The sequence below is a fragment of the Phyllobates terribilis genome, unplaced genomic scaffold (genome assembly GCF_046119375.1).
Source record: "Phyllobates terribilis strain yellow unplaced genomic scaffold, ASM4611937v1 Scaffold_3__8_contigs__length_932513732, whole genome shotgun sequence".
In the NCBI taxonomy this organism is placed as follows: Eukaryota; Metazoa; Chordata; class Amphibia; order Anura; family Dendrobatidae; genus Phyllobates; species Phyllobates terribilis.
This window is the reverse complement of record NW_027362763.1, coordinates 338,433,660-338,577,838: the sequence shown is the minus strand read 5'-3', so window position 1 is coordinate 338,577,838 and position 144,179 is coordinate 338,433,660.

Sequence of the window (144,179 nt, the reverse complement as noted above, 5' to 3'; positions counted from 1 at the left end):
AGAATGAGCGGAAGGGGGTATTTATTCTTCACCGTGATCTGGTTAAGGCCTCTATAGTCTATACAGGGACGGAGTGAGCCGTCCTTCTTTTTGACGAAGAAGAAGCCTGCTCCCGCCGGGGAAGTAGATTTCCGGATGAACCCCCGGGCCAGATTCTCCTCAATATATTCTGACATGGATCGGGTCTCAGCAGCGGACAAAGGGTAAATGCGCCCACGGGGAGGAGTAGCGCCGGGCATCAGGTCGATAGGGCAGTCGTATGGTCTATGAGGGGGTAATGTCTCTGCCTCCTTTTTATTAAAGACGTCCGCATACGACCAATAAGGAGCCGGAAGACCAGGTAGATTGGCTGGAGTAGGAGAAGGACGGACAGGATGGACGGGAACTAAACAAGTCTTATGGCAGTCCTGTCCCCAGCGAAGGACTTCTCCGGTCTGCCAATCAAGCACGGGTGCATGTCTCTGAAGCCAAGGTAGGCCTAGTAAGAGGGCGTGAGAGAGTCCAGGCAGAACATGAAAGAAGATGCTCTCAGAGTGCAGCATTCCCACCTGCAGGGTTATGGATTCGGTGATGAGTTGGATGGGATGTGGTAAGAGGCCCCCATCCACGGCAGCGACAGATAAGGGTACAGCTAGAGGTTTGGTGGGAATGCGGTATTTCTCTACCAGAGACTGAGAAATGAGATTTCAGGCAGCTCCAGAGTCAAGTTGGGCTAGTTCAAAATAACGGTTCTCCCCGCGGATGATAGAGACCGACAGCAACAGAGATGGAGAGGGTTTACTCTTGTCTAGGACGACCTCTCTGAGCGATCCTAGACACAGGCATTTCCCGACCGCTCCAGGCAGGAACGGATCCGGTGCTCCTTACTGCCACAGTAGAAGCAGCTCCCCTCAGCACGGCGTAACTCTTGACGGGTTTTGACCATCTTGGTCTGGTCGACCTGCATAGGCTCGGTGAGTGCGCCTGGGGAGTAGCGGGAGAAGTGACAGGTTTCTGAAAGGTAGGGGCTAGACGTGGAAACCTCCTCTCATGGGTGACCTCTTTGGCGCGTTCCTGGAACCGGATGTCAATCCGGGTGGCAAGAGTTATTAAGTCGTCGAGAGTGGTAGGTATGTCCCGACCGGCAAGTTCATCTTTACTACGGCCGGACAGACCCTCCCAAAAGACAGACACCAGGGCATCGTTATCCCAGGCGAGCTCCGAAGCAAGGGTACGGAACCGTATGGCATATTGGCCCACGGTGAGATTTCCTTGATGGAGGCGTAGCAGAGATGATGCGGATGAGGTCTTCCGTCTGAGTTCGTCGAAGACTTTCCGGAAAGCCGTGAGAAAGGCTGGCAGGTTGGACACCAGGGGGTCTCCTCTCTCCCATAGAGGATTTAGCCAAGCCAGTGCCTCCCCCGTGAGATGGGACATGATGAAGGCTACTTTGGCCCGGTCGGAGATAAACTGGTGGGACAGGAGTTCAAAGTGCAGGGTGCACTGGTTTATGAAGCCCCGAGCTTGAGCGGGGTCGCCTCCGAAGCGAGGAGGTGCAGAAAGCCGGGGTCTGGGGCAGGATGCCATGGTATTGGTGGGTAGCGGCGCTGCCGGGCTGTGAGTCATGACACTAGCGGTGGTTGCTGGTGGAGCAGTCAGAGTGTCCAGGCGAGAGTTGACATTCCGCAGATGACTCAGGATGGACTCCTGTTGGGACCTCTGACGGGACAGTTCATGACATAGGTCCGAGAGCGAGGGAGCTTGGGTGCCACCGGGTTCCATGGCCCGAGCAAACTGTAACGGGTCTGGGAGGCGGAACCTCTGAGCAACTATACAAGGGGGCGGTCCTTGTAAGGAAGAGGGTGGCTCACGGGGAAGACGGGCAGGTAGTCACGGCAAGTGACAGGGACAGTCTCTGGGTAGAAGGGCAGGTAGTCACGGCAAGTGACAGGGACAGTCTCTGGGTAGAAGGGCAGGTAGTCACAGCAAGTGACAGGGACAGTCTCTGAGTAGAAGGACGGGTACTCACGGCAAGTGACAGGGATAGTCTCTGGGTAGAAGGACAGCAGGCAGGTGGCTGGTGAGCGCTCCCAGGTGAGTGGGCGAGAGTCTTTGTACAGGCAGGTGGTCACGGCAAGTGACGGCAGAGCCTCCAGGTAGGCTAGCAGGCAGGTAGCAGGTGAGCGCTCCCAGGTGAGCGGGAAAGAGTCTCTGGATGGGCAGGTGGTCACGGCAAGTGACGGCAGAGCCTCCAGGTAGGCTAGCAGGCAGGTAGCAGGTGAGCGGGCCAGAGTCTCTGGACCGTCAGGTGGTCACGGCAAGTGACGGCAGAGCCTCCAGGTAGGCTAGCAGACAGGTAGCAGGTGAGCGCTCCCAGGTGAGCAGGCAAGAGTCTCTGGACAGGCAGGTGGTCACGGCAAGTGACAGCGGAGCCTCCAGGTAGGCTAGCAGGCAGGTAGCAGATGAGCGCTCCCAGGTGAGCGGGCAGGCTGGTCCATAGACAGACTGACAGGTGTCGGAAGGCAGACCGTCGGACCGCAGGCTTGCAAGCAGGTGAACGGATATCAGGCAGGTATCAAGCAGGAATCTGGCAGGTGACTGGCAGGTAACTGGTAACGGGACCTGAGGGCTGAAGCAGAGTGAAGGCTTTGCAACAACATTGCTCGGGCACCTCCATTTTGGAGGAGGTGCCTTATATATGGTGAGGTCCTCCGGCCATTGGCTGGGGACTCCTTAGGACGGCGCGCGCGGCCCCTTTAAGAGAGGGGGAGCGCGCTCGCGCCCTAAGCACAGTGGCCGGGAAGCAGCGCGCGCTGCCAGCAGAGCAGGAGGAGGACGCCGGGCACGGAGTGGAGAGGTGAGGGGAACAGCGTCCCTGCCTAGCAGGAGGCAGGGACGCCGACGCTACACCATACACAACACAATCCACTATACCAACACCAATAGTACCACATACAAGGGAGAAATACTGCCACACCATGACCAGACCACATATTACCACCACATAGTGACCGAATAATACTACATACAAGGGAGAAATACAGTGACACTCGTGATCAGACCACATATTACAACCACATAGTGAACGAATAATACCACATACAAGGGAGAAATACCACCACACTATGACCAGACCACATATTACCACCACATAGTGATTGAATATTACCACATACAAGGGAAAAATACCACAACCACGTGACCAGACCAGATATTAACAGCATATAGCATCCAAATAATTCCCCATCATTGCTCTCCCCGATCCCCATCATTGCTCTCCCCCCACCTCCTCCATCATTGCTTTCCCCATCCCCATCATTGCTCTCTCCCATCCTCATCATTGCTCTCCCCACCTTCTCCATCATTGTCACATCTCCCACCACCTCCTCCATCATTGCCATATCTCCCCCCACCTCCTCCATCATCATTGCCATATCTCCCCCCACCTCCTCCATTATCATTGCCATATCTCCCCCCACCTCCTCCATCATCATTGCCATATCTCCCCCCACCTACTCCATCATCATTGCCATATCTCCCCCCACCTCCTTCATTATCATTGCTATATCTCCCCCTACCTCTTCCATCATCATTGCCATATCTCCCCCACCTCCTCCATCGCCATGCTATATCTCCCCCACCTCCTCCATCATCATTGCCATGCCATATCTCCCACCACCTCCTCCATCATTGCCATATCTCCCCCCACCTCCTCCATCATCATTGCCATATCTCCCCCCACCTCCTCCATCATTATTCCATATCTCCCCCACCTCCTCCATCATTGCCATATCTCCCCCACCTCCTCCATCATCATTGCCATGCCATATCTCCCGCCACCTCCTCCATCATCATTGCCATATCTCCCCCACCTCCTCCATCATCATTGCCATATCTCCCCCACCACCTCCATCATCATTGCCATGCCATATCTCCCGCCACCTCCTCCATCATCATTGCCATGCCATATCTCCCCCCAACTCCTCCATCATCATTGCCATGCCATATCTCCCGCCACCTCCTCCATCATCATTGCCATATCTCCCCCACCTCCTCCATCATCATTGCCATGCCATATCTCCCGCCACCTCCTCCATCATCATTGCCATGCCATATCTCCCCCCAACTCCTCCATCATCATTGCCATGCCATATCTCCCTCCACCTCCTCCATCATCATTGCTATGCCATATCTCCCCCCAACTCCTCCATCATCATTGCCATGCCATATCTCCCTCCACCTCCTCCATCATCAATGCCATGCCATATCTCCCCCACCTCCTCCATTATCATTGCCATGCCATATCTCCCCCACCTCCTTCATCATCATTGCCATATCTCCCCACCTCCTCCATCATTATTGCTATGCCATATCTGTAGAATGTAAGCCTGCAAGGGCAGAATCCTCTTCCCTCTGTACCAGTCTATCATTGTTAGTTTTGTTTACTGTAAGTGATACTTGTATTTGTTATGTAACCCCTTCTTATGTACAGCACCATGTAATCAATGGCGCTATATAAATAGATAATAATAATAATAATATCTCCCCCAACCTCCTTCCTCATTGCCATGCCAAATATCCCCCACTTCCTCCATCATCATTGCCATGCCATATCTCCCCACACCTCCTCCATCATCATTGCCATGTGTGAGGCAGTGGCCGGGATCGTATACGAGGGACGTTATATATCCCCCAGAATGTGTACAGAGACCTATTAAATCCATTGGAGTGCATTGCAGTCACAAACTCACCTGCGGCTGCAATGCAGGAATTAAGGTGAGCATTGACCTAGTCAGGCTATCTGGCTAAGGCAGATCAAGTAAAACCCGGCAGGGCCTTCATTTCTTGGGGGAGGCTACAGGAAGGCAGTGGGGCGGCCTCCTCCCTCAAACCCGGGTTTTCCAGTGGCTCTTGCCACAGGTCCTATAAAAACCCTGCACTAAGGATTAGTGTGGCTCTATGTTGAAACCTGCTAGGAGCACAGCAGGAAAGCTCAGCAGGATTGAATGTGGCTGAACCCACGCCTGGGAAGGCTCTGCACCCGTCAGGCTCTGTGCGGCCCGGCGCTGCCATTGGCCCCGGCAACTGTTGTTTAAGGACTCATGTTAACTCGGCTGCGAACCGGAGGACTTTTCTGTTTACCCGTGAGTTGGTGAATAAAGCTGTTTATGTTGGACTTGCTTGGGTCACTGCCTCAGTTACTGCAGGGTGTGAACACCGCCACCTTACAATGCCATATCTCCCCCCACCTCTTGCATCATCATTGCCATGCCATATCTCCCCCAACCTCCTCCATCATCATTGCCATGCTATATCTCCCCTCACCTCCTCCATCATCATTGCCATATCTCCCCCACCTCCTCCATCATCATTGCCATGCCATATCTCCCCCCCACCTCCTCCATCATCATTGCCATGCCATATCTCCCCCCACCTCCTCCATCATCATTGCCATGCCATATTTCCCCCCACCTCCTCCATCATCATTGCCATGCCATATCTCTCCCCACCTCCTCCATCATAATTGCCATGCCATATCTCCCCACACCTCCACCATCATCATTGCCATGCTATATCTCCCCCCACCTCCTCCATCATCATTGCCATGTCATATCTCCCCCCACCTCCTCCATCATCATTGCTCTCCCTTCTCCCCAATGTATTAGATAAAAAAAAAACTTACTTTACTAAGCACTTACCTCTCTGCTCGTTCCCCCGCAGCACCCTCGTTGCTGGGAACTTTCTCCCTGACACAGGCACGCGCTGCATGATGACGTCATCAAGTCACACAAGCCTCAGGGAGAAAGCGCCGGGCAGGAAGCAGAGGACGGATCCCTCAGCTCCGCTGCCATTTTCCTCCTGCCAGCAGCGGAGCTTCAAGGATCGCTCCCTGCCCGCCGCACACGATGAGGGAAATCTGGCCATGGGCCCCCCGGAGCCTGGAGATCCGAGAAGCAGGCCAGATTGCACTCATTATCAGCCACACTGCAAGGGCCCCCGTGCACCGGCGGCCATGTTTACCAGCGGGCCCCCATGCGTCCTGCTCGGGGGTCCGCCTAGGACCCGGGCCCACCGGAGAATTCTCAGGTGTCACGGTGCCCCAGTGTGAACCTGTGTCTTTTTATATAGTGTATGTAAATTTCTGGTTTCAACTATATATATACAGGTGCATCTCACTAAATTAGAATATCATCAAAAAGTTTATTTATTTCAGTTATTCAATACAAAAAATGAAACTCATATATTATATAGAGTCATTACAAACAGAGTGATCTATTTCACGTGTTTATATCTGTTAATGTTGAGGATTATGGTTAACAGCCAATGAAAACACAAAAATCATTATCTCAGTAAATTAGAATACTTTATAACAACAGCTTGTAAAATGTTTTTAAAATCTGAAATGTTGGCCTGCTGAAATGTATGTTCAGTAAATGCACTCAATACTTGGTCGGGGCTCCTTTTGCATCAGTTGCTGCATCAATGCGGCATGGCATGGAGGCGATCAGCCTGTACTGCTGAGGTGTTATAGAAGCCCAGGTTGCTTTGATGGCAGCCTTCAGCTCGTCTGCATTGTTGGGCCTGGTGTCTCTCATCTTCCTTTTGACAATACCCCATAGATTCTTTACGGGGTTTAGGTCAGGCGAGTTTGCTGGCCAATCAAGCACAGTTATACTGTTGTTTTTAAACCAGGTATTGGTACTTTTGGCAGTGTGGACAGGTGCCAAGTCCTGCTGGAGAATGAAGTTTCCATCTCCAAAAAGCTTGTCGGCAGAGGGAAGCATGAAGTGCTCTAAAATTTCCTGGTAGACGGCTGCGCTGACTTTGGTCTTGATAAAGCACAGTGGACCTACACCAGCAGATGACAGATTAACAGAAATAAACACTTGAAATAGATCACTCTGTTTTGTAATAACATGGTATTTGGACATTGATTTGTGATTTGGACTCTGCATGCCACTATTTTGGATTTAAAATGAAACAACTGTGATGCAATTGAAGTTAAGACTTTCGGGTTTAATTTTAGATGGTGAACAAAAATATACTGTGAAACATTTAGGAATTGCAATTTTTTTTCTACAAAGCCTCCTCATTTCAGAGGCTCAAAAGTAATTGGATTAACTTACTTTTCCATAAATAAAATGTTCATTTTTAATATTCTGTAGAGAATCCTTTGCAGGTAATGACTGTGAATGTTGTGAACCATGAAGAGGATTATGCAATCATATCTTCTGTGGACATCCAGGCCTTTTTGAGTTCCCAAGCTCTTCTTTGCAGATTGTACCAAACTGTTGATTTGGCCTCTCCTCACATTTCTGGTATCCCTCTGATGGATGTATTCTTTTTTTCAGCCTAATGATGGTCTCTATATATATTTATGTACAGTACAGACCAAAAGTTTGGACACACCTTCTCATTTAAAGATTTTTCTGTATTTTCATGACTATGAAAATTGTACATTCACACTGAAGGCATCAAAACTATGAATTAACACATGTGGAATTATATAGTTAACAAAAAAGTGTGAAACAACTGAAAATATGTCTTATATTCTAGGTTCTTCAAAGTAGCCACCTTTTGCTTTGATGACTGCTTTGCACACTCCTGGCATTCTCTTGATGAGCTTCAAGAGGTGGTCACCGGAAATGGTTTTCACTTCACAGGTGTGCCCTGTCAGGTTTAATAAGTGGGATTTCTTGCCTTATAAATGGGGTTGGGACCTACTGAATAGACTGTTAGAATTTGTATTATGGCAAGAAAAAAGTCAGTGCGAAAAATTGGGCAAACTTTGAAAGTGTCCCCAAGTGCAGTTGCAAAAACCATCAAGCGCTACAAAGAAACTGGCTCACATGAGGACCGCCCCAGGAAAGGAAGACTAAGAGTCACCTCTGCTTCTGAGGATAAGTTTATCTGAGTCACCAGCCTCAGAAATCGCAGGTTAACAGCAGCTCAGATTAGAGACCAGGTCAATGCCACACAGAGTTCTAGCAGCAGACACATCTCTGCAACAACTGTTAAGAGGAGACTTTGTGTAACAGGCCTTCATGGTAAAATAGCTGCTAGGAAACCACTGCTAAGGACAGGCAACAAGCAGAAGAGACTTGTTTGGGCTAAAAATTGAGATCTTTGGTTCCAACCACCGTGTCTTTGTGCGACGCAGAAAAGGTGAACGGATGGACTCTACATGCCTGGTTCCCACCGTGAAGCATGGAGGAGGAGGTGTGATGGTGTGGGGGTGCTTTGCTGGTGACACTGTTGGGGATTTATTCAAAATTGAAGGTATACTGAACCAGCATGGCTACCACAGCATCTTGCAGCGGCATGCTATTCCATCCGGTTTGCGTTTAGTTGGACCATCACTTATTTTTCAACAGGACAATGACCCCAAACACACCTCCAGGCTGTGTTAGGGCTATTTGACCAAGAAGGAGAGTGATGGGGTGCTACGCCAGATGACCTGGCCTCCACAGTCACCAGACCTGAACCCAATCGAGATGGTTTGGGGTGAGCTGGACCGCAGAGTGAAGGCAAAAGGGCCAACAAGTGCTAAGCATCTCTGGGAACTCCTTCAAGATTGTTGGAAGACCATTTCCGGTGACCACCTCTTGAAGCTCATCAAGAAAATACCAACAGTGTGCAAAGCAGTCATCAAAGCAAAAGGTGGCTACTTTGAAGAACCTAGAATATAAGACATATTTTCAGTTGTTTCACACTTTTTTGTTAAGTATATAATTCCACATGTGTTAATTCATAGTTTTGATGCCTTCAGTGTGAATGTACAATTTTCATAGTCATGAAAATACAGAAAAATCTTTAAATGAGAAGGTGTGTCCAAACTTTTGGTCTGTACTGTATATATTTAGGGTTTCTACTCACTTGGGTTCTTCGAGAGGTAAACAGGAAGCATTTTCATTTAAATGTCCATGTCGGTTTATTGCTTCATAAACAGTCAAAAGCAAAAGGAAAACAAACATCCTATAGTGCAGGCAAAAAGAAAGTAAACAGTCCATCAAGCACAGTCTCTGGCTAGCCAGTCCTGTGGGCACACAAGCTGGATAGCATCCATTACACGGACTCAGTTTGGAGACAGCAACACACAGGAGGCCTTCTCCCACCAAACACAGACCATGTGCCAAACAAAGGCCTCCATTATAACTTGTTAACTACACCCAGAGATGAGGTATTTGGGTAGCCATTTGTTTTTCTGTTGTGGAGTTTGGAGAGGCAATGACTCCAGACTGGAAGGCTACAGCTCAAAGAGGAGCTGAAGGTTGGGACTACAACCTGTGTGGGCGAACCCCACATTGCTATGGACTGTGCTATCGTTTATCTTTTGTTTTGTTGCTTTGCCAGTAAGGCTGTGTTTATTGTTGCTGAAGCTGCAAGGCTTTATGCCACATAATAAAGCCTGCAGAGAAAACACGGTTCCTGAGTCTACTTCCGGAAGTCGCAGAGTGAGGCGTCTTACCACAGTTGGTGCGAGAGTGCGTGCAAGATTCCAGAAACAAATGTACCTGCTATAGAGACCGGTGGATGTCTTGGGTAAAGGTTGTCAGCCAGTAGGAAACATCCAGCAGCAAGGAAGAGCTAATTAAGCACCTGGTGCAGAGCCTGCAGAGCATGCAGCAGCAGCACCCTGAACAGCTACAGCAGCAACAAGAGATCACTAAGCTGCTGATGCAACAAATCCAGCTCCAGAAACAGCAGCAACAGGATCAGCATTGCCCACAGCAGCAGCAGATCGAGTTACTTGCAGATGCGATCCGTGGCAAGCCGACGGCTCCGACAGGTCCAGGTGATGACGCATACATCAGGAAGACGGTAAAGAGAGCGTTACAGAAGATGACCCTGGGGAATGATGTTGAGGCGTTCCTGACAGTTTTTTGAGAGGGTGGCGGAACCGTAGAGATTGCAGCTGGAGCAGTGGACTGAGGTTCTGGCGCCATATTTGACCGGGGAGCCGGAGAAGGCCTACTTCGATCTGACTTTACAGGACGCAAAGGAATATGCCAAATTAAAAAACGAAATATTGACATGCTCAGGAGTGACTATGTCTGTCAGAGCACAAAGGGTTCACCACTGGGCGTAGGCTGGCGACAGACCTCCACACTCACAGATGTTTGACTTGTTACATCTTGTCCAGAAATGGCTGCAGCCAGGATCTTCCTCTCCTGCCCAGATGGTTGAGCGTGTGGTGATAGACAGGTTCATCCATTCCCTACCCAGGCCGGTGAAGACCAGGGTTGCCCAGGGCGACCCTCGGAATGTAGACAGCCTCGTGGGTCTGGTAGAGAGGTACCAAGTGGTTGAAAAATCCCTGGGGAAACCCGACATAGCTACCTCCCCTTACTGGAGTGCCCAAAAGGGGCTGGGTTCACCACAGAACAGGTTCAGAGCCACAACTGGGGGGCGTCCCACTTCCACTGAAGGGGCTGTAAGGACTGTTGTGAAGGATGTGATCTGTTGGCGATGTCGCAATCCGGAACATGTAGCCGCCCAGTGTCATACGTCTGCTGAGCCAATGCACTGCAGCCTAGGCAGACGATGTTCATACTATGCTTACCCAGCCTGCAGTATGGACTGTCAACCCGACTTGACCTTGAAAGGGGCATGGGACAATGTTACGGTTTGTAATGGTGTTGCTCAAGTTCTGGGGGTGGACACCAGGTACCCACACTTTGCAGTTCAAGGGGAGCTATTATACTGGGTAACCAAACTGAAAGGTGAAGAGGTAGTGGAACAGCTGTTAGTTCCAGGGCCATACCGTCGGAGGGTATTAGACATGGCCCACTCACATATTCTGGAGGGACACCTAGGGGTTGAAAAAACTCAGGAGAGCATAGTCAGGAGATTTTATTGGCAAGGATGTTACCGGGTGATCTTAAACTATTGTAGGTCCTGCCCCACCTGCCAGATAACCGCGCCCACCTCCCACTTCTGTAGTCCCTTAGTTCCACTACCTGTGATAGAAGTTCCCTTTGAGAGGATTACCATGGACCCCGTGGGTCCCTTAGTTAAATCAGCCTGCGGTCACCGATACATCATGGTCGTCTTGGACTATGTGAACCGGTAGCCCGAAGTGGTACCCTTAAGGAACTCGTCCAGTAGGAGCATAGCCCGAGAACTTGTCCACATCTTTGACAGGACCAGCCTGCCGAAGCAAAACCTGAAGGACCAAGGAACCCCATTCATGAGGAACGTGATGAAGGAGCTGTGTAAAGTGCTTCAGATTACCCAGCTGCGAACCTCCATTTACCATCCACAGACCGATGGCCTGGTGGAGTGCTTTAATAAGACCCTGAAAGCGATGTTCAAAAAGGTCTTCGAGAAGGATGGTCGAGACTGGTACTACCTGCTTCCATTTCTACTTTTCTCCATCAGAGAAGTTCCTCAAGCCTCTACTGGCTTCTCTCCGTTTGAGCTTCTGTATGGCCGGCATCCATGGGGTCTTCTAAACATCACCAAGGAAACCTGGGAGGCCGAGGTCACACCCCACCGGAGCATCATCGAACATGTCGCCCAGTTACAGGAGAGAATTGCGAAAGTGATGCCCATTGTGAAGGAACATCTCCGGACGCAGGATGCCCAGGCAAGGGTGTATAACCGGTCAGCAAGGCTGAGACAGTTCCAGCCTGGGGATCGCATTCTGGTTCTCATTCCCACTGTCGAAAGTAAGTTCCTGGCCAAGTGGCAAGGCCCGTATGAGGTGGTGGAGAAACTCAGTGAAGTGAACTACCGAGTCCACCAGCCTCGCTGAAGAAAGCCACACCAAGTATACCATGTGAACTTGCTCAAGCCGTGGCGGGACCGGGAACCTGTGGAAACTCCTTGCCTGGGAGCCGATCCTGAAGGCAAGGTGGAAGAGGTCACTATAGCGGAGACTCTATCGCCGACCCAGAAGCAACAGTGTCGAGAACTACTACATTGGAATCGGGAGCTGTTCTCAGAGTTGCCAGGGCATACTCAGGTGGTAGAGCATGACTTGCTAACAGAACCACATGTAATAGTGAATCTGAAGCTGTATCGGATTCCGAAAGCACGCCGGGAGGTGATCTCAGCTGAGGTGAAGAGGATGTTAGACCTCGGTGTGATAGAGGAGTCAAAGAGTGGGTGGTTGAGCCCAATCGTCCTCTTACCAAAACACAATGGAGAGTCGAGGTTTTATAATGACTACCGTCGGCTGAATGAGATGTCCAAGTGTGACGCGTATCCGATGCCCTGCTTCGACGAACTAATCGAGAGGCTTGGACCGGCAATATGCATCACCACTCTTGACCTGACGAAGGGCTATTGGCAGATCCCCATGTCCCAGACGGCCAAGGAGAAGACGGCTTTCTCGACACCTGATGGGTGCTTTCAATACACTCGGATGCCGTTTGGGCTACAGGGGGCCCCAGCCACCTTCCAGAGGGCTATGGATTGGATCCTAGCCCCACATAAGAAGTATGCTGCAGCCTACCTTGATGACATTGTAGTCTTTAGCCGAGACTGGGCTAGTCATCTACCTAAACTACAGGCCGTTCTGGATTCTCTAAGGAAGGCGGGATTTACAATAAATCCGAAAAAATGCGCCGTTGGAAAAGAGGACGCTAAGTACTTGGGCTATGTCATTGGGAGAGGCGAAATAAAGCCGCAAGTTAATAAAGTGGAGGCAATCCAGACCTGGCCGCAACCGCTCTCCAAGAAGCAAGTGAGAGCGTTCCTGGAAATGGTGGGATATTACCGGCGGTTTATCCCAAATCTTGCCATGATGGCCGCGCCACTGACGGATATCCTAAAAGGCACCAGATCAACCATGGTGAAGTGGAAGGAGGAAACAGAGACCGTGTTTCAACAGTTGAAGTTAGCACTGTGTAAGCAGCCGGTCCTGGTCGCACCAGACTTTAAGAAAGAGTTTGTAATCCAGACAGATGCTTCAGAGGTTGGTCTAGGAGCCGTAATCTCTCAAGAGATAAATGGGGAAGAATATCCCATTCTCTATCTGAGCCAGAAGCTTTCGTCCTGCGAGAAAAACTACATAATAGTAGAAAAAGAGTGTTTAGCCATAAAGTGGGCCGTAGATACACTAAGACTAGGCCGGAAGTTTAACTTGGTGTCAGACCATGCCCCGTTGAGATGGTTGAGGGAAAAGAGGGGTAAAAATGGCAGGGTAACTAGATGGTTCCTAGCTCTTCAGGACTTTAACTGTCACGTAGAGTATAGGCTCGGGAAGTTACACGGTAACGCTGATGCCCTTTCTAGAATTCCCTGTCTGGTATCGGAAGGTGCCCAAACTCCCGGCTTTGGGCAGAGGGGGAGAATATGTGACAGAGTCACTGGTGTGATATACAAGGGGAGGTATGTGTCACTGAGGTTGCTAGCCTGTGTGAACTAAAACCTGCAAAATTTCTGCCAGCACGTTATATGCTGGGGGTTAACTCACTAAAGGGTGTGTGGCTTTATGTGAATGGCAAAGAGGGTGGGAAGCCATTCACACTACCTCCCCTCAGGGTGTGGCTGAGCAAGGTTTAAATGCTCAGTTACCATTTGTTTTTCTGTTGTGGAGTTTTGGAGGCAAGGACTCCAGACTGGAAGGCCACAGCTCAAAGAGGAGCTGAAGGCTGGGACTACAACCTATGTGGGTGAACCCCACACTACTATGGACTGTGCTATCGTTGATCTTTTGTTTTGTTGTTTTGCCAGTAAGGCTGTGTTTAGTTTTGCTGAAGCTGCAGGGCTTTATGTCACATAATAAAGCCTGCAGAGAAAACATGGTCCCTTAATCTACTTCCGGAAGAGGCCGAGTGAGGCATCTTCCCACAATATGTATATACAATACTGTAAATAAAATGCCTACATGATATATAAAAAAAAGTATTTGTTTATCACTGCCAGTTTTAATCTCCATCTAGATCAGTGTTTCTCAACTCCAGTCCTCAGGACCCCCCAACAGATCAGGTTTTCAGGATCTCCTTAGTATTGAACAGGTGAGAGAACCTGTGGCATATTTTGGTGCCTTGATAATCATTCCATCCCCTGTGCAATACTAAGGAGATCCTGAAAACCTGATCTGTTGGGGGGTCCTGAGGACTGGAGCTTATTTTTATATAATCAATTTAAATTTTTTTATAGGCTCTATTTTGGAGTGCTAATAATTGCTTTTTTACATTTTTACCTGTCCATTGTAAAAAAAATATCAATTCAAGAATTGTTTTTTTTATTTTTTTTTTTAACATTGCACATCTTTTGGAATGAATAAATTGTTACGTCTATTTTGCAGATTAGCACAAATACACTGATGCCGAATAAATAGTCATTATTAGTGATGAGCGAGCACTAAAATGCTCAGGTGCTCGAAGCTCGGGTGGAGCACATTGGAATACTCGGGTGCTCGACCCGAGCAACGAGCCCAATGTAAGTCTATGGGAAACTCAAGCATTTTTCTGGCGGTCCCCCCCCGGCAGTCTGCAGAAGGTCAAAAATTGCCCAAATCGATGGGAACAGTGCACAATTAAACATCAGGCAGGCAGAATATATAGGCAGACAGGCAGGCAGGATATATAGGAGGGTGCATGAAAAACATAGCAGGGCACTTGGAACACACTAGTGCCCTCCGATTTTAATGCACCCTTCTCTTTAAAAAAGCCGGCCGGCAATTCAGAAGCGGCATACACCGGTACCCGACAATTTAGAACAGAGAGAATAGAGCATCACACATAGATTAGATAGATAAAAACATGTCAGTCACATATATAATAAGTACAGTGACAGTGTTGGTTACTGTACTTGTCATTTAGTGTTAAAATAAAGGATTTCTTTAAAAAAAATTATAGTGTTTTCATGCACCCATCTCTTTAAAAAAAACGGCCAGCAATTCATCATCAGTACCCGACAATTTAAAACAGAAAGAATAGAGCATCACACATAGATTAGATAGATAGAAACATGTCAGTCACATATATAATAAGTACAGTGACAGTGTTGGTTACTGTACTTGTCATTTAGTGTTAAAATAAAGGATTTATTAAAAAAAAATTGGCGTGGGGTTCCCCGTAATTTTAGTCTCTAGCGGAGGTTAAGCAGACGGCTGGGGCAGATGTTTGAAGCCTGGGAAGGGGGTAATACCGACGGAGCTTCTCAGGCTACTAATATCAGCCCCCAGCTGAATACCTAGCCTTTACTAGCTATTAAAATGGGGGACCCCCCAAAAAATGACGTGGGGTCGCCCCTATTTTAATAGCTAGCAAAGGCTAGGCAGACAGCTGGGGGCTGATATTAATAGCCCAGGAAGGGTGCCATGAATATTGGCCCCCACCCAGGCTAGAAGCACCAGCCGTCAGCTGCCCCAGAAATGGCGCATCCATAGGATGTGCCAATTCTGGCACTTAGCCTCGCTCTTCCCACTGCCCTGTAGCAGTGGCAGTCGGGTAATAGGGTTGGGGTTGATGTCAGCTTATAATGCCAGCTGACATCAAGCCCAGGTTAGTAATGGAGAGGCGTCTATAAAACACCCCCATTACTAACCCCATAGTTAAAGTTAAAAAAAACACAAACACCCAGAATAAAGTCCTTTAATTGAAATAAAGACACATTCCTTTAATGTTCTAAATTAAACCCTACTTATCATATCACCCATTCCAGCTGAAGCCAACGATCTCCTGCAATAAAAATAAAATAATAAACCAACCTCATCCTTATCTTTCCATGGTTCCCAGGACAGCTTCAGCTCTGCTACATTGACATGACAGGCTGGAGTGCAGCAGAATGCTGCCATCCAGCTTGCCATGCTGCAGACCCTGAGAAGCTCCTCAGTGTCTGGCTGTGACGGCATCCAGATGAGCCGAGTTCATGTCCAATGAACTCAGCTCACCTCATGCACGTCACTGACAGTGTGGGAGAATTCTCCTGCGCTCACCGCTTGAGCAGGAGAATTCTCCCACGCTGGGATGGCATTGAGATGACAGGCTGGATCGCAGCAGAGTGCTACCATCCGGCTTGTCATCCTTCAGAGACACTTGCGCTCTGCAGTGTCTCTGAAGCGCTACCTGCAGTGTCTCTGAAGCGCTGGATCACAGCAGAGCGCTACCATCCAGCTTGTCATCCTTCAGAGACAGCATTCCACTGTCACTGTACTTCATATATATGTGACTGACATGTTTCTATCTATCTAATCTATGTGTGATGCTCTATTCTTTCTGTTCTAAATTGTCGGTACTGATGAATTGCCGGCCGGCTTTTTTATAGAGACGGGTGCATGAAAACACAATTATTTTTTTTTAAGAAATCCTTTATTTTAACACTAAATGACAAGCACAGTAACCAACACTGTCACTATACTTATTATATATGTGACTGGCATGTTTCTATCTATCTAATCTATGTGTGATGCTCTATTCTTTCAGTTCTAAATGGTCGGGTACCGGTGTATGCCGCTGATGAATTGCCGGCTTTTCATGTTTCACTGTGAGCACTGTTCCCATCGATTTGGGCAACCACTGTAATGCCACAACCACCATGGCTGTGACATTACAGTGAGTGGCAGACAATCCCTGCATGATTGGTGCTCTAAATAGCGCCAGACATGCAGGACGGGGACCTGAGCTCCCACCCGAGCATCTCGAAAGAACTCGGCGAGCTCCGAGCATCTCGAGTACTGAGATGCTCGGGCGAGTATCGAGCAGTGGCGAGCATGCTCGCTCATCACTAGTCATTATTCAACTCAGATGTTAGTAGCAGAATAATAGCACATTTTGAAAAATAAATATAACGTATTTCCGTGTCGTTGCTTACTAATAGCTATTACTGTTTTCTTACTTTTCCATTCACATTCCATTCACATTCACCTTACAGGGCTCTTTTTTGTGGTAGAAATTGTAATTTTTATTGTTATCATTTGGAATATATATTATTTAATAATTTTTGTAATTTTGGTGAGGAATGGACAAAAAAGAAAATCCTCCCTTCAATTTTGTATCTATGCACACTGCATTAAAATGCTTCTCTGTGCGTAACTTGCTATAATTATACGTAATTCGACTATATAAGCAATCCACAATGTACACTAAATTTAATTTAAAGGGTTTTACAGAAATATATGGATTAATATTAAAGAAGCACCCCATAAATATGTTATTTCATTAAAGAGGTTGTCCAGTACTTTTTCATTGATGACCTATCCTTAGGATAGGTCAACAATGTCTGATCGGCCGGGGTCTGACACCGGCACCCCCGCCGATCAGCTGTTATCAGTGTCAGCAGCGGCTCCTGTCCGGAAGTACTCACTTGCCGAGCTGCTCTGTCTTCTGATAGTGGCAGCTGCAGTGTACTGCATATCTGCCTCCTATTGATTTAAATAGGAGGTGGATGTGCAGTACCAAGCCTCTCCCACTACCAGAAGACGGAGCAGCTCGGTAAGTGAGTACTTTAGGCTGATGGTTGTCGCCGACACCGATAACAGCTGATCGGCGGGGGTTGCCAGGTGTCAGACCCCGGCCAATCAGACATTGATGACCTATCCTATGGATAGGTCATCAATGTAAAAGTACTGGACAATCTCTTTAATTCAGTGTATATATGTATGTAGTATAATGTGAGTGTGTTAATATACTCACCTACTGCCCCATTCTCTGGGATCCAGCGCTATTCTGCTCCGTTTCGGAGTGCCATCTGAGTAACTCTGCAGACTCTCCAGGTCGCACTGCATTTTCCATAATCCGGAAGTGGCTTTTACTATGTAAGTCTATATAGCATCAGAACAAGGCTCCCTAGGCTTACATTGTAAAAGAGACTTACGGCTCACGCATAGACAGTAGAGTGAGCCGGATAGTCTGAAGTGCGGTGATGTCACTGAGAAGAGACGAAAGCGGAGGTAGGTGAGTATATTAAAGGGAATCTGTCACCAGGTTTTTGCTACCTCATCTAAGAGCAGCAAGATGTAGAAAAAGAGACCCTGATTCCAATGACATATCACTTAGATTACTGGGTGCAGCAGTTGTGACACAATAAGAGTTCTTAGATGCAGCAGAGCTCAGAAAGCTAACCCCACTCACACCACAGCTCTCTGAGAACATTGTCTATTGGCAATGAGCAGCTTATTTGAGGAGGGGATGTGGTCTGACCAGGAGGCACACAAACCTAGTCCAGGCAGTGATAATCTCCTGCTGATAAACATTAAGCACACAGCCTAATAAGTGACACATCCCTGAAATCTGTGTTTCTGTCCCTACCTCATGCTGGCCTCTGATTACATACCAAAAGCTTGCTGACAGATTTCTTTTAATACACTCACACTACACTACAGTACATATACACAATGTTAATGAAAAAAAATATTCATTGGAGTGTTTCTTTAATTTAAGCAACTTTAGGCAAACAGGTAATCTTGTGGAAAATAAATATGAATGTTAACTTTTTCATTCATTAGCTGCCTTTCATTACTATCTGTTCTCATGTTGTGAGCTGGCATTTGAATTAGAGTCGTTTTTAGGGTTTTTTATCAGCTAGGATCCCGTCATGACAGATACATGCTGCAAACCCTCAAAGTCACGTACACTCATATGGTAAGCAATGCTTTGCATAACTTTCCGGCAAGAATAAGGAAAAAACAGCAGGATTATTTATGGCTCAATATGAAAGTGAATACATTATACGTGGAAGACACATACAACAAGCAGAGTAAAATCATTTCCTTGTTATATATGGTTTCCATTACTGTAAAGTGATATAATTTACAGAATAATTATCACCCCGTGAGGATAAATCATACAAATGAGATGTAAAATATGTGCAAATGTGGTATCCTGTTAACAACATTTACTTTTAATAATAGTAATTATTTCTTATTGTTGCTGATCCCTGCATCATTTCTACATAGGACGTTTCTTTATGAAAAAAAAAAATGATAAAGAATAAGGGAATTTTCCACTGTGAATTACTGACAGCAGTATTTAAGCTTCATAGGAGACCTTCATTTGTACTATTTAGTGCACTACTTCAGCAGTATGTTGTACAAGTGATGAAATGATCATAGTCAAGGTCACGGTGGGGATTAAAAACAAAAAAGTGTAAAGTTAAAAAAAAAAAAAGTTTAAAAATGTTTCATTAAAAAAAAAATAACATTTCAAATTACTAAAAATATATAGCACAGAAAATATTGTAAAGAAAAAACTCCAAAATTGCAATTTTTATATTGTCGCACCTCCCACAAAAAAATGTAATAAAAAGTCATCAAAACATTGCATGTATCATTAAAAATTACAGCTCAGCAGGCAAAAGCAACAAAGTAGTCCTCACGCGGTTTTATCTAATAAATAATATGCAAATTGCCACTTCAGAGATAAAGAGGACTTGAACTCTATAGCGCCACCTATTGGAAGCAGCAATCCTACAAGTCACAATCAACCCTTTAACGAGTCGTGCAATATGACTTAGGATGAAGTCATTGCATAAGTCATGACTTAGGATGTAATAAATAATAAAGTTATGAGTCTTGGAAAATGGAGACAAAAAAATTAATTTCTTTTTACCAAGTTCAGAATTTTTTGAAGCCACTAAAATAGTAAAAAAAAAGACTATACCTGTTTGGTATTGCCATAATTATACTGAGCTGGAGAATCAGGATGTTTTTATTGCACAATGAACGCTGTAATAAGTTAAACCAAAAAAATGATGGAAACATTTGTGTTTTTTTTCACCATTTCTCCTTTTTTTTTCCTTTTTTCCGTATATTATATGATCAAGTAAATGGTGGTATTCATAACTACAAGTCGTCTCGCAAAAAAACAAAGCTCTCATACAGTTGTATAATTGAAAAAAAATAAAGTAGTTACGGTATGTCTCTTGGAAAAGGAGGAAAAATCTAAAGCACAAGAAAGAAAAGTGGCTGCTTCCCTAAGGAGTTAAAGGGAGCCCGACATGACACCAAATGTTATTAACTTGCAGACATGGGGTTAATCAACAGGTTAATAGAATTACAACGCATGGAAGAAAATAAAAAAAATTTTTCCTGAGAGCCACTGGCTTTCAGTTATACGGGAAGAAATTTCAGTCACTGTTCAGTACACAGAGAGTGACGACTGTAAGCACGTCCCTGGAACTTGGTTTGACTGCCTACTCGGCAGCACATCTGTGCAGAGCGAGCTGTCAATCAAAGTTCCAGGGCGTGCTTACAGCTGCCACTCACTATACCAAAGAAACAAGCAATGAAGAAATCTATACAAGATCAAATTTTGATAATATTGACTTCTATCATAAAGGAAATGTATATTTTTAAACATTGTGTTGTATGGGGGCCTGTACTCCTTATGGATTATATTCTGGAAATGATAGTCATCTGCAAAATAATGCACCGGTATGGGGATTTAATCGGGCAAAGGTATGGATGGGAGTGTTTGTAGTAATATCATACCCAAAGATTGGGTTATTTAAGTATATGTCTATTTATAACTTGGGGGTCCTCTTAACTAAAGGATTATTAGAGTATCCTTTTGCGGGTGCATACTTGTAGAACTTGTGTTTTTTAGCTGTTCCAAGACTGTTTACCTTCAGGTCGCTAGACATAATGTTTTTTCTTTCCTTTTCTCTCCCCCCTTTTTTTCTTTTTATTGTTGGTTTTCTGTTTTTCTTTATTAGATTTATTTTGTGTATACTTTGTACACATTTTGAACTGGTGTACCAAGGACTCTTATAGTGTATATCTCGTTATGTTTATTGGCATCCTTCTGTGCGTTTGATGGCGATGCATTTTTCCGGCGTCACTAGGATTCTATGGTGTGTGCGCAGTGTGTGGTTGGTTTACTGCACTAGTGCGCAAAACTATGGCGCCAATGACGGTATTTCCCGGTGGGCGGATCTGTGATGTCGCGGGACTCCCGCTCATGCGACCTAGTGGGTGGGATTCCGCCCATGTGATCTAGTGGGCGGTATTGCGCTCTGACTGGACGTACTCAGATGTGAGTGCTGGAGTTTAGGTGTACGTGTTACGCACCTTTCACTGGGAGTGTTGGAGAATATTTGTGGGATGGCTTTGTATGGGGCTTTGCTATTGGGCAGCATACAATACTTATGGAACACCGATCCTAACGATACCACACCCCCGGAAGAAGGCACAGGGCCAAAACGCGCTTAGGGGTGCTTAGGGACTGACTAACACATGTGAGTAGTGGCAGCATACTTGTATATGTATTTAGGTGTGGGATGGTTTTTATGAAATTGTATATTGCACTGTGCACTTTAACACCTATCTATGGTCCAGACATAGGAAGTATATATTAATTTATGAGTGGATACTTTGCTATATCCCTCTTGATTGTCTGTACCTTTATTTGTAAGCTCCCTCCTCATGTGGATATGACGCGCCCCTGGGCCTTCTGTGTCGTGCGGCATCGCGCGCACGGGGGCTTACCCGGAGCTGGATCAGATGGGGGTAGTAGTCTCGTGGCAGTGACCCGGTCCGTGCCCAGGGAGTCAAACTAAGTGGCAGTCTATGGCAGTAGATGTTAACTTGGATGTCGACTACGCCACCCGTTGAGTGCGGCTTTGCAGCCGCCGCTGCAGAACAGTCCGCTGAGGCCGGTGGTATGGGTGCAGCGATGATGGTATAACCCCCAACGGGAGGGGTATGGCCTCAGGGCAGCAGGTGAAGATGATGGGGGTTGTGACGGTGCAGTAAGAAGAGTCAGAGTCAGGAGATGCAGTTTCAGGGTTTTTACTCACGGGTGTTCTCTCAGTCACTCTGGCCTTGAGTGACCACCCGAGCCGTGCTGCGTCCACCAGGTCCTGGACTCGGCTAACCCCCAGGCAGTTCCGGAGCGTGGTCCTGAGCTCTCTTCTCTCTCTCTGTCTCTGGCCGTTCCCACCAGGGATCCACCTTTGGCCGGCTCCCTCGGGTCTCTTGGTGGTCAAACCTCCTCTGGGTTCCCTGACCCTATACTTGGTGTGCCTTTCTGGTGGATTTGGTGAGGGTCGTGGCAAATCTTGACCACGACCTCCGGTTCCTGGCTGAGGATAAGTGGCCTCCACCAGTTCGGGTTCCGGTACCCGTGTCCGCCAACCCTTCACCCTTTTTGGTCTGATTCTGGGTTCTTAGGGTTCCCTCTGGTCTTCCACTCTGGGCCTTTCTTTCTCCTCTCTCCTCTGCAGGCTTGGCTCTGGAGCTGGGCCCAGCCGGAGCCACAGCTCCCTGTCAGCCCTCCTGGCTGAGCTCCTCTGCTCTGCTCCTCCTCAGACTGACTGACCCTCTTCTAAGATGGTGCCCACCTTATATACTCCCTCTATGTGTGAGCCCAGGTGACCAGCACCCAATGAGCTCCTAGCTTTACCCAGAGTACTCCCCCTATCTGCCCCTACACTACTGGGATGTTCCACCCCCCTCCCACTCCAGCCAGGGACAGACGCTGTCGTACCTGCACATATACTTGGTGGGAGTACCGTAGTTCTGTCCCCCGGAAATGGGATGTATGTAGTGCATGCAGCCTACTGAGCTCAGTCCCACACTCCATCCTTACCCGGGAGTGGAATACCACACCTCTGGGTCGAGGTGCAATACCCCTGTAGCAGCCGAGTCCTCAGGGTGCTACAGATATCTATCTGTGGTGCCTTACTTAGCCCACCACTGATATATTTGTTGCCATTGGAATTTTGTATGTTTTTAATGATTTGCATCAATAAAATGTATGGTATTTTCAGATATTGCTCGTTATACGTTTTTTCTCCTTTATGATTTGTCTTTTGAGTGACGTTGAACAGTGTAATTTTGTCCTGATTTATTTCATTTTACATGTACACGATCCTGGTGGTCAATCCCTTTGTCTGAGCTGCCACTCACTGTGTACTGAACGGTGAATGAAGTCGCTGCAGCACTCCTCTATGACTGAAAGCCGGCAGCTTTCGCGAAGAATAATATTAATTAATTTCCTCCTGGTAGCCACACTTTTAGTAAGGTGGCCAGACACTATTGGAACACTATTAACTTCAGATTACTCCTATATCTGCAAGTTAATAGCTTTTGTGGACATGGCAGATTCCCTTAAAGTCTTTTAAAGGAGAGATCGGCCTATTTATGCTGCAACATAATGCCTGACAATATACAATTGCATATCTAAGAAGCTATTAAAAATAAAAAGATAACAGCATTGTATACATCAAGGTTATAAAAATCCTATCAGGAGACTAGCTTGTAAATCTACAATAATCAAAATAACAACAATTGAGGCATCACTGTAACAGATCCATGAAGACAAGTGAAGTTGTATTCATCCGTGCAGCCATTCAAGAGTCTGAGAACGCTTACTGAAAACTTCTGTCTGTCGAAAACAGGGAAGAATGAAAAATTTACATAAAACTCAGGAAAACCTGAACAGAATTTGACAGAAAGAAGATGCTGCAATCAGTCAGTGGAACTACGGCGTCCATGTCAGCTAATGAGTTAAAGCAACAGGAAATTTTCAGGCGATAAATGTTTGAACTAGAACATTGTGCAACAATATCTGTAGTCATAGAAGTGACCTACTATTGTTAATAGAGCACTCATAAGCAGAATGAGACTGGCCTCGCTCCAAAATATCTCTATTTCCTTTTGTGTCTGGAAGAAAGAATAATTAACCTTCGCTGTTCATCTAAAGCAAGAGCCAGAAGCCGAACAATTATTGTTATCATGATCATTTATTTACAAGATAGTATTTCCATCACTAAAAATAAAGACCAATTGGTGCTGTCCTGTGCCAGTATATTCTTAGTGGGCCGCCAAGTGTTCACATTCTCTTATTGTCACCCCCTGATCAAATAGGAAAAATCAGGGGATTTATACAAAAACAGTAGAATAGTGCAAAAACAAAATATAGCAAAAACCTATCCCTGAATAATTATAAATCCATAGGCATGTGTGACAGAGTCACTGGTATGGTATATGAGGGGAGGTATGTGTCGCACAGGTTGCTAGCCTCTGTGAACTGAAACCAATAAACTGTCTGTCAGCATGTTTTATGCTGGAGGGTTAACTCACTTAAAGGGCGTGGTTTTAGGGGAATGACATAGTGATGGGAGGGACGTCATTCTCCATACCTCCACCCCAGGGTAGTGCCAGCAATTGTAAGCCCTCTGTTACAGCACACTAAAATGCTGTCTATATGTCCCCTGTGCGCTCTCCATAAAACAAAAAATAGATTTTATTATACTCACCTACAGGGCGGTGTGTTCTGATGGGGGTCACTGTTCTTGATGCAGCACCCCATCTATTCTTGCTTTGTGTGGATGACGCTTTCTGAATCATCCATACAGTGTCACCCGCATCGCGCTCTTTGCCCTGCCGAGGGTAGAGCAAATTAATGTAATGCACATGCACGAGGAAAGGCCATAGAGTGCCGGGGCATGCACACTACAGTACTTTGCTCTGCACTCAGCAGGGCAGACAGAAGTACGCCTGCGCAGGAGCGCAATGCCGAGGACACTATATTGATGACGTAGAATGCGTCATCCACAAAAAGCAAGAAGAGAAGAGGGTGCCTGATCGAGATCAGCAATGCCCATCGGAGCGGACCGCCACATAGGTGAGTATAAAAAAAGCTATTTTTTGTTTATGGAGAGCGCATTGGAGACATATACACAGCATTCTAGAATACCGTATATAAGAGCTTACAGATGTCGGCCCATGCTTTGTATGGCAAAAACTTGGTGACAGGTTCTCTGTAATATCTATGATCTATCAACCTATTAAAGCTTACAGCCTAAAAACAGCTACTCATAATGTAAGTACATAGGTCTGATTCATTAAGACTGGCGTTGTACAAGTCACTCTTAATGAAGGGGAATGGTCACCTAAGAGGCGTGTGATTCATCAAAAGGCCCACACTACTTAGTGATTAAAGAGCATCTTATAAGTGGGATGCACCTCGTCAGTGATATTACTCCATTCAGGGACAGGAGTAAGATTTCTGGTGTAAGCTATGACACATCTGGTCATGAATTAGAAAGGTGGGCGTTGCCACGCTCAGCCCACATTCTGCCCTCTTTGGCGAACCATGCTAGGACTGGTATAAAAACATCATGTTACAAAGTGTTTGTTGATGTATAGGACCAATAGTATCAATTTCACCGCAATTTCACCGAAAAAACATCTGCGTGTTACGCATAGGACAAGGTATTTTGGTGCCCTAGGCAGAAGAGGCTAAAGGGACCCTCCCTCCCCATACAGTAAAGGAATGAGTCAGAGAGTAAGGTGACAGGACCCCTAACACATCATCCCACTACACTAGAACTGTTACATTTTTCACCAGAAAATACCAGTAAAAGTAAAAAAAAGTGGTGTACTTTTGGGGTGTGTCTTAACAGGGGGCCCAATTACACTAATGTATAGGAATTACTCATTGTTTGTGAGCAACTTTCATCATACCAGGGACAAATAACAAAAATATTTTGCAACTTATGGCGTTCTCACACCAGTTTCGCCCAGCTCCAGCAAAGTGGTAAATTCACGACGACCAGAAGCAGCGTTTCCTACACCACAAATCTTAGTCCAGTCATTTTTTATTGAGCAGCTCTTAATGAATCATGAGCGTCAGAGGGCATGAATTGATGAGGGCATGCCTCCTCATTAAGAGCTGTGTGAACAACGCTGATCTTGATGAATTTGGGCCTCTGACCCTATGTTTTTTAAAGAAGCATCTAATAAACTTGTTCAAAGGTCATTGTAAAGGCAAGATGAAGTAATCGGAAAGGTGGTGGCTGCCCAGTAAAAGTTTGATGCAATATTCAACAAATAATATTATCTTTAGTGATGTCCACAAATCCACAGATCACAAACCAGTTTTCGGCTCCAGATAAGAGCCTTCCTCAGGTAATAACTTAAATGCCGCTGTGACTCTCTGACAGCAGTATGTAAATGATATAATTGCCAGTGTACATGTCCATTGGCTCTCATTAGCTCCCAGCAACGTGAATGAGCAGACTGTGATTGGCTGTAAAGTAAATCATCATATAAATATCCAATGATACTCTAGTAAACTGACCGCTGCAGCTAATCACAGCTGTAGCATCAGACAACTGTATTAACCCCTGCGAGATCAGCCAGTTTTCCATTATTGGGCTTTCCTTTATCCCTCCCCTTTTTACAATAGACATAACATTGTTTTATTTTTCCATTGATATACTGTATTTTTCTTATTATAAGACGCACTTTTTCCCTCCAAATTTGGGAGGAAAATGGGGGTGCGTCTCATAATCAGAAGTGAGCTTACTGGGGGGGTCACAGGAGGCAGAGTTGCTGCTTCAGGACCCGGTGGCCGGAGTGGAGCGATGCTGTGGGCCTTGGGCTCTCATAAGATGTCGGCGCCGGTGAGCGGAGTCCCCTTTCCCAATGATTTCCCTGCCAGAGGCAGCGCATCAGCAGTTTGGGATCTCAGGAGACGAGATCACAGGAGGCAGCGACCCTGCCTCCTGTGACCCCACTCCATCACTGCCGCCCCTCCATAAGCTACAGGTAAAACGGCCTATAAGACGCACCACCATTTTATTTAAAAACATTTTTTTCCTACTTTCCACCTGTGTGTCTTATGGTCCAAAAATACGGCAGGTGTATGTGGACCTATATCAATTTTCCATTGATGGTGCCAAGTCCTGGCTTGTTTTTTTGGATAACGAGCTGTATGTTTCATTGATACCATGAAGTTTGTATGTTCTCCCCGTGTTTGCGTGGCTTTCCTCTCACACTCCGAAGGCATACTGATAGGGAATTTAGATTGTGAACCTCAATAGAAATAGTGATGATGATGATGTCTGTAAAGTGTGGTGGAATTTAATGGTTCTGTACAAGCGAGTAAAATAAATAATTAAAATACAATTTTGGGGCACAAATGTCAAACAGTATTTATAACATTTTAATGCATTTTTTTCAAGAACTACGGTCACTGAAAAACTGCAAATCCGGCACTTTGATTTTTTCAACATATGTTATAAATAATTTTGTATTTTGATAGACCAGACTTTTATGGACCTGGCAATACCAAATATTTTTTTTTATTATTATTTATTATTATTGTTTTATTTTTTCATTTTTACACTGGGAAAAAGTAGGATGGGGTGATTCAAACTTTTATATTTTTTTAAAACATTTTTTTATTACTTTACTTTTTAGTCTCCTGAAAGGCTTTTAACCTGAAATTCTTTGATCACTTATAAGATTTATTACAATACCATAGTATTTCAGTATATAGTGTCAATTGCAGCTTTCACTGAAGCTCAGTCTATGGGCGCGGTCAGACAGTGGCCAGTCTGAGCATCATGATGCGATCATCGTCCATGTTATGCGGCCATCTAACACCCTATAGCTGAGCTTCAAGTACAAAGGTGGCAGCATCAAGGGCCTTCAGTAGGCCCCTGGCTGCAATGTTGATCAATCCCCCACGATTGCGTTGGCGATTGCTGCTGTTAGAGATAGACAATGGCATTTAAATAGCTAAACAACAGTCATTGTTGCTAGCACCAATTGCTGCTTTTATGGGTGGATGCCGGCTATGTATTACATCTGGCATCTGCTGTATATGGAGCGGGCACAGCTCATGAACCCGCTCCATACATCATGTACCCTTACCATGACACACATGTACAGCAGGGTGAGCGAAGGGGTTAAACAACTTATTTTGAGTTACCATAATAACTAGTTTGGAAGTTGATGTAATTAAACTTTGTACCAGGTATACCCCAATGTGTCTTGAACTATTTATGGGATATACAATGAACGTAGCAGGTGTTTGCTTAGTCTCCTTAGGAATTTGAAGAAGGGCATCCACTTCCATATTCATTGCCTTGGTTTCTGCTTCTATTGCCGGGCAGAGCAGTGCCTCTACTGTGGCTCCACTCAGTGACAATGTAAGGGCTCGCTCACACGAGCATATAACAGGGCCAAGTGCTATCTGATATTTTATTAGGGGGCAGTGTAGATCTGCGTTTATAAAAGTCGCAGTATACCGTAAGTGCATCTGATAATCGCACCATCGGATACAAGTCTATGGGTGTCTGTAAAACATCAGACTGCACTTGAATGTCATCTGAGTGCAGTCTGATGTATGCGCACAGAGACACTGGAGAACATGGACAAATTATATTCTTTGTCTTCTCCACATCTGTGTTCCAATTCTCTCATGCAAGAGAATCAGATCACAGTAAGATGACACTGAGTTTGAGCCAAGTGCCATTAGCATAGTTAGCCCAATTCTCTAGCATGAGAGAATCTACAGCCGTGTGAGTGAGCCCTAACAGCTTAACAAGAGTAGAGAGCTTGGGGGCTAGCTCCTGAGCCTGTTAGCTAGTTGCTCCCTTCTGTTAGCTTGCCTGGAGGTCACAGTATTTAGTTGGCAGACTTTCACCATTAGTTGACAGTCATAAGGCTGTTTTATAGCCTCTATTCTGCTTTTGATTCCTGATCCTTGACTTTGGCCTATATTTTGACAACCCTTCTGTCTGACATTTCTGTCCCTGTTTGTGCCCATCTCATACTGACATGGTCTCCGGCCATCCTATCCCAGCTTGCTCCAGTTATTGTCTAAGACTATTGTCTACCATTACTAAAGATAGTTCAAAGTTCGAAATACATCAGTTCTTGCCTTGATGCAAAATTTTTAATGTACCTGGAATTTTTTAAGCTGTACTAATTAATTGGTGAAATTTTATGTCCAAAAGGTGGAATACCATTGTTTGCTTATTTTCATGCCAAGGTTCTTCACAGCCAATCTACGGCAGCTGGTGAACTTTGTACTTTGTGCTGCTCCATCTATTAGTCTGTCTATAGGAGCTTTTTTTTATTTCTTCCAGGCTACCATGAACAAAGACACTGTGAGGCTGCGAGCCCACTATGTGTTTTTTCAATTCCGCTGCGGAAACACTTAAACGCTTGGTAGAAGGCCAGCAATGTTCCCCAATGATAATCCGCATGTGCTCTGCACATGCTGCGGAAATTTCCGCTGCGGGTTATCATTGCTGAAAAATCCGAAGCACGTCCATTAATTTTGCGGAAACGCAGCGTAATTGCCGCCATTGACTTGCATTGAATCGCTTAATATCCGCATGACTACATGTGCACATGCAGATATTATGCGATTCAATGTGCGGATGGTACCCGGGTCTGGAGAAGAGGAGACTCTCATCCAGACCTGGGTACCATAGTAAAAATAATTAAAATAGAAAAAAACATTATACGCACCTTATGATGGCCCCCGGTCTCCTGTATGGTGCGTCCGGTGTTTTCGGCGGCTCGCGGTGGTGCAACCGCTGACCTGTCACATGACTAAATGACATCATGGAAGGTCCTTTTACACCATTGTGAGCCGTCGAAGACACTGGAGAGGGAGGCCGGGGGCCATCAGAAGGTGAGTATAATGTTTTTGGGTTTTTTTCACCATTTTATTATTTTTTTTACTATTGATGCTGCATTTGCATTTGCAGCATCGTAACTTGGTCACACCATATAAATCCATGCTGGTTGCATGGATTTATATAGTGTGACCAAGTTGTCAAGCACTTTCCTAAGTGATGCTAAAATCGCTTGGAAAAGCACTTTACAACCCGCATGCGGAAATGCATGCAAAAATGCTTCACAAACTCTTCTACCTGGCAGGAAAAAAGCATGTAAAATCTGCATGCGTTTTTCCTGCCAGGGAGATGCAGATAAAAACTCGAGCATTTCTGCATTGTGGGCACTTAGCCTGACACCAGACATATCAATTCACTTTTTCAATGTACAGGTGGTTCTCACAAAATTAGAATATCATCAAAAAGTTTATTTCAGTTCTTCAATTCAAAAACTGAAACTCACATATTATATAGAGTCATTACAAACAGAGTGATCTATTTCAAGTGTTTATTTCTGTTAATATTGAGGATTATGGCTTACAGCCAATGAAAACACAAAAGTCATTATCTCAGTAAATTAGAATACTTTTTAACAGCAGCTTGAAAAATGTTTTTAAATTCCGAAATGTTGGCCTATTGAAATGTATGTTCAGTAAATGCACTCAATACTTGGTCGGGGCTCCTTTTGCATCAATTACTGCATCAATGTGGCGTGGCATGGAGGCGATCAGCCTGTGGCACTGCTGAGGTGTTATGGAAGCCCAGGTTGCTTTGATAGCAGCCTTCAGCTCGTCTGCATTGTTGTGTCTGGTGTCTCTCATCTTCCTCTTGACAATACCCCATGGATTATCTATGGGGTTAAGGTCAGGCGAGTTTGCTGGCCAATCAAGCACAGTGATACTGTTGTTTTTAAACCAGGTATTAGTACTATTAGCAGTGTGGACAGATGCCAAGTCCTGGAGAATGAAATTTCCATCTCCAAAAAAGCTTGTCGGCAGAGGGAAGCATGAAGTGCTCTAAAATTTTCTTGTAGATGGCTGCGCTGACTTTGGTCTTGATAAAACACAGTGGACCTACACCAGCAGATGACATGGCTCCCCAAACCATCACTGATTGTGGAAACTTCACACTAGACCTCAAGCAGCTTGGATTGTGTGCCTCTCCACTCTTCCTCCAGACTCTGGGACCTTGATTTCCAAATGAAATGCAAAATTTAATTTCATCTGAAAACAACACCTTAGACCACTGAGCAACAGTCCAGGTCTTTCTCCTTGGCCCAGGTAAGACGTTTCTGGCGTTGTCTATTGGTCATGAGTGGCTTGACACAAGGAATGCAACTCTTGTAGCCCATGTCCTGGATACGTCTGTGTGTGGTGGCTCTTGAAGCAATGACTCCAGCAGCAGTCCACTCCTTGTGAATCTCCCCCAAATTTTTGAATGGCCTTTTCTTAACAATCCTTTCAAAGCTGCGGTTATCCTGGTTTCTTGTGCACCTTTTTCTATCACACTTTTTCCTTCCACTCAACTCTCCATTAATATGCTTGGATACAGCACTCTGTGAACAGCCAGCTTCTTTATCAATGACCTTATGTGGCTTACCCTCCTTGTGGAGTGTGTCAATGACTGCCTTCTGGACATCTGTCAAGTCAGCAATCTTCCCCATGATTGTGGAGCCTACTGAAACAGACTAAGGGACCTTTTTAAAGGTTTCAGAAGCCTTTGCAGGTGTTTTTTGCTAATTCTTCTAATTTACTGAGATAATGACTTTTGTGTTTCCATTGGCTGTAAGCCATAATCATCAACATTAACAGAAATAAACACTTGAAATAGATCACTTTGTTTGTAATGACTCTATATAATATATGAGTTTCACTTTTTGAACCGAAGAACTAAAATAAATAAACTTTTTGATGATATCCTAATTTAGTGAGAAGCACTTGTACATACAAATTAGTTCTGTTCTGAAATGGAAGAGAACAATCTCACTACTGCCACCTAGTTCAACCGACATAACATTTATTATTGGCTGTGTTTCCTGGTGGGGAAAATATGTCTTCTTGTACTCTTTAAATCCAAATTAACATTTTGCCAGAAATGTCAGTTGAGAACAGAAAGCTTTTGTGTGGTAATTTTCTCATCCCATTTCATTGCTTAAGTAGTTAAGTGTAATACGTCTCTGCTTTCTTTTGGCTTCCCTATTGTCTTTACTTTTTGTGCCAGCTTCCTTAATCCATGGCATATGGGTGATCACAAATGTTTAGTCATGCCAGGACTGAAACGACCTTCAACACATAGTCAAGGTGAGAAACCTTTCAGGAAAAGAAAATGATAATACAAAAGGAAGTTAGCTGTTCTTATAACTCTGTGGACTTCTACAAAAACTAGTAAATAAGTTAGAATTTTGTATAATCAAGAAAAATTATAAAGTTTCACCATTTCCAGAAAATAAATAAAGGGGTTTTTCAGGCTTGGGGTTCAAGTCTACAGTCACTCTATGTGACTGCAGACTTTTGAATCCTCACAGCGCGTATACTACACACTGTGAGAATTCTCTGGAGTCGGTGTCGGGAACAGTCGGATGCGTGACCGCAAGTGTTTGATTTGCACGTGTCAACTAGACATGCGCGACCTCTCTAAATAGAAGTGAATTAAGTGACATGTCTAATTGGAATGTAGCCAGAAGTATGCATACGCGGAGAAAATGAACTGTGAATTTCTAAATCTGGCCGGACAGAGGCAAAACTAATGAACGGTAATGAACAGTCATTTTTATTAAGAAGCACAGTTGAAATTCAAGAGCATCACAATGGTAATCTACATGAAAAATATCTATGCACAGTACACCATTGATTTTTTATTTAATTTTAAAAATGTAGGCAAACAAAGTGATATTTTTCCTCTTGAGGTATAGAAACCCATTATAGTTTTCAATTATTTGTAAAATGGTTTCCTGTAATTTATTTGAAGTTTGTAATATTTGAGCATTATTTTTTTGTGTTCTGAGGGTTTGCTACAATGCATTCATTGAGAGCAATCAGCATGGAGTACATGTGATATAATTTACCAAGGACTGCTTATGCCTCCCCACTTAGATCCTCTTAATTTTCCACTGCTGAACTGCTAAGCCGTGTCTATAGTCTACATCATACATGGGCAAAGTGCAGCACGCGGGCCGCGGGCCACATACGGCCCTTTGGCTGTTCTAGTGAGAACCAAAGGGCTTCCCCCAGGACAATAGCCGGGAGCTACTGACACATTACAAATAAATCGTGTCCCAGTCCATAAGTGTTGTGCTGTGTGCATTGCATTGTACTCACTTGTAGGCCGGAAGCCTTTGCTGTCTCCCCATCCATAGTTCCGGCAACAGCCGCACACACATTAGTAGATAACCAGTTCATTTTATCAAGTTCAACTTTACTGGACAGTTCAAGTACATTAGTCTTTATTCCGCAGTATCGGGCACAGCACCCTGTTCCATCAACACAGTACATTTGGATCAATTTCTTACATTCGGTTTGGACTGTCTCTAATTTAACAGTTCCTGTTAGCCCTAGGGAGTAGAGATGAGCGAATGTTTCAATATTCGGTTCGGATTACGATCGTCGAATTTGCAATATTCGCCGATTTATTCGCCGAATATTTTAAGTGCCATCAATTGACCCAGAGTACAAGTATAATAATTATTATTATTATTATTACAGCGACATTTATTCTGTGGCGCTTAATGTAGCACCCTGAGGACTCGGCTGCTACAGGGGTATTACACCTCAAGCCAGAGGTGTGGTATTCCATTCCCGGGTAAGGATGGAGTGTGGAACTGAGCTCAGATAGTTGCATACACTACATACATCTCATTTCCGGGGGACAGACCGACGGTACTCCCACCAATATATGTGCAGGTACGATAGTGTCTGTCCCTGGCTGGAGTGGGAGGGGGGTGGAACATCCCAGTAGTGTAGGGGCAGATAGGGTGAGCAGTCTGGGTAAGGCTAGGAGCTCATTGGGTGCTGGTCACCTGAGCTCACACATAGAGGGAGTATATAAGGTGGGCACCATCTTAGGACAGGGTCTTTTGTAGAGTGAGTCAGTCTGTCAGAGTTTAGTCAGAAGGACCCAGAGAGAAGAAGAAGGAACCCCAAGACCCCAGAATACAAACAGCAGGGTGAAGGGTTGGCACCCAGGGTACCGGATCCCAAGCTGGCAGAGAGAAAAGCACACCTTAGCCAGGAACCGGAGGTCGTGGGCAGGATCTGCCACGACCCTCACCAAATCCACTAGAAAGGCATACCAAGCATAGGGTCAGGGAGCCCAGAGGAGGCTTGACCAACAAGAGACCCGAGGGAGCCGGACATAAGTGGATCCCTGGTGGGAACGGCCAGTAGAAAGGACAGTCAGAAAGGAGCTCAGGACCACGCTCCAGAATTGCTTGGGGGTTGGCCGAGTCCAGGACCTGGTGGACGCAGCACGGCTCGGGTGGTCGCTTCAGGCCAGAGTGACCATAAGAACACCCGTAAGTAAAAAACCCCTGAACTGCACAGCCCGACTCTGAGTCTTCTTGCTTGATCATCCTGCACCTTCACAACCACCATCCTCTACATCTGACCCCCTGAGGCTATACCCCTCCCGTTGGGGGTTATACTACCACAGCTGCACACATACCACCAGCCTCAGCGGACCCTTCTGCAGCGGCGGCCTTTTGACCGCAAATCAACGGGTGGCATAGTCGACACTAAGAACATCAATAACATCTATCAAGACTGCCACACACTGAGTTTGACACCCTGGGCACGGACCGGGTCGCCGCCACTCGGAGACTACAACCCCCATCTGATCCGGCTCCGGGTATCCCCCAAACAGCACTGGCCCAGGGGGCGCGTCACTTAACATGTGAAAAGGGGTCTCCGACTGGTACAAGAGAATAGAGGACCCTGCCTGTGAGGGCGCACAAACAATCTAGAAAGGATGGGTGAGGATACAGTAGGTCAGGGTACAGCTAGTCGTGCAGCGGTATGCTGGAGTGAGGGTTACCGCAGATTGTACGCTTGTTAGAAGAAGTGGGTCTTCAGCTTCCTTTTCAAGGTTTCCATGGTAGGCGAGAGTATGATGTGTTGGGGTACAGAGTTGCACAATAGGGGAGATGCATGGAACAAATCTGCTCAGAGCCTGAATAAAGGTAAGCTTTCAGGAGCTCACAACTGAGCAGATTAACCCCTGCACCGATTAATATGAAGGCGAAAGGATTCTAATGACTGCAGGAGTGGGAGGAATCAGACACTGCGGTCTTCAGGCTACTCTCTTTCACGGTATACCCGTGACACCATGCAAGCTTCAACACAATGTTAACAAGGTAGGCAGCAGCGGTGGTCGGTCTCCTAGACAACAAAATAACTCCTTTATGATGACAGAGGTTGCCATCTCCCTAGTTTGCTGCTGGTACTTTTCTGTGTGTATGAGCTTGTCTCCAACCAGCCTGGAATATTTCCAGTGAATTATGGTATGCCATGATATTAGCAGTGCACCCAATACCAGAAGCGAAGCCATCCACAATTTCCTTCTCAGGAATTTTATTTTGGTAGACTGAGTGGCTGCCCTAACATTAGTTTCTCACAAACAAGCTGAAGACACAGAGTGGCAGTAGGTGCAAGTTTCTCCAGCATGTTAGATATCAGAGGGAGAACAGAGAGAGCAGCATATTGGCTCAGTGGTTAGCACTGCAGCCTTGCAGCGCTGGGGTCCTAAGTTCAAATCCCACCAAGGACAACACCTGCAAGTAGTTTGTATGTTCTCCCTGTGTTTGCCCCAGGTTCTCCGTTTCCTCCTCAGTAAAAAAGCAGCCATACAGTGTCCGGGAACCTTCACACAGACTTTTATTAGGCACGTTTGCTTCTCGGCAGGGTTGGATGGGCCCACCAGAGAACCGGAGAACCTTCTGGTGGGACCTGGCTTCTCCTTCAGGAGACTTCAAAGCGCAAACCTTACAGCTGCTATGGGGCTCTTGAGCAGGGGAACAAGGTGGACCCTCAGAATCAAATCCTCTGGTTGGCCCAATGTTCTTCAGTCTGACACAGCTTCTCAGTGACCGTTGTATTTCACCTCAGCTATATTCTTTAGGTCTGTGAAAGGACTGGCACAGAGGGAAATTGTATCTACTCCGGCTTTCATTTCTCCCAGGAAGTCCTCTAAAGCAGCTTGTTCCATAAGCAATGGCAGCCCATCCTACATCATCTCACACTTCTCGGTGGTGTTTAGTCACACACAAAGATCTTTCTTTACGCCTTGAATTTCATGACTACAGAGTTGGGAAATGACTTAATCTGCAATGCATTTTGAGAAATAAAGTGCATAAGCAAAGCCACGGTTTAGGCTACTGAAGGTCATCATTAAGCGAAACTGATACAGCTTTCCCACAGACTGAAAGAGGGGTATCGAAGACAGCCAAGACTCCCCTGTCCTCACCAAGAGGATGACTGTCCATGTTCTCCTCTTCATCCTCCTCCTCCTCATTATCACCCAATCCACGCTGAGATGAGGCTGGGCTGTATAGTTCCTTGCCAAGCCTGCAATGTCTCCTCTTTAACTGTGAGCAGCGAGCGTTTCAGTAGATAGAAAAGTGGGATAGTGATGCTAATTATGGAGTCATGGCCACTCACCATCTTGGTGCAGTCCTTAAAGTTTAGGAGAACGGCACAGATGTCAGACATCCATGCCCACTCATCAGCTCTTATGTGTTATGTTCTGCTACCAGAGCTAAGGAAAGAGAGGAGATCTGTCCCTACGATAGAACTCAGCTTAATCCCTACGATGTAACAGGGGACCTGATCCTGCGATCAGACCTGCTAAAGTCCTAAGCTAGTCTGTACGGAGACCTATAGATGTGGGGAAGGAATCCCTACAAGTACTAAGGACTGGGAGGAAAATGGCACACCTCCTAACAGAAATAGTAGCAGACAGACGAACAAACAAAATATATAGAACATAGAGGTCCGTAGACCAAGCAAACTAACAGAGTTAGATACAGAGCACAGGCTAGCTAGAAAGTAGTTAAACAATGAAGTCCAGCAAAGCCAGAAGGGCGGAGCAGGATTAAATAGGCCAACAAGGTCATGTGACCAGCAAAGGAAAAAAACTAAGAACAAGGTTCTAACAGTACCCCCCTTCTAAGAGGATCCTCCGGATCCCCTAGGACCAGGCTTATCAGGAAACCTCCTGTGAAATGCTCTGATAAGTCTGGACGCGGAAACATCATCCGACCTCACCCAAGAGTTATCCTCGGGTCCGAAACCTTTCCAGGCCACAAGATACTGCAAACTACCTCTATACTGTCTAGAGTTAAGGATGCGAGAAATTTCATATTCCCCGTCCTCCACCACCGGAGGAACAGAGGCAGAGGCGTCACAATCCGATACAACAGCTTTTTTCAACAGAGAGACATGAAATACCGGATTAATTCTCCAGGAGGTAGGAACCTCCAACCTAACAGCAGATTGGTTGACAACCTGAAGCACCTTAAAGGGCCCTACAAACTTGGGACCCAATTTCTTAGAAGGAATCCTCAACCGCAGATTCCTAGAGGACAACCAAACCATGTCACCAACAGCGAACAAAACCTCCTGTCGTTTCCTATCAAAGTAGTCTTTAGATTTTCTGTTGGCCTGCTGAAGATTACCACGCACATCCGTCCAAACTCTCTCCAAATCACCGGAAAAATTCTCCTCCTCAGGCACGGCAGATCCCAACTTGGAGAACGACCCAAACGACAGATGTCTCCCAGAACAACAAAAAAAAGGCGAACAACCAGCAGAAGAAGATGTATGATTGTTCAGAGCAAATTCAGCAAGTGGCAGAAACTCAGACCACCCCTCTTGATTGTCTGCCACAAAACAACGCAAGAACTGCTCAACATCCTGGTTTTTCCTTTCTGTCTGGCCATTAGATTCAGGATGATATCCGGACGAGAACGACAAATGAACTCCCAACCTGTCACAAAAGGCACGCCAAAAACGAGCCACGAACTGAGGACCTCTATCAGAAACAATGTCAGTAGGAACGCCATGAAGTCTGACAATTTCCTTGACAAAGGCCTTAGCGAGAGTTTTAGCGCAGGGCAGTTTGACGAAGGGAACCAAGTGACACATCTTGCTAAAACGGTCCACGACCACCCAGATGACAGTAAAACCCTCAGAGGGGGGAAGGTCAGTTATAAAGTCCATAGCCAAATGTGTCCAAGGAGCACTGGGAACCTCCAAAGGACAAAGCAACCCCGCAGCAGGAGTATGTGAGGATTTAGATCTAGCACAAATAGTACATTGGCGCACCCACTTAATGACTTCCTTCTGCCATCCAGGCCACCAAAAACTGCGACCCACCAGTCTCTTGGTCTCAGAGATTCCGGGATGACCTGCCAACCGAGATTCGTGACACTCAACAAACAAATCTCTCCTAAAGGTCCCAGGCACAAACAACCTCCCATGAGGAGTGTTAGATGGGGCATTCTCCTGTGCTTTAAGAATCTCATCTTCTAAAACGGAGTCCAAAGCAGCTATCACAACACCTTCTTGTAAAATGTTCTCCTCTTTCTCAGCACCGACTATGGGAGAAAAACTGCGAGACAAGGCATCCGCCTTAACATTCTTAGTACCAGGGATGTAAGTAACGGAGAAATTAAACCGCGAGAAAAACAGTGCCCACCTAGCCTGACGGGCATTCAGGCGCTTGGCAGCATCAAGATATATCAGATTTTTATGATCCGTAAGAACCTGAACGGGAAATTCCGCACCTTCCAAGAAGTGGCGCCAGTGTTCAAATGCGAGTTTAATAGCCAATAATTCCCGATTACCAATATCGTAATTCAGTTCAGTCTCCGAAAAATTTTTTGAAAAAAAGGCACAGGGATGTAATCCATCCCCGTTATCCTGAGACAATACTGCGCCAACCCCCACAGAGGAAGCATCAACCTCAACCAAAAACGGCTTAGTCACATCAGGCTGCATAAGGATGGGAGCAGAGGTGAACCTCTCCTTGAGATACACAAAAGCTTCAATGGCCTCAGAAGACCACTGAACCGCATCAGCACCTTTCCTGGTGAGATCGGTCAGAGGTTTGACAATACTAGAAAAATTTTTTATGAATTTTCTGTAATAATTGGCGAAACCCAAAAACCTCTGTATCGATTTCAAACCAATAGGCCTAGGCCATTCCTGTACAGCTTGAACTTTAACCGGGTCCATCTCAAAACCTTCGCTGGAGATAATGTAGCCCAAAAAACTAATTCTCTGTACAGCGAACTCACATTTCTCCAGCTTAGCAAAAAGCGAATTGTCCATTAACAACTGTAATACCTCACGTACGCTCCGCCAATGAGACTCCAGATCCGGCGAATAAATCAAAATGTCATCCAAATACACAACCACATTTTTGCCGATCAAAGGTCTAAGGATGTCATTAATAAGATTCTGAAAAAATGCAGGAGCATTAGTAAGACCAAAAGGCATAACCAGATTCTCAAAATGACCCACAGGAGTGTTAAAAGCAGTCTTCCATTCGTCACCCTCCTTCATGCGCAACAAATTGTATGCCCCCTTAAGGTCAATTTTAGAGAACCACTTGGCCCCCATTAACTGGTTAAACAGATCAGGAATCAATGGCAGTGGGTAAGGATTGCGTACAGTAATTTTGTTAATCTCACGAAAATCCAGACAAGGACGTAAACCGCCGTCCTTTTTTTTTACAAAAAAAAATCCAACCGCCACAGGAGACTTAGAGGGCCTAATGTGACCGGCGGCCAAACTTGTCTGTATGTATTCCTCCAAAGCCTTTCTCTCAGGAATAGTAAGGTTAAATAAACGACTTTTAGGAAGAGTCGCTCCAGGGACAAATTCAATAGAACAATCATAGTCTCTATGGGGAGGCAAAACCTGCGATTCCTTCTCAGAAAAAACTCTCCAAAAATCCTGAATAGGAACAGGCAATTCTCCCCTATCCAAAGCTGCAATACGCCCGTTACAACACTTGTCATAACATTTATGGCTCCAGGATTTAATTTCACTGGTAGACCAATCCAGTACAGGATTGTGAAATTTTAACCAGGGCAATCCCAATATTACTGGAGAAGGCAAGTTATTCAACACTACCAAATCCAATTTCTCATGGTGAACACCATTAATAGTGAGAGGAAATTCACAGACCTTCAGAGTAATATTCTTCAAAGGGGAACCATCCACAGAGACCACAGCAATGGGGGATGATAAAGGTTCGGGTTTTAAATTGAGTCTTTCCAAGAATCCCCCATCAATTACATTCAGAGTAGACCCACAATCAACAAACACCCGGAATTCCATTAATTTTTCCTGAGCAATCGTGGAAGCAGCTAAAAATACACCCTTGGAATTTAAACAGGCAATACGGGCATGACTGACCATTTTTTTTTCTTTCTTCATACGAAGCTCACAGTCTTTAATCAAATGACCAGATTTTCCACAATAGAAACACAAGCCTTCAGAAAATCTGCGATCTTTTTCTTGAGAGCGAGGTGCCATCGCTCCAATCTCCATCGATTCACCACTGTTAGTACACACATTCTCATAACCAGAAACTGACATAGCAGAGGATTTGCTCTCATTAACCCTTGCACGCAGTCTCCTATCCACCCGTATAGCTAATTGCATAGCCTGTTGCAAATCTTCAGGTGTAGGATAAGCAATTAGCAGGTCTTTAACCCTTTCACTGAGCCCAGCAAGAAATAGACTTTTCAGAGCAGAATCGTTCCACCCTGTTTGAGTAGACCATCGACGGAAATGAGTACAATATTTTTCCACATTACCTGATCCCTGTCTCAAACGTCTTAACTCAGTCTCAGCTGATGCGACACGGTCAGGATCATCATATAATAGCCCCAAAGCAGAAAAAAAACTATCCACTGATCTGAAGCATGTATCACTAGGTTGCAAAGAAAAGGCCCACTCCTGAGGCTCTTTGTGCAAAAGTGACATATAAACCCTATGCGCTGGGAATCATCCCCAGAGGACTTGGGTCTCAAACGAAAATACAATAAGCAAGCATTTTTAAATGAAAAAAATTCTCGGTGTTCACCAAAAAATAAATCCGGCAAACGTACCTTAGGCTCCAAGAAATGTGCTCCAGGACAGTTACTCACGTGCTGACGGAGCTCAGTCACCTCCAAAGAGAGTCCCTGCAGGTGTTTAGCCAAATCCAGAACCGACACCATGATGGAACAGAAAAAAAAATCTTTCCTTAGAGCATTTGCTGGGCTGGACTTACTGTTATGTTCTGCTACCAGAGCTAAGGAAAGAGAGGAGATCTGTCCCTACGATAGAACTCAGCTTAATCCCTACGATGTAACAGGGGACCTGATCCTGCGATCAGACATGCTAAAGTCCTAAGCTAGTCTGTACGGAGACCTATAGATGTGGGGAAGGAATCCCTACAAGTACTAAGGACTGGGAGGAAAATGGGACACCTCCTAACAGAAATAGTAGCAGACAGACGAACAAACAAAATATATAGAACATAGAGGTTCGTAGACCAAGCAAACTAACAGAGTTAGATACAGAGCACAGGCTAGCTAGAAAGTAGTTAAACAATGAAGTCCAGCAAAGCCAGAAGGGCGGAGCAGGATTAAATAGGCCAACAAGGTCATGTGACCAGCAAAGGAAAAAAAATAAGAACAAGGTTCTAACATTATGTGCGAAGGCTGACGTGAATTCCAAAGGGCGTGTTGAAACAACTGCCCTCTGCTGCTCACAAATCCTTGGGAGCCGGGAGCTGTAAATGCTGCTGAAGCTTTGCCAGGGTGACGGAAGCTGTAGCTGACTTTCTCAAATGGGCACACACGCGGCATACTTTCTCAAGCAGCTCTGGCAAATCTGGGTAGGTTTTAAGAAACCGTTGAACCACTAAATTGAGCACATTTAGTGCTCACACATCACTAATGTGTACCCTTGTATGGAGAACAATATCAGCACCAAAGAATTAAAAGATGAAATGTAGCCTGCTTTATATACACTGCTCAAAAAAAAGGGAACACTCAAATAGCACATCCTAGATCTGAATGAATGAAATATTCTCATTGAATACTATGTTCTGTACAAAGTTGAATGTGCTGACAACAAAATCACACAAAAATCATCAATAGAAATCAAATTTATTAACCAATGGAGGCCTGGATTTGGAGTCACCCCAAAAATTAAAGTGGAAAAACACACTACAGGCTGATCCAACTTTGATGTAATGTCCTTAAAACAAGTCAAAATGAGGCTCAGTATTGTGTGTGGCCTCTACGTGCCTGTATGACCTCCCTACAATGACTAGGCATGCTCCTGATGAGGTTGCAGATGGTCTCCTGTGGGATCTCCTCCCAGACCTGGACTAAAGCATCCGCCAACTCCTGGACAGTCTGTGGTGCAGCGTGACGTTGGTGGATGGAGCGAGACATGATGACCCAGATGTGCTCAATCAGATTTAGGTCTGGGGAACGGGCGGGCCAGTCCATAGCTTCAATGCCTTCATCTTGCAGGAACTGCTGACACACTCCAGCCACATGAGGTCTGGCATTGTCCTGCATTAGTAGGAACCCAGGGCCAACCGCACCAGCATATGGTCTCACAAGGGGTCTGAGGATCTCATCTCGGTACCTAATAGCAGTCAGGCTACCCCTGGCGAGCACATGGAAGGCTGTGCGGCCCTCCAAAGAAATGCTACCCCACACCATTACTGACCCACTGCCAAACCGGTCAAGCTGTAGGATGTTGCAGGCAGCAGATCGCTCTCCACGGCGTCTCCAGACTCTGTCATGTCTGTCACATGTGCTCAGTGTGAACCTGCTTTCATGAAGAAAGCGGGGCGCCAGTGGCGACTTTGCCAATCCTGGTGTTTTGTGGCAAATGCCAAGTGTCCTGCACGGTGTTGGGCTGTGAGCACAACCCCCATCTGTGGACGTTGGGCCCTCATATCACCCTCATGGAGTCGGTTTCTAACCGTTTGTGCAGACACATGCACATTTGTGGCCTGCTGGAGGTCATTTTGCAGGGCTCTGGCAGTGCTCTTCCTGTTCCTCCTTGCACAAAGGCGGAGGTAGCGGTCCTGCTGCTGGCTTGTTGCCCTTCTACGGCCCCCTCCACGTCTCCTGGTGTACTGGCCTGTCTCCTGGTAGCGCCTCCAGCCTCTGAACACTATGCTGACAGACACAGCAAACCTTCTTGCCACAGCTCGCATTGATGTGCCATCCTGGATGAGACGCACTACCTGAGCAACTTCTGTGGGTTGTAGAGTCCGTCTCATGCTACCACAAGTGTGAAAGCACAAACAACATTCAAAAGTGACCAAAACATCAGCCAGAAAGCATTGGTACTGAGATGTGGTCTGTGATCCCCACCTGCAGAACCACTCCTTTATTGAGGGTGTCTTGATAAGCCAATAATTTCCATCTATTGTCTATTCCATTTGCAAAACAGCATGTGAAATTGATTGCTGCAATCAGTGTTGCTTCCTAAGTGGACAGTTTGATTTCACAGAAGTTTGATTTACTTGGAGTCATATTCTGTTGTTTAAGTGTTCCCTTTATTTTTTTGAGCAGTGTACTATGGTAGGCAGAAAACCAATTTCGATTATATCATGTGTACCCCTGTGACAACAATATCTGCATCAAAGAATTAATGTCACTAGAGTAGAACTAGTGTAAAGGGGACCGACAACTCTTCCACTTCAGCCAACCCAGCAGATGGAGACCCAACCAGGAGTGTTCACATTTTAAAAATAAGGGCTTGACACCACCATTTCCGGGGCCAAAATATTGGAGATGGTGGAGTTCAATCTCTTAACTTTGTCATGTGTAGGAGGAAACAATATTTTACTTGACCACAACTACGGGATGATAAAGATGATGGGATGATAAAGTTGTGGTGTGCTCGTTCTCTGAGATCGGTCAAAAACAGCAAACATGTCTGCTTCCGTTACAGCTGACGGGCTCTCAGTCTGACTGGAGTGGGTAAAGAACCGGAGGTTCGGTGGGAGACCTGCGTGACAATACTTGGCAGGGTAACAGAGGAGGAGGAATAAGCAGATGCGGTTGATGGGGCTGCTGGTTTTTGAGGTCTGCATTTTATTGCAGTGAGATTACCAGTGTAAAGCATGGCGAAACGTAACCTCCTCGTCTTCCTCCTCCACCTCCTCAGATGAGCTACTCGGATGCGTGCCTCTGGGCTCACACCAAGTGGGATCTACAACCTCATTATCACCAAATGTGTTATCCCATTCCTCGACCTGAGAGTCACCCTCCTACTCTTCTTGCCCTGACAGCACAGTACAGTCCGCATGACCGTCAGTTATCTGAATCTCATCAGGATCACCCCCCCCCCCCCCCCGGGGGGTTAACGTCTGGTGACAAGGATCAGGAAGATAAAAACCAAAAGACTCTGTTCTGGAGAAAGAAATTGCAATACGGGAGAGAGGAGAAACCTTTCCTCCCGAAATGAATGATAATAAAATCTATAAGTAAGTATTCGCCAAACAGACACATATAAGGGAAATTGGAAAAATTATTCTTTATTGAAGAAAATGTATGAATATCATATAAATTACAATCAAATTAAGTAATAAAATACAAGATGAGGACAAAAGGGGAGGGGGAGAGAGGATAGCTAGTGAGTAGTATAATGAGATGACTGGTATAGCAAAGAGACTAACACCCCAAAAAAACATTCAGAATATGACAGATGTAAGTATACTGCCTATGAATGGAAAATCCAAACACTGACCATATCAGATAATAATGATTACAAATACTCTAGAAAAAGCTGAAAGCACGTCTAGCATAGAGCCAAAGAGTCCTGCATGTGGAATACATGCAGGTAAATATCAAAATGGTTATATGCTGTCAAATAGATTGTAACCATGATAATTGCACAAGGAGATATACATGTCAGTGAGTAATAGGACCAGATATGGAACTTCCATTACCTTGGGTCATGTCTGTGGAGTCCTAGGCAGCGTGGGAGGGAATGCTGGGAGTGCAAGGCAGCCTCGACGCACGTTTCGCCCGGAAGTGGCTTTGTCAGGAAGATGCGTGGACCCTACTTTTTTTTCCCCCTCTATGGAGAACAATATTTGCACCAAAGAATTTTAAGCTGAGATGTAGCCTGCTTTATATACCACAGTAGTAAGAAAACCAATTTTGAATTCATCATGTCTGTGTACCTCTGTGTGAAGAACAATATCTGCACCAAAAAAATAATTTCACTAGAGTATAACAATTGTAAAGGAGGCCAAAACCTCTTCCACTACTTCCAACCCAGGAGATGGAGACCTAACCAGGGGTGTTCACATTTCCCTAAATTAGGGCCTAACACCACCAAAGTGGCATCAATTTCACCAGAGTAGAAGTAGTTCAATGGAGACCAAAACCTCTTCCACTACAGCCAACTCAGTAGATGGAGACCCAATCAGGATTCTCCTGTAAACCTGTAAGAGAAACTCACAGACATAGTCTAGATATCCAAATGAAAAAGTTGAGAATGTGACAATAGCTGCTGGGGCGTATATGCAGTTCACCACTCTCACTCAAAAACAGTCAAGATTACAGCTGTTAGTGGAAAAGTACAAAATATTTTATTCAATGAAGTGCTCCAAGGGCTGGCTGTAGTGCTGAGAGAGGGCGGAGTAAGGTGAACCGGACAAACTGGTGGACCGTGAGTGAGGTGCAGGCGGAGGTGTTACGGTGGATGGAGAAGCATGTGGTGTGCTCGGTGAAACAAACACAGCAGGCATGTCCGCTTCCGTTACAGCTGACGGGCTCTCACTCAGCCTGACTGGAACAGGTAAAGAACCAGAGGTTCTGCGGTCAGAGTCCTGCGTGACAATACTTGGCACGGTAACAGAGGAGGAGGAAGAAGCAGCAGATGCGGTTGATGGGGCAACTGATGGTTGTTGAGGTTCGCTGGTCTGCATTTCAGCGCAGTGAGATTGCCAGCGTAATGCATGTTGTTTGTGCATGTGAAGGTTCATGCATGTAGTAGTAAAATTATTGCACTTTTGCCCTCTACTGAGTTTTTTCTTGCAAAGTTTGCAGATAACGTCAGTTGGCTCATCCTTTGCAGAGTCAAAAAAGGCCTAGGCTAGGAAACCCTTGCCGCCCTAGGAAGCTTCAGACCCGTGACCGCTGCTGGCCACAGCCACAGTTATGGCTAAGGATGCAGTGTTCCTTGTGCTTGCATCACTCTGTGTCTGTGCTGTAGGGCGAAATGAAACCTCCTCGTCTTCCTCCTCCACCTACTCAAATGAGCTACTCGGCTGCGTGACTCTGGGTTCACACCAAGTAGGATCTTCAACCTTGTCATCATCCAATGTGTTATCCCATTCCTCGCCCTCAGAGTGACCCTTCTCCTCTTGTTGCCCTGACAGCAAAGTACAGTCCGCATGAGCCTCAGGTATCTGAGTCTCATCAGGATCACCTCCCTGGTTAACGTCTGGTGACGAGGGTCAGAAACCTGATTGGATCCAACTTTGTCCTGCCCCGAATCCAACCTAAAAAAAATTTGGGCATTGGTGCAGATGCTTTCCTCTTCTTGACTCTGTGAATGTTTGGCGTACACTTCTGATGCCCATGGTATAGAATGGGTGAACAGTTTTACAGACTCGCCCATCTGTGGTTCGCTACAATCATTTGGACAGTTGAACAGTTGTGACTCGGGGGGAAGCAAGGGTAATTGGGGTGCCACCTCTGTGTACTGTACTGTGTGTTATGTTGAGGTGGAGGAAGAAGAGGAGAGGCCACTTGAAGCAGCACTTGCCATCCACTGGAGCACCTGCTCTTTCTGTCCCTTATCAACAAGGCATATCGCTGTGCGGCTGCCAAAGAAAGGGAGTGAAGTAGCCCTTCCAGTAATAGAAGTTGTCATTTGTCTTCGGATAGGACATGACGGTGTTGGTTCACTAGTGCTTTCAATAACATTACCACCTACCCCACGTATACCTTGAACACCAAGCCTATTCCCTCTTCCACCACAACCTCTCTTTTTCTCACTCATGTTGCTCAGATACTGTGGTAAGAGCATGCTATTAGCAAAACAAAATTCAATTTTTTTCCTCTGCAACAGCTCTGCACACATCTGAATTCCAGCGGCACTAAATGACAAGGTAAGATATGGCTTGCTGTATAACGTTACTAACAGAAGAAAGTATTTTTTTTAGTGTGGATGAGGCCTGTTTAACATAGGAGATATTCTCCAAAGTATTTCAAGCTGAGATGTCCCCTGCTGTATAACGTTAGGAACAGAAGAAAGAGTTTTTTTATTGTGCATGAGGCCTGTATAACATAAGAGATATGCTACAAACAATTTCAAACTGAGATGTCCCCTGCTGTTTAACATTAGGAACAGAAGAAAGTATTTTTTTATTGTGGATGAGGCCTGTATGACATAGAATATATGCTCCAAGATATTTCAAACTCAGATCTAGCCTGCTGCATCACGTTAGTCATAGCAAAAAATAGATTTTTTTACTCTGCATAACCTCTGCATATGGCTGAATTTCACCGCTACAAAACGACTAGGTGGCTTATGGCAGACTCTATCACGTTTGTCACAGAAAAAAAAAATTTTTGGACTCTGGCTAGCAGCAGAAAAAAAAATTTTTTTACTCTGAAAACAGCTGAAGTTCAACGCCACTAAAGCACTAGGTGGCTAATAGCAGAATGTATCATGTTTGCGACAGAAAAAAATATCTTTTGGACTCTAGCTAGCAACAGAAAAAATATATTTTTTTACTCTGAAAACAGCTGAAGTTCAACACCACTAAAGTACTAGGTGGCTTATGGCTATGTGCACACGTTCAGGATTTGAAGCAGAAATTTCTGCAGTGTTTCTGCATCTCCTTGGCAGGAAAAACACTGTGGAAAATCAGCGCGGTTTTGCAGCGTTTTTTATGCGTTTTTTGATTCATTTTTTTAAAAGTTTTTGTACATCAATGAATGCTTTTTGGAGCTAAATAAAGTTATTTGGTGGGACATTGCTTTTTGGATTACCGTCAGAGCTGGGGTGAGTATATTGGTTAATTTAAATGATTAAAGAAAGTGCCTGTTGTATTTCAAATAAAGTGTTTACTCTGTGTCTGTGTGTTTATTAAACTCTTTACTTTAATTAGGTTTGGTGATGAAAGAGTCTGATTGACACCTTGTCTTCACCAAACAAAAGAGCTAGGTGTCAGCTAGCCCCATTCACTCAATCTTCATTAGCATCTCTATTCATGTAATTTCTGGGGCAGCTGTGAGCTGCTATTTTTAGCCTAGGAAGGTGCCATTAAGCAAACATGGTCCTTGGCTATTATAACAGCTCACAGCTCTTTCGTTAGCCGCTATAGCCCCACAAACAGCAACAAGCAGCGCTTTGGACGCAGCATATTTTTGTTGCATCCAAAACGCGGTGTTCTAATGCCGCACTTTTGTTGTTGGTACATGTAAATCCACCGTATATAATGACACTTCAATCGATCAAAATCTGCAGCGGAGACTAGCATGTTCGGTACAGAAATTGACGTGTTGCGGGTGAGTTTTGGTACGTGGCCACGATCAGGAGCTGCTGCGGGTTTGAAGCTGCATGTTTATACAGCGTCAAACATGAAGCATCCAGATATTACAGCATAGTGGATGGGATCTCTAGAAAACCCATGTCCACTCTGTGTGCATTAGAGGCTGCGAATCACCCATGGACACTGACATGCAGCGCGTCTTTCAGGACCGCAGCATGTCAAATTCTCTTGCGGAGTCACTAGTCTCCACAACAGAAATTTGACAACTAGAACGTACTGAATGGGATAAATCTGCATGGTTCAGTGACCACATGTGGATTTACCTGCTGTGACAAAGTCACTGGTAGTGTGTCAGAAGGGAGGTACAGATCACACTTTTTCCTTCCACTCAGCTTTCCATTAATATGCTTGGATGCAGCACTCCTACAACACTGGCTTACCCTCCTTCTGGAGTGTGTCAATTACTGCCTTCTGGACATCTGTCAAGTCAGCAGTCTTCCCCATGATTGTGGAGCCTACTGAAACAGAGTAAGGGACCTTTTTAAACGCTTAGGAAGCTTTTGCAGGTGTTTTTTGTTAATTATTCTAATTTAATGAGATAATGACTTTTGTGTTTTTATTGTCTGTAATCCATAATCATCAACATTAACAGAAATAAACACTTGAAATAGATCACTCTCTTTGTAATGACTCTATATAATGTATGAGTTTCACTTTTTGTATTGCAGAACTGAAATAAATTAACTTTTTGATGATATTCAAATTTTGTGAGAAGCCCCTGTATGTGTCACTGAGACTCTTAAACTCAGTGATGTGAAAACATGCGAGTTCTCCTGCACAATCGGTGCAGAGAGAGTTAATAGAATCACAGTTACAAGGGAATGTTTTTAGTGGATAACGAAAGTGCAGGGTGGGTCGTTATCCACCCTACCTCCCAATCAGGGGAGTGTCTGTGCTTTAAACAGCCAGCCCTGACACCTGAGGTGTGTTCAGTACCTGGGGAAACTTTGCTCCAGGAAGGAGCTAGCACATGCTGTGCTGAACCAGAGTGTGCCTAATCCAGAGTGGCCAGACCTTGGTCGAAATACGGACTGTGCAGCGAGTTTTGTATTTTGTTTTGTCTCTTTAGCCGAATGGGCTGTGTTTTTCGTTATGGACTCGAGGGTACTTTATGACTGCTGAATAAACTAACCCGAACATTTAAAGAGACAGTATCCCATGTTTTACCTCCACATACAGCCGAGCTTGTTGCAATACCACAAGTGGTGGAGAATGTGGGCAACACCCACAGCGAACACGTGTGACTGTCACAGGAAGTCCTGCATGTCCTGTTTGAAGTCGGCTGTGAGACAGCAAGTGACACCGGACAAGATGGAGGACCTCATTAAACATTTGTTGCAGGTGCAGCAAGCGCAGCACCAACAGCAACAAACACAGCACCAGCAGATGTTACAGCAACAGCAGATGGCGCAACAGGAGACTACCAAACTGCTTATGCAACAACTCCAGCAGCAGGCCCACCAGGAACAGTGCCGACAACAGCCGCAGCAGATGGATTTGCTGGCAGAGGCGATCCGTGGCTCGGCAACAGCTCCAACGATAAGGTTAGTGGACAAGTTTTCTGTCCGAAAGGCAGTAAGGGGAGCGCTGCAGAAAATGACTCCGGGTGATGATGTAAAAGCTTTTCTGATGGTGTTCGAGAGGGTCGCTGAGAGGGAGAAGCTGCCGCCAGAGCAATGGGCAGAGGTGTTGGTGCCATACCTGACAGGGGAACCACAGAAAGCATATTATGAGTTGGTCTTGCAGGATGCCAGAGAATATGCAAAATTAAAAACTGAAATTTTGGCACGCTTGGGGGTAACAATGACTGTCAGGGCACAGGGCGTCCACCGCTGGGTGTATCACCACGAGAAACCACCACGCTCCCAAATGTTTGACCTGTTGCACCTGGTGCAAAAATGGCTGCAACCAGAATCTTCTACCCCGGCACAGATCATAGAGCGAGTAGTGATGGATTGGTTCGTGCACTCCTTACCGAGGTCGGTACAGACTTGGGTTGCCCAGGGCTATCCCCAGAATGTTGATGAACTGATCGGTCTGGTTGAGATTTACCATGGGGTCGAGGGTAACGTTGGAAGACAGCCCACTCCATATTGGAGATCCCAGTTGGAGGCGGAGTCCCAAAAGGGGGTGGCACGTCCAGGGTCCAAAGGGGCGGGGGAGGTGGTGCCCAAGGTCCCCTCGGGAGAAATTATTTGTTTGCCGTGTCACAGCCCAGGCCATATAGCTGCCCTCTGACCTCTGAACAGATGGACTATAGCCTGGTAGGTTGCTGTTCCTACTTTGCCTACCCCGCCTGCACTGTGAACGATCAGCCCGGTGAGGGGCCACAGTAATGTCCGGTGACTGTTTATGGGGTACTGGTGGCAGGACCCCTGGACTCAGGGAGCTTGGTGACTCTTGCAAGGGCCACGCTCCCACACCAGTTGATCCTCGGGAAAAACGCGGGTGTGCGGTGCATCCACGGGGATGCAAAGGATTACCCTGTTGCCAGAGTGACAATACATACTGACTGTGGTGCTGAGTCCCATGGGCGTGGTTAGGAATCTGCTCCACCCGGTGATAATAGGGTGGGACTTCAATCTGTTCTGGGATTTGTAGCGGAAAGTGGGGGTGCCAAGTGTCTCAACCGAGAGCCGGTAACTCCATGTTACATCACCGTCGCAGTCAGAGGCAGATGACTTTCCCCTGTGTGTCCTTGTGGGCAAGGCTGGCTCCAGGTTTTTGTGGGCCCTGGGTGAAAGAGCCTCAGTGGGCCCCTTTAACACATACCACAATTCATGATGCACAGATACCGCAGAGAAATATATATATAGTACATTGCCAAAGATTTCACTTCTTACATTACATGAGTGATATCTATTGTAAATTCTACAATAGCTCAGAGACCGGCGAATCGCTCCACACATACTGGCCCCCATATAACGCTCGATACTGGATACTGGCCCCCTATAACGCTCCACACAGGATACTGGCCCCCATATAACGCTTCATACAGAATACTGGCCCCCCTTTAGCGCTCCATGCAGGCTGTGCCCCCACATAATGCTCCATGCAGGCTGTTCCCCCCACATAATGCCTCATGCAGGCTGTTCCCCTCACATAATGCCTCATGCAGGCTGTCCCCCCCCACATAATGCCCCACACAGGCTGTTCCCCCCACATAATGCCCTACTCAGGCTGTTCCCCCCATATAATGCCCCATGTATGATGTCACCCCCCCTTATAATGCCCCATGCAGGATGTCATTCCCCCCTCCCTTATAATGCCCCATGCAGGATGTCACCCCCCCTCCCATATAATGCCCCATGCAGGATGTCACACCCCCCTCCCTTATAATGCCCCATGCAGGATGTCACACACCCCCTCCCTTATAATGCCCCATGTAGGATGTCACACCCCCCTCTCTTATAATGCCCCATGCAGGATGTCACACGCCCCCTCTTATAATGCCCCATGCAGGATGTCACCCCCCCTCGCTTATATTGCCCCATGCAGGATGTCACACACACCCACCCCACCCCACCATATAATGCCCCATGCCCCATGCGTCCATACAATAAAAAAAAAAATCAAATACTCACCTCACTTCTCACCTGCTGCCGCTGCTCCGGACTCCTCACGCGCGCCGGCGTCTTCCCGCTCTGGACTGTGACAGCTCAGGAGAGAGCGCGGTGGAAAGACGTCACCGCGCCCTCTGACCTGGGATGTCATTGTGCAGCAGCCGTGGAAGAGACAGGACCTGCTATGGAGGCACGGGGAGAGGTAAGTATTGCGCCGGGTGCCAGGCCCTGAGCAAGCAGGGGGGAGAGCGGGTGCTGGCACCGCTCTCCTCCGCTCACAGGTCCCATAGCGCAACGGGGAGCCCGACGGCGAGTGGGCCCCCCCGCCAGCTCAGGGCCCCGACACTTGCCCAGGTGCTGACGCCGGCCCTGCTTGTGGGGGACAAAGACGAGGTGGTGACCCCGGAAGAGGAGGTCCCAGAGTTGGGGGTGTCTGGGGGGAACTTTGGGACTGCATAGATGCAGGATCTCACCTTGAAATTTGCCAATGTGTCTGTGATCAATGAGGTTGCAGGAGCCGGGGGCTGACACCAGGTTCCCATATTTTGCACTCAATAAGGAGCTTCTTTATAGGGTCACTAACCCAAAAGGCAAGGTAATAGAGCAGTTGGTAGTGCCGGGACCCTATAGGCGCAGTGTTAGGCCTAGCCCATTCTCACATCTTGGGTGGGCATCTAGGGGTAGATAAGACTCGGGAGCGGGTACTACAAAGGTTCTACTGGCCTGGATGTCACCGGGAGATTGTGAACTACTGCCGGTCATGTCCCACCAGTCAGCTAACTGCTCCCGTGTCCGATTTCCGGAGTCCCCTAGTATCGTACCTCTCATAGAGGTCCCATTTGACTGGATCTCCATGGACCTTGTCAGACCCCTGGTGAAGTCTGCCCGGGCACAACAATACATTTTGGTTATATTGGTTATGCTACGCGATATCCAGAGGCAGTACCATTAAGAAATTCCTCTGCCAGAAGTATCGCCAGAGAGCTGGTTCATATTTTCTCCCAGACAGGTCTGCCAAAGGAGATCCTGACGGACCAGGGAACTCTGTGTCTAAGGTGATGAGAGAATTGTGTAAGGCCCTCCAAATTACACAACTCCCAAAGTCGGTATACCACCCGCAGATGGACGGACAGGTAGAACGGTTCAACAAGATCTTAAAGTCGATGATAAGGAAAGTTGTGGAGAAGAATGGGCGAGACTGGGATTGCCTGCTGGCGTACCTGCTGTTCTCCATTAGGGAAGTTTCTCAGAGCTCTACAGGGTTCTCGCCGTTTGAACTGCTATACGGACGACACCCTCGGGGACTTCTGGATATAGCAAAGGAGACCTGGGAAGCAGAGGTTACACCCCACCGGAGTGTCATTGAGCATGTGGCCCAAATGCAGGACCGGATCAAAAGGGTTATGCCAATCGTGAAGGAGAGCCTTCTACAGGCACAGGAAGCCCAGGCGAGGGTCTACAATCAGGCCGCAAGACTGAGACAATTCAGCCCTGGAGATCGGGTGTTGGTGTTGGTAACCACGGCCGAGAGTTTTTTCCTGGCTAAGTGACAAGGAAAGTATGAAGTAATTGAGAAGCTGAGTGAAGTCGCCTACAAGGTCCACCAGCCGGGTAGGAGGAAGCCATACCAGATCTACCACATCAACTTACTGAAGCCGTGGTGAGACAGGGAATCGGTGGAAGCTCCAACCCTAGGAGTAAATCCAGAAGCCAGGGTCCAGGACGTTACAGTGGCAGATACACTGTCACTGGCCCAGAAACAACAGTGCCGAGAACTCTTGCAGAGAAACCGAGACCTGCTCTGAGTTGTCTGGATGTACGCAAGTTGTGGAGCATGAGATCATGACAGAACCGCACGTACGGGTGAACCAAAGGCCGTATCGAATTCCTGAAGCCCGCCGTGAGGTGATCTCCAAGGAGGTTAGGAGAATGTTGAGCCTGGGTGTTATCGAGGAATCTAAGAGTGTCTGGTCCAGCCCGATTGTTCTTGTGCCTAAGCTAGACGGAGAATGGCGGTTCTGTAATGATTACAGGAAGCTAAACGACGTGTCCAAGTTCGACGCTTACCCGATGCCCCGGGTCGATGAGCTTATTGAGATGCTGGGGCCTGCCAGGTACATCACTATCCTGTATCTAACAAAAGGATACTGGTAGAGCCCCAGGACCAAGGAGAAAACGGCCTTCTCCACACCCAATGGGTGTTTTCAGTATCCTAGAATGCCGTTAGGGCTACAGGAAGCCCCAGCTACCTTCCAGAGGGCCATGGACCGGATTCTGGGCTCACATAAAAATACGCTGCCGCTTACTTGGATGACATTGTGATTTTCAGCCCAAATTGGGGAACCCACCTGCAGAAGGTCCAGGCAGTACTGGATGCATTGAGAAACGCCAGCTTTAACATAAACCCAAGAAAATGCGTCATAGGAAAGGAAGAGGCGAAATACTTGGGCTACGTGGTTGGAAGGGGTGAAATAAAAACGCAAATGAACTACGTGGAGGCCATCCAGAATTCTCCGCAACCGGCCTCCAAGAAACAGGTACAGGCTTTTCTGGGTATCGTGGGGTATTATCGGCGGTTTATCCCGAATTTCGCCACAATAGTGGCACCACTAACCGACTTACTTAGAGGTACGAAGACAGCGATGGCTAAGTGGTCTTCTGAAGCAGAGATAGCATTCCAGGAGCTGAAACGTGCCATTTGCAACTAGCCGGCCTTGATAGCACCTGACTTCCGAAAAGAGTTTTTGCTCCAGACAGACGCCTCAGATGTCGGCATAGGGGCTGTCTTATTGCAGGAAGTAAATGGTGAGGAACATCCCATTCTGTACTTGAGCAGAAAACTCTCGGCCTGCGAAAAGAATTATGCAATCGTGGAAAAGGAGTGCCTGGCCGTCAAGTAAGTGGTTGATACCCTTAGGTACTATCTGTTGGGTCGCAAATTCAGACTGGTCTCAGACTATGCCCCCATGAGATGGATGAGGGAACGGATGGGGAAAAATGCCCGGGTGACCAGATGGTTCCTGGCCCTCCAGGACTTTAGTTTTTTGGTAGAGCACAGGCCCGGGAAACTGCATGCTAATGCCGATGCCCCGTCCAGACTTCCCTGTCTAGTGAGTGAAGGTGCCAAAACCACCGGCTTTATAACATAGTAACATAGTAACATAGTTTTTAAGGTTGAAGGAAGACTAAGTCCATCTAGTCCAACCTATAGCCTAACTTGTTGATCCAGAGGAAGGCAAAAAAAACCCATGTGGCAAACACTAAGCTCCACATTGGGGAAAAAAATTCCTTCCCGACTCCATACGACAATCAGACTAGTTCCCTGGATCAACGCCCTATCAAGGAATCTAGTATTTATAACCTGTAATATTATACTTTTCAAGAAAGGCATCCATGCCCTTCTTAAATTTTAACAGTGAATCACTCATTACAACATCATGCGGCAGAGAGTTCCATAGTCTCACTGCTCTTACAGTAAAGAATCCCCGTCTGTGATTATGTTTTCCTCCAGACATAGAAGATGCCCCCTTGTCCCAGTCTCAGGCCTCAGAGTAAAAAGATCAGTAGAAAGGTCTTTGCACTGTCCCCTCATATACTTGTACATAGTAATAAGATCACCCCTAAGCCTTCTTTTTTCCACAGTAAATAACCCCAAGTGTAATAACCTGTCTTGGTATTGCAGACCCCCCAGTCCTCTAATAACCTTGGTCGCTCTTCTCTGCACCCGCTCTAGTTCAGCTATGTCTTTCTTATACACCGGAGACCAGAACTGTACACAGTATTCTAAGTGTGGTCGCACTAATGACTTGTATAGAGGTAAAATTATGTTCTCCTCATGAGCATCTATGCCTCTTTTAATGCATCCCATTATTTTATTTGCTTTTGCAGCAGCAGCCTGACACTGGCCACTAAATGTGAGCTTGTCGTCCACCAATACACCCAGGTCTTTTTCAGTTACAGTTTTGCTCAGTGTTTTACAATTAAGCGTATAATTATCCATTTTATTTCCTCTGCCCAAGTGCATTACCTTACATTTATCCCCATTAAAGCTCATTTGCCATTTATCAGCCCAAGCTTCTAGTTTACATAGATCCTCCTGTAATATAAAATTGTCCCCCTCTGTATTGATTACCCTGCAGAGTTTAGTGTCATCTGCAAATATTGAAATATTACTCTGTATGCCCCCTACAAGGTCATTAATAAATATGTTAAAAAGAAGGGGGCCCAATACTGACCTATGTGGTACCCCACTGTTAACTGAGACCCAGTCTGAGTGTTTTCCATTAATAACCACCCTTTGTTTCCTATCACTGAGCCAATTCTTAACCCACATACATATATTTTCCCCTATCCCCATTGTTCTCATTTTATGTATCAACCTTTTGTGTGGAACCGTATCAAAAGCTTTTGAAAAGTCCATATACACAACATCCACTGCATTTCCTTGGTCCAGTCCAGAACATGCCTCCTCATAAAAGCTGATCAGATTAGTCTGACAGGAACGGTCCCTCGTAAACCCATGTTGATATTGGGTCATGAGGTTATTCTTCTTCAGATACTCTAGTATAGCATCTCTTAGGAAACCCTCCAGGATTTTACCCATAGTAGAGGTTAAGCTTACCGGCCTATAATTTCCAAGTTCAGTTTTTGTCCCCTTTTTGAATATTGGCACCACATTTGCTATACGCCAGTCTTGTGGTACAGACCCTGTTATTATGGAATCTTTAAAGATTAAAAATAATGGTCTATCTATGACTTTACTTAATTCCTGCAGTACTCGCGGGTGTATCCCATCCGGGCCCGGGGATTTATCAACTTTAGTGATTTTTAGATGCCGCCGTACTTCCTGCTGGGTTAAGCAAGTGACATTTACTGGAGAATTTTTGTTATCACTAATCATGTTTTCTGTCATGCGATTTTCTTGTGTAAATACGGTTGAAAAAATATCATTTAGCATATTGGCTTTTTCCTCATCCTCATCCACCATTTCACCCAGACTATTTTTAAAGGGGCCAACACTATCATTTTTTAGTTTTTTACTATTTATGTAGTTAAAGAATATTTTGGGGTTATTTTTACTTTCTCTGGCAATGATTCTCTCTGCCTCAATCTTTGCTGCCTTAATTTGGTTTTTCCATAATTTATTTAATTTTCTATATTTATTTAATGCCTCATCACTACCTACTTGCTTTAGTTCTCTAAATGCTTTCTTTTTGTCACTTATTGCGCCCCTTACAGCTCTATTTAGCCATAGTGGTTTCCTCCTATTTCTACCATGTTTATTCCCATAGGGTATATATTGTACACAGGTCCTATTCAGGATGTTAATAAATGTCTCCCATTTGCTTTGTGCAGTTTTATGTCTCAGGATATCGTCCCAGTTTATTGCACTAAGATCATCTCTTAACCGTTGGAAATTTGCCTTCCTGAAGTTTAGTGTCCTTGTAACCCCTCTACTACACATCTTATTAAAGGTTACATGAAAACGTATTATTTTGTGATCACTATTACCCAAGTGACCCCCAACTCGTATACTTGATATGCGGTCTGGCCTATTGGTTAATATTAGGTCTAGCAGTGCCCCCCTTCTTGTTGGGTCCTGAACCAGTTGTGAAAGGTAATTGTCTCTCATAGTAGTCAAAAACCTATTTCCTTTGCTTGAACTACATGTTTCTGTCCCCCAATGTATTTCAGGGTAGTTGAAGTCTCCCATAATAATGACTTCTCCTTGAGTCGCTGCTTCATCTATTTGCTTTACGAGGATATTCTCAGCTACTTCAATTATTTTTGGAGACTTATAACAAACTCCTATCAGTATTTTATTATTTTTTCCCCCTCCCCTTATCTCCACCCACAGGGACTCTACATTTTCATTAGATTCACATATATCCTCCCGCAAGACAGGTTTTAAGGATGATTTTACATATAAACACACACCCCCCCCTCGCTTGTTTGTACGGTCATTTCTGAACAGACTATAGCCCTGTAAATTAACTGCCCAGTCATGGCTCTCGCCCAGCCACGTCTCAGATATCCCTACCATGTCATAATTATTTTCCAACAAAATTAATTCTAATTCCTCCATTTTGTTGGTGAGGCTTCTGGCATTAGTGTACATGCATTTTATGTATCTCTCTGTACCTCTATTCCTTCTTACTTTATTGACTGTTCTAACCCCACCCCCAATTTCTTTATTTGTGCCCAGGTCACTATCTGCACTATCTTCCCCACCTATAAAATGAATACCCCCCCCCCCAATCCCTAGTTTAAACACTCCTCCAACCTTCTAGCCATTTTCTCCCCCAGCACAGCTGCACCCTCCCCATTAAGGTGCAGCAGGTCCCTAGCGTAGAGTCTGTAGCCAACTGAGAAGTCGGCCCAGTTTTCCAGGAACCCAAATCCCTCCTTCCTATACCAGTTCTTGAGCCACTTATTTATCTCCCTAATCTCCCGTTGCCTCTCTGGCGTGGCACGTGGTACCGGTAGTATTTCAGAGAATACCATCTTGGAGGTCCTTGCTTTCAGCTTGCAGCCTAATTCCCTGAAATCATCTGTAAGGACCTTCCACCTACCTCTAACTTTGTCATTTGTGCCAATGTGCACCATGACCGCTGGGTCCTCACCAGCCCCTCCCAGTAATCTGTCAACCCGATCAGCAATGTGCCGGACTCGAGCGCCAGGTAGGCAGCACACTGTTCGACGATCCCTGTCTTTGTGACAGATTGCCCTATCTGTTCCTCTAATAATTGAGTCTCCCACTACCAGCACCTGCCTGGCCTGCCCTACTCTCCTATTTCCCTCTTTACTGGAGCTGACACTCCTCCGGCTTTCAGGGGACATGCCTTGCTGCAGTAGTGCTACCCCTGTACCGTCACTCCCCTCATCTGCCAACTTTGCAAACTTATTGGGGTGTGCCAGATCAGGACTAGCCTCCCTGGCACTCTTCCCTCTACCACCCCTTCTAACTGTCACCCAACTAGCGACCTCACTGTCCTGAAGCTCCCGACTACCACCCTCCCCCACATCTACCCCAGTGAGCTGCTGCTCAGTGAGCAGCAGACTCCTTTCCATGTTGTCAATGGATCTCAGTGTTGCCAGCTGCTCATTTAGATCCAGTATCTGGGCTTCCAAACGCAAAACGTGCACACATCTCGTGCAGCAGTAAGCAACCTCGACCGGCTGTTCAAGGAATACATACATGTGGCAAGATGTACACTGGATAGCATTGTCAATAATGGAGCTCATTTCCTAATGGGGATTGCAATATACAGAATGTTAAGTAAAAAGAAAAGAATTAATAAAATACAGTCAGTAATTCAGTCCAAAGTCCTCCCTTCCAAACTCCCTGAATACAAAGTCACTGAAAAACAAGTCACACACTTACTTTCGTTCGCACTTACGCTCCGGACACACGCAGCTTGTTCACACTCGCAAACTAAGAGATTTAAAGAGTTTTTTTTTTTTTTTTTTTCCCTTTTCCAGCAATGCACGCTTCACCTCAATGCACTTCCAAAGGGTAGAGGGGTGGAATATGTGACAAAGTCACTGGTAGTGTGTCCAAAGGGTGGTATGTGTCGCTGAGACTCTTAAGCACAGTGATGTGAAAACATGCGAGTTCTCCTGCACACTTGGTGCAGAGAGAGTTAATAGAACCACAGTTACAAGGGAATGTTTTTAGTGGGTAATAAAAGTGCAGAGTGGGTCATTATCCACCCTACCTCCCAATAGGGGGAGTGTCTGGGCTTTAAATAGCCAGCCCTGACTCTCAAGTGTGTTCAGTACCTGGGGAAACTTTGCTCCAGGAAGGAGCTAGCACATGCTGTGCTGAACTTGTGTGTACCTAATCCAGAGTGGCCAGACCTTGGCCGAAATACGGACTGTGCAGCGAGTTTTGTATTTTGTTTGGTCTCTTTAGCCGAATGGGTTGTGTTTTTCGTGATGGACTCGAGGGTAGTTTATGACTGCTGAATAAACTACCCTGAACATTTAAAGAGACAGTATCCCGTGTTTTACTTCTGCATACAGCCGAGCTTGTCGCAATACCACACTGCGTTCAATAGAATGCAACGTTTTGGACGCAGCAAAAACATGTGTCCAAAGCGCTGCTACGTCTGGATTGTGGGCACATAGCCTAAAATGTAAAAAAAAAAATGGCGCGTCATTTTTATAACCAGCAGAGGGAACGCCAACCGCTGTAGGCTGATATTAGTAGCCGAGGAAGGGGCCATTAGCCAACAATGTTCCCTGGCTATTAATATCAGCCCACAGCTGTTTGTTTAGCTTTTACTGGCTAGATTACAGGGTGACCCCATAGAAAAATTGACGTAGGGTCCCCCTACAAAATCTAACCAGAAAAGGCTAAACAGACAGCTGCGGGCTGATATTAATAGCCAGGGAAGGGGCCATGAATTCTAGTCCCCTCCATGGGTATTAATATCACCCCTCAGCAGTCCCAGAAATGGTGCATCCATAAGATGCGCCAAATCTGGCGCTTAGCCTCCGCTCTTCCAACTGCCCTGTAGCGGTGTCGAATGGGGTAATGGGGTTGGGGTTCACGTAAGCCTTGTATTGGCGGCTAATGTGAAGCCCAGGTTAGTAATGGAGGGCATCTATAAGATGCCCTCCATTACTAACCGCGTAGTAAAGTGGTCGCCGCTATTTCAATAAATACACAGCCAGAATAAAGTATTTTAACACACGGTTTTAGAATTTTTTTTTTATTATTCTCTCAGTCACAGAATCCCTCGATCTTCTGAAAAAAAAGTAAAATAACAAACAACCATATCCCTCACCTGTCCGCCGTCATGACATAGTCCACGATTACCGCCAACGATTGTCCCTCGGCGATCCGGGTCACTCTACAGCAGTGACATCAGCAATCACTGATGTCACTGCTGTAGAAGACAGCAACGTATACTGACAGGAATGTAAAATCACTCCTGTCAGTATACATGCTGCAGGAGTGAGGTCACTGGGGTTCATCAGCTGAAGATCAGCTGATCAGCCCCGGTGAGCTCACCACCAGTACTGGGGGGAACATTTTCAACAATGTTCCCACGGTGAGGTCAAGTGAGTGATCAGCTGATCGCTCACTGACCGCAGGTCCTAGCAGTGAGGTACACTGCAGTGTACCGCCGGCTGCCGGGAGCATCGCATCACTGGGGACATCGCAATGACCAGGAGGACACCGGGGGGGGCACCGGACAGGTGAGTATAGTGTTTATTATTTTCTTTTTTACTTTTTTTTTATCTTTTTACTGCCAGTGGTTACTGGCTCGGCTGAGGAGTGTACTGCTCCCCTCAGCCGTGCCACTTTCGCTGTTATCAGCAGATGAGAGGAGTAGTACTCCTCCTCTGCCGACCCGGGTACCACCCGCAGCACGTTTCCGCAGCATTTCACCGCCCATTGGCTTTAATTGAAAGGCAGCAAATCCGCAGGTATAAATATTATACCTGCGGATTTGCTGCATTGCAATTAAAGACAATGGATGGGAAACACTCCAGAAACGCTGGGCATAATGGACATGCTGCGTTTTTTTCCGCAATGGTAATAGCTGACAGACCGTTTTTGATGAGTTTTCGCAGCGTTTCCGTGCTGAAAAACTGCTGCGAAAATGCATCAAAAACACTACGTTTGCACTTAACCTATAGCAGAGTGTATCACGTTTGCGACAGAAAAAAATATTTTGTGGACTCTGGCTATCAACAGAAAAAATATATTTTTTACTCTGAAAACAGCTGAAGTTCAACGCCACTAAAGTACTAGGTGGCTTATAGCAAAGTGTATCACGTTTGCGACAGAAAAAAATATTTTTTGGACTCTGCCTAGCAACAGAAAAAATATATATTTTTTACCGTGCATACAGCTGAATTTCACCCACAAAAAATGAGAAGGTGGGCTACTATATCTTGCGCTATCACATTAGCAAATGAAAAAAAAATGATTTTTGTGCTCTGCACTCAGGAGCTCTGCATACAGCTGAATTTCAATCCCACAAAATTAACAAGTGGGCTACTGAGGCTTGCTTGCTGTATCACACTAGCAAGTGAAAAAATAGATTGCAGGGATACTTGTGCACAGAGCACAATACAAGAAGTGCACAACACAGTTCTATTACTTGGGCCCCGCTGTTTTTATCTGAACCTCAGTAATAGTACAAGAAAAAAAAATGTGCTGCAAGGTCGATTTCACAGGCACAAAGGAAACTAGTTATCTAAACTATCTGACTTCCAAACAATCGCCTATCTATCTAGCTAAAAAGCCCTTGTGTCTGGACAGTGTGGATGCTTCCTGCACTCTGATTGGCTAGCCGCGATTTGCACGCTTAAAGTTACAGGAAAAAAAGATTACAAGAGTGCCGCTCCTCTGAGCTCTTCTGAGTTCTCTCCAGCCCCTCCATTCATCAAACATGTCCCCCCACTCATCATACACAAGTAGTATGCTAGTCAAGCTGTTAAAAACACTGTAGTTGCACCGCAATAATTTTCCCGCACTTCTTCACCGAATGTTACTGATTTTGCCGAATTTAAGTAAAAATGCTCGCCTTTCCGATCACGAATCCAAATGTGCCATGTTCATGTCGAATTTAACTGTTGAGATCGGATTTCGAACATATTCGCTCATCACTACTAGGGATCACTGTCCATGTTTCCATGTCCATCTCCCACTGTGCAGAAGGGTTGTCGGTGCTCTCCATATCCCCCGACTCGAGCCTTAGGTTCCAGACTTTCAGGAATGTCCGCTGGGAGTTTTGTATGACCTCATACCACCAGAAAGTTTTCTTTCCACTGTGATTCTGTAGCGCCCCGAGGGTTTGGTCGCTACAGAGGTATTGCATCTCAACCAGATGTGCGATATCTCACTTCCAGGTAAGGATGGAGTGTGGATCAGGACCCCGACACCTGCATGCATTACACCACATTTCCGGGGGGCAGAGCGACCGATATGCTCCAAGTAGAGCACGACAAATATGGAGTGGGGGGAGGGAACACCGAGGAAGGGGGGACCCTGTAGTGCATAGGAGGGAGAGGGCAGTTCCTGGGTGCACTTAGAGGGAGGTATAAAAGGTGGGCACCATCTTAGTTCTGTGTTCAGTCAGAGAGAAGAAGTGACAGAGTAAGGGCCTCTGCATGGGGCTCTGCTCCGGAGGTGGGCCTAGCCTGTGAGGCCCAGCCAGCACTGAAAGAGCAAGAGAAGAAGTTCAGTCAGTAAGAGGAGAGGACAGGGAGCAGAGGCTCAGACCGAGCTCTGCTCCGCAGGCAGGCCTGGGAGAGGCCGGGGCCTGGAGGAAGGAGAAGGAAGGAAGAGGAGCGGAGAAGGCTCCAGGAACAAGGAACAAAGGGACCCCAGGGGTGTGGACCGGCGAGTCGCCACCGCACGCCCGAATCTACCTGCGTAGGGGGGTCAGGCCAAAGGGGGAGACCGGTCCCCGAAGCTAGTGGAGGCGGGGAACTACCCTCAGCTAGAAACCAGAGGCTGTGACATTTTATGTGGCGCAGCCCCTCGCTACACCCGCTAGGAAGGCACCACATAGGGTCAGGGGAACGGCGCCAAGGTTTACCAGAGAAGGCCCGAGGCAGCCGGATAGAAGCGAGGTCACTGGCGGGGTATGACAGGCCAGAGAAAGGACACACAAAGGGGGTCCTGTGAAACGCTCCAAAGTTATCTGGGAGTTGGCCGAGCCCCTCACCTGGTGAGCACAGTGCGACGCGGGAAGTTACAGCCGGCCGGAGTAACGTGGAGTAACGAACTGTGAGTAAAGATCCTGGACTGCATTACAGAGACTCTGAGTCATTATTCCCGCGCACCATCACCCCCATCATCTGCACTCACTGCCCTGAGGCTATACTTCTCCCGTGGGGAGTTATACTACACTCTGCTGCACCCACAACACCAGCCTCAGCGGTCTGCCCTGCAGCGGCGGTTCACTCTGACCGCAATCCACGGGTGGCATAGTCGGAAATTTAACTGCCACTGGTTTGACCGCCCTGAACCATGGGACCGGGCCGCCGCCACGGAGACTACAACCCCCAGCGTCCACAAAAGGCCCGGCTCCGGGTGTCCCCACGGCCCAGGGGGCGCGTCACTTCCAGCTCAATACACCTTGAACTTGTCGTTCTCACTATCAACAATGAACTCTTTCACTATCTGACTAAACTGGGAAGTGGTTCTCTTTACTGGCCCTAACCCCTCCCACTGTGGCTGTTTACTCTATCTGCACCAGTAGTCTGTTGCTGGGCAAACTTAACCTTTCACCTACTTAACTACAATCAATATCTTCTAACAGTATGCACTAAGCATATTACACTTACAATGCCAATCACTGTCTAAACTGCTCTATGTCCTAAACTCTAAATTATGTCCTATAACAGGATGGGTGGTGGAACCACTGTGCCATGGTGCAAGGAGAGCCCAGAGGGGCGTAACAAGGGACCTCACCAAATCTGACCTTGGATGTACGGCGGCTTGATGACTCCGTGAGCCGAGAAGGGGACGAGGAAGGTGGACCAGGTGCTACTCCGGGACTAACCTCGGGTGGATGGCAGCTGACTCCCAAGGGGACAGGATGCAGGCACAGGCTGGTGCGGCTGATGGACAGACAGGCTGGCACAGCTGACAGACAGGCAGGAGGGCACAGCTGGTAGACAGGCAGGCGGGCATGGCTGGTAGACAGGTAGGGGGCCACGGCTGGTAGACAGGCGGGCAAGGCTGGTAGACAGGCAGGCACGGCTGCTAGACAGGCAAGTAAATGGAGATACATGCACTGGGACCTGAGAATTAACAACAGTGTTAGGAAACAAACTTACAATCTTGCACAGACACCTCTATGTTGGAAGAGGTGCCATTGGCAGGGGACACTTTAGGACGGTGCGCACGGCCCCTTTAAGAGGTCGGGGAGCACGCACATGCCATAAACACAGTGCCCGGGGATCTGCGCACTGTGTCAAGAGAGCCAACAGCTGCTCTATAAATCCAATGACTTACATGTGATATCTCTGATTGTAGATGTCCTCTTTCCTTTTCTTCTTTGTGCAACCTAGACTATCTTGATGACTTCTCCTAACAACTGTAGAGTGAAGGTGCTAAGACATCTTTGGCTACATTCTTCTGCAACCATCCCCAGACTCTCTTAGCACAAATAAATTAAGGCTTCTGATCAGACTCCTAAAACTATTCATTCCCTAGATGAGAACCCTCTGTTAAAGGCAAACCTTCTCTGTGGCAATTTTATTTTTTACTATGTACCTAAGAACTAACAGGCAGGTAGTTGCTAACTACCTGACCATTCTACCCAGCGCTGTTTCAGAGCGGTCATGGACTGCTCCTGTAAACAATTCTTGCTGGCGTCGTGCTGATTGACTGTCAACTTCCCACAGGTAGCAGAGAGCCAGCTGTAAATCAGCAGGACATTGGCACCCCATCAACAGAGCAATGTTTTAGAGAAGCTGCTGCTCTGTCAACGTAACATCAGCAAAAGCTGCAGAATCGCGGGCAGGAGCGTCAGATTTGATGGTGGGTAGAACAAGGTGATAGTTAACAACGACCTGTCTGTTTGTTCTTAGGCCCACAGAAAAAAATAAATAAGTCCCGGATAACCAATTTAATCTATACCCTAGACCAAAAAAAAAAACCACAGCAAAGAATGGCAGCAGTGTTTACCTGCCTAGATCTTCAAAACCAAATGCACTACCAGGGTGCAGCAAACCCACATAAATATGGTGGCTACACAGGTGCAAAATACTGATGAGACAATCACTCACAACCTACCATTTCATGGAGGGGTTGACTGCTTAGTATTTGAATTGCACACAAAAAGGCTTGTATAGGGTGCTGTTCACCCTAGGGTAGTGCACATTATCCGGCTTACAGCCTATTAGTTACGCCCATACTATTAGACTAGGCGGGCTGGCCAGTACCATCCAAGTGCACCCCATGGGAACAGATACCCCAGTTTACAATGCCCGCTCAGCACCCTATACAAGCCTTTTTGTGTGCAATTCAAATACTAAGCAATCACCCCCTCCATGAAATGGTAGGTTGTGAGTGGTTGTCTCATCAGTATTTTGCACCTGTGTAGCCGCCATCTTTATGTGGGTCTGCTGCATCCTGGTAGTGCATTTGGTTTTGAAGAGCTGGGCAGGTAAACACTGCTACCCTTTTTTGCCTGCTTTTTCTTGAATTTTTTTGAGGAATTTTAATTCTTCTTAGTGTGGCTTTGCTATTTGAGTTTATACCCTAGACCACAATCCATAAAAACACAGACTTCTAACCGGACCTCTGAAATACAGAACAAGAGTAGACACCTTTGTAAATTTAAATCTAATTCCAGACCCCTATATAAATTCAGGCCCCCCAAATACAGACCCCAAGCCAGAATTCCTAACTAATGCAGATGACAGGCCCTAAACTAGGACCCAGATATTTATACAGTATGTCAGCTAGCACTCTACTCTGTGGAGCCTCCTTACTGCTCTGCCCTCTGAATTTATGATCAAGCAGCCCACTTTTTTTGCAAGGGAATAGAGCATAAGCAGTTTTGCCATGTTTTGTTTTGCTTAAATTTAAATTTGAAGCAAAAAACTCAACAAAACTACAATGTACGTAAAATCTTGCTACCACTTTGCATGGCCATGAGTCACCCAGGAGCCTTAGACTTGGGTGGCTCTAAAAGAGTCCATCTTAACATTTGCAACTGCTATGTCTACAATTAGGCACATTATGCTGGGCTCTCAGCCCTGACAAAGGGATTTATAGCCTATGGATGTAAACTATAATGCTTTCATCCACTGACATCAACTAAAGATCTCAAAAATAGTTAAAAAATTCACCATGGGTAAGATTCAAGGACTTTTTTCAATAAAATAAAATAATTTCAATAGCCTGTTGTCACTCTATTGCAGCTTATTGCACTAAAAAATCTTAAGCTATCTTGATGCTATGTTCGAGTCTACATAGTTATCGTTCTAGCATGCATTCCACATGGTTTGTTTGTTAGGTGAAAGAAAAATCTTAACAATTCTTGTCAAACAATACCTATGCTATTAAAAAAAAAGTACCTTTCTCCAAATATTTCATGTTGAATTGGACACAAGATTTAATAGAGGCTGCAGAGCAGAATAAAACATTTTTTTTTGTTTGTTTTTTTATTTCGACTCTGTTGTGGAGATATTGGCAATTGTAGCATTTGACACCTAATGAGTTAACTTTAGATGACAAAAGTTAGCTCATTAGGTGCCAAATGCTTTGATTGCTAATATCTCCACAGTAGAGAGGCAAATAAAAAAATACTGTATATAATGAGGCTATGTGGGGCACATGCTATATATAAGAGGCTATGTGGGGCTCATACTGTATATGGTAGGCTATGTGGTGCACATACTGTATGCAATACTGTATGCAAAAGGCTATGTGGAGCTGATACTGTACATTATATAGGAGGCTATGTGGGATACATGCTGTATATAGGAAGCTATGTGGTGCTCACACTGTATACAGGAAGTTATGTAGGGCTCACGCTGTATATATGGAGGCTATGTGGGGCACACGCTGTATATAGTGAGGCTATGTGGGGGCTCACGTTGTATATATGGAGGCTATGTGGGGCTCATGCTGTATATAGGAGTCTATGTGAGGGCTCACACTGTATATAGGAGGCTATGTGGGGCTCATACTGTATATAAAAGGCTATGAGGGGACCCATAGAGGAGGCTATGTGGGGCTCATACTGTATATAAGAGGTAATGTAAAAAATATATTTCAGCTCACCTGGGTCAGCCTGCTCGGTCCACTTTCTCATGAGGCACGGTGCTCTGATTGTAAAGATCCCCGTCTGGATAGCATGAATAAGGATCTACGTATCCGAAATGCATAAGCCTCTGTACGCTTTTATTTGCACTATGGTCTCATGTTTTTAATTTTTTCAAAATAAAGGCTATTTTTTAAGTCAATTTCACGAGTTGCTGGATAACTACCCTTTCATCACTATATATAAGAGGCTATGAGGGGACCCATACAGTATAGATGAGGCTATGTGCGGGCTCATACTGTATATAATAGGCTATGAGGGGGTTCATACTGTATAGAGGAGGCTATGTAGGGGCTCATACTGTATACAGGAGGCTATGTGGGGGCTCATACTGTATATAGGAGGCTATGTGGGGACCCATATGGTATATAGGGGGCTGTATGTGGGCTCTAACGGTAAATAGGGGGCTGCGTGTGGGCTCATACGGTATATAGGTGGGCTGTGTGCGGGCTCATATGGTATATCGGGGGATGTCAGCATACTTAATTCTGTTCAATATTAAGTGATACAATTAATATAAACAATTTTAATTAATACATTAATATAAATATTGACCAGAATTAATTTTAACCTATTGGTTCGGTCCTCCACAACAGTCATGGTCTCTCAAGTGGCCTCTCGGGAAAATTAATTGCCCGCCTCTGTTCTTTGTGAAGCATATGCCCCAGTGTCTCCTATGTGATGTATATGCTCCAGCCTCAGCGTATCCTATGTGATATATATGCTTCAGCCCCTTGTCTCCTGTGTGATGTATATGCTCCAAAATTCCCTATATTATGTATATGCTCCAGCCCGTGTCTCCCATGTGATGTATGTACAGCAGACCTCCCACTGCCTGAGTTCTATAAGTGTTATTTCAGCAGTGATGAATTTCCCACTGTGAGGAGACCTGCAGTGTAATATACGGTACATCTGTGTTCAGAACTTACAGCTGCGAGTTATTTTCAAAATTCATTGCAAAGAGTCGACTGCACTCCAGACCGATGCAAATCTGGAAAAGTAGTTGCAAGTAGTATCATCATTACCACCTAACATCATATGCCTCACCAAAAAAAGCAGCTCCCGCCATCACATTAGAGGTGAATTAATTATATGTTTGACCAAATATAGCAAGATAAATTTTGTACAGCCCCTGAGTGATGGTTTAAATATCCAAATGGCCATTGGTAGAAAAAAGTTTCCCCACCCTTGCTCTATGGCCAATATTCAACTGCCATCTCCTTTTAAGCTCAACTTCTCCATCATCAGTGATCACTAGCTATCCTCTACCTTGGATTTGGAGGTAGGTAACTGAGGTTGTGGATAACTGACTCAGTCCTGATACCTGTGTGATCATAACAAAATAGAAGTAAAATGAACATAAAATATATGAAATCCACGTACAATGATGCTCATTATCACCCACGCTTCAAGACATACTAATGCCATATTATTCTTACACTGCGTCTGATAAACTACAGTTCACTCTCTTAAGAAACAATAAGGTTAGAGCTGTCTTGCAGAATACATGAAGTTTGTTCTCAGTGGTAAATAGTGTCCTTATTTAGAATGAAAAACAACGTGTTCAGAGATGTGAGGAGAGAGATGAATGAGTGATCTATAAACCACTTTGGAGGATAACAAAAAATCTTTAAATGGGGGAAAAGCGAGACAGAGTCTTAAAAGCACTAGTTTATACAAGATGAAAAAAATTGTGGAAAACAAATCTATATAACTTTAAAAGGCAGAAGGAAGGCTAAATGAAATGCCTTTTTGAAGAATGTGAGAGTACACTGAGAAGGAGCACAAGGCCAGTAATTATGATTGCTCTGCAGCTTCATCTTTTTTGAAGGTCTCATTTTCAGACAGGAACAGAATGTTATGCTTTTATCTCTTAAATAAAGACTGAATTGCTTTGATGAAAGAATGAACATCTTCTTGTTTTGCGTTTTTGTGTTGGTCAAATGCAGGGCACAGTACCATTGATTTTGGTTTGGGCTGGTTTGCAGAAGTGTCTTCTTGTGGATTGCCAGACAGTTGATTCTAGCTTTTCATGCATTTTCCAAACATACTGAACACTTATTTTCCACAAAGTTCTACAAATCTATCATACAAGTTGAATGCATAAAAATTCATTTGCAGCAGATTGGTTTGCATTATGAATGACACTTAAGTCAGTTTCAGATGAACATATTGCGCATACATGAGGCAACATTATACATAGAAGTTTATGCCTGACTAACTGTCCCTCCTCCTCTGCTGCTAGAGAAATCTCACACTGCTCAGTACAAGCTGCATCTGTCAGTCAGGTTGGGAGGGTGGAGACTGAATACAGTTAGACTCAAGAACGCTCAGCTGGACTTTATCGGGATTATACAGCCATGTCTCAGCAGGCCAGAACTATCTAATAATGTATACAATTTGTATTATAAAATCTGGTAACAGATACTCTTTAACCTTTACTTATATAAAACTGGTAAATTAAACTTACAAATCACAATTGATATGTTCACATTTACCTATTGGAGAACCAGCGTGTTTACTACAGCAGAAATCCAACGCCGAGACCCACATTTCTGTACTAAGTGTGTAGTTTGATGAGCCACAGAGCAACAGGAGGATATGCCGTATTCAATATGGCAAATCCACTTTGAAACAAGCCACCATCTTTTCCCAGCAGAAATCTGCAAATAAAATGAGCATGTTCCTTCATTATGCTCATTTTTCTTGCAGATATTTTTTTCGTAGAGAAAAATCTACATAGATTTTTTTTTCTGGTGCTTAGAAGAAGGGTTACTTAAAACCCATGCACATGCATTTGATGTGTTAAGTTAGCAGACTCAATGAGAATTTCTGAGCATAGTGATATAGTCACTGAAATGTTTTACATAAAATTAAAGGGAACCTGTCACCAGAAAAAACGCTATTAACCTGCAGATATGTGGTTAATCTGCAGGTTAATAGTTTTGTTAACCTGCCCGGTGCCCTCACTTACTTTATTACCCTCGCAGCGTTTGGGTTTTAGTCACGGGGGCGGTGCCGGCGCTGGTTCTGTCACCACTCTGAGAATACAGAGCGGTGGTTGTAACAGCGCCCCCAGCCCTGACTGACAGCCGTCCCCAATGCAGACCTAGTGTTAGCCAGGGCTGGGGGTGCGGTTATAACCACCATTTTGTATACTCAGAGCGATGACTAAATCAGTGATGGCACAGCCTCCATGACTGAAACCCGAACATTGCCAGGGGGAATAAAGTTAATTTTATACCTGAGTGTTCGGCTAAGTGTAGTTGCCGGGCAGGTCAACAACCCTATTAACCTGCAGATTAAACTCATATCTGCAGGTAAATAGCATTTTTTTCTGGTGACAGGTTCCCTTTAAAATATAAGATTTGCTCCTTTTTAACCCCTTTGTGCATATAGGCATACAGTAGCTGTATGTCCTGCATTAATGTGACCACAGGCTCAGGAACTATCTGAATACGGCTATGTTAAATACCTGCCATATGTATCTAACAGCTGCTGCTGTTCACCGTTTAGATGCTGCTTTCAATCTCAGACTGCAGCATTTAAATTAAGTCACAGCCATTTTGAGCGTGCGCCATCTCCCATCGACACCCCACAATGTCATTGCATGGCACCGATTGGTTGTTATAACAGCCAGGCACCTGCAGAAGGTCTCTATCACAGCAATCTTGGTCCCCCATTGAAGCTCAGCTATGTGCTGAACTTCAGAGGCTACTATAGTAATGCAACATATAGAACAAGTGATTAGATGATCACAGGTTCAAGTCCCCTAAGCGGGCTATAAAATAATGTAAGAAGTAAAGAATAAATAGGTTAACAAAATTAAAATATAAACATTCGAATAACCTCATTCTCGCCATTAAAAATAAAGAAAATAAAAGTATTTGATATTGCTGCATTTGTAAAGGTCCATTCTATCCAAAAGTAAAATACAAAACTGAGTTTTTTTTCATGACCACATTTCCCTAAAACAATACAATAAAATAGATCAAAAAGTCATATTTACCCCAAAATAGTATAAAAAAGTCAGCTCTCCTGCAAACAACAAGCTCCCACATGGCTCGATTGAGAGAAAAGCAAAATTGTCACACATCTTGGAAAATGGCGACAGAAAGCAATATTTTTTGAAATTTTTTTCACCACTTAAATAAAAAACAAAAAAGCAAGTTTGGTAGCACAGTTATTGTACTGACCTGGAGAAGCAGGTTTCCAGGTCAGTATTAAAATACAATGAACACCGTGAAAACAAAAACCCCAAAACGATGGTGGAATTGCATATTTTTTACCATTTTACTCCACTTAGAATGTTTGTTCCCATTATTCAGTACATTATAGTGTAAAATGAGTAGTGTCATTCAAAACTACAACTCATCTGCAAAAAACAAGCCCTCATACAGCTATGTTGAAGTAAAAATAAAAAAAGCTATGGTTTTTGGAAGAAGAGGAGGAAAAATCAAAAGCGCAAAAATGAAAAATTGCCTGGAAGTCAAGGGATTAAAGCATTCAATTTCTTCAGATTGATATTTGGTATATCCACTTTTTGATGCAATAATTGTTTTAAAGATAACCTGTCAGCACGTTTTCACATATGGAAATGGTATGGCTGTTAAAGCTCTTGTCCCCCAATAAAAATGATTACATTTATAATTTTTTTATAGCGATTTAATCATGAGAAATGTACAAATGAGTCTGTCTTGTCAATCCAATGGGGCGGCTTTCACACATCCCCAGTACACTTCAAGTCTGATTTGTATATGGCTTCTACACAAAAGGTAACATTTTTATTGGGGGACAAGCACTTATAAAGACATAAAACTACTCCCATATGTAAAAACCAGCTGACAGGTTCTCCCTGGCAGATTTGCTTCAGGTTGTTTTGGGATGGCTTATTGACACTTGTGGACTGTGACTTACAAACATTGCCAGTTCCTCGATTGGATTGTCATCTGGACTTTGACTTGGCCATTGTAAAATATTCACCTTTTTGTTGCTCAATCACATCTGTGTTGCTTTTACCTTGTTCTTTGTCCTGTTGAAAGGTAAGCTTTTTTCAAGTCTTATAGCAGACTGAAGCATGTTATCTCCCTGTTTTCGAATTTCTGGCAACAGACGTTATTTCATATGTTTTCCTTTTCAATAATGACCGCTTTCAAGGCACTTTCAAACACAAGCCAATTGTATAGGGCAACCTTTAACTCCAAAGTTTTAACATAAACAGCAACACTAGGTACATTATTTTATTCCTTTAGGATAAGAGTGGTGCAATCAACAGCAAGGACCTAGTCCATAAACCTTAAAGTGTAAATGCTCTTTTTATTTATTTTTTTCAAAATCAATAAAACACTTGAAAATAAAAAAACTTTGCAAATATATTTGTTAATATATCTTATCAGAGAAATCTGTTCTTATTTCCTCTTCCTAAACTGATCTTTTCACTCAGTAAATTCTATATTCACTGGTAAAATCTATTTTACAAAAAAACACAATATATGCCTCACCATGCATTTAATCCATCCTGCTGCTCATATCTTCTGGGCTCAGACCCACAATGCCGTGACTCTCGGCCAGTATACATAAAGAAAAATGGGGAAAAGTCTCCAATAAAAATTAATTCTCACTTTATTTGTGCAAAATATTAAAATATATAAAGGTCCATAATAGCGGAGATGCAATCTCGACGCGTTTCTGGCTTATGCCCTTAGTCAGTGGGTGGGGGAGATTTTCACATTACAGAGAAAGGAGATGGTAATTGCTACTCTATTCTATGAAGAAGGGAAGGGGAGGATCCAGGAGGAGAATGGAGGAGAAACAGGCAGACGCAGACATTCTGCTGCAAGTTCTACTGAAGTACACTTATGAACACCAACTGTCTTCTATCTCAGTACTGGGAAAATCTGTCTTGCCCGAACACAGATTTTAAAGCTTTTACTCTTGATTTGAGATTGAAAGATGAGTCTAGGATGAGAAAGAAGCAGAGTTCTCTGATAAGATATATTACAGAGTAGTTTCTTTTTGTGTGTACTATTGATTAATTAAATAAAAATGAAAACTTTCGGTTACTCATTGACCCCTTTACCCCTGAGGTTGGTTTGCACGTTAATGACAAGGCCAATTTTTACAATTCTGACCAGTGTCACTTTATGAGGTAAGAACTCTGGAATGTTTCAAGGGATCCCCCTGATTCTGAGATTGTTTTTTTCATGACATATTGGACTTCATGACAGTGGTAAAAAATTTTCGATATCACTTGCATTTATTTGTGAAAAAAATGGAAATTTGTCGAATTTAGAAAATTTCACAATTTTTAAACTTTGAATTTTTATGCCCTTAAATCAGAGAGATATGTCACACAAAATAGTTAATAAATAACATTTCCCACATGTCTACTTTACATCAGTACAATTTTGGAAACAAATTTTTTTTTGCTAGGGAGCTATAAGGGTTAAAAGTTGACCAGCGATTTCTTATTTTTTCAACAAAATTTACAAAACCATTTTTTTAGGGTCCACATCACATTTGAAGTCACTTTGAGGGGTCTTTAAGACAGAAAATACCCAAAAGTGGCACCATTCTAAAAATTGCACCCCTCAATGTGCACAAAACCACATTCAAGAAGTATATTAACTTTTCACGTGCTTCACAGCAATTAATTGAACGTGAAAGGAAAAAATGAACATTTATCTTTTTTTCACTAAAATTTTACTTTAGACCCCAATTTTTTTATTTTCATGAGGGTAACAAGAGAAATTGGAAAACATAAGTTGTTGTTAAATTTCTCCTGAGTACGCTGATACCTCATATGTGGGGGGAAGCCATTGTTTGGGCGCACGGCAGGGCTCGGAAGGGAAGGAGCGCCATTTGACGTTTTCAATGCAAAACTCGCTGGAGTTGACAGCGGACCCCATGTCGCTTTTGGAGAGCTCCTGATTTGCCTAAACAGTGGAAACTGGCCACAAGTGACCCCATTTTGGAAACTAGACCCCTTAAGGAACTTATTTAGATGTGTGGTGAGCATTTTGAAACCCCAAGTGTTTCGCAAAAGTTTATGACGTAGAGCCGTAAAAAAAAATAATATTTTTTTTTCCACAAAAACAATCTTTTAGCCGCAATATTTTTATTTTCACAAATGTACCACGAGAAATTGAATGCCAAAAGTTGTTGTGCAATTTCTCCTGAGCACATCGATACCTCATATGTGGGGACAAGCCATTGTTTGGGCGCACGGCAGGGCTCGGAACGGAAGGAGTGACTCTTTGGAATGCAGACTTTGATGGAATGGTCTGCGGGCGTCAGGTCATGTTTTTAGAGCCCTTGATGTGCCTAAATAGTGGAAATGGCCAACAAGTGCCCCCTTTTTGGAAACTAGACCCCCAATGAATTTATATAGATGTGTGGTGAGCACTTTGAACCCCCAGGTGGTTCACAGAAAATTATAACGTTGACTTGTGAAAATAAAAAAAAAAACATTTTTTCCACAAAAATGTTAAAAAAAAATTATTTTCACAAGGGTAACAGGAGAAAGTGGACCGCAAAATCTGTTATCCAATTTCTCCTGAGTACACTAATACCCCATGTGTTGGAGAAAACTACTGTTTGGGCGCATGTCAGGGCTCGGAAGGGAAGGAGTGACGCTTTGAAATGCAAACTTTGATGGAATGGGCTACGGGTATCATGTCACGTTCTCAGAGCCCCTGATGTGCCTAAACAGTGGAAATGCCCAACAAGTGCCCCCTTTTCGGAACCGATACCTGATCTTTGAACTTTTGAATGTAGTGTCATACGTCAGTTGTGTAGGACAACCTGACGAACACTACACAACTGACATATGACAACCTGACGAACATTACGTCAGTTGTGTAGTGTTCGTCAGGATGTCATACGTCAAAAATTTATTTAGTAGTCCATGGAAGTATGGTACCTTTTGAAGCAATCTTTCATGCACAGGCCAGTTTGTTGGGGCAGGTGTCACATTGATAAATGGTGGCCATGCATATTCTCCTTTTCTAACACACTCTGCACTTCTTTTGTGACTTGCCTTTTTTTCCTCTGTGTGGGATCTGCCCCGGGAAATGCTGGCCTGGTACAATTTGAGTCCTTCAGTTCCAGAAGTACTGGGGCCCGCTCCGTCACCACTGCCAAATATCAGGGCGTTGACATTGTGACAGAAGGAAAGCGTTGTGCATTGCCATCTGTACGATGTGCACGGCCAGCTTCTTATACCATACCTTGTCCTTTCTCAAAGCACTGTATGGCTGAAGGACTTGATCAGAGAGATCAACTCCCCCCATGTACTTGTTGTACCCCACTACACAGTCTGGTTTGACGACCTGTGTAGTGGAATCTTGTACAGTGCTGAGGGTGCTGCCATTACCATATATGGTGGTCAAGAGAAGGACATCCCTCTTGTTCTTGTACTTGACCACCAACAGGTGTTCGCTACATTGGGCTCTGCTCTCACCCCTTCTGAGCAGCTGCCCAATTAGCGTCTTTGGGAGGCCTCTATGATTTTTGCGGACAGTACTGCAGGCTGTGGTACCTCGCGCAGAGAGGGACTTGAAGAGAGGGACACTGGTATAAAAGTTATCCAAGTACAGGTGAAAACCTTTATCCAGCAGTGGGTGCACCAAGTTCCACGCAATTTTCCCACTCACTCCCAGAACAGGGGGGCATTCAGGGGGTTCAATCCTGGAGTCCTTCCCTTCGTAAACTCTAAACTTGTGAGTGTACCCTGAGGTACTCTCACAAAGTTTATACAGCTTGATCCCGTACCTGGCCCTGTTACTGGGCAGGTACTGCTGGAATCCAAGCCGCCCCTTAAAATGAACTAGGGACTAATTCACGCAGATGTCCCTTTGGGGCACACACCCTTCAGCAAACTTGTTGTTGAAATGCTCGATGACAGGCTGAACTTTGAAAAGATGATCAAAGTCATCGTGTGCAGGACACCTTGCATTATCGTTGTAATGCAAGAACTTGTGGATGGCCTCAAAAAGTCTCCGGATCATGACAATTCGGAACACTAGAGTGTTATACAAAACGTCAACACTCCAGTATTGCCAAACTTCTGGCTTCTTCAGGATCCCTATATGAAGGACCAGGCCCCAAAAACGTCATAATTTCTTCTGCGTCTACAGGAGACTAGTGATGAGCGAGCATGCTCGCTACTGCTCGGTGCTCGCCCGAGCATCTCACTGCTCGAGATGCTCGGCGCTCGCCGAGTATTTCCGGGTTGCTCGGGCGAGTGTGTTTGGCGCTCTTTAGAGAGCCAATGGACATGTCAGGATTGCCTGCCATGCACTGTAATGCCATAGCCATGTTGGTTGTGGGCATTACAGTGATTGGCTGTATCAGACCTGGTGCCGCCATGCTCGTCACAGTCACTCCAGATCAGACAGTGTAGGGAGAGCTGCTGCTGTGTCAGGGAGAGATTTGATCGTGTATTAGGTAGTGTAGGGAGAAAAATCGTACATTACACATATCCATCATAACAAACAGTCCTTCTGAGGACTAATCCATCTGCAAAGATATCAGGCAGGCAGGGTGTATAGGCAGGTGGTGTATATAGCAAACTGCAGTGCATATAGCACAAGAGGCTCCATTCCAATTCTGCCTTCTGCTGCTGTTAGATATTTCTATACAAAGGCCCAGGTCTCAGGGGCCAGGAATACTTTATTTTGGATCTAAATCCTCATTATTTGCTTAAAAAGCAATCCAGAGAACACCATTTTTTTTACGCCATTTGCTTGTTGGCACTGCAGAATACAGCCAGGTCCTTTCCATATTAGAGCGCTAGAAATCCTGCTATTTAAAACTGTGTTTTCTCCGTCAAACGGATCACATATACGTTGTCAGAAAATACTGCCATTTCTGGCCTCCATTAAAAATTTCCTTTACTGCGTCATTGAAGCAATTCACTGCAGTTTGCTGTTCAAACTACTTACCTACAGGCCAGGTATTTAACCCCTTTACAACCCAAGGTGGTTTGCACGTTAATGACCAGGCCAATTTTTACAATTCTGACCACTGTCACTTTATGAGGTAATTACTCTGGAACGCTTCAACAGATCCGCCTGATTCTGAGACTGTTTTTTCGTGACATATTGTACTTCATGATTGTGGTAAAATTTCTTCGATATCACTTGCGTTTACTTGTGAAAATGTAGCAATTTTCAAAATTTGAATTTTTATGCCCTTAAATAAGAGAGATATGTCACACAAAAGAGTTAATGAATAACATTTTCCACATGTCTACTTTACATCACCACAATTTTGAAACCAACATTTTTTTTTATTAGGGAGCTATAAGGGTTAAAAGTTGACCAGCGATTTCTCATTTTTACAACAAAATTTACAAAACCATTTTTTTAGGGACCACATCACATTTGAAGTCACTTTGAGGGGTCTTTATGACAGAAAATACCCAAAAGTGACACCATTCTAAAAACTGCTCCCCTCAAGGTGTGCAAAACCACATTCAAGAACTTTATTAACCCTTCAGGTGCTTCACAGGAATTTTTGGAATGTGGAAGAAAAAAATTAACATTTAACTTTTTTCACAAAAATGTTATTTTAAACCCAATTTTTTTTATTTTCACAGGGGTAACAGGAAAAAATGGACCCCAAAATTTATTGCGCAATTTCCCCTGAGCACGCAGATACCCCATATATGGGGAAAAACCACTGTTTGGCCGCACGGCAGGGTTCGGAAGGGAAGGAGCGCCATTTGACTTTTTGATTGTAAAATTTGCTTGAATAATTAGCGGACGCCATGTTGCGTTTGGAGAGCCCCTGATGTGACTTAACAGTGGAAACCCCCCACAAGTGACACCATTTTTGAAACTAGACCCCTCAGGGAACTTATCTAGATGTGTGTTGAGCACCTTTAACCTCCAGGTGCTTCACAGAAGTTTATAATATTGAGCTGTAAAAATAAAATTTTCACATTTTTCCCACAAAAATGTTTTTCAGCCCCCAATTTTGCATTTTCATAAGGCTAACAGGAGAAATTGCTCCATGCAGTTTGTTGTGCAATTTCTCCTGAATAAGAAGATACCTCATATGTGGGGGAAAACCACTGTTTGGGCGCACGGCAGGGTTCGGAAGGGAAGGAGCACTGTGTGACTTTTTGAACGCAAAATTGTCTGGAATCGAGAATGGACGCCATGTCGCGTTTGGGGAGACCCTGATGTGCCTAAATATTGGAAACCCCCAACAAGTGACCCCATTTTGGAAACTACACCCCTCAAATATTTTATCAAGGGGTATAGTGAACATTTTGAAGCCTGAGGTACGACACAGAATTTGATAACATTAGGTCATCATATTGAATAAGTTGTCATTAGTCTTGAGCACAAGTGCTCGCTGCTTGAGTTTGCATCGGGTACTCAGGTATGCACCATGTATCGCAGGTGCTCGAGTGACATGCTCGAGTCCCCACCCACATGTTTCACGGTTATTAGACGCCCAAAAAAAAACATGCGGGGATCGCTCGTGCATGGCAGGCAATCCCCGCGAGGATTTTTTGGCCGCGAAGCATATGGTGCAGAGACTCGAGCACCCGCAATACTCAGTGCATTCCCAAGTACCCGATGCAAACTCAAGTAGCGAGCACTTGCGCTCAACACTAGTCGCCATATCGTCATCTTTTTTTCTTTTTTTTTTACTTTTGAAAAAAATCCCAACCCTAACCCTAACCCAACCCTAACCCTAACCCTAACCCTAGCACAACCCTAACCCGAGAATTTATTTTTTATGCCATTCCTCGTGCGGTATAAGTGATTAGATGTCTTTATTCTTCGGGTCGGTGCGATTACAGCGATAACAGAATCATATCTGGTTTTTATGATTGACAGCTGTCAGACACTAAAAGACGCATTTTTTGTAAAATCTAGTTTTTGCATCGCCATATTTTGAGCGCTATAATTTTTCCATATTTTGGCCGACAGAGTCATGTGATGGCTTTTTGCGGGATGAGTTGACGTTTTTATTGGTGCCATTTTCAGGCACGTGACATTTTTTGATCGCTTTCTATTCAGATTTTTGGGAGTCAGAATAAACAAAAACCAACAATTCAGGAATTGTTTTTTTAAAAAAATTTTTTATGCTGTTCCGCGTGTGGTAAAATTGATAAGGTAACTTTATTCTTCTGGTCAGTACGTTTACAGCGGTACCACATTTATATAATTTTTCTGTGTTTTGACGCTTTTACACAATAAAAGCTATTTTATAGAAAAAAATATTTTTTTGCATCGCTTTATTCTGAGAGCTGGAATTTTTTTATTTTTCGGCTGATGGAGCTGTATGGCAGCTTGTTTTTTGCAGGACAACATGACGTTTTCAGCGGTTTCATTTTTATTTATATTCGTCTTTTTGATCGCGTGTTATTCCATTTTTTGTTTGGCGGTATGGTGATAAAGCATTGTTTTTTGCTTCGTTTTTTATTTATTTTTTTTACCGTGTTCACTGAAGGGACTAACTAGTGGGACAGTTTTATAGGTCAGGTTGTTCCGGACACAGCGATACCAAATACGTGTACTTTTATTGTTTTGTTTTGCTTTTTTTCATAATAATATTTATTGATGGGTACATTATATTTTTATTTTTGATGGATTATTATTATTTTTTTTTATGTATATTTTTACAATTTTTTTTTTTTTCACTTTCTGATACTTTTTTTTACTTTTATACTTTGTCCCACTATGGGACTTTCACTTTTTTTATTCTGATCGCCTGCATAGCACAGGAATGGAGCACCATACCTGTGCTATGAAGGCTGTCAGCGCTGCACAGGGAGAAGATCGTTTAGTCATGCACTGCGCATGACCAAACTATCTTACTGCTGTCTGGTGACCCCAATGTTGTCATGACGACATCGGCTCGTCATGGCAACATCCGGGAAGCCGCGGCAGACAGCGCTGGAGGTCGGAAGAGGAGGTGAGTATTGCGATGACCTCCCTTTGCCATCGCAATGCTGCGATCGACTTTGATCGCAGCATTGTGGGGGTTAATGTGCCGGGAGCGGTGCGGGACCGCTCCCTGCACATAGTACCAGGCTCTTAAAGCCCAGGGCGCAGGTACGGAATAGAACGTCATGGGCTTTAAAGGGGTTAAAACTGTGTTTTCTCCGTCAAATGGATCACATATACGTTGTCAGAAAATACTGCCATTTCTGGACTCCATTAAAAATTTCTTTTAGTGTGTCATTGAAGCAATTGACACCAGTTTGCTGTTCAAACTAGTTACCTATAGGCCAGGTATTTAAAACTCTGTTTTCTCCGTCACATGGATCACATATACGTTGTCAGAAAATACTGCCTTTTCTGGCCTCCATTAAAAATTTCCTTTAGCGTGTAATTGAAGCAATTCACCGCAGTTTGCTGTGCAAACTACTTACCTACAGGCCAGGTATTTAAAACTCTGTTTTCTCTATCACACGGATCACATATAACTTCGCTCCAAACTCAGTCATTTGTAGTGAGCGTGGAAGATACTATCCTCCATTTAAAATAGGCAAGGCATGTGGCAAGGGACGGGGAACTGGACGTGATGGTAATGGTGCATGCAGAGGCCGAGGATAAGGCTGTGGGCAAGCCGAAATTGTGCCACAACAAACACCCACATCTTCTCGCCTGACCTTCCTGTCACAATTTCTAGGGGACCGCAGCACACTACTATTGAACCCAGAGCAGTGTCAAAAGGTTGTTGGTTGGATAGCGGATAATGCTTCCAGTCACTTAGCCACCACCACCACCCTCTCTTCCACACGGTCAAGTCTCAGTAGCTGTGAGTCTGGACCGCATATTCCTCACCCTGATCCTCCTTCCTCCCACCATGCCGAGTACCCAGAGACAACTGATCCCACACTTGGACACTCTGAAGAGCTATTCACTTTTCCATTTATAGATTTGGGCCTCTTGCCCGGTCCACTTGAAGCGGGGCAAGAGGAGATCGCGTGTAGCGATGCCCAAATATTTGAGCAGCCACGGTCACTCGAAGGCGATAGTGGGAAAGTGTCACAAGAGGTGGACGATGATGAGACACAATTGCCAGAAAGTCAGGAGGAGGACCAGGGTGCGGAAGTGGAAGACGAGGTGGTGGATGATATAGTAACTGACCCAACCTGACAGGAGGACATGCAGAGCAAAGACAGCAGCACACAGGGGGAGGGAGGCAGAGCACCCCAACAGGCAGGAAGAAGCAGTGTGGTGGCCACAGACAGAAGGCAGGCAACTGTTCCCCTTAACACCAACACAAAGGAAGTTGCCAGTACAACTGTTAGGTCTTCCTGAGTTTGGTTGTTTTTGAAAGACTCTGCCGATAACCCCAAAAAGGCCATTTGCACCACCTGCAAGGCCAGCATCAGCAGGGGTGGCAAAACGACCAGCCTGACCACCACCAGCATGATCAGGTACATGGTAGCAAAGCACCCGACTTTGTGGGCCAAACCCCAGGGTCCAGGAACAGTGTCTGCGGGTGGCACCATTGCTTCTTCCGCTGTTGTGCATGCAAGCCAATCTCCAGTCCATGGTGCATGCGAAGACGCCTCCTGCCCTGCACCTGTCGTTGCACACTCTCAAGTAGCAGCATCAGGAAGCACGTCCATGTTCTTGCACCAGCGCAGAGCTCAGTTGTCCATACCCCAGTCCTTGGAACGCAAGCGCAAATATGCAGCCAACGACCCACAGGCCACACTACTAAATTCTCACAATTCACGACTGCTTGCGCTCGAAATGTGCCTTTTTAAGCTGGTGGAGACAGAAGCATTCCACAACCTGATGGCGGCGGCCGTCCCTCGGTCCCCAGCCACCACTATTTCTCCCGGTGTGCCGTCCCCGCATTACACAAGCAAGTGTCCCAAAACATTAGCCGTGCTCTCAACAATGCCGTTACCGGTAAAGTCCACCTAACCACGGACACGTGGACAAGTGATTGTGGGCAGGGATGGTACATCTCGCTGACGGCACACTGGGTTAACATAGTGGAAGCCGGGCCCCAGTAGGACCTTGGGATGGAACACGTCCTACCGACACCAAGGATTGCGGGCCCTAGGTCAATCAAGGTTGTCCCCACGGTCTACAGCTCCTGCACCTCATCCTCCTCAGCCTGCTCCTCCTCTTCAGCCTCCATCTCCGAAATGACCACATCAGTCACAAGCTGGAAGTACTGCAGCACTGCCTCGGCCAAGCGGCAACAGGCTGTGCTGAAGCTAATATGCTTAGGTGAAAAACTGCACAATGCTGAAGAGCTGTGGACAGCTCTGAAAGAGCAGGCAGATCTGTGGCTCACACCGCTGCACCTACAGCCAGGCATGGTCGTGTGTGACAATGGCCGGAACCTGGTGGCGGCTCTGAGACGAGGCGAGCTCACACAGATACCATGCCTGACCCATGTGCTTAACCTCATGGTTCAGCGGTAGCTCAAATCCTACCTGGAGCTGCCGGATCTGCTTGTTAAGTTACGCCGCCTCTGTGCCCATTTTAGAAATTCAGCTACAGCTTCCACCGCCCTTGCAGTGTTTCAGCAGCGTTTGCATCTTCCGGCTCACAGACTGGTGTGTGATGGCCCTGTCGTCACTGAATTTTGGGTCTTCTATCCTTTGGATTACGAGCTCAGAGAGAATGAAGACACAGGACAGGATGTTTGTGTCTAAACATACTCTAAAAACTTTATTACAAAACACAGGGCTAATATACACCCTAAAGGCAGGAAACGGATTTGCCATATATGGTTCGATTATACAGTTTAGCTGAACAAGCGAAAAAAGCTAGTTTCTGTATGCTTTAAAATATTTAATTAGACTTATCTAGTTAGCAAGGTCATTTCATCTTTCTGCAAGAACACATTATTGCTACAAGAAGAAACATCTGGCCAGGGAGAATCACTTTATCTTCTCCCAAGGACACGCTATTGAAACAAGAAGGAACATTCATAGCTGTTGTTTTCACCTAAAATAACTGTCAGACTTATATAGCATAGATGGGGCCTTTAAACTTGAGGGACTCCATCTTCTGCTATAACAGCCCCACGCATTGGAACTCTACACTGCAGATGTTGGGAAGGATTTGTGAGCAGAAGAGGGCAGTTGTTGAGTACTAGCATCAACAAGGCAGTCGGTATTCAGTTCAGACTCCACACATAAGACCTCAGGAGTGGACATGGATGTCAGACATATGTACCATCCTCCAAAACTTTGAGGACAACACCAAGATGGTGAGCGGCGATAAAGCCATAATTAGCGTCACCATCCCGCTTCTCTGTCTTCTGAAACGCTCTCTGCTCACAATCAAAGAGGATGCATTGCTGGCGGAGCACAATGAGATGGAGCAAGGAACCATACAGGGTGATCACACACAGCCAAGCCTCATCTCATCCCAACGTGGATTGGGTGACAATGAGGAAGAGGAGGAGGAAGGACAGGAGCTAGTTTCATGCACTATAGACGGTACTACCAGCACAGCTGTCATACCGTCTGTTCAGCGTGGATAGCCAGAAGACAAAGAGGAGGAGGAGGAGAGCATGGTCAGTCATCCTCTTGGTTAGGACACGGAAGTCTTGCCTGTTAGTAGTCTGGCACACATGGCTGAGTTTATGCTACGCTGCCTTTCCCATGACCTTCGCGTTCTCAAAATTTTAGGTGACAGTCATTACTGGTTGGTGACACTTCTAGACCCATGCTACAAGGAGAACTCTATATCTCTTATTCCTGAGACGAACAGGTCTACAAAAATGGGGCAGTACTAGAAGGCCCTTGTTGTGGAACTACTAAAAAAATTCCCATCTGAAAACGCTGGCGGCAGAGGGTACACTTCGTTGGACAACCAAGGAGAACAGGTGAGAGAGACACAACTCCAATCCAGTAGAGGCAGGGGAACACTGTCAAAGTTCTGGGAGAGTTTTCTCAGACCCTCCCATCGCACAGGCTCTGAGGCGCGGGGTACTCTCACAAGGAGTGCAAAGTTTGGGAAGATGCTGAGGGAGTACCTTGCCGACCGTACCAACGTCTTCCGTGAATTCTCTGTGCCTTATAATTATTGGGTATCCAAGCTGGATATGTGGAACGAACTTGGCTCTCTATGTCTTGGAGGTTCTGGCCTGCCCTGCCGCCAGCGTTTTATCAGAGCGGGTTTTTAGTGCCGCTGGTGGAATTATAAATGATAAGCGCATCCGCCTGTCAACTGAAAATGCTGACAGGCTGACTCTTATAAAAATGAACAAGGGCTGGATTGGGCCAGACTTCTCAACACCACCGAATGATAGCAGCGTAATATAAACTCAAATCCAGTGTTTTTTCTTGGGAGGTGTATTCCCATGCACCTTTTCACACCCACACATGGGTATACGCTTCCTGATTTTGTCTATTTGCTCTTGTCCTCCTCCTTCTCCTCATCCTCCACCACCATATAACCAGGGTGACCGTGGTCCGTGATGCAACACCCACATAATTTTTTTAAAGGGTGTTTATGATGCCCGTGAAAAATTTTTTTTATACAGTATGTTCATTTATACCCCCTCCCGGGGTAAATATTTGTCAGCCCATACACTTAGTGCATGGGCATTGCAAGTATAGGAGGCCAGCTCCTTTCTATGGGGAACATTTTTTATGAGGCCCTACTCCACGTCTCTTCCAAGGGGCATTGAAGTGCCTCCAAATTTTTGGCAGCCCTTGCATCCACTGCATAGGCCAACACTATGGGAGACACTCTCCTTTCTAATGGGAATATGCCGTTACTGTGGCCCTGCTCTGTGTGTCTTTAAATTCTTAGTGGGGTTTTTCCTAAAATTGGTCAGCCGTTGGACTCACTGCATACCCTATAACTGAAGAGCAGACCCTCTCCTTTCTAATGGGAACATGTCGTACTTGTTAGTGTGGCCCTGCTATGTGTGTCTTTAAATTCTTAGTGGGGTTTTTCCTAAAATTCGTCAGCCGTTGGACTCACTGCATACCCTATAACTGTATAGCTGACCCTCTCCTTTCTAATGGGAACATGTCGTACTTGTTACTGTGGCCCTGCTCTGTGTGTCTTTAAATTCTTAGTGGGGTTTTTCCTAAAATTGGTCAGCCGTTGGACTCACTGCATACCCTATAACTGTATAGCAGACGCTTTCCTTTCTAATGGGAACATGTTGTACCTTGTTACTGTGGCCCTGCTCCGTGTGTCTTTAAATTCTTAGTGGGGTTTTTCCTAAAATTGGTCAGCCGTTGGACTCACTGCATACGCTATAACTGTATAGCTGACCCTCTCCTTTCTAATGGGAACATGTCGTACTTGTTACTGTGGCCCTGCTCTGTGTATCTTTAAATTCTTAGTGGGGTTTTTCCTAAAATTGGTCAGCCGTTGGGACTCACTGCATACCCTATAACTGTATAGCAGACCCTCTCCTTTCTAATGGGACCATGTCGTACCTTGTTACTGTGGCCCTGCTCCGTGTGTCTTTAAATTCTTCGTGGGGTTTTTCCTAAAATTGGTCAGCCGTTGGACTCACTGCATACCCTATAACTGTATAGCAGACCCTCTCCTTTCTAATGGGAACATGTCGTACCTTGTTATTGTGGCCCTGCTCCGTGTGTCTTTAAATTCTTAGTGGGGTTTTTCCTAAAATTGGTCAGCTGTTGGACTCACTGCATACCCTATAACTGTATAGCAGACCCTCTCCTTTCTAATGGGAACATGTCGTACTTGTTACTGTGGCCCTGCTCTGTGTGTCCATAAATTCTTAGTGGGGTTTTTCCTAAAATTGGTCAGCCATTGGACGCACTGCATAATCTATAACTGTATAGCAGACGCTCTCCTTTCTTATAGGAACATGTCGTACCTTGTTACTGTGGCCCTGCTCCGTGTGTCTTTAAATTCTTAGTGGGGTTTTTCCTAAAATTGGTCAGCCGTTGGACTCACTGCATACCCTATAACTGTATAGCAGACCCTCTCCTTTATAATGGGAACATGTCGTACCTTGTTACTGTGGCCCTGCTCTATGTGTCATTAAATTCTTAGTGGGGTTTTTCCCATATTTTGGCAGCCCTTGCAGTCACATCATGGGCATTACCACTATAGGAGACCTGCTCCTTTATAATGGGAACATTTTTTTTACTGAGACCCTCCTCTATGTCTCTTCAAAGGGGTATTGGTTTGCGTCCAAATTTTTGGCAGCCCTTGCAGTCACTGGATACGCAATAACAGTATAGGAGACTCACTTGTTAATAATGGGAACAACAAAGCATAGCCGGCTGATGGTTCTCTAACAATAGCTAGGGCCGACTGCTAGCCTTTTAAGAATAGTAAGGGCCGTCTGATGTCCCTGTAAAAATAGGCTTTATGACTTTCAGAGTCCCTCCATCATAAATAAAAAAGGATGTGTCTAATGATATGTCACTCACCACATTGCCAGATAAGGTTGTAAAATGTTAAAATGACATTTCCCGGTGAATGCATTTGTCTTAAAAAATAACGTAAAAAAACCAAAACAATAGGATCTTTCTTTAGTATAAAAAACAGCGTCACCAATTTAACCTCATTGTAATCACATTGTTCAGCTCCTGCACCTCCTCCTCCATCTTCGAAATGATCACATCAGTCACAAGCTGACAGCACTTCAGCACTGCCTTGGCCAAGCAGCAACAGGCTGTGCTGAAGATCACATGCTTAATGCTTGTAGCGTCGGCGTCCCTGCCCCCTGCTAGGCAGGGACGCTGTTCCCCTCACCTCTCCGCTTCGTGCCCGGCGGCTTCCTCCCGCTCTGCTGGCAGCGCGCGCTGCTTTCCGGCCTCTGTGCTTAGGGCGCGCACGCGCGCGCTCCCCCTCTCTTAAAGGGGCCGCGCGCGCCGTCCTAAGGAGTCCCCGGCCAATGGCCGGAGGACCTCTACAGATATAAGGCACCTCCTCCAAAATGGAGGTGCCCGAGCAATGTTGTTGCAAAGCCTTGACTCTGCTTCAGCCCTCAGGTCCCGTTACCAGTTACCTGCCAGTCACCTGCCAGATTCCTGCCTGTTACCTGCCAGTCACCTGCCAGATTCCTGCTTGATACCTGCCTGATATCCGCTTACCTGCTTGCAAGCCTGCGGTCCGACGGTCTGCCTTCCGACACCTGTCAGTCTGTCTATGGACCAGCCTGCCCGCTCACCTGGGAGCGCTCACCTGCTACCTGCCTGCTAGCCTACCTGGAGGCTCTGCCGTCACTTGCCGTGACCACCTGCCTGTCCAGAGACTCTTGCCCGCTCACCTGGGAGCGCTCACCTGCTACCTGCCTGCTAGCCTACCTGGAGGCTCTGCCGTCACTTGCCGTGACCACCTGCCTGTCCAGAGACTCTTGCCCGCTCACCTGGGAGCGTCCACCTGCTACCTGTCTGCTAGTCTACCCAGAGACTGTCCCTGTCACTTGCCGTGACTACCTGCCCTTCTACCCAGAGACTGTCCCTGTCACTTGCTGTGACTACCTGCCCTTCTACCCAGAGACTGTCCCTGTCACTTGCCGTGACTACCTGCCCTGCTACCCAGAGACTGTCCCTGTCCTTGCCGTGACTACCTGCCCGTCTTCCCTGGGAGCCACTCGCTTCCTTACAAGGACCGCCCCCTTGTATAGTTGCTCAGAGGTTCCGCCTCCCAGACCCGTTACAGTTTGCTCGGGCCATGGAACCCGGTGGCACCCAAACTCCCTCGCTCTCGGACCTATGCCATGAACTGTCCCGTCAGAGGTCCCAACAGGAGTCCATCCTGAGCCACCTGCGGAATGTCAACTCTCGCCTGGACACTCTGACTGCTCCACCAGCAACCACCGCTAGTGTCATGACTCGCAACCCGGCAGCGCCGCTGCCCACCAATACCATGGCATCCTGCCCCGGTCCCCGGCTTTCTGCACCTCCTCGCTTCGGAGGCGACCCCGCTCAAGCTCGGGGCTTCATAAACCAGTGCACCCTGCACTTTGAACTCCTGGCCCACCAGTTTATCTCCGACCGAGCCAAAGTGGCATTCATCATGTCCCATCTCACTGGGGAGGCACTGGCATGGCTTAACCCTCTGTGGGAGAGAGGGGATCCCCTGGTGTCCGACCTGTCGTCTTTCCTCACTGCTTTCCGAAGGGTCTTCGATGAACCGGGACGAAAGACCTCATCTGCCTCCTCTTTGCTACGTCTCCACCAAGGGAGTCTCTCCGTGGGCCAATATGCCATACGGTTCCGCACCATCGCTTCTGAGCTTGCCTGGGATAATGAGGCCCTGGTGTCCGTCTTCTGGGAGGGCCTTTCCGGTCGGATTAAAGATGAGCTCGCCGGTCGGGACATTCCTACCACCCTGAATGACCTGGTGTCTCTGGCTACCCGGATTGACATCCGGTTTCAAGAACGTACCAAAGAGACCACCCGTGAGAGAAGGTTTCCCCCCTAGCTCCTACTTTCCAGAAACCTGTCTCCTCTTCTGTCACTCCCCGGGCGCACTCACCCGAGTCCATGCAGATCGACCAGACCAAGTTGGTCAAATCTCGCCAAGAGTCACGCCGAGCCGAGGGGAGCTGCTTCTATTGTGGCAGTAAGGAGAACCTGATTCGTTCCTGCCCGGAGAGGCCGGGAAACTCCAGTGTCTAGGACCGCGCTCGGAGAGGTCGCCCTAGACAAAAATAAGTCCTCTCCAACCCTGACTTTGTCTGTATCTATCTCCTGGGGAGAGAACCGTCACTTTGAACTCGCCCACCTGGACTCTGGATCTGCTGGAAACCTCATCACTCAGTCCCTGGTTGAGAAATACCGTATTCCCACCAAGTCTCTGGCTGAACCTTTGTCAGTCGCCTCCGTGGATGGAAGACTCCTTCCGGTGACCATCCTGCTCGTCACGGAACCCATAACCCTGCAGGTGGGAATGCTGCACTCTGAGGTAATCTCCTTCAATGTGTTGTCCGGACTCTCCCACTCCCTATTTCTAGGTCTACCTTGGCTCCAGACACATGAACCCGTGTTGAACTGGCATTCCGGTGAAGTACTCCGGTGGGGGCCGGCCTGCCATAAGACCTGCCTGGTTCCGGTTCGTCCGGTTCGTCCTCCACCTATCCCAGCTAATTTACCCGGTCTTCCGGCTCCTTACTGGCCCTATGCTGACGTCTTCGGTAAGAAGGAAGCAGAGACATTGCCTCCTCATAGGCCATATGATTGCCCGATCGACCTGGTACCCGGTGCCACTCCACCCCGTGGGCGTATTTATCCGTTGTCTGCGGCAGAAACCCGGGTCATGTCTGAGTACATAGAGGAGAATCTGGCCAGGAGATTCATCCGGAAGTCTACTTCCCTGGCTGGAGCCGGATTCTTCTTTGTCAAAAAAAAAGATGGCTCGCTTCGCCCCTGTATTGACTATAGAGGACTCAATCAGATCACGGTTAAAAATAAATACCCCCTTCCGCTCATCTCTGAGTTATTTGATCATCTTAAAGGTGCCAGGATCTTCTCCAAGCTGGATCTACGTGGAGCATATAACCTGGTCCGTATCAGTCAGGGAGACGAGTGGAAAACAGCATTTAATACCCGGGACGAACACTATGAGTACCGTGTGATGCCCTTCGGTCTCTGCAATGCTCCCGCCGTCTTCCAAGAACTGGTCAACGACATCTTCCGTGACCTTATTTACTCCTGCGTGGTGGTATACCTGGGCGACATCTTGGTCTTCTCTCCGGATCTTCCCACACACCGGAGGGATGTTCGTCAGGTCCTGCTTAGGCTCAGGCAGAACCACCTCTATGCTAAATACGAGAAGTGCCTTTTTGAGCAGACCTCTCTTCCTTTCCTGGGCTATGTTATCTCCCAGACAGGCTTGCGAATGGATCCCGAGAAGCTCTCTGCTGCCCTAAAGTGGCCCCGTCCGGAGGGCTTGAAGGCGATACAGCGATTCCTGGACTTCACTAATTACTATCGTCTCTTCATTCCTCACTTCTCGTCACGGACTGCGCCCATATCTGCGCTCACCCGTAAGGGAGCAAATCCCAAGGTATGGTCATCCGAAGCTGAGGAGGCCTTCCTTTCCCTGAAACAAGCCTTCTCCTCTGCCCCTGTGCTGCACCGTCCGGACTGCAACAAACAGTTCTACCTGGAGGTTGATGCCTCCTCCTCTGGAGCCTGAGCGGTGCTCACCCAAAAGTCTTCCTCCGGGAGAATGGTAATCTGCGGCTTTTTCTCTAAAATCTTCTCCTCCTCTGAGCGCAATTACTCCATAGGAGACCGAGAACTGCTTGCCGTCAAATTGGCGCTGGAGGAATGGCGTTACCTGCTTGAAGGGGCTCTATACCCGGTGATCATCTACACGGATCACAAGAACCTGGCATATCTCCAAAATGCCCAGAGACTTAATCCACGTCAGGCCCGGTGGTCTTTGTTTTTTGCCTGCTTCGATTTCATCCTTCATTTCCGCCCGGCGGACAAAAATGTCAAAGCTGATGCCTTGTCCCGATCTTTCCTGTCCTCCGACCAAGAGGAGGAGCCTATGCACATTATCGACCCCTCCAAGGTGATGAATGTGGCCCCCTTGGATTTGACTCGTCTTCCACCCGGCAAGACGTTCGTGGCGCCTCCAGACCGTGAGAGGGTTCTTCGCTGGGGTCATTCTTCTAAACTAGCTGGCCATGCCGGCCAAAAAAAGACCTTCCTACTCATTTCCCGGCATTACTGGTGGTCTACCCTGCGTAAGGATGTGGTAGACTTCGTCTCTGCCTGTTCATCTTGTGGCCGCAACAAAGTTCCCAGACACTTACCAGCTGGTCATCTCCTGCCGCTTCCCATACCTGTTGCCCCGTGGCAACACATCGCTATGGACTTCATTACCGATCTTCCTGTCTCTGCCAGGTGTACTGTCATTTGGGTGGTCGCGGACCGCTTCTCTAAAATGGCCCACTTCATTCCCCTGCCTGGTCTTCTATCTGCACCTGAGCTGGCTAAGGACTTTATTCGCCATATCTTTCGTCTCCATGGCCTACCCCTCCACATCGTGTCGGATCGAGGGGTTCAGTTTACCTCACGCTTCTGGAGAGCCACATGTAAACTGCTGGACGTCACCCTGGACTTCTCCTCCGCTTACCACCCTCAGTCCAATGGTCAAGTGGAGCGGATCAATCAGATCCTTACCAGCTATCTCCGGCACTTTGTTAATGCCCACCATTCTGATTGGGTGGACCTCCTTCCTTGGGCCGAGTTCTCTTATAATAACCACGAGAGCGAATCCTCTTCCAAGTCCCCGTTCTTTATTGTCTATGGCCAGCACCCCCGGATTCCGTTTCCCGTCTCCGCCTCTGTGGACAACCCTGCCGCGCAGTCTCTTGTCAGCGAGTTTTCTACCATTTGGGAGAGTACTAGGTCTGCACTTCTTCAGTCCTCCGAGCGGATGAAGCGATATGTTGATAAGAGACGTCTGGATCCGCCTCAATTCCGTCCAGGAGACAAGGTTTGGCTCTCTTCCAAACATGTACGGCTCAAGATACCCTCCTACAAGTTAGGTCCTCGCTTCATCAGTCCTTTCGAAATCCTCAGGCAAATTAATCCAGTGGCCTACAAATTAAAACTCCCGGCCACCTTACGGATTCCCAACTCCTTCCACGTATCTCTCCTCAAACCCGTTGTCTTTAACTCTTTTTCCAACAATCCAGGTACTCCTCCTGCTCCGGTTTCCGCTGAAGACGTCTTTGAGGTAGAGAGTATTCTGGCCACTAAGAGGGTAAGAGGAAAGACTTTTTTTTTGGTAGATTGGAAGGGGTTTGGTCCTGAGGAGAGAACATGGGAGCCCCGGGAGAACATCCATGCCCCTCTCATCGTTGCTAAATTTCTCTCTGGCCTAAAAAAGGGGGGGCCTAAAGGGGGGGGTACTGTAGCGTCGGCGTCCCTGCCCCCTGCTAGGCAGGGACGCCGTTCCCCTCACCTCTCCGCTCCGTGCCCGGCGGCTTCCTCCCGCTCTGCTGGCAGCGCGCGCTGCTTCCCGGCCTCTGTGCTTAGGGCGCGCACGCGCGGGCTCCCCCTCTCTTAAAGGGGCCGCGCGCGCCGTCCTAAGGAGTCCCCGGCCAATGGCCGGAGGACCTCTCCATATATAAGGCACCTCCTCCAAAATGGAGGTGCCCGAGCAATGTTGTTGCAAAGCCTTGACTCTGCTTCAGCCCTCAGGTCCCGTTACCAGTTACCTGCCAGTCACCTGCCAGATTCCTGCCTGTTACCTGCCAGTCACCTGCCAGATTCCTGCTTGATACCTGCCTGATATCCGCTTACCTGCTTGCAAGCCTGCGGTCCGACGGTCTGCCTTCCGACACCTGTCAGTCTGTCTATGGACCAGCCTGCCCGCTCACCTGGGAGCGCTCACCTGCTACCTGCCTGCTAGCCTACCTGGAGGCTCTGCCGTCACTTGCCGTGACCACCTGCCAGTCCAGAGACTCTTTCCCGCTCACCTGGGAGCGCTCACCTGCTACCTGCCTGCTAGCCTACCTGGAGGCTCTGCCGTCACTTGCTGTGACCACCTGCCTGTCCAGAGACTCTTGCCCGCTCACCTGGGAGCGCTCACCTGCTACCTGCCTGCTAGCCTACCTGGAGGCTCTGCCGTCACTTGCCGTGACCACCTGCCTGTCCAGAGACTCTTGCCCGCTCACCTGGGAGCGCTCACCTGCTACCTGCCTGCTAGCCTACCTGGAGGCTCTGCCGTCACTTGCCGTGACCACCTGCCCGTCCAGAGACTCTTGCCCGCTCACCTGGGAGTGTCCACCTGCTACCTGTCTGCTAGTCTACCCAGAGACTGTCCCTGTCACTTGCCGTGACTACCTGCCCTTCTACCCAGAGACTGTCCCTGTCACTTGCTGTGACTACCTGCCCTTCTACCCAGAGACTGTCCCTGTCACTTGCCGTGACTACCAGCCCTGCTACCCAGAGACTGTCCCTGTCCTTGCCGTGACTACCTGCCCATCTTCCCTGGGAGCCACCCGCTTCCTTACAAGGACCGCCCCCTTGTATAGTTGCTCAGAGGTTCCGCCTCCCAGACCCGTTACAATGCTTAATTGACAAACCGCCCAGCGCTGCAGAGTTGTTGAAAGCTGTAACACAGCAGCCTGATCTGTGGCTCTCACCGCTGAACATACAGCCAGGCATGGTTGTGTGTGACAATGGGCGGAACCTGGTGACTGAGAAATGACAGCCGGGGTAAATACGGTTTCCCTCTATGCCAGTCCTTTCACCGAGCTAAAGAATATGGGTGTGGTGAAATACAACTCCCACTGAGAAGCTGTTTCAGATTGAAAAACATTGTGCCCACCAGAGGATTTAATTCTGAGGGCTAACCTTTCTCAAGAGCCCCATAGCAGCTGCAAAGTTAGAGCTATCATCAACTCTCCTGAGGTAGAAGCCAAGGAACACCAGGGGATTCTCTGGTGGGACCGTCTAACCCTGCCGAGAAGCAGTCCTGGCTAAGAAAAGTGTGTGGGAAGGTTCCCGAACACTCTATGGCTGCTTTTTTACTGAGGAGGAAACACACGTAAACACTGGGAGAACATACAAAGTCCTTGCAGATGTTGTCCTTGCTGGGATTTGATCCCAGCGCTGCAAGGCTTCAGTGCTAACCAGTGATCCAATGTGCTGCCGTTCACCCTCTAATATCTAACAGGCTGGAGAAACTTGCACCTACTGCCACTCTATCTTCAGCTCCTTTGTGAGAAAATGTATTTGGCCAGCCACTCAGTCTACCAAATAAAATTCCTGAGAAGGAAATTGGGGATGGCTTCGCTACTGGTACTGGGGGCAGTGCTAATACCATGGCGTCGTACCATAGTTTGCTGGAAATATTCCAGGCTGGTAGGAGGCAAGAAAATTCCCAGAGAAAAGTACCAGCAGTAATGTTCAGGCCACATTTCAAGTGCAAGCAGCTTTAGAGGACTTCCTGGGAGAAATGACAGGCAGGGTAGATACGGTTTCCCTCTATGCCAGTCCTTTCACCTAGCTAAATACAACTCTTAGCAAAAAAACTTGTGGACTGGCTCCGTACCGTCCCTGGCCACATTCACCTGTCCACATGTTTGTGGCTAGGCGGTCCTTTCCAGTAAGTGCACTGGGGAGGGCACGGGTAATGTTGTGGGACCCGTGCTTGTGGAAGGCGGAGGCAATAACGGGAAATATTGTGGTGGCTGGGGACCGAGTATGGACACCCGGCCGCCGCCAGCATGAGATTGTGAAAAGCTTCCGTCTCCACGAGCTTAAAAGGCCATATTTCAAGTGCAAAGAGCTGCCCAGAAATCTGGCAGTTTAGTGTTGCGGCCTGTGGGTGGCTGGCAGCATACTTGCACTTGCATTTCAAGTAACAGAAAACTAAGCAGATGGTGGCCTCTATCATCATCATGGCCTCACCTCAGCACTATGAATTCTCCTGAAGAAGAAGCCAGGGCCCGCCGGAGGAGTCTCCGGTTCTCTGGTGAGCCCGTCCAACACTGTTGAAAAGCAGCCCAGGCTAAGAAAAGTGTAGGGGAAGGTTCCCGGACACTCTATGGCTGCTTTTTTAATGTGGATCGGCCATGCTTATGCATGTTATTTCTCAAAACGCATTACAGATCAGGCCATTGTCCAACTCTGTATTCAAGAAATTAAATGCGCAAAGAAAGATGTGTGTGTGTGCCAAAGCACCATTGACAAGTGCGAGTTGATGTTGGACGGGCTGCCATTGCTTCTGCAACAAGCTCAATTACAGAACTTCCTGGGAGAAATGACATGCAGGGTACATACGGTTTCCCTATTTGCCAGTCCTTTCACCGAGCTAAATTCAACTCTTAGCAAAAAAAGTTGTGAACTGGCTCCGTACCGTCCCTGGCCACATTCACCTGTCCATGTGTTTGTGGTTAGGTGGTCCTTCCCAGTAAGTGCACTGGGGAGGGCACGAGTAATGTTGTGGAACCCGTGCTTGTGGAAGGCGGAGGCGATACTGGGAAACATAGTGGCGACTGGGGACCAAGTATGGACACCCGGCCGGTATGAGGTTGTGAAAAGCTCCTACCTCCACGAGCTTAAAAGGCCATATTTCAAGTGCAAAGAGCTGCCCAGAAATCTGGCAGTTTAATGTTGCGGCCTGTGGGTGGCTGGCAGCATACTTGCACTTGCATTCCAAGTAACAGAAAACTAAGCAGATGGTGGCCTCTTTAATCATCATGGCCTCACCTCAGCACTATGAATTCTCCTGAAGGAGAAGCCAGGGCCCGCCGGATGAGTCTGCGGTTCTCTGGTGAGCCCATCCAACCCTGCCGAAAAGCAGCCCTGGCTTAGAAAAGTGTGGGGGAAGGTTCCCGGACACTCTATGGCTGCTTTTGTAATGTGGATCGGCCATACTTATGCATGTTATTTCTCAAAACGCATTACAGATCAGGCCATTGTCCAACTCTGTATTCAAGAAATTAAATGCGAAAAGAAAGATGAGTGTGTGTGTCAAAGCACCACCGACAAGAGCGAGTTGATGTTGGACAGGCTGCCACTGCTTCTGCAACAAGCTCAATTGCAGGACTTCCTGGGAGAAATGACATGCAGGGTACATATGGTTTCCCTCTATTCCAGTCCTTTCACCGAGCTAAATACAACTCTTAGCAAAATAAGTTGTGGACTGGCTCCATACCGTCCCCAGCCACATTCACCTGTCCACGTGTTTGTGTTTAGGCGGTCCTTCCCAGTAAGTGCACTGGGGAGGGCACAGGTAATGTTGTGGGACCCGTGCTTGTGGAAGGCGGAGGCAATACCGGGAAATATAGTGGCGGCTGGGGACCGAGTATGGACACCCGGCCGCCACCGGCATGAGGTTGTGAAAAGCTTCCATCTCCACGAGCTTAAAAGGCCATATTTCAAGTGCAAAGAGCTGCCCAGAAATCTGGCAGTTTAGTGTTGCGGTCTGTGGGTGGGTGGGTGGCAGGCTGCATACTTGCACTTGCATTCCAAATAACAGAAAACTAAGCAGATGGTGGCCTCTTTCATCATCATGGCCTCACCTCGGCACTATGAACTCTCCTGAAGGAGAAGCCAGATCCCACCGGAGGAATCTCCGGTTCTCTGGTGAGCCCGTCCAACCCTGCTGAAAAGCAGCCCTGGCTAAGTAAAGTGTGGAGGAAGGTTCCCGGACACTCTATGGCTGCTTTTTTAATGTGGATTGGCCATGCTTATGCATGTTACTTCTCAAAACGCATTACAGATCAGGCCATTGTCCAACTCTGTATTCAAGAAATTAAATGTACAAAGAAAGATGTGTGTGTGTGTCAAAGCACCACCGACAAGTGCGAGTTGTTGGACGGGCTGCCATTGCTTCTGCATGTTGTGGGACCCGTGCTTGCGGAAGGTGGAGGCGATACCGGTTAATATAGTAGCGGCTGGGGACTGAGTATGGACACTCGGCCGCCGCCGGCATGAGGTTGTGAAAAGCTTCCGCCTCCACGAGCCTAAAAGGCCACATTTCAAGTGCAAGCAGCTGTAAAAAATGTGGCAGTATAGTATTGCAGCCTGTGGGTGGGTGGGTGGCTGCCTGCATACTTGCGCTTGCATTCCAATGAATGGGGTAGGGACAACTGAACGCTGCAGTGGGACAAGGACGTGGACGGTGATTGTTGCAAGTCTGCAACGACAGGTGCATGGCGGGAGGCATCTTCGCATGCGCCAAGGATCACTTATGATGGGCACACTTTTAAGCAGTGACCTGGGAGTCAGAGATGCTTCCATGCTGTTCCCATGTCTTTTCAGCACTGTATGCATGTGTCTGATGATGTGTCACACACCACATGGCCAGATAAGGTTGTAAAATGTTAAAATGACATTTCCTGGTGAATGAATTTGTCTTGGTTGAAAGCAATTCAAAAGTGCAAAAACGCATCAAAAACGCTACGTGTGAACATAGCCCAAGTTGTGGAGGAGTATTTTTGTTTTTGGTTATTTATTTTGCCTTATATACAAGTCATTACCCTGAAAAGGATGTTCCTTAACATATTTCCCAGGAAAATCCATTTTGGTTTCGTTTTTGTATGTTTTATTGTGAGTCAGTTAAAGTGGCGTAATACTCTGACCACGTTGCTGACAGCAGTGATCTGGGAGTCAGAGATGCTTCCAGGGGTCTTCCCCATGCTGTTTCCATGTCATTTGAGCACTGTTCCCATCGATTTGGGCAATTTTTAGGCCCTCTGCAGACCGCCAGGGGGAGCAGCATGAAAAATGCTCAAGTTTCCCATAGACTTACATTGGGCTCGTTGCTTGGGTCGAGCAACCAAGTATTCCAATTTGCTTGACCCAAGCAACGAGTACCCGAGCATTTTAGTGCTCGCTCATCACTACAGGAGACCAGTTAGAAAATGATGAAGAGGGGTTTTGTTCCAAAAATTGATGAGCGTATAAATGTGTTTGGCCCACCATGAGGTTTATAACATCCTCAGAGAAAAAGACTTTGAAAAAGTCTATTTCTGTGAGACCGGTGGTGTCAAACTTGATTCCTGATTCCGCCACGAAATCAGGAATCAGTGGCTCATAATTTTCGGGGGGCGAGGTCCATATAGGGTCAGTAGTGGGGGGCGCTGGTTCATCTTCTCTTCTGGGGCGACTGCGTGGCGGTCCAGCAGCACCTGAGGAGGAAAAGGAGGAGGAAGAGGAGGACGATGAGGAATCAGAAAAATAAAGAAATGTGGGATCCTCGCCCTCACTGTCAGTGTCGGAGGCAAGAAAAGCATATGCCTCCACTGAATAGCAAGTTTGGGATGAGTGGGACATTTTTTTTCTTATGTACAGTACAGACCAAAAGTTTGGACACACCTTCTCATTTAAAGATTTTTCTGTATTTTCTTGACTATGAAAATTGTACATTCACACTGAAGGCATCAAAACTATGAATTAACACATGTGGAATTATATACTTAACAAAAAAGTGTGAAACAACTGAAAATATGTCTTATATTCTAGGTTCTTCAAAGTAGCCACTTTTTGCTTTGATGACTGCTTTGCACACTCTTGGCATTCTCTTGATGAGCTTCAAGAGGTAGTCACCGGAAATGGTCTTCCAACAATCTTGAAGGAGTTCCCAGAGATGCTTAGCACTTGTTGGCCCTTTTGCCTTCACTCTGCGGTCCAGCTCACCCCAAACCATCTCGATTGGGTTCAGGTCTGGTGACTGTGGAGGCCAGGTCATCTGGCGTAGCACCCCATTACTCTCCTTCTTGGTCAAATAGCCCTTACACAGCCTGGAGGTGTGTTTGGGGTCATTGTCCTGTTGAAAAATAAATGATGATCCAACTAAACACAAACCGGATGGAATAGCATGCCGCTGCGAGATGCTGTGGTAGCCATGCTGGTTCAGTATGCCTTCAATTTTGAATAAATCCCCAACAGTGTCACCAGCAAAGCTCCCCCACACCATCACACCTCCTCCTCCATGCTTCACGGTGGGAACCAGGCATGTAGAGTCCATCCGTTCACCTTTTCTGCATCGCACAAAGACACGGTGGTTGGAACCAAAGATCTCAAATTTGGACTCATCAGACCAAAGCACAGATTTCCACTGGTCTAATGTCCATTCCTTGTGTTCTTTAGCCCAAACAAGTCTCTTCTGCTTGTTGCCTGTCCTTAGCAGTGGTTTCTTAGCAGCTATTTTACCATGAAGGCCTGCTGCACAAAGTCTCCTCTTAGCAGTTGTTGAAGAGATGTGTCTGCTGCTAGAACTCTGTGTGGCATTGACCTGGTCTCTAATCTGAGCTGCTGTTAACCTGCGATTTCTGAGGCTTGTGACTCAAATAAACTTATCCTAAGAAGCAGAGGTGACTCTTGGTCTTCCTTTCCTGGGGCGGTCCTCATGTGAGCCAGTTTCTTTGTAGCGCTTGATGGTTTTTGCAACTGCACTTGGGGACACTTTCAAAGTTTGCCCAATTTTTCGGACTGACTGACCTTCATTTCTTAAAGTAATGATGGCCACTCGTTTTTCTTTACTTAGCTGCTTTTTTCTTGCCATAATACAAATTCTAACAGTTTATTCAGTAGGACTGTCAGCTGTGTATCCACCGGACTTCTGCACAACACAACTGATGGTCTCAACCCCATTTATAAGGCAAGAAATCCCACTTATTAAACCTGACAGGGCACACCTGTGAAGAGAAAACCATTTCCGGTGACTACCTCTTGAAGCTCATCAAGAGAATGCCAAGAGTGTGCAAAGCAGTCATCAAAGCAAAAGGTGGCTACTTTGAAGAACCTAGAATATAAGACATATTTTCAGTTTTTTGTTAAGTATATAATTCCACATGTGTTAATTCATAGTTTTAATGCCTTCAGTGTGAATGTTCAATTTTCAAAGTCATGAAAACACAGAAAAATCTATAAATGAGAAGGTGTGTCCAAACTTTTGGTCTGTACTGTATGTGGTGCGTGTGTAGCAGTACTTTATTTACTTACCAAAGTCTTCTCTGTTCTTCTTTAAGCAGCAGGTTCTGGAGGAGGCTCTGGAGCAGGAACCACAGCAGCAGGAAACAGAGCAGGAGACCCAGGAGACCGCAGCAGGACGCTGGAGCAGCAGCAGCAGCGACTGGAGCAGGTGAGAAGAAGGTCTTGTGGTGTCACAGAAGATTCTGTGGCACTACAAGGCCCATCACAGGGCAGATCAGTGTGACCGCTCTGTAGAAATCCTCACCAAGTGTGAGGATCTGCAGGGTGGTCACAGGGGGATGATAGGGTGGTGACAGCCAGGTCACAGGCCGGTCACCACCCGGTCACCTCCCGGTCAGGTACTCTGATTGGTGCGATCGATGATGACATCGATTGCACCAATCAGAGATGGCTGGGCCCTGAGCATGCACCACAGGGGGCCACAGGGAGGTGACAGGCAGATCACAAGCCTGTGACCGCCCTGTGACCGCCCTGTCACCTGTGTTCAGGTACTCTGATTGGAAGGATCAATGTCATCGTCGATCGCTCCAATCAGAGCTGGCTGCGGGCTCTGCTCACATCACAGAGGGTCATGGGGCGGTGACAGGCAGGTCACAAGCCGGTCACCGCCCCGTGACAGCCCTGTTACCGCACGGTAGCGCTATGATTGGCGCGATCGATGTGATTGGCGATCACACCGATCATAGTGAGTTGGGGCCAGGGCTGGGGTCTCCTAGCAACAGCCTAGGAACGGTGCTCTTAGGAGCACCGATCCTAGGCTGCACATCACTGTTTCCGGCAATCTGATTGCCGGAAACAGCGAGAAATGCTGTGATTGGCTGTTCAGAATTGAACAGCCAATCGCAGCGATCGAGGGTGTGGGTGGGCGGGGACACCCCCCGGGATGACGGCGCCATCTACCCTGATGTATGATGGCGCCGGAAAGTTCAATGCGATCACCGCGACCGAAGTCGCGATGCCGCATTAAACATAGGGCGTACTAATACGTATCAGGCCAAAAGGCCCAGGGCACAGATACGTATTAGTAAGCCCTGGGCCAGAGGGGTTAAATGATATCCAGATGACAACACTATATATTTACAGTGCTGTGCAAAATATTTCACCAGGTGTGGAAAAATACTGGTAAGAATGCTTTCAAAGATAGAAGTGTTAGTAGTTTATTATTATCAATTAACAAAATGCAAAGTGAATGGTCAATAGAGAAATATAAATCAAATCAATATTGAAACAAACAAAAGAATACAGCAATACTCTGTATATGTTAAGATGTATGTGTTAGAACCTTGCTGTTAGGTTTTTTTTCCTTTGCTGGTCTCATGACCTTGTTGGCCTATTTAATCCTGCTCCGCCCTTCTGGCTTTGCTGGACTTCATTGTATATCTACTTTCTAGCTAGCCTGTGCTCTGTATCTAACTCTGTTAGTTTGCTTGGTCTACGGACCTCTAGGTTCTATCTATTTTGTTTGTTCGTCTGTCTGCTGCTATTTCTGTTAGGAGGTGTCCCATATTCCTCCCAGTCCTTAGTACTTGTAGGGATTCCCTCCCCAAATCTATAGGTCTCCGTACAGACTAGATTAGGACTTTAGCAGGTCTGATCGCAGGATCAGGTTCCCTGTTACATCGTAGGGATTCAGCTGAGTCTTATAGTAGGGACAGATCTCCTCTCTTTCCTTAGCTTTGGTAGCAGAACTTAACAGTAAGTCCAGCCTGTAAATTCTCTAAGGAAAGATTTTTTTTTGTTCCATCATGGTGTCGGTTCAGGATTTGGCTAAACACCTGCAGGGACTCTCTCTGGAAGTGGCCGAGCTCCGTCAGCACGTGAGTAACTGTCCTGGAGCATATTTCTTGGAGCCTAAGGTATGTTTGCCGGATTTATTTTTTGGTGAACATCGAGAATTTTTTTCATTTAAAAATGCTTGCTTATTGTATTTTCGTTTGAGACCCAAGTCCTCTGGGGATGAATCCCAGCGCGTAGGGTTCATAATGTCACTTTTGCGCAAAGAGCCTCAGGAGTGGGCCTTTTCTTTGCAACCTAGTGATACATGCTTCAGATCAGTGGATAGTTTTTTTTCTGCTTTAGGACTATTATATGATGATCCTGACCGTGTGGCATCAGCTGAGACTGAGTTGAGACGTTTAAAACAAGGATCAGGTAATATGGAAAAATATTGTACACATTTTCGTCGTTGGTCCACTCAAACAGGGTGGAACGATTCTGCTCTGAAAAGTCTATTTCTTGCTGGGCTCAGTGAAAAGGTTAAAGACCTGCTAATTGCTTATCCTACACCTGAGGATTTGCAACAGGCTATGCAATTAGCTATACGGGTGGACAGAAGACTGCGTGCTAGGGTTAATGAGAGCAAATCCTCTGCTATGTCAGTTTCTGGTTATGATAATGTGTGTACTAACAGTGGTGAACCGATGGAGATTGGATCGGTGGCACCTCGCTCTCAAGAAAAACACCGTCGTTTTTCAGAAGGCTTGTGTTTCTATTGTGGAAAATCTGGTCATTTGATTAAAGGCTGTGAGCTTCGTATGAAGAAAGAAAAAAAAATGGTCAGTCACGCCCGTATTGCCTGTTTAAATTCCAAGGGTATATTTTTAGCTGCTTCCACGATTGCTCAGGAAAAATTAATGGAATTTCGGGTGTTTGTTGATTGCGGGTCTACACTGAATGTTATTGATGGGGGATTCGTGGAAAAACTCAATTTAAAACCTGAACCTTTATCATCCCCCATTGCTGTGGTTTCTGTGGATGGTTCCCCTTTGAAGAATATTACTCTCAAGGTCAGTGAATTTCCTCTCACTATTAATGGTGTTCACCATGAGAAATTGGATTTGGTAGTGTTGAATAACTTGCCTTCTCCAGTAATATTGGGTTTGCCCTGGTTAAAATTTCACAATCCTGTACTGGATTGGTCTACCAGTGAAATTAAATCCTGGAGCCATAAATGTTATGACAAGTGTTGTAACGGGCGTATTGCAGCTTTGGATAGGGGAGAATTGCCTGTTCCTATTCAGGATTTTTGGAGAGTTTTTTCTGAGAAAGAATCGCAGGTTTTGCCTCCCCATAGAGACTATGATTGTTCTATTGAATTTGTCCCTGGAGCGACTCTTCCTAAAAGTCGTTTATTTAACCTTACTATTCCTGAGAGGAAGGCTTTGGAGGAATACATACAGACAAGTTTGGCCGCCGGTCACATTAGGCCCTCTAAGTCTCCTGTGGCGGTTGGATTTTTTTTTGTAAAAAAAAAGGACGGCGGTTTACGTCCTTGTCTGGATTTTCGTGAGATTAACAAAATTACGGTACGCAATCCTTACCCACTGCCATTGATTCCTGATCTGTTTAACCAGTTATTGGGGGCCAAGTGGTTCTCTAAAATTGACCTTAAGGGGGCATACAATCTGTTGCGCATGAAGGAGGGTGATGAATGGAAGACTGCTTTTAACACTCCTGTGGGTCATTTTGAGAATCTGGTTATGCCTTTTGGTCTTACTAATGCTCCTGCATTTTTTCAGAATCTGATTAATGACATCCTTAGACCTTTGATCGGTAAAAATGTGGTTGTGTATTTGGATGACATTTTGATTTATTCGCCAGATCTGGAGTCTCATTGGCGGAGCGTGCGTGAGGTATTACAGTTATTAATGGACAATTCGCTTTTTGCTAAGCTGGAGAAATGTGAGTTCGCTGTACAGAGAATTAGTTTTTTGGGCTACATTATCTCCAGCAAAGGTTTTGAGATGGATCCGGTTATGGTTCAGGCTGTGCAGGAATGGCCTAGGCCTATTGGTTTGAAATCAATACAGAGGTTTTTGGGTTTCGCCAATTACTATAGAAAATTCATAAAAAATTTTTCTAGTATTGTCAAACCTCTGACTGATCTCACCAGGAAAGGTGCTGATGCGGTTCAGTGGTCTTCTGAGGCCATTGAAGCTTTTGTGTATCTCAAGGAGAGGTTCACCTCTGCTCCCATCCTTATGCAGCCTGATGTTACTAGGCCGTTTTTGGTTGAGGTTGATGCTTCCTCTGTGGGGGTTGGCGCAGTATTGTCTCAGGATAACGGGGATGGATTACATCCCTGTGCATTTTTTTCAAAAAAATTTTCGGAGACTGAATTGAATTACGATATTGGTAATCGGGAATTATTGGCTATTAAACTCGCATTTGAACACTGGCGCCACTTCTTGGAAGGTGCGGAATTTCCCGTTCAGGTTCTTACGGATCATAAAAATCTGATATATCTTGACGCTGCCAAGCGCCTGAATGCCCGTCAGGCTAGGTGGGCACTGTTTTTCTCGCGGTTTAATTTCTCCGTTACTTACATCCCTGGTACTAAGAATGTTAAGGCGGATGCCTTGTCTCGCAGTTTTTCTCCCATAGTCGGTGCTGAGAAAGAGGAAAACATTTTACAAGAAGGTGTTGTGATAGCTGCTTTAGACTCCGTTTTGGAAGATGAGATTCTTAAAGCTCAGGAGAATGCCCCATCTAACACTCCTCATGGGAGGTTGTTTGTGCCTGGGACCTTTAGGAGAGATTTGTTTGTTGAGTGTCACGAATCTCGGTTGGCAGGTCATCCCGGAATCTCTGAGACCAAGAGACTGGTGGGTCGCAGTTTTTGGTGGCCTGGATGGCAGAAGGAAGTCATTAAGTGGGTGCGCCAATGTACTATATGTGCTAGATCTAAGTCCTCACATACTCCTGCTGCGGGGTTGCTTTGTCCTTTGGAGGTCCCCAGTGCTCCTTGGACACATTTGGCTATGGACTTTATAACTGACCTTCCCCCCTCTGAGGGTTTTACTGTCATCTGGGTGGTCGTGGACCGTTTTAGCAAGATGTGTCACTTGGTTCCCTTCGTCAAACTGCCCTGCGCTAAAACTCTCGCTAAGGCCTTTGTCAAGGAAATTGTCAGACTTCATGGCGTTCCTACTGACATTGTTTCTGATAGGGGTCCTCAGTTCGTGGCTCGTTTTTGGCGTGCCTTTTGTGACAGGTTGGGAATTCATTTGTCGTTTTCGTCCGGATATCATCCTGAATCTAATGGCCAGACAGAAAGGAAAAACCAGGATGTTGAGCAGTTCTTGCGTTGTTTTGTGGCAGACAATCAAGAGGGGTGGTCTGAGTTTCTGCCACTTGCCGAATTTGCTCTGAACAATCATACATCTTCTTCTGCTGGTTGTTCGCCTTTTTTTTGTTGTTCTGGGAGACATCCGTCGTTTGGGTCGTTCTCCAAGTTGGGATCTGCCGTGCCTGAGGAGGAGAATTTTTCCGGTGATTTGGAAAGAGTTTGGACGGATGTGCGTGGTAATCTTCAGGAGGCCAACAGAAAATCTAAAGACTACTTTGATAGGAAACGACAGGAGGTTTTGTTCGCTGTTGGTGACATGGTTTGGTTGTCCTCTAGGAATCTGCGGTTGAGGATTCCTTCTAAGAAATTGGGTCCCAAGTTTGTAGGGCCCTTTAAGGTGCTTCAGGTTGTCAACCAATCTGCTGTTAGGTTGGAGGTTCCTACCTCCTGGAGAATTAATCCGGTCTTTCATGTCTCTCTGTTAAAAAAAGCTGTTGTGTCGGATGGTGACGCCTCTGCCTCTGTTCCTCCGGTGGTGGAGGACGGGGAATATGAAATTTCTCGCATCCTTGACTCTAGACGGTATAGAGGTAGTTTGCAGTATCTTGTGGCCTGGAAAGGTTTCGGACCCGAGGATAACTCTTGGGTGAGGTCAGATGATGTTTCCGCGTCCAGACTTATCAGAGCGTTTCACAGGAGATTTCCTGATAAGCCTGGTCCTAGGGGATCCGGAGGATCCTCTTAGAAGGGGGGGTACTGTTAGAACCTTGCTGTTAGGTTTTTTTTCCTTTGCTGGTCTCATGACCTTGTTGGCCTATTTAATCCTGCTCCGCCCTTCTGGCTTTGCTGGACTTCATTGTATATCTACTTTCTAGCTAGCCTGTGCTCTGTATCTAACTCTGTTAGTTTGCTTGGTCTACGGACCTCTAGGTTCTATCTATTTTGTTTGTTCGTCTGTCTGCTGCTATTTCTGTTAGGAGGTGTCCCATATTCCTCCCAGTCCTTAGTACTTGTAGGGATTCCCTCCCCAAATCTATAGGTCTCCGTACAGACTAGATTAGGACTTTAGCAGGTCTGATCGCAGGATCAGGTTCCCTGTTACATCGTAGGGATTCAGCTGAGTCTTATAGTAGGGACAGATCTCCTCTCTTTCCTTAGCTTTGGTAGCAGAACATAACAGTATGCAAACATTGCATATTTCAAATTTAACCCCTTTATGACCAATGACGGACATAGCACATCATGAGAAGGTGTCAGTTCGTGTATCATGACATGCTATACCCACCATGGATTTAAACTGTCACTGCATGAAAACACACAGTGACAGCTCTGTGCCAGCAGCAGTCACCGACAGCTGACAAGCACAGCTTGAGATGCAAAGACCATTTACATATGTGCCCGCTTTCCAATCGCTGTGATCGGTCAGTCAAAATAACTAACCGATCACAGCATGTGATTGCTGGGAAGTACAGGAATATCAGCACTTCCCCGCATGCTCACTAACTGGAGCTCGGTTTAGCTGACAGCCAAGCTTCTGTGGTAACAGCCAGGGCCAGTGCTCGTGTGAGGGGTGCAGGGTGGTAGTAGTGGCGAGTTACTGCTGTTGTGGTATTTGCTCACCCTGACCGCCCACAAATAAAAGGTAATGTCCGTGTTGTATTGTGATTTGCATGTAGTACACAACACTCACAATCCCTTGTTGTCCCTCCGTCTTCTTTAGGGGTCCAGTAGTTGAAGGCGAGCAATCACTGTCACACACAGTTTCTTTTATATAAAAAACAACTTTACTTAACTTTTTCTTCAGTTCAGTTATGGTCATTAATAGTGATGAGCGAGCATGCTCGCTACTGCTCGGTGCTCACCTGAGCATCTCACTGCTCGAGATGCTCGGCGCTCGCCGAGTATTTCTGGGGTTGCTCGGCGGGAGCTCGGGTCTCCTCCCTGCATGTTTGGCGCTCTTTGGAGCGGTCTCCAGCCGCCACTATTTCTCCTGGTGTGCCGTCCCCCCATTACACAAGCAAGTGTCCCAAAACATTAGCCGTGCCCTCAACAACGCAGTTACCAGGAAAGTCCACCTAATCACAGACACGTGGACAAGTGCTTGTGGGCAGGGACAGTACATCTCGCTGACGGCACACTGGGTTAACATAGTGGAAGCCGGGACCCAGTCGGACCTTGGAACGGAACACGTCCTACCGACGCCAAGGATTGCGGGCCCTAGGTCAATCAGGGTTGCCCCCACAGTCTACAGCTCCTGCACCTCATCCTCCTCCTCCTCTTCAGCCTCCATCTCCGAAATTACCACATCAGTAACAAGCTGGAAGCACTGCAGCACTGCCTCGGCCAAGCGGCAACAGACTGCGCTGAAGCTAATATGCTTAGGTGACAAACCGCACAATTCTGAAGAGTTGTGGACAGCTCTGAAAGAGCAGGCAGCTCTGTGGCTGACACCGCTGAACCTACAGCCAGGCATAGTCGTGTGTCATAATGGCCGGAACCTGGTGGCGGCTCTGCGGCGAGGCGAGCTCACACACGTACCATGCCTGGCCCATGTACTTAACCTCATGGTTCAGCGGTATCTCAAATCCTACCTGGAGCTGCCAGATCTGCTTGTTAAAGTACACCGCCTGTGTGCCCAATTTAGAAAGTCAGCTACAGCTTCCTCCGCCCTTGCCGTGTTTCAGCAGCGTTTGCAACTTCCGGCTCACAGACTGGTGTGTGATGTCCCCATGCGTTGGAACTCTGCACTGGAGATGTTGGGAAGGATTTGTGAGCAGAAGAGGGCAGTTGTTGAGTACCAGCATCAACAAGGCCTCGGGAGTGGACATGGATGTCAGACATATGTACCATCCTCCAAAACTTTGAGGACTCCACCAAGATGGTGAGCGGCAATGACGCCATAATTAGCGTCACCATCCCGCTTCTCTGTCTTCTGAAACGCTCTCTGCTCACAATCAAAGAGGATGCATTGCTGGCGGAGCACGATGAGATGGAGCAAGGAACCATACAGGGTGATTACACACAGCACAGTCTCATCTCATCCCAAAGTGGATTAGGTGACAATGAGGAAGAGGAGGAGGAGGAGGAAGGACAGGAGCTAGTTTCATGTACTATAGACGGTACTACCTGCACAGCTGTCATACCGTCTGTTCAGCATGGATGGCCAGAGGACATAGAGGAGGAGGAGGAGAGCATGGTCACTCATCCTCTTTGAGAGGACACGGAAGTCTCGCCTGTTAGCAGTCTGGCACGCCTAGCTGAGTTTATGTTACGCAGCCTTTCCCATGACCCTCGCGTTCTCAAAATTTTGGGTGACAGTCATTACTGGTTGGTGACACTTCTAGACCCACCCTACAAGGAGAACTTTACATCTCTTATTCCTTATTCTACAAAAAATGGGGCTGTGCCAGAAGGCCCTTGTTGCGGAACTATTAAAAAAATTACCATCTGAAAACGCTGGAGGCAGAGGGCACACTTCGCTGGACCACCAAGGAGTACAGGCGAGAGAGACACAACTCCAATCCAGCAAAGGCAGGGGAACACTGTCAAAGTTCTGGGAGAGTTTTCTCAGACCCTCCCATCGCACAGGCCCTGAGGCACGGGGTACTCTCACAAGGAGTGCAAAGTTTGGGAAGATGCTGAGGGAGTACCTTGCCGACTGTACCAACGTCCTCCGTGATTCCGCTGTGCCTTATAATTATTGGGTATCCAAGCTGGATACGTGGAATGAACTGGCTCTTTATGCCTTGGAGGTCCTGGCCTGCCCTGCCGCCAGCGTTTTATCAGAGCGGGTTTTTAGTGCCGCTGGTGGAATTATAACTGATAAACGCATCCACCTGTCAACTGAAAATGCTGACAGACTGACTCTTATAAAAATGAACAAGGGCTGGATTGGGCTCGACTTCTCAACACCACCGAATGATAGCAGCGTAACATAAACTCAAATCCAGTGTCTTTTCTTGGGAGGTGTATTTGAATGCACCTTTTCACACCCAGACATGGGTATACGCTTCCTGATTTTGGTTATTTGCTCTTGTCCTCCTCCAACTCCTCATCCTCCACCACCATATCACCAGGGTGACCGTGGTCCGTGATGCAACACCCACATAATTTTTTTAAAGGGTGTTTGATGCCCATAAAAAAAAAAATTTTTACAGTATGTTCATGTATACCCCACAGGGGTAAATGTTTGTCAGCCCATACACTTAGTGCATGGGCATTACAAGTATAAGAGGCCCGCACCTTTCTAATGGGAACATTTTTTTATGAGGCCCTCCTCCACGTCTCTTCCAAGGTGCATTGAAGTGCCTCCAAATTATTGGCAGCCCTTGCATTCACTGCATAGGCCAACACTATGGGAGACTCTCTCCTTTCTAATAGGAATTTGTCGTTACTGTGGCCCTGCTCTATGTGTCTTTAAATTCTTAGTGGGTTTTTTCCTAAAATTGGTCAGCCTTTGGACTCACTGCATACCCTATAACTGTATAGCAGACTCTCTCCTTTCTTATGGGAATTTGACGTTACTGTGGCCCTGCTCTGTGTCTTTAAATTCTCAGTGGTGTTTTTCCTAAAATTGGTCAGCCTTTGGACTCACTGCATACCCTATAACTGTATAGCAGACTCTCTCCTTTCTAATGGGAATTTGTCGTTACTGTGGCCCTGCTCCATGTGTCTTTAAATTCTTAGTGGGGTTTTTCCTAAAATTGGTCAGCCGTTGGACTCACTGCATACCCTATAACTGTATAGCAGACTCTCTCCTTTCTTATGGGAATTTGGCATTACTGTGGCCCTGCTCTATGTGTCTTTAAATTCTTAGTGGGGTTTTTCCTAAAATTGGTCAGCCTTTGGACTCACTGCATACCTTATAACTATATAACAGACTCTCTCCTTTCTAATGGGAATTTGTCGTTACTGTGGCCCTGCTCCATGTGTCTTTAAATTCTTAGTGGGGTTTTTCCTAAAATTGGTCAGCCATTGGACTCACTGCATACCCTATAACTGTATAGCAGACTCTCTCCTTTCTTATGGGAATTTGACGTTACTGTGGCCCTGCTCTGTGTCTTTAAATTCTTAGTGGTGTTTTTCCTAAAATTGGTCAGCCTTTGGACTCACTGCATACCCTATAACTGTATAGCAGACTCTCTCCTTTCTAATGGGAATTTGTCGTTACTGTGGCCCTGCTCCATGTGTCTTTAAATTCTTAGTGGGGTTTTTCCTAAAATTGGTCAGCCGTTGGACTCACTGCATACCCTATAACTGTATAGCAGACTCTCTCCTTTCTTATGGGAATTTGTCATTACTGTGCCCCTGCTCTATGTGTCTTTAAATTCTTAGTGGGGTTTTTCCTAAAATTGGTCAGCCTTTGGACTCACTGCATACCCTATAACTGTATAGCAGACTCTCTCCTTTCTAATGGGAATTTGTCGTTACTGTGGCCCTGCTCTATGTGTCTTTAAATTCTTAATGGGGTTTTTCCCAAATTTTGTCAGCCCTTGCAGTCACAGCATGGGCATTACCACTATAGGAGACCAGCTCCTTTATAATAGGAAAAAATTTTTTACAGAGACCCTCCTCTATGTCTCTTCAAAGGGGTATTGGGTTGCGTCCAAATTTTTGGCAGCCCTTGCAGTCACTGGATACGCAATAACAGTATAGGAGACCCACTTGTTAATAATGGGAACAACAAAGCATAACCGGCTGATGGCTCTCTAACAATAGCAAGGGCCGACTGCTGGCCTTTTAAGAATAGTAAGGGCTGTCTGATGGCGCTATAAAAATAGGCTTTATGACTTTCAGAGTCCCTCCATCATAAATAAAACAGGATGTGTCTGATGATATGTCACACACCACATTGCCAGATAAGGTTGTAAAATGTTAAAATGACATTTCTCGGTGAATGCATTTGTCTTAAAAAATAACGTAAAAAAACCAAAACAATATGATCTTTTTTAGTATAAAAAACAGCGTCACCAATTTAACCTCAATGTAGTCACACTGTTCAGCTCCTGCACCTCCTCCTCCATCTCCGAAATGACCACATCAGTCACAAGCTGACAGCACTGCAGCACTGCCTTAGCCAAGCGGCAACAGGCTGTGCTGAAGATAACATGCTTAATGCTTAGGTGACAAACCGCCCAGCACTGCAGAGTTGTTGAAAACTGTAACATATCAGCCTCATCTGTGGCTCTCACCGCTGAACATACAGCCAGGCATGGTCGTGTGTGACAATGGGCGGAACCTGGTGACGGAGAAATGACACCCAGAGTAGATACAGTTTCCCTCTATGCCAGTCCTTTCACAGAGCTAAATACAACTCTCATAAAAAAAAAAGCTGTGGTCTGGCTCCGTACTGTCTCTGGCCACATTCACCTGTCCACGTGTTTGTGGGTAGGCCGTCCTTCCCAGTAAGTGCACTGGGGAGGGCACGGGTAATGTTGTGGGACCCGTGCTTGTGAAAGGTGGAGACGATACCGGGAAAAATAATGGCAGCTGGGGACCGAGTATGGATTCCCGGCCACCGCCGGCATGAGGTTGTGAAAAGCTTCTGCCTCCAACAGCATAGAAGGCCACATTTCAAGTGAAAGCAGCTTTAGAGGACTTCCTGGGAGAAATGACAGCTGGGTAGATATGGTTTCCCAAGTCCTTTCACTAAGCTAAAGAATGTGGCTGTGGTGAAATACAACTCAGCAAAAAAAGCTGTGGACTGGCTTCGTACCGTCCCTGGCCACATTCACCTGTCCACGTGTTTGTGGTTAGGTGGTCCTTCCCAGTAAGTGCACTGTAGAGGGCATGGGTAATGTTGTGGGACCCGTGCTTGTGGAAGGCGGAGACGACACCGGGAGAAACAGTGGCGGCTGGGGACCGAGTATGGACACCCGGCCGCCGCCAGCATGAGGTTGTGAAAAGCTTCTGCATCCACGTGCCTAAAAGGCCATATTTCAGGTGCAAGCAGCTGCCCAGAAATCTGGCAGTTTACTGTTGCGGCCTGTGGGTGGGTGGCTGGCTGCATACTTGCACTTGCATTCCAAATAACAGAAAACTAAGCAGATGGTGGCCTCTATCATCGTCATGGCCTCACCTCGGCACTATGAACTCTCCTGAAGGAGAAGCCAGGTCCCACCGGAGTAGTCTCCGGTTCTCTGGTGGGCCCATCCAACCCTGCCGAGAAGCAGACCTGGCTAAGAAAAGTGTGGGGGAAGGTTCCCGGACACTCTATGGCTGCTTTTTAATGTGGATCGGACATGCTTATGCATGTTATTTCTTAAACCGCATTGCAGATCAGGCCATTGTCCAACTCTGTATTCATGAAATTAAATGCGCAAAGAAAGATGTGTGTGTGTGTCAAAGCACCACCGACAAGTGCGAGTTGATGTTGGACCGGCTGCTATTGCTTCTGCAACAAGCTGCATTAGAGTATTTCCTGGGAGAAATGACACCCAGGGTAGATACGGTTTCCCTCTATGCCAGCACTTTCATCGAGCTAAATACAACTCTCAGCAAAAAAAGCTGTGGACTGGCTCCGCACCGTCCCTGGCCACATTCGCCTGTCCACGTGTTTATGGTTAGGCAGTCCTTCCCAGTAAGTGCACTGTGGAGGGCACGGGTAATGTTGTGGGACCCGTGCTTATGGAAGGCGGAGATGACACCGGGAGAAACAGTAGCGGCTGGGGACCGAGTATGGACACCCGGCCGCCGCCAGCATGAGGTTATGAAAAGCTTCCATCTCCACGAGCCTAAAAGGCCACACTTCAAGTGCAAGCAGCTGTTAAAAAATTGGCAGTATAGTATTGCAGCCTGTGGGTGGGTGGGTGGCTGGCTGCATACTTGCGCTTGCATTCCAAGGAATGGGGTAGGGACAACTGAACGCTGCACTGGGACAAGGACGTGTATGGTGATTGTTGCAAGTCTGCAACGACAGGTGCATAGCGGGAGGCATCTTCGCATGCGCCAAGGATCACTTATGATGGGCAAACTTTTAGGCAGTGACCTGGGAGTCATAAATGCTTCCAGGGGTCTTCCCCATGCTGTTCCCATGTCATTTGAGCACTGTTCCCATCGATTTGGGCAATTTTTAGGCCCTCTGCAGACCGCTGGGGGGGAGCTGCCTGAAAAATGCTTGAGTTTCCCATAGACTTACATTGGGCTCGCTGCTCGGGTCGAGCACCCAAGTATTCCAATATGCTCGACCCGAGCAACAAGTACCCGAGCAATTTAGTGCTCGCTCATCACTAGTCATTAATACATTCTTTTGGGACATCACCGTTACAGTTTCAGCTTCCTCTACTGTCCCTTCCTGTCCTATCCTCAGAGTTAGTTTTCCCGGTACCACAGCTTTTCAGAACACGGTCCTACTCTCCTCAGGTATGTTCCCGTCCGTTCGCCCCTCCTCGGGAGTAGTGAAGGCTGGCTCCATCAGCCCTCCTACAGGCCTTGGACATTTAGGGAATTTTCCTCAGAGTTGTCCGCTTTATCGTTCCCCGTGCTGCCTAACTCTTTTTACCATCATCCGTATATATCTCTATTGACTTCTAGCCCCCAGAGCCCTAAACTTCTCCTCAGTCTTCCTCCAGGGACAGACTTAAACGTTACCAACAGCAACTACAGCTCTGACTGAACTGATTCCTGACAGGAAGAACCGTTGCTCCCCTATGGTCCAAACTCCTCCCCCTTTTAACTGGACCAATCAGCAACCGTCTCCGTCGGTCGCTGGGCAAACTTCTCCCTTCACCAATGAACTGCCGTATTCTCCCAAAAATAAAGTACACTAAACTTCTTATACTCTACTCTATGCCTTATCTTCTATATACTAATAGGTCCACCACTGCCTATCAACCCGAATATTCCTATCAATTCATAACTAAGCACGAGGTAATGTGCTATGCTTTCCCTATATACTGTATATAAATAACATTATATATTTCATTACATTACTGTCACAAGAAGACAAAAGACCCACAAACAACAAAAACTTCGCTAGATGCTGCTTCCGGGGCAGGGAGGGATATAGGGACAGATTTTTCTACCCTTGTTATATCCCTTGTCATAATACTGGGACCCAATTTTGATACTTTGCACAAGGACCCTTAACTGTACCAGATGCACTTTATGCTCTGTTGCCTTCGTGTTATTCTTTTCCCCTACCTTGCCTCTCTGCTCAGTCCTTTGTTTATCCCGTTATTGCCTCCAAGATTTGTATAAGCTGTCCACAATGTAACCGATTAATAAACGGAATTGCATTTTGAGCACTAGCATGGACATTCTTGGTGTTCTTATTTGGGCCATTATGTACTCATTACTTTTTGGTTTAAAGTTATAAAATTCTGTGAAGCACCTTTGGGCTCAAGGTGCTCACCACACCTCTAGAAAAATTCCTTGAGGGGTGTAGGTCAAATGGTGCTCCTTTCCTTCCGAGCCCAGTGGTACACCCAAACAGTAGCTTTCCACCAGATATGGAGTTTCGGTGTACTCAAGAGAAATTGCACAACAAATTGTAGGGTTCATTTTTTCCTGTTACCTTTATGGAAATTAAAAATTTGGAGCTAAAGCAACATTTTTGTGGAAAAAAAATACAATTTTAATTTTTTCCTTCAACATTGCTTTAATTCCTGTGATGTTCCTAAAGGGTTAATAAAGTTCTTAAAAGTGGTTTTGAGTAGTTTGAGAGGTGAAGTTTTTAAAATGGCATTACTTTGGGGTATTTTATGTCACATAGGCCCCTCAAAGTTACTTTAAATGTGCTGTTGTACCTAAAAAAAAAATAGGTTTTTGTAAATTTTGATGGAAAGATGAAAAATTGCTGATAAACTTTTAACCCTCCTAACTTTCTAAAAAAAAAAAATGATGTTTCAAAAATGATGGTGAAATAAAGTAGAAATATGGGAAATGTTATTATTAACTATTTTGTGTGGTACAACTATCTGATTTAAGGGTATAAAAATTCAAAGATTGAAAATTGCAAAAATTTCAAATTTTTTGTAAAATGATTATTATTTTTATAAATAAACGCAAATCATATCGACCAAAATATACTAATAACATAAAGTACAATGTGTCACGAAAAAACAGTCTCAGAACCGCTGGAATATTTTGAAACATTCCAGAGTTATTATCACCACATAAAATGATGCATATCAGATTTGAAAAATGAGGCTCGGTCATTAATGTACAAAGTGGCTCAGTCCTTAAGGAGTTAAACTGCATTCATAGAATCATAGAATCATAGAATCATAGAATGGTAGAGTTGGAAGGGACCTCCTGGGTCATCTGGTCCAACCCCCTGCTCAAAGCAGGATTCACTAGATCATCTCAGACAGATGTCTGTCCAGCCTCTGTTTGAAGACGTCCATTGAAGGGGAACTCACCACCTCTCGTGGCAGCCTGTTCCACTCATTAATCACCCTAACTGTCAAAAAGTTTTTTCTAATATCTAATCTGTGTCTCCTCCCATTTAGTTTCATCCCATTGCTTCTAGTCTTTCCTTGTGCAAATGAGAATAAAGATGATCCTTCTACAATGTGACAGCCCTTGACATATTTGTAGACAGCTATTAAGTCTCCTCTCAGTCTTCTTTTTTGCAAGCTAAACATTCCCAAATCCTGCAACCGTTCCTCATAGGACATGGTTTGCAGACCAGTCACCATTCTGGTCGCTCTTCTCTGAACTTGCTCCAGTTTGTCTATGTCTTTTTTAAAATGTGGTGCCCAAAACTGTACACAGTATTCCAGATGAGGTCTGACCAAAGAGGAGTAAAGACCGATAATGACTTCACGTGATCTAGACTGTATGCTTCTGTTAATACATCACAGAATTGTATTTGCCTTTTTTGCTGCTGCATCACACTGTTGACTCATGTTCAGTCTATGATCTATTAGTATACCTAAGTCTTTTTCACATGTACTGTTGCTTAGCTCTATTCCTCCCATTCTGTATATGCTTTTTTCATTTTTATTGCCCAGATGTAGTACTTTGCATTTTTCCCTGTTAAAAACCATTCTGTTGGTTGCTGCCCACTGCTCCAGTTTATTTAGGTCTTTTTGAATCCTCTCTCTCTCTTCTCTAGTATTAGCTATCCCTCCTAGCTTTGTGTCATCAGCAAATTTAATCAGTTTACCCTCAATTCCTTCATCTAAATCATTGATAAAGATGTTGAACAATACAGGTCCCAGGACGGAGCCCTGTGGTACCCCACTTGAGACATTCATCCAGCTTGATGTGAAGCCATTTACAACCACCCTTTGAGTCCAATCACTAAGCCAGTTATGAATCCACCTAACAGTTGCCTGGTCCATTGCATACTTGGTCATTTTTTCAATAAGGATGGTGTGAGATACTTTGTCAAATGCTTTGCTGAAGTCAAGATATACTATATCTACAGCATTTCCCTGATCCACCCAGTCAGTGATTCTGTCATAGAAGGAAATTAAGTTAGTCTGACATGACTTGTTAGTTACAAACCCATGCTGACTCTGGTTAATCACTTCATTCTTATCCATGTACTTACATACATGTTGTTTAATAATTTGTTCAAAGATCTTTCCTGGTATAGAAGTCAGACTCACCGGCCTATAGTTCCCTGGGTCCACCTTCTTCCCCTTTTTGAAGATAGGAACAACATTTGCTCTTCTCCAGTCTTCTGGCACTTCTCCTGTTCTCCAAGAATTTTCAAAGATTATGGAGAGTGGTTCTAAAATTTCTTCTACGATCTCCTTCAGTACTCTGGGGTGTAATTCATCTGGACCTGGAGACTTGAACTCATTTATGTTAGCTAAATATTCCCTCACAATCTTTCTGTTTACAGATAACTTGGATTCCTCTATTCCTTTAAAAGGACAGTGAAGATCAGTTGATGTTACATTTTCTTTCTGAGAGAAAACAGATGCAAAATAGGAATTAAAAAGTTCGGCCTTCTCAACATCCTCTCTTACCATTTCTCCATTTTCATCCTGTAAAAATCCTATAGCATCTTTGACTTTTCTTTTACTTTTGACATACCCCCAAAATCCTTTTTTATTGCTTTTGACATCTCTTGCAAGCCTTAATTCATTGTCAGCTTTAGCTAACCTGATACGTACCCTGCAGGATCTGCAGACTGCATTATAATCTTCTTTAGATATGCCTCCCTCTTTCCATTTAATAAACATTTCTTTCTTTCTTTTTAGCATGTGTTTAAGTTCTGTGTTCATCCATCCTGGTTTCCTTAAATGCTTCCCATTCTTCCTACTTTTCGGGATTAACGATTGTGCTTTGAGAATCTCATTTTTAAAAATTTCCCATCCTTCCTGGACATTTTTGTCCTTAAGGACATCCAGCCATTGGATCCCTCCTATTCTCTTTCTGAGTCTCTTAAAATCTGCCTTTCTAAAATCTAACCTTGAAGTTTGAGTCTTCACATGTCTTCCTCCTCTAGTTATCCAAAATTCTATAATAGCATGATCGCTGCCTCCTAGGGTCCCAGCCACCTTTACCTCCTCAACCATTTCCTCCCTGTTTATAAGGATTAGATCCAAAGTAGCAGATCCCCTTGTTTTCACCCCTACCTTTTGGAAGATAAAGTTGTCAGCAAGAGAGGATAAGAATTTGCTTGACCTGTTAGTTTTACTTGAGATTCCCAACAAATGTCTGGATAGTTGAAATCTCCCATGACCACTATGTCATATTTTTTGGAGAACTTGGTCATTTGATACATAAAGAGTTCATCCATATCTTCAGCTTGCCCAGGTGGCCTGTAGTAAATGCCTACAATGGTGTCCTTTCCGTTGTTCTCTCCTTGTATTCTTACCCAAACAGTTTCCACAGAACTCCCAGTCTCTGAAGCTTCAATCTCTGTGCAGATATACGCTTTTCTAACATACAATGCAACACCTCCTCCTCGTTTATCAAGTCTGTTTCTTGCAAATAAGTTGTATCCTTTTAGCCTTTTATTCCAATCATGTGTATCGTCCCACCAAGTTTCAGTGATTCCAATGACATCATATTCCTTTTCCTGCATTAGTAGTTCCAATTCTCCTTGTTTGTTGCCCATGCTTTGTGCATTTGTATAAAAACATTTTAGTTTGTGATTGGTTTCTCTTCCTCCCATATTTTTATTATTTAGATTTTTTTGTCTTTGTTCTTCTTTTCCACTTCCAGTAGCAGAGATCTCAATAGTATTTGTCAGCTGTATGGCTTTTTCTGGCCTTTTGCTTCCCTTCCCACATTGTTCTAGTTTAAAGCTCTTCTGATGAGTGTAGCAAGGCGACTTCCAAATACATGTTTTCCAGTCTTCGTAAGGTGCACCCCATCTCTAGCAAGTAGTCCATCGTATAGGTAATTCATTCCGTGATCCAGAAATCCAAATCCTTGTTGACGGCACCATCAACGTAGCCAGTTGTTCACCTGTAGAATCTTATTCCACCACATTGTTCCATGGCCATCCACTGGGAGGATGGATGAGAAGACCACCTGCGCTCCCAATTCTTTCACTTTCTTGCCTAAGTCTTCAAAGTCACTGCAGATGGTTTCCAGGTCCTTTCCTGCGGTGTCATTTGTCCCCACATGTATTAGCAGGAATGGGTAGTGATCTGTAGGTCTGAAGAGTCTTGATATCCTGTCAGACACATCTTTAATTTTTGCTCCTGGAAGACAGCACATTTCTCTTGAGGTTATGTCTGGTCTGCAGATAGCGGCCTCTGTTCCTCTTAACAGGGAATCCCCCATGACCACCACTCTCCGTTTTTTCTTCACAACGTTCTTCTTTCTCCATCCAGGAGGATTCTGAGGGCTTACAAGGTTATTCATTGCTGGCAAAGTCTTATTTTGCTGTATTTCTTCATGGCTCTCCTGCGTGAGAGCCTTGTACTGGTTCCTGAGCAGTATGGGTGCTGACTGCCTCTCGATCCTCCTACTTCTGTGGGTCACATGCTTCCATTCCTCTGTTTCGTCAGGTGCAGTTCGAATTTCTTCTCTTTCTGAATCATGAAGAGATAATTCTGCTCTGTCTAAGAACTCTTCACCTTCCTTAATGATTTTCAAGGTAGTTAACCTCTCTTCTAGATTTCGCAACTTTTCCTCCAACAAGGACACAAGCTTGCATTTCTGGCATGTGAAGTTTTGCTTTTCCACTGGCAAGTCTGTGAACATGTAGCAGGATATGCAGCTCACCAAATGGCTCCTGGACTCTTCCATGTTCTTATTGTTAATGTTCTGAAAACAGTGAAAAAAGCGCGCGGTTTACTGCTCAATAGAATCTGCTTATAAAATGAAGACACTTAGAATAAAAATTGACAATTCTTGTGAGCCCACTAGCCATGACAAGGCGACTATTCTTTCATAGGACCCTAGAGCTGTTATTTATCAAACATGCCTCTCCCGGGTTAAAAACCTACAAATTTATAGGGAAGGTAGTAGAGATGAACAAATTGGTCTGTGGAGGATTTAATTCAAGTCGAATTTCCTAAAATTCCCAGTTCCAAGCAAATTTGAACATCCTCGGATCTGCAAAGAAAAATAGAAAAAATTGACCAGCATCATTTCACACACTGATGAAGAAGACTCAGGAAAAATACTAATGGTGTCAGATGCATCCCCATGGACTTCCCCCTAATTCCCTGCAGTAATCAGATCACAATGTCTAGCGCCGCCAACCACTGGGTTTATCATAGGCAGTATAAAAGATAAGGGCCAGCTATGGAATGCCATTTTATGTTTGTAATGTGCGAGGATGGATGCTCAGAGCTCACAGCATAAGGATAAAAAAGGCCTAATGTGAATATAGCATGCTACTTAAGTGCTGATGTACCAGATGGAAAATGGGAGTACATATATTCTGTGGATACTAATCCAAAGATTCAAATGATATACAAGTAACTCCTGGAGCTGTATAGTTACTTAGTGTGACTGTGAATTGATTGATAAAAAGCCTTTGCAATTGCCTAATCATTTTGTCATTAGCAAACCGGTTGCGGACCCCAAAAAGAGGATAATTTTTTTAATCCTAGTTGAGAAACAAAAACTTCTTCACATTCAAAAGAGTACATCTGTTTGTCTAATTAATTTAAGGGATAATTTTTGAACAGCTTGTGAAAAAACTATAGCTTATTCGTTTAGCAAAGTGCTAAGTTCTTGATATTCAAACACATAGAATTTTGCACCGTTTATACAATATAAGATCTCATTCAGACCTCATTTTTTTGATGCTCGAGAAAACAGCTTTTCTACAGCTATGGTTTATTTGTTATTCAGTGGAATCAAAATATAGGAAATGACCGGAAAAAAGCAGTAAAAAAAGACGTCACAAAAACCACGGGAAAACCCTCCAAAAAAATGCTGGCGGTGAAAATCATCAGAGAAAAGCTCAGGAAATGAACGAAATAAACAAAACAAAAGACACTTCAGGAAAAAAAAGCCAGTTTCCTGAAGTATCTTCTACTTGAAAACTCAGCTGTTTGCCTGAGTTTAAAAGCCATTGTATGCATATAGCCTTAGGCTGACGAGAGGTGTGTTCAGTCAAATATGGAAGCAGTCAGCAACTCAAATAGTATACAAAAAAAAGCAAAAAACTGACCATCTCCTCGCAACTAAAAAAAAACAAGTGTGAACAGGTGCATGCTGCTATGACTGTAGTATATACAGTTATAAAAATTTCAGAAGGTGTTTGTAGAACATTGGGCTATGAGCCAGATATCCTGCTACACGTATTCCATTGAACTCACAGCACCACTCACAAAGACCGTCATGCTGCAGAACAAGTTGGCAATGGAGGCTGGAAAGCAAGTCTATCCTTTTCAGCGATGAGTCCTGCTTTTGTCCTGAATGCAATGATAGACGGAGATTGGTTGGGACACCATGTGGGCAATGTCGTAAGAAAGCTCTCACAAGGGATTGTGATAGTGTCCCAGGAGCCATTTTTCAACATGACAACACCAGGCAAGAGTAGTTTGCGTGATCTACACCTTCTACAATGACCTACAGCATCCCAGAAAAAGACTTGGACCACACACATACAAAACTTATACTTTGCTCTATTTTGGCAAATCAAAAATTAACTAAACTGAATACAAAGTTCTTAGGTTAACATTTTGATTAGACTGTATGAAGCCCACTGCCATGTCACGGCAAAGCTCTTAGTGGGTCCCTGATATTAAGGTGGGCGCCATGTGTCAGCCATAGCTGAAGCATTAACACACTGCTAGTGGCAGCACCTATGCTGCAAGGCAGAGTGTCACGCAAGGTGAGGGAAAGACTAAGTACAACTCGAAGGGAAGAGGGGAAGGAAGCCCAAACACTAGCGAAAGGGGGATGGGAGACCCCTAGGTTGATCTAATATCACCCTGCCTACCCTACCATCCCTATATAGGTTCCACACCTATCGCCGAGCTGGAACCTAAGCCCTGAAAGTCCCTAGAGCTTAGACCTAGATAGGGAGGGACAGGATGAGCACTAGTCAAGTCCCACTACAAACTAAATGCAACAAGGTAGACAAACAAAGGGGATACACTTAGCTTGAGCAGACACCAGAGAGATAACGCCAACTGTCCTCCAAGGGCACCAGAGAAGAAGCTAGCCAACTGCTAGTGCTCCAAGCCAACACAGAGGTACACAGAACTATCACCGGCGCATCTCTGGAGAAACTGAGAGTTTTAAACTACCAAGCAAGGGTGTGTCAATCAGCAGCAGAAGGTGGAGGTAGCTGCTGGGTCCTAAGGAAAGAAGGATATAACAATACTAAAGAGATGAGAGGATCAAGAAGGCGTTGTAGCATCGGCGTCTCTGCCCCCTGCCAGGCAGAGACGCCGTCCCTCTCACCGCCGCGCTCCCTGCCCGGAGTCCTCTAGCGCTCCTCTCCCAGCTTCTGCCGGCGCGTGCAGCTTCCCGGGCACCGTGCTTAGGGTGCGCGCTCCCTCCCTCTTTAAGGGGCCACGCGCGCCGCCCTAAGGAGTCCCCGGCCAATTGACGGAGGTCCTCCCATATTTAAAGCACCTCCTCCAATATGGAGGTGCCCGAGCAATAGTTGATGCACAGTGTACTTACCTCTGCTTCAGCCCTCAGGTCCTGCTGCTAGCCTGACTACTAGTCCTGCCCGCCAGCCTGACTATCTGTCCAGCCCGCCAGCCTGACTACTCTCCAGCCCGACAGTCTGTCTTCCATTCAGTCCGCCAGCCTGCTTACCTGGAAGCACCTGTCTGTTACCTGACGTGCCTACCTGGAGGCCCCTGCTTGCTACCAGCCCATCACTTGCTGTGACCACCTGACAGCCTACCTAGAGGCTCCTTCCGTCACTTGCCGTGACCACCTGACAGCCTAACTAGAGGCTTCTGCCTGTCACCTGCCGTGACCACCTGTCAGCCTACCTGGAGGCTCCTGCTTGTCACTTGCCATGACCACTTGACAGCCTACCTAGAGGCTCCTTCCGTCACTTGCCGTGACCAGCTGACAGCCTACCTAGAGGCTTCTGCCTGTCACCTGCCGTGACCACCTGTCAGCCTACATGGAGGCTCCTGCCCGTCACTTGCCGTGACCACCTGACAGCCTACCTAGAGGCTCCCGTCTGTTGCCTGCTGTGCCCATCTGCTGTATTGGTCAGTCCCAGCCATCTGACCCGTGGGAGTCACCTGCTCTCTTACAAGGTCGTCCCCAGAGTAGCACCTGGTCCTTCTGCTCGGTCCCTTCCTGGTCACGGAGTCGTTAGCCGCCGTACGACCTAGGTCGGTCTGAGTTGATACTTAGCTACGCCCCTCTGGGTCCCTCCTTGCACCGCAGCACAGAGGTTCCACCATCCGGATCCATAACAGTTTGCTCGGGCCATGGAACCCGGTGGTCCCCAAGCTCCCTCGCTCTCTGACCTGTACCAGGAGGTTTCTCGTCAGAGATCCCAACAGGAAACCATCCTGAACTTCCTGTGGAGTGTCAACTCCCGCCTGGACACACTGACTGTTCCACCTGTGTCCGCCTCCAGTCGTGCGACTCCCGCTCCAGCAGCGCCGCTGCCCACCAATACCACGGCATCCAACCCAGGTCCCCGGCTTTCTGCACCTCCTCGTTTTTGAGGCGACCCCGCTCTAGTTCGGGGTTTCATAAATCAGTGCACCCTGCACTTTGAACTTTTGGCACATCAGTTTCCCTCCGACCGGGCCAAGGTGGCGTTCATCATGTCTCACCTCACTGGAGAAGCACTGGCATGGCTAAATCCCCTGTGGGAGAAAGGGGATCCCCGATCTATCGTCTTTCCTTGCTGCTTTCCGGAAAGTCTTCGATGAACCAGGACGAAAATCCTCTTCAGCTTCCTCTCTCCTTCGTATCCGCCAAGGGAGTCTCACCGTGGGCCAATATGCCATACGGTTCCGTACCCTCGTTTCTGAGCTTGCCTGGGACAACGAGGCCCTTTCCGGCCGGATTAAGGATGAGTTAGCCGGCCGGGACATTCCTACCACCCTGGATGACCTGGTGTCGCTAGCTACCCGGATCAACATCCGTTTCCTGGAATGTGCTAAAGAGACTACCTGGGAGCGAAGATTTCCTCGTCTTGCTCCTACTTTCCAGAGACCTGTCTCTCAATTAGCAACTCCCCGGGCACGCTCGCCCGAACCTATGCAGGTCGACCAGACCAAGATAGTCAAATCTCGCCAAGAGTCACGCCGAGCCAAGGGGAGCTGTTTCTATTGTGGCAGTAAGGAGCACTTTATCCGTTCTTGCCCGGTGAATCCGGGAAACGCCAGTATCTAGGACCGCTTGGAGAGGTCGTCCTAGGCAAAAGTAAGCCCTCTCCTTCCCTGACTTTGTCTGTCTCCATCTCCTGGGGAGAGAACCGTTACTTTGAAATTGCACACCTAGATTCTGGAGCTGCTGGGAACCTCATTTCACAGTCCCTGGTAGAGAAATATCACATTCCCACCAAACCTCTGGCTGAACCATTGGCAGTCGCCTCCGTGGATGGAAGACTCCTTCCGGTGACCATCCTGCTCGTCACAGAACCTATAACCCTGCAGGTGGGAATGCTGCACTCTGAGAGGATGTCCTTCCATGTGCTTTCCGGTCTCTCTCACTCCCTATTGCTAGGTCTACTCTGGCTTCAGAGACATGAACCTGTGCTGAACTGGCAATCCGGTGAAGTTCTCCATTGGGTGCAGGATTGCGATAAGACCTGCCTGGACCCGGTCCGCCCGGTACGTCCGCCCCTCACCCCGGCTAATCTACCCGGTTTACCGCCACCTTACTGGTCCTATGCAGATGTCTTAGACAAAAAGGAAGCAGAGACACTGCCACCTCATAGGCCATATGATTGCCCGATCGACCTGGTACCCGGTGCCACTCCACCCCGTGGGCGTATTTACCCGTTGTCGTCGGCCGAAACCCGGGCCATGTCGAAATACATTAAGGAGAATCTGGCTAGGGGATTCATCCGGAAATCTACCTCCCCGGCTGGAGCCGGATTCTTCATCGTCAAGAAGAAGGATGGTTCACTACGCTCCTGTATAGACTATCGAGGACTCAACCAAATCACGGTCAAAAACAAATACCCCCTGCCACTCATCTCCGAGTTGTTTGACCGCCTTAAGGGCACTAGGATCTTTTCCAAGCTGGATCTACGTGGGGCGTATAACCTGGTCCGGATCCGTCAAGGAGACGAGCGGAAGACGGCATTCAATACCCGGGACGGTCACTATGAATACCGTGTAATGCCCTTCGGTCTCTGCAATGCTCCTGCCGTCTTCCAAGAATTAGTCAATGACATCTTCCATGATCTTCTATATTCCTGCGTGGTGGTGTACCTGGACGACACCTTGGTCTTCTCTCTGGACCTTCCCACACACCGGAGGGATGTTCGTCGGGTCCTGCTTAGGCTCAGGCAGAATCACCTCTATGCCAAATTTGAGAAGAGCCTCTTCGAGCAGACCTCCCTTCCGTTCCTGGGCTATATTATCTCCCAGACAGGTCTACGAATGGACCCCAAGAAGCTCTCTGCCGTCTTAAAATGGCCCCGTCCGGAGGGGTTGAAGGCGATTCAGCGATTCCTGGGCTTCGCCAACTACTACCGTCTCTTCATCCCGCACTTCTCTTCCCGGACTGCTCCCATCTCTGCGCTCACCCGTAAGGGAGCAAATCCCAAGGTATGGCCGCCCGAGGCTGAGGAGGCCTTCCTTTCCTTAAAGCAAGCCTTCTCCTCTGCCCCAGTGCTGCACCGTCCGGACTGCAACAAACAGTTCTTCCTGGAGGTTGATGCTTAGTTACGCCCCTTTGGGTCCCTCCTTGCACCGCAGCACAGAGGTTCCACCATTCAGATTCGTAACAGGCGTCTGCAATGCCAAACACAGTGACCTTCTGCAGCCAGCTCCAGAGCGACTGTCTGTCACACCTTACACACCCCTGACAGTATCCCCACTTCTACAAGTGGCCTCCGGACACTCACGACCAGGTTTCTCAGGATAAGAGGTGTGGAACAAATGAACAAGCCTGGGGACATTCACCTCTGATGCTGAAACCCACATCCTCTCCTCTGGACCATAACCCTTCCAGTGCACCAAGTACTGTAGGGAACGATGCTGGAGGCGAGAATCTACAATCCTTGAAATCTCAAACTCCAAACTACTATCAACCATGATTGGGGGTGGCGGCAGGGGAGAGATCTCAAGAGGTTTTACATATTTCTTGAGCAGTGACCTGTAAAACACATTATGGATCTTAAGGGTCTGAGGTAGTTCAAGACAAAACGCTGCTGAGTTAGTGACGGTGATTATTTTATAGGGACCAATAAACCAAGGTCCCAGCTTCCAGGAAGGAACCTTCAACTTGATATTCCTGATAGACAACTACACAAAGTCATTCACAATCCGGACCTGGCGAGCATTTCCTGTCAGCCATACGTTTATACCTGTCTCCCATGACCTTCAAATTACTCAGAACCCCCAGCCACACAGAGGAGAGCGACGAAGTGAAACATTTTACTGAACCTATCTACAACCACCAAAACCACAGTCTTGCCTGCAGATACCGGTAGGTCAATAACAAAATCCGTAGACAAATGTGTCTATGGTCCGCTAGGAATAGGTAGTGGAAGAACAGTACCAGACGGACGGGTATGTGATACCTTAGAATGCGTGCAAATACTACATGCAGACGCATGTTCAACCACATCCCGAAGCAACCCCGGCCACGAAGAAACGACAAGAAAGGAGGTCCGCAGTTGCCTTACCAACTGGATGACCAGCAAGCACAGAGTAGTGATGTTCCCTAATTACTTTGCAGCGCAGATTAGATGGTACAAATAGGTACAAATAACCTCCCCGAAGCCTCCAACACCTCATCCCCCAGTTCAGGCTACAATGCCGAAATGACTACCCCCTTCTGCAAAATCGGGGCAGGATTATCTGCGTGACAGCGTGGCAAATGAGGGATGCTCGTGGGAAGAGCCGATTTTTTGGCGCGAACAAGCCGTAACCCCAAACACGAACCCGAATTTGAAATGTCAGACAAATTTGCTGAACACTACTCTCTAGCACCACCTCTGCTGTCAGGACAAACCGAGAACTACAGGTTGACGACAAACACACCCATTGATTATCCAACTCTAGACTACCAAGGGTTAATCGAGTTTTATTTTGCTTAGGAATCGAGGGACAGACCCCAATAAAATGTCCCTTTTTCCACAAAAAAACACACGCCTTTTTTTTGTGTTTCTTAGGGGAAACGTACAATGCTGAGGCACCCAGTAACTGCACTGGTTCACCCCCAGACCGCTCCCCCGGCAAAGGGGCATTACCCCGAAAAGAGGGCCCCGGAGAAGGTGGTATCAACCGAATTACCAATGACATGGCAGTATCCAAGGACTCTGGGGTATCTTACACTGCAAAGGTATCTTTCACCCTTTCAGTAAGGCCCTGGCAAAATTGGCTTTTTAGAGCCGGGTCATTCCATTTGGTATCAGTTGCCCACCTACGGAATTCGGAGCTATACGTCTCCACTGACCAATTCCCCAGCCTGGACTCAGCCAAGGAGCTACGGTCAGGTTCATCATAGATGAGGGCTGAGGGCTAGAGTCCTGAAAAAACCCTCCACTGACTAGAGAAAAACTGAACCCTGTGGCAAAGAAAAAGCACAGGATTGAGGATCTCCTTGCAACAGTGAGATCACAATCCCCAATCGTTGCACCTCATCTCCAGAGGAGTGAGGACGAAGTTTAAAATATAACTTGCAAGCTTTCTTGAACACAAAAAACGTGTCCCTACCTCCTGAAAACCTGTTCGGGAAGGCAATTTTAGGTTTCAGCTGGACCGGCCTACTCGCAGAGACCCCAACATTAGGAGACTGCAGCCGCTGCTCTTGCTGCTGAACCTCAGAGCGAAGGTCAGTCACTAGAGATGAGCGTTGTTCTACTCGAACTGTTCGCCAATCTCAAATTCGAGCTGTTTTGGGCGGTGTTCGAGCCGTTCGGCGAACACGAACAATTTGAGAAAAATTCGGCTGTTCGAAGTTATGTTCGATAACTGTTCGTGCACCAAAATCATAACTGGATTTTTTCTCAGTAATGATGAAAATTAATGTTAATACGCAGTTTGAGTGTACAGCAGGGTGGGGGGAGGGGCAGGGGATGGATCTCTGCAGGAACAATGAAGATCTCCATTTTTTTTTCTCTTTCCCGCATTTGCAGTGGGGAGGTGCAATCTGTCAGCCTATCAGCAGCGCACACACGGAGCGAAGTGCTTTTTTTCACACAAGCAAGGGCATGTGTCATTGGCAGTGTATGTCACATGTCCTTGCCCTATAAGACCAAGCCATTTTCCCCGTCGCCACCATTTTCTCACTGCTGCAGCTGCGTGTTAGACGGCACCGCTGTTGCTGTGTGCGCTATACCTTGTTAATTTCAAGCCAATTTTCGCACAAATCTACAGATAGCTTGGGAGTAGGGAATAGTTGTGATTGCAGTCCTTTTAAGGACTAGGTTACAGCATTTCCTACGACTTTTATCAGGCAGGTCTGTGCTCTTAAATAGATAGATTGTGGGAGTAAAGACTAATTGTAATTGGAGTCCTTTTCAGGACTAGGTTACATCAGTTCCTATCAGTTTTTGCCAGGCAGGTCTGTGCCAGTGCTGTGCAAGTTTTTTTCACAGCATTTGGCTGAATCTAGCAAAGCTAATCCTTTTTGGCCTATTGCAGAGTGTGTTAGTCAGTGGAGTAGCCTATCTGTGTTGCAAGATATACCACCTGTGTATAGAATACCAATTTTTTTACTGCACCTAGTGAAGTAAAATCTTTTGGGCATAGCATCATTCTATTAGTCCATCTATACTGACCTCCATCAGGTTGCAAATTGAATATAATTTTTTTCTGCATCTAGCTCTGAAAAAATATTGGGCTTCTAGCTGTGTGTGGGACTTGTTCTATTAATCCATCTATACAGACCTCCATCAGGTTGCAAACTGAATATATTTTTTTCTGCATCTACCTCTGAAAAAATATTGGGCTTCTAGCTGTGTGTGGGACTTGTTCTATTAATCCATCTATACAGACCTCCATCAGGTTGCAAACTGAATATATTTTTTTCTGCATCTACCTCTGAAAAAATATTGGGCTTCTAGCTGTGTGTGGGACTTGTTCTATTAATCCATCTATACAGACCTCCATCAGGTTGCAAACTGAATATATTTTTTTCTGCATCTACCTCTGAAAAAATATTTGGCTTCTAGCTGTGTGTGGGACTTGTTCTATTAATCCATCTATACAGACCTCCATCAGGTTGCAAACTGAATATATTTTTTTGTGCATCTACCTCTGAAAAAATATTGGGCTTCTAGCTGTGTGTGGGACTTGTTCTATTAATCCATCTATACAGACCTCCATCAGGTTGCAAACTGAATATATTTTTTTCTGCATCTAGCTCTGAAAAAATATTGGGCTTCTAGCTGTGTGTGGGACTTGTTCTATTAATCCATCTATACAGACCTCCATCAGGTTGCAAACTGAATATATTTTTTTCTGCATCTACCTCTGAAAAAATATTGGGCTTCTAGCTGTGTGTGGGACTTGTTCTATTAATCCATCTATACAGACCTCCATCAGGTTGCAAACTGAATATATTTTTTTCTGCATCTACCTATGAAAAAATATTGGGCTTCTAGCTGTGTGTGGGACTTGTTGAATTAGTCCATCTATACTGACCTCCATCAGGTTGCAAACTGAATATATTTTTTCTGCATCTACCTCTGAAAAAATATTGGGCTTCTAGCTGTGTGTGGGACTTGTTCTATTAATCCATCTATACAGACCTCCATCAGGTTGCAAATTGAATATAATTTTTTTCTGCATCTAACCCAGCCAATAGTTTTGGCCTAATACCACAGTTTGGCCACTCAGCTCTGCTCGGTTCCCATCCATTGTTTTTTTGTGCAAACAACTCCAGAGTTGTGAATTAGTTAGCCACCAAAATGAGTGGAAAAAGGCCTGCTGCTGGTGGAAAGGGGAATAGGCGTGTTGGGAAGGGGAAAAAAGGTTGTGTCCGTGGGGTAGGTGTTAAAGCAACAGTAACATCTGCAGAAGAAAGACCATCTTCCAGCCAAACTAAAATGTCTACTTCTTTTAGCGGACAATGTGATAAGATCCCTTTCTTACGGCCACGCCAATCGCTACAAATTCCAGATGAGGCACAAAAACAGCAGGTGCTTCAACGGATATCAAGTGCTCCTTTAAGTGGGCTCTCCTCCACATCAACTTTAACATCACAAATACTCCAGTCCTCAAAGGTGTCACCCCAATCGCACTTGCTTCCTCACAGCTCCCAAATCTCCAGCTGCCCGTCTGAGTATGAGGTAGAACAGATGGTTGAGTCTGCAGAGCTGTTTACTCATACTATAGCCTGGGAATCAGAGGTCGACTCCAGCGCTTCTGTGAATCCAGACGAGGAAATGATCTGCACTGATGCCCAGAATCTTTATGAGTCGGATCCAGGACCAGACGCAGAAGGTTCTGACCATAATGTAGACCCTCATTCCCAAACTGTAACTCCTGTTGGTGGAGACAATGAGGAAGACGATGATAAGACTCAAATACCTGATTGGAGCGACAACTTTAGTTTTTTGTCAGGGCAGGAACAGGTTGGCTCTGAGGACGACGGGTGTGATAACGCACAGGGTGATGATGATGAGGTTGGAGATCCCACTTACTGTCAACCCACAGTCAGCCAAGAGATGAGGTCAGCAGAGGAGGTGGAGGAAGATGCTAGTGACGACGAGGTCAGGTTGCGCCTTCCTGGACAGAGACGTAGTACTGGAAGCACGTCAACAACTGCATCCTCAAACACAACTCTGCCTCTCACCACAAGTCGTGGTGGCTCTTCAGGTCGCATGGGTGCTAAGCCTTGCATAGCCTGGGCATTTTTTCAGATCGATAAAGATGACCCAACTCGTGTTATCTGTAACATTTGTCAGCAAAAGCTAAGTAGAGGCCAAAAAATACATAGTTTGAGTACTTCATGCATGAACCGGCACATGGACATGAAGCATAAGTTACAGTGGGAAGCTCAGTGTGCTACAATGCGGCCTAGCCGGCCGGGCCAACCACCGTCTGCCATATCTTGTGCATCCGCGGCCTCTTCATCCTCTGTGACTGGGGGGACAGCAGTCACACCTCTTTTGGGGCGCAGACCTGCCACCTCTTTACCCGCAACAGCCAGCGTGATTGGCAGGTCATCATTTTCTTTGGAGGTGGTAACACCAGCTGGTGTTGAGCGCTGTCCGACATCGATAGCACCACCTTTGGATCAAGGCAACCTAACATGTCCGCCTGCATCTTCCTCACAGACCGGCAGTTTGCCGGGGACACCCTTATCAACCCCGTGTAAGCACAATAGCCAGCCCTCGGTCCCTCAGATGTGGACAAGTAAAAGACCATTTCCTCCTAGCCATGAGAAAGCTAAGAGGTTGAATTTCACCATCTGCAAGCTCTTGGCTACAGAAATGCTGCCTTTCCGCCTGGTGGACACAGAGGATTTTCGAGACCTTATGTCCGTCGCAGTGCCCCAGTACCAGATGCCCAGTCGGCACTACTTCTCAAAGAAAGGTGTGCCTGCGCTCCACCAGCATGTCGCACACAACATCACCGCTTCTTTGAGAAACTCTGTGTGTGACAGGGTGCATTTCACCACAGACACTTGGACGAGTAGGCATGGACAGGGGCGTTACATGTCGCTGACTGGGCACTGGGTAACTATGGTGACAGCAGGACAAGGGGCTGCTGTCCAAGTCTTGCCGTCCCCACGAGTTGTGCGTCAATCCTCTTTATGTCAAAGTTCCTCCACTGCTTCTGCCTCCTCAACCTCCTCTCGGTCTTCCACCTGCACCCAAAGCCTGTCTGGTCATGCCACAAGCTTTCTAACTGCGCAGAAGGGATCCTGCACACCTCCTTACTATGCTGGCAGTAGGGCTCAACGTCATCAGGCGGTTTTTACATTGAAATGTCTGGGAAATGTGAGTCACACAGCTGAGGAGTTGTGGTCAGCTCTGGAGAACCAATTTCATGAATGGTTGTCTCCACTGGACCTGAAACCAGGGAAGGCCGTGTGCGACAATGCTGCAAACCTGGGTGCGGCCCTTCGCCGGGGCAATGTCACACACGTGCCTTGTATGGCTCACGTGTTGAACCTGGTTGTCCAGCAATTTATAGCCCACTATCCCAGACTAGATGGCCTTCTGCAGAGGGCACGGTCGCTGTGTGCTCACTTCCGCCGTTCGCATCCCGCAGCTCAGCGACTTACATCTCTACAGAAGTCGCTGGGCCTGCCACTTCACCGGCTAAAATGCGATGTGCCTACCCGGTGGAATTCAACTCTGCACATGTTGCAGCGACTGTGGCAGCACCGACAAGCCCTGGTGCAATACGTTCTGATGTATAGCCTGGGCCAACGAGATTCAGAGGTGGGGCAAATCACGCTGGAGGAGTGGTCTCAGATCAGGGACCTATGCACCCTTCTGCACAGTTTTGAAATGGCGACGAAGATGTTTAGTGCTGACGATGCCATTATCAGCATGACTATTCCGGTGATTTACATGCTGGAGCACATGTTAAACAGAATTCGGAGTCAGGTGGTGGCACAAGAGGAGGTGGAGGAAGTAGAGGAGGAGGAGTTGTATGCGGAAGGGCTAACATCTGCAAGGTCCAGACGGTCGGCAGCACCAAGGCGGCAGGCATGTGAGGGTGGGGGAGATGGTTTTACCAGGGCGCATGGTAGCAGCCAAACTAGTGAGGAAGGTGCAGGAGCCCAGGAAGAAGTGGAGGACGAACTGATGGAAGACTCATCAGATGAGGGAGACCTTGATCACATTTCTGTTGTGCGAGGTTGGGGGGAGAGGACAGAGGAAGGAAGCATGATTGTTACCTCGCCACCAACACAACAGGGACTTGGTGCTCCTGGATGCGCAACACACATGAGTGCCTTCTTGCTGCACTACCTGCAACATGACCCTCGAATTGGGAGAATTAGAAATAATCCTGACTACTGGGTTGCCACACTGTTAGATCCCCGGTACAAAAGTAAATTTGCAGAAATTATTCCTGCCATAGAAAGGGATGCACGCATGCAGGAGTATCAGCAGAGACTGTTGCAGAATCTTACATGTGCTTTTCCACAAAATACCAGTGGTGCACGTAGTGAATCTCACAGTTCCAACTTGCCAACCGTGGGACCGTCAAGTGTTCAGCACTCAAACCGTAACAGAACCACAGTATCTGCTGGTAACATCAATTTTGCGGAATCATTTCACCACTTTTTTAGCCCATCCTTTGCAAGGCCACAGGAGACAAGAAGTCTGACACATAGTCAACGCCTAGAGACGATGGTACAGGAGTATCTCCAAGTAAACATTGAAGCCACGACTGTGTCACTGGACCCTTGCTCTTTATGGGCTTCCAATCTGGATAAATGGCCGGAGCTAGCCACTTACGCCTTGGAGATCTTGTCATGCCCCGCAGCCAGCGTTCTGTCTGAACGTGTGTTCAGCGCTGCTGGTGGTGTGCTGACAGATAAGCGCACGCGGCTCTCCACTAATAATGTAGACAGACTCACGTTCATAAAGATGAACAAATCATGGATCCGAAACGACTTTTCTACCCCTGTGTCATCCTGGGGAGAGTAAAAGCTTGATGATTGGTTAAAATCACCCTACCAACCGTTTTAAGCTTTCAAATTACTAATCATGTTTATCTGTATCTTGGCTGGAAAATAATTTGGGCTTTGTAGCAGTGTGCAGCACTGATCCTATTAGGCCATCTATACTAAAGCTTCACCAGATTTAAAATTAATAATAATTTTTAGCTGCATCTAGCCCGGAAAATAATTTTGGGGCTCCGAGATGCGCAAGACACATAAGTGCCTTCTTGCTGCACTACCTGCAGCATGACCCTCATATTATCAGAATTCGAAGTAATCATGACTACTGGGTTGCCACACTCTTAGATCCCCCAAACTTTTCGATCAACCTTTTCATTTTAATAAAGACCAAAAAAATGGTCATTTTTGAAATTATAAGCATTAGCAGGTTGTTAGAAACTGAAATCAAACAGTTTTCAACTCAAAACTTTATTCTAGGTGATGTTACATTTTCACATAGGACCCCTTGTTCGAAAAGAGCTTCTGAACTCTCTCGTCCATTGAATTTGTCAGGTTTTGGATGGTTTCTGCTTCAATTGTTTTGCATGAGGACAGAATACCCTCCCAGAGCTGTTGCTTAGATGTGAACTGCCTCCCGCCATCATAGACACTCCTTTTAATGATGCTCCAAAGGTTCTGAATGGGGTACAGGTCAGGGGAGCATGGGGGTCACACCATAAGTTTGTCCCCTTTTATGCCCATATCAGCCAGAGATGCAGATGTTTGATGTGCAGCATGAGATGGTGCATTATCATGCAGAAAAATGATCTTGCTGTGAAATACACGGTTCTTCTTCTTGAACCATGGCAGGAAGTGCTGTTTGAGAAAATCCACATACATTATGGAGTTCATCTTTAGCGCCTTCAGGGATCCTAAAGGGGCTGACAATCTCTCTCCCCATGATTCCAGCCCAAAACATTACTCCACCTCCTCCTTGTTGGCGCTGTAGCCGTGTTTGCGTGGGGTGTCCATCAACCAGCCATCCTCCACTCCATCCATCTGGACCATCGAGCGCTGCACGGCACTCATCCGTGAACAAAACAGTTTTGAAATCAGTCTTCATGTAATGTTTGGCCCACTGGAGCCGTTTCTGCTTGTGTGAATTGGATAGAGGAGGTCGACAGGATGGCGTATGCACAGCTGCAAACCTCTGAAGGACCCTGCATCTTGTTGTTCAGGGGACGTTGGAGGCACAAGCAGCTTCAAAAACTTGTCTGCTGCTATGACAAGGCTTTTTTGCCGCTGCTCTTTCAACCTGACGTAATTGCCTGTAGGAAAGAGTCCTCAATTTGCCCTTATCAGCACGCACACGTGTGTACTGTGAATCAGCTACATACTTCTTGATTGCCAAGACACTTCATCCTGATCATCGCACAATGTTGATTGTAGTCATGCCTTGACCTAAACACTCCACAATTTGTTGCTTCTCAGCAGCCGACACATCCTTTTTCTTTCCCATTTTGGCAGAAAATGTAGGCTGCTTAATAATGTGAGACAGCCTTCTTAAGTAGTCTTGCCTTTTATTGGACACACCTGCCAAACTAATTAGCACAGGTGTCTGCAATTGCTTACAGTGATATAAAGAGCCCTGACACACATCACCATCAATGAGTTCATAGAATCATAGAATGGTAGAGTTGGAAGGGACCTCCTGGGTCATCTGGTCCAACCCCCTGCTCAAAGCAGGAACTGACAAACAAACAAATTCTTCCCTTATCACTCCTAAACACTTTTTGCATAATAATTTGGAACGCAGTGTACATGTGCTTTTCCACAAAACACCAGTGGTTCACGTAGTGAATCTTACAGTTCTAACTTGCCAACCGTGGTCTGTATGGAGTTGTTCAATAAAGGGCACAAAATTAAGATAACATAGATGGGAGAGGTCTCTATGAATAGGAATTCCTAAGTATTTGATACCCTGTGAGGGCCAGGCAAAGGGAAAGTTGGACTGGATGGAATCCTATCTATATGGATTTGGGGAGGGAGACATCGAGGGCCTCAGACTTCGCTGCATTGATTTTAAAATTTGACCATGTAACAAAGTGATCTATTTCAGCCATAACAACATGGATGGATATATGTGATTGAGTGATATATACTAGGACATCATCAGCAAATAGAGAGCACTTGTACTCGGTGTCTCCCACCTCAATCCACCTAATATTGGGGTTATGGCGAATTGATGAGAGCAGGTGCTCTGTCACTAGGATGTATAAGAGAGGGGACAGAGGACATCCCTGCCCTGTCCCATTGGTGATTGTGAAAGGTGATGAAAATGTTCTGATGCACCCCCTGGGCCTTGGGACACCCGGAGCCGGACCCATTTTGGTGGATGCTGGTGGTTGTAGTCTTCGTGGCGGCGACCCGGTTTCATGGCTCAGGGTGGTCAAACCAGTGGCGGAACTATTTATGTGGTTTTGATGTTTAAATGTCCGACTACGCCACCCGTGGATTGCGGTCAGAGTGAACCGCCGCTGCAGGGCAGACCGCTGAGGCTGGTGTTGTGGGTGCAGCAGAGCGTAGCATAACTCCCCACGGGAGGAGTATAGCCTCAGGGCAGTGTATGCGGAGGATGGGGGTGATGGTGCAGGGCAGCAGCAGTAACGACACGGAGTCAGTGATGCAGTCCAGGGCCTTTACTCACAGTTCTTATTATCCAGACCACGTCTGCAGGTAACGGCTGCCCACGTCGTACTGTGCTCACCAGGTGAGGGGCTCAGACAACTCCCAGATAACTTTGGAGCGCTTCACAGGACCCCCTTTGTGTGTCCTTTGTCTGGCCTTTCTTACCAACCCTTCTGTCCGGCTGCCTCGGGCCTCCTCTTGGTAAACTTGGCGCCAGTTTCCCTGACCCTATGTGGTGCCTTCCTAGCGGGTGTAGCGAGGGGCTGCGCCACATAAAATGTCACAGCCTCCGGTTTCTAGCTGAGGGTCGTTTCCTGCCTCCACTAGTTTCGGGGACCGGTCTCCCCCTTTGGCCTGACCCCTCCACGCAGGTGGATTCGGGCGTGCGGTGGCGACTCGCCTGTCCGCACCCCTGGGATCCCTTCATTCCTCGTTCCTGGAGCCTTCTCCACTCCTCTTCCTTCCTTCTCCCTCTTCCAGGCCTGGGCCTCTGTTACTAGGCCCGCCTCCGGAGCAGAGCTCATGCAGAGCCCCTGCTCCCTGCCACTTCTGCTCAGACTTCTCTGCACTGAACTAAGATGGTGCCCACCTTTTATACTCCCTTCTCAATGCACCCAGGAACTGCTTCCTCCCTGCTCCTGCACTACAGGGTTCCCCTTCCTCAGTGTTCCCTCCCCCCACTCCAGCCAGGGACAGGGACTGTCGTGCCCATCTCAGAGGCATATTGGTCGCCCTGCCCCACGGCAATGTGGTGTAATGCATGCAGGTGTCGGGTCCTGATCCACACTCCATCCTTACCTGAGAGTGAGATATCACACCTCTGGGTGAGGTGCAATACCTCTGTAGCAACCGAGCCCTCAGGGTGCTACAGTTCCATTTATCTTCAGCCTAGGTGACGTATTGTGATACAGGGCCGTGATTTTGGCTATAAAAGGGTCCCCTAGACCCCTACCCCAAGCTTTTTAAGAGAATCATATATGGCGTGCCAGGAGACTCTATGGAATGCTTTCTCAGCATCCAACGAGAGTATCTAATTACAAATTTTTAACTGCATCTAGCCCAGGAAATACTTTGTGCCTAGTAGCAGTGTCTGCTAGTCAGCGGATTATCCCGGCTGTTAAGCAAGCTACACCACCTGTAGTTTAGACACTTAATTTTTTCAAAGGAAATGCTTCGGGACCATGGGATACTCAGTGAAGAGCATCAGGAGGCACCCCAAGGCATAGGGGCTGGGACTGGCAGTAGGATGCCTTGCGGTGGACAGCTGAGCTCGATCCTTATAAAAGCTTTTTAACTGCAGCAGCTTTAGTGGACGCTACTGGAGCTGGAATTACGCGGCTGCTGGCATGAGACTTGCCCTCCAATAGATCCTTGTAAATGGATTTAAAGTGTATTCATTCAAATTAGAGAGACAATTTAAATTAAAAAGCTTAGAGCTGCCTCCACCACAGGGGGGCTCGCTCGACCCACCAGCGGACAGGCACCAGTATTGGGAGAGGGGGGCTGGCCATCAGGGTTCACCGCGGCTCTGGCACAAACCCGGCGACACGGAGGTGGCACGGGCAGGAGCGGACTGGCCGTGTCGGCTTCTCACTTTTTGGATTTTAGAAGGGCATGACATGCCTATATCTGTGTCTCCCCCTCCTTTTACTCCTCCACCTCTTTTATTTTCGCATGACTATATGTACTTGTCACTTTTCCATGTGTTAGTTATGTCTTCTGAGCAGTTTGTCAGCTTTTGGACACCTTTGAAGGTGTTTTCTATGTGTTTCTATGTGTTTTTGTTTGCCTGCCATTGGTTTTAACGGTGTTCGAAGGTGTTCGACGAACAGTTCGACGAACAGTTCGGCGAACACACGGGTGTTCGACGAACCGAACCGAACTCGAACACTACGGGGGTGGCTCAACACTATCAGTCACCTCAAGAGACAGCTTGTGCAGCTGCTCTGCCAGCATTGCAATGGGATCCATGAACCAAGGGAAAGAGAAAAAAACAACACACCCATGCAGAGATTGCTTGTTTGTTAGGGAACCCTCACACGTGTTGAGGCTGACTAAAAGTCATAAATCATGCAGACCCAGGGACTCGAACTTAATATACGGGCACGCCGAAGATACTCAGAAAGAACCCGAGTGTGCTCCGCGAAAGGGTTAAACAAGCACGCTCCCTCATGACTACTTGGAATTTAAAGTACACAGTGTCTCTAGAACAGAAAATGCTAGAAGAATGGACAGGTGCTTCTTTTAACTGTTTAGCGTTTTTAGAAATCTGAAGCAATTAAAAGACGTTGAAAATCTTGAACATGTGCACATGAAAACATATTACATAGAAATGCATACAGTGGCGAAAGTAAGTATTTGATACACTGTCGATTTTGCAAGTTTTCCCACCTACAAAGAATGGAGAGGTTTGTAATTTTTATCGTGGGTACACTTCAATTGTAAGAGACAGAATCTAAAAATAAAAAACAGAAAATCACATGATATGAATTTTTAATAATTAAATTGCATTTTATTGCATGAAATATGTATCTGATCCCTTACCAACCAGCAAGAATTCTCGCTCTCACAGAACTGACCTCATTAAGGGTATTAATACCTGTTTGAACTCATTACCTGTATAAAAGACACCTGTCCACACACTCAATCAATCACACTCCAACCTCTCCATCATGCCCAAAACCAAAGAGCTGTCTAAGGACACCAGGGACAAAATTGTAGACCTGCACAAGGCTAGGATGGGCTACATGACAACAGGCAAGCAGCTTGGTGAGAAGGCAACAACTGTTGGCACAATTATTAGAAAATGGAAAAAACACAAGATGACTGTCAATCTTCCTTGGTCTGGGGTTCCATCTCGCCTCATGAGGTAAGGATGATTCTGTAAAAGGTCAGGAATCAGCCCAGAACTGCAAAGGAGGACCTGGTCAATGACCTGAAGAGAGCTGAGACCACAGTCTCAAACATTACCGCTAGTAACACACTACACCGTCATGGATTAAAATCCTGCAGGGCACGCAAGGTCCACCTGCTCATGCCAGCACATGTCCAACCCATTTTAAGTTCGCCAATGACCATCTGGATGATCCAAAGGAGGCATGGTAGAAGGTCATGTGGTCAGATGAGACCAAAATAGAACTTTTTGGTATCAACTCCATTCGCCGTCTTGGGAGGAAGAAGAAGGATGAGTACAGTCCCAGAAATACTGTAAAAACCGTGAAGCATGGTTGGGGAAGCATCATACTTTGGGGGTGCTTTTCTGAAAAGGGGACAGGACGACTGCACCGTATTGAAGGGACGATGGATGGAGTCATGTATCACGAGATTTTGGCCAATAACCTCCTTCCCTCATAAGAGCATTGAAAATGGGTCGTGGCTGGGTCTTCCAGCATGACAATGACCCGAAATACACAGCCAAAATCTTTTGTGGGAGCTGAAACTCAATGTTGCCCAGCGATGTCTCCAAAACCTGAAAGATCTGGAGAAGATCTGTGTGAAGGAGTGGGCCAAAAAGTGTGTGCAAACTTGGTCAAGAACTACAGGTGTTAGGGTACTGGCATTGTACTGCTGGAAACCAGTGGCCGAAGGAGCACAAGCGGAACAGCAAGCAGTAGTAAAAGTTCTTGGAGATAGCAAGGAGTTGTAGGAAACAATCCGTAGACGAATAGAACAGTCTGGGTAAGAATGTTTAAGAGCTGGAGACTGAAACTAGGCTAACAGCTAGACACAATACTCAAGCAATGAGTGAGAGATCCATGCGGTTTTAAGTAGGCCCAAACAGGAAACAAGATGGATTCCATAGATTCAGAATCCGCCATCTTGGTAAATTGCAGAACACAACAGCAGCCTCCAGTAGTAAGGAGTGAAACTGCAGCACAATATTAAAGTTAACAATAGTGGCCACTAGTGGTCAAATTGTAAAAGAGCAACAGAAATCCTGACATTACTGCCTCTTTCAACAGTGGTCTCCGGACGATGCTCAACTTGGTTTATGTGGGTATTTTTGGTGAAACTCTTTAAGCAGTAAAGAAGCACTGAGATTTTCTACAAGTTCCCAGGAGTTATCTTCAGGGCCGTAACCTTGCCACTTTATTAGGTACTGCAACTTGTTTCTGAATATTCTGGAATCCAGGACTTTTTCAACTGTGTAATGTTCTTGCCCATTCACTTCAATAAGATCAGGAGGAGGCAGACGACGCCCTGGAAAAGGATTTGGAACAAATGGCTTTAGTAAGGAGACATGGAACACTGTATGTATCTTCAGTGTTCTGGGACATTGCAGGCGAAAAGCTACTCAGCTAACTTGTCCAATTATTTTTAATGGACCAATACATTTTTGACACAGTTTTGGTGAGGGTATATGGAGCTTCAAATTCTTGATGGAAAGCCATACTTCACCACCCACTTGGAAGCTTGGAGAAGGTCTGTGAGATTTATCTGCTGCTTCCTTATATTTCTCCTGGGCAATTCTTAAAGTGTCTTTTAGTTTTTCCACATTCTGTTGCAGGGATTGTATTTTGTCTGTGACAGCAGGAATAGGCATTTCTCTGGGAAAATTAGGAAGGATACTTGGATGGTACCCAGAATTTGCAAAAAATGGTGTTTGTTTGGTCTAAGCACTTTGAGAATTGCTGTATGAAAATTCGGCCATAGGAAGCAAATCAACCTAGTCATCCTGAAGATGACAAATGTAGCATCTGAGATATTTCTCTAAGGTTTGATTTGTGCGTTCAGGCTGACCATTAGATTGGGGATGGAATGAAGACATCAATGTCCAATGCTGCACAAAAATTCTTTCAGCATCTAGATGTAAATTGTGTTCCATGATCAGAGACGACATCATCTGGAACCCCATGACGACGAAACACATTTTGAATTATAACATCAGCAGTCTCTTTAGCAAATGGTAAACAAGTGAAGGGGACAAAAAGTGCTGCTTTGGTGAGTCGGTCCACCAATACTATGATTTAAGTCTTTCCCTTTGAAACTGGTAACTCCACAATAAAGTCCATAGCTATAGAGCCCCAAGGAAGAGATGGAATTTTTAGAGGCTGCAATAATCCCATTGGTGATGTGCGGGGAATTTTACACATAGTACAGGTGTTACAGAAAGATACATATTGTTTAACATCTTTTTGGCAATTGGGCCACCAAAAGAAACGAGACAGAAATTCTCGTGTTTTTTTAATTCCTTTGTGTCCTGCTAGCTTGGAGTCATGGATTAGTTTTAATACTTTAAATTTCATAGTTTCATAGTTTATAAGGCCGAAAAAAGACAAGCGTCCATCCAGTTCAGCCTATTTCTTGTGCACTGCAGCTATTCCGCAGCGTTGATCCAGGGGAAGGCACAAAAAACCCATGCGGTATAGGCCAATTTACATCATTGAGGAAAAATTCACTTCCCGACTCCAATCTGGCAGTCAGATTAAATCCCTGGATTAATTAATCCAAGGATTAATGAATCCCTGGACATAGATGCAAAGATTATACTTTATTTTGAAAGGTAAGAGAAATATTATCTGGTGAATGCAGAAGAATTGGGTCTGTCTTGTATGTTCCTGTATATCATCCATCAAAGTGTTTGTTATGGATCACCCCCAGGAAGTTGAACTCAGGTAGAAAAGTTGTTGGTGGTGCTGCTGTAGAAGGATCTTTGGAGAAGATCCTAGATAAAGCATCAGCCTTACCGTTACAGGAGTCTGTAAGAGATAACAAAGCTGAATTGGTTAAGAAAGAGGATTCTTCAAGCCTGGCGGGAACACAAAGATTTGGCAGACCTGATAAATTCAAGGTTACGATGGTCAGTTAGAACAACAACTTGTTGAGCTGCTTGTTCTAGCTGATGTCTCCATTCCTTGAAAACATCAATGATAGCTAAGAGCTCTTTGTTCTCTGCATTGTAATTCTTCTCTGACACAGTCAAACTTCTGGAGAAATAAGCACAAGGATATAGCAAATCTTTTGTTCCTGCTCTTTATGATACAATGGCCCCTACTGCACCGTCTGAGGCATCCACTACTACAATAAAGGCATGTTCAGGATTGGAATGAATTAGTAGAGGAGCTGTGGTGAACTTTGTCTTCAGGCAAGAATGCTTTTTCTTGAGTAGACCAAACAAATGATATGCCTTTCTTTGTTAATTCGGTGATTGGTGCAATTATACCTGAAAAGCTGCGCATGGGACATACATGGACATTCCAACATGACAACAATCCAAAACACAAGGCCAAGTCGACCTGTCATTGGCTACAGCAGAACAAAGTGAAGGTTCTGGAGTGGCCATCTCAGTCTTCTGACCTCAATATCACTGAGCCACTCTGGGGAGATCTCAAGTGCACAGTTCATGTAATACAGCCCAGGAATTTACAGGAACTGGAGGCTTTTTGCCAAGAAGAATGGGCAGCTTTACCATCTGAGAAAGTAAAGAATCTCATCCACAACTACCACAAAAGACTTCAAGCTGTCATTGATGTTAGAGGGGGCAATACATGGTATTAAAAGGGTTGTCCGGTACTTTTTTAAGTTGCCCAATGTATTCAGCATGTGGGCATAAGTATCTGTAAATACCTTGTGTTGCAGATGCCTGTGAGCAGCGCTATCACTGGCCGCTCACAGGCATCGCGTGACACCCGGCTGCAACTGGTGCTGACATCTGCTGACGTCACGACAAGTCCAGGCTGCAGCTGAGGGTCCTTCTTCCGCATTCCACCGGTAGCTGCTGGGTTGTGGGCGGGGTTATTCCCCTTCGTCACACCCGGCATCCAGCGCGCGCTCTCCCTCTCCCCATTCATTGGGAAAGTGCGATGTGGATGCTGGGTGTGACGCGCTGAGTCACGCCTCACTTGTCGTGACGTCAGCGTGGGGTCACGTGATGCATGTGAGCGGCCACCAATAGCGCTGCTCTCAGGCATTATCAGCAACACAAGGTATTTACAAATATACTTATGTCCACATGCTGAATACATTGGGCAATTTAAAAAAAAGTACCGGACAACTTCTTTAAGAACTGGATTATGTGAACTTTTGATCAGGGTCATTTGGATGTTTTTGGTTGTCATTAAGATTTAAAAAGAGAAAACACAGTAGTTTGACAATAAATGGCTTCACCCAACCAATAACCATGAGTGGAGAAAAAGTTTTTTTGTTATCATTCATATTCTCTGAAACAAGGCCAAGAAAGGAAAAATTCTGCCGGGGTATGCAAACTTTTGAGCACAACTATTTATAGCCCAAGAACCTTGATCTCTGTTTGATGAAACTCACATTTTTCCAGCTTAGTATAAAGATGGTGGGTTCTTAGACACTCTAGCACAGTTTCCACATGACTCTGATGCTCTTCTGCAGAATTAGAAAAGATTAGCAAATCATCCAGATAAATGACTATGAATTGATCAAGCAAGTCTCTGAAAATGTCATTAACGAAATGCTGAAACACTGCAGGAGCATTGCACAGTCCAAACGACATGACTAAGTACTCATAGTTTCCATACCGTGATCTGAATGCCGTTTTCCATTCATCACCTGGTCTAACACAAACCAAACTGCATGCCCCTTGAAGATCCAGTTTTGTCAACAACTTTGCATGAAGAACTCTGTCCAGCAACTCAGGGATCAAAGCCAGAGGGTAACGATTCTTTACAGTAATTTTATTCAATTCTCTGTAATCAACACAGGGTCTTAAGGAACCATCTTTCTTTTTGACAAAAAATATAGGCGCAACTGCTGGTAATGAAGATGGACAAATAAACCCTTTAGCTACATTTTCATCTATGTATTCCTTGAGGTTTTTTTTAATTCCTGCTCTGCCAGTGGGTAAATGCTTCCAAAGAGTATTGCTGCTCCAGTTAATAAATCAATTGGACAATTATACGGCCAATGAGGAGGGAGTTTGTCTGCATTTTTCTTGTCACCTACATCAGCAAATTCCTTATATATATATATATATGGTAGTTTGGAAGATTGTTCAGGATCCTCTACAACCTCTTCATTTAGTGAAGCCTGGGGGAAGTGTAAAGTAGATGGAAAAGACACTTCTTTGGTTTCCCAATTGATTGAGTGATTTTGAGTCTGTAGACATGGCAACCCCAGGATTATTGGAAAATTTTTAGATGAGATTAGTAGGAAGGATACAACTTCATGGTGATTAGCTTCTATAACTATGTCTAAGGGTTCAGTCTCTTGATTCACTGGTCCCGAATTTGGTGGAGATCTGTCAACAGTTTCCATGATAACAGATATAAGTCTGTTTTGAATTTTTACCCCATGTTCCTTTGCAAAAGAGATGTCCATAAAATTTCCGTTTGCTCCTGAATCAACCATGGCAGATGTGGAAATCCATTGAAATGAACCATTGAGAGTCTTTTTTAATGTTGGGTGCAATAGAAGAAATTGAATTGATGACAGCATTTACTGGAGGCGCTAGTTCAGACAAGTCTGATTCTTTGTCAGAAAAGTTGGGATCCGCTACCACTGCCACTGGTTTACGTAGTCAAGAAGGACAATTGACGAGAAAGTGGTCAGTCCTGCCACAATAAAAACACTGATTTTTCCGAAGTCTCCGTTCTTATCTCTCAGCATTTTCATGTTTTAACAGGTTGTCGACCTGCATGGATTCAGCTTTAGATATGTGAGGACTGTTTTATTTCACAGTCTCTGGGACTGGTGGTTGAAACAGGTGGATAACAATTACTGTTGCGAGACCAGTTTGAATTCCACATTTACAATCTCCTCTCTGA